The 144,179-nt window shown below is 36.9% G+C and overlaps 2 protein-coding genes across 3 annotated transcripts; one reads left to right on the top strand and one right to left on the bottom strand.

Annotated features, from left to right (window-relative positions):
* The first annotated feature begins 23,711 nt into the window (after positions 1-23,711).
* On the top strand, positions 23,712-31,795 carry LOC111141623 (ermin). Of its 2 annotated transcripts, none has more exons than XM_022494333.1 (3): positions 23,712-24,641; positions 25,299-25,391; positions 28,672-31,795. In XM_022494333.1, the coding sequence occupies exons 1-3, from the start codon at positions 24,401-24,403 to the stop codon at positions 29,187-29,189; spliced, it is 852 nt and encodes a 283-aa protein (XP_022350041.1). In that variant the 5' UTR covers positions 23,712-24,400; the 3' UTR covers positions 29,190-31,795. The 2 variants fall into 2 exon arrangements, with proteins under 2 accessions (XP_022350041.1, XP_022350050.1); XM_022494342.1 differs by having other exon boundaries at positions 25,359-25,391; positions 28,672-31,789.
* Positions 31,796-37,731: 5,936 nt separating this feature from the next.
* Positions 37,732-79,469, bottom strand: LOC111145652 (polypeptide N-acetylgalactosaminyltransferase 5). The gene is made up of 10 exons (XM_022500724.1): positions 77,701-79,469; positions 64,175-64,341; positions 62,430-62,549; positions 53,947-54,082; positions 53,227-53,346; positions 50,596-50,713; positions 49,306-49,629; positions 44,034-44,114; positions 41,093-41,254; positions 37,732-38,163 (listed from the first exon to the last, which is right to left on the bottom strand). The coding sequence occupies exons 1-10, from the start codon at positions 79,146-79,148 to the stop codon at positions 38,023-38,025; spliced, it is 2,817 nt and encodes a 938-aa protein (XP_022356432.1). The 5' UTR covers positions 79,149-79,469; the 3' UTR covers positions 37,732-38,022.
* Between the last annotated feature and the right edge of the window lie 64,710 nt (positions 79,470-144,179).

Here is a 144,179-nt window from a genome sequence, read left to right as displayed (position 1 = left end):
ATTTCTTTAAGACTTAAGATTTAGTTTACCAATATGAACAAATTAATGGGTTAGAGTTATGTCTTAATATAATAGAATATTGGTATTAGAAGGGACTATACAAGAGACATTACTTAATCCCTCATACAAAACGGAAGTACTTTCTAGAGCATTCCTATGAGATGGTGGTATTAGATGGATCATTTAAAATGTCTGCCATTTAAATCCCCTCCTGAGAACATCTCTCATATAGGTTACAGTGTTTGCTATCCTATGATCATATCACCCTGGTCATGCTGAGTAGACCATGGCTGGATGGCTGTCTCAAAGGCAGCTGACTAGAGCCTGCCATCTGTAAGATCATGAAAGAACAGATGTCAGAAGCCAAATAACAGAGAAACTAGTGAGAAGAAGCCATGAGGCAAGTCCTGCCTTGAAGTATGGGAAGCCAAAAGAGGGAAAGACATTAGTGGGTTGTGGGGTAGGTCAATGCAATTAGAGCAGCAAAGAGGAGAAGCACTGTCGCAAGCATGGTCAATGACTAAAGTCGCCATCAGGCCAACAAAAACAGTTCTTTGATAATCAAAGGGGTTATTCAATTCTGGCCACCAGTAAATCAAATTTTATTCCTTTTTTAAACACGGCTATGGCATTTCTGAGATTTCCTTTTTCACTACTACTGAATTTTCAGAATGTACTGCTATTAAGTGAAGTAACTGGAAAAATACCTCTGATCCTTGGTGACTTTCAAGAGATTATCTAACAAGCCTAATCTTGCAACAGTCAGTTTTCTTCTGAGACAGCTTATTGAATCATTTTGTTATATAACACCTCAACTTAATCCCTTATAACTATAAATTGTTTCTCCTAGTTCAGGACTCTAAGAAAACACCAAGTAAGTCTATACCATTATCCTTATCACAGTCTTAACTATGGGAAGAATGTTAACTATCACATCTTAGCAACCTCATATCTCTAGTCAAGTATTTACATCAATTAAAATATTCCCAGAGTCCCCAGTAAAGTAATGTGATATAGTTCCCAGAACTTTCAACTTCACTGTCAATGTCTGATTTTCATTTAAATTGTCAATATTCTATTTTAAGATTTCATTTTGGGCTAGATATACACCTAATCTCCCTTGACACAGACAGCATACTCTTATTAATGTAGTCTAAGATTTCATTGACTTTTTTTTTTTAATTTCTTTTCAGTGTAACAGAATTCATTGTTTATGCACCCCACCCAGTGCTCCATGCAATCCGTGCCCTCTCCAATACCCACCGCCTGGTTCCCCCAACCTCCCACCCCCCACCCCTTCAAAACCCTCAGGTTGTTTTTCAGAGTCCATAGTCTCTCATGGTTCATCTCCCCTTCCAATTTCCCTCAACTCCCTTCTCCTCTCCATCTCCCTATGTCCTCCATGTTATTTGTTATACTCCACAAATAAGTGAAACCATATGATAATTGACTCTCTCTGCTTGACTTATTTCACTTAGCATAATTTCTTCCAGTCCCGTCCATGTTGCTACAAAAGTTGGGTATTCATCCTTTCTGATGGAGGCATAATACTCCGTAGTGTATATGGACCACATCTTCCTTATCCATTCGTCCGTTGAAGGGCATCTTAGTCCTCTCCACAGTTTGGCGACCGTGGCCATTGCTGCTATAAACATTGGGGTACAGATAGCTCTTCTTTTCACTACATCTGTATCTTTGGGGTAAATACCCAGTAGTGCAATGGCAGGGTCATAGGGAAGCTCTATTTTTAATTTCTTAAGGAATCTCCATGCTGTTCTCCAAAGTGGCTGCATCAACTTGCATTCCCACCAACAATGTAAGAGGGTTCCCCTTTCTCCACATCCTCTCCAACACACGTTGTTTCCTGTCTTGCTAATTTTGGCCATTCTAACTGGTGTAAGGTGGTATCTCAATGTGGTTTTAATTTGAATCTCCCTGATGGCTAGTGATGATGAACATTTTTTCATGTGTCTGATAGCCATTTGTATGTCTTCACTGGAGAAGTGTCTGTCCATGTCTTCTGCCCATTTTTTGACATGTTTATCTGTTTTGTGTGTGTTGAGTTTGAGAAGTTCTTTATAGATCCTGGATATCAACCTTTTGTCTGTACTATCATTTCCAAATATATTCTCCCAGTCCGTGGGTTGCCTCTTTGTTTTGTTGACTGTTTCCTTTGCTGTGCAGAAGCTTTTGATCTTGATGAAGTCCCAAAAGTTCATTTTCGCTTTTGTTTCCTTTGCCTTTGGAGACATATCTTGAAAGAAGTTGCTGTGGCTGATATCAAAGAGGTTACTGCCTATATTCTCCTTTAGGATTCTGATGGATACCATTGACTTTTAGCCTTGTCATCATCTTTAGACTTACAGTAGCTCTTCTCCTGGACATTTTAAAATGCACTGTTGGCCTGAATTTTTTTTTTTTTTTGTCATTGGACTTTTAAAATATCTAATATCTAATTTAAATTTATCTGTATTAGTCTTATTGGTTTAGTTCTTTTATAGCCTTTGGCTGCCTTTTCCAAAATGCTTCCAGTGAAACAATCATGTGCTCACAAAGGGAGTAAGTACACAGGCACACAGACACACACAGACACAGACACAGAAACAGAAACACACTTCTCATCATGTTATAAGTTTGAGAAGTTCTGCATTAAAGAGATATTAAAAAGGTTAAAAAGATTGAGCTCTACATGACTTCTTAGAGCCTAATCTCTAGAAGAGAGAAACAGCGGGAGCTGTTTTTAAAAAAAAATTATTTACCATAGAACTCATTTTGTAGAATACTTACCAACTTTTGCAGGAACATGAGTATCTCTGTGACCTCAGGCATGTTATGAGCCTTCTAGAATCATGACATCCTAATCCATAAAGTAGAAATAATAATATTCATCTTCTAGGTTTATTATGAATATAAAGAAAGTGGATGTATTTGACCCATAGAGAGTTCAAGGTTTTCTCTTGTTTTTTTCTTTTATTAAGATTTTTAGCTCACTCTTTATGATTTTTCTCCATATATTATTATATTTAGTCATGTAAGTCCACAAAAACGTTGACATTTGTCTTCAGTTTTCCAATGGAATTGCCAGACTCCTCTATGATCCTTTCTCTATTCTTCACAGTATTCATTTTTACCTAGAGTTATTTTCATCTTGTGTTCAAATATTGAGTTGAAATTCCACTTTGTTAGCTAGTTTTGATTCAGTTCAATTCAACAGCTGTTTCCTGAGAATGCTTGCCAAGTGTATTGATCTGGCCTTCTTTGCTGTGCCTTGTGGAGTCCTCATGTGCCTCTCCATCTATTTCTCACTTCCTAGAGTGGATTCACATTGGGTCTAGGGACTTGCAGACTTTCTTTGACTATCTCAACCCAACTTCTAAATCAGACACACAGCTCTTGCTTATTGAGATGAATAGCTGGTTGCAATAAAGTAGTTATTTTAATTAAGAACCCAATTTCAATGTGATCTTGGCCAATATTTGCAAAGGCTTTTCAGGTTTTGTTTTGTTTTGATTTTTGTCTCTTTCTGTTTATCCTATGGTAGAAATTTAAAGAAATACATGAAAGTCAGACACGGATTAGGACCATATTTGCAACTTCTCTGTTTTGGTGGATCCTCTCTTTATATAGAAATAACAGTGCTTCCCTTGTATTTCCCCACCCAGGTGTCTGGGGCAGTCACAGAGAAAAAGCCCCAGCTGCTTGTTCAGCTGTGGTGTGCAGACCAGAAAAGAGCGAAGTGGTGAAGGGAAGGAAGCCAGAGCAGGGAGAAGGTGTGGCTGACCTAGCATATTTGCTTTAAAATACAACTCATTGTCCTCATTGTCATTTGGAATATTAGAACCCATTCTACTTTACATTCTCATTGCCTCCCTCTGGTAATAATTTGTCCACAGAAAATTTTATGTTAGGAAACTATGTGTATGGGAAGAACTCTTTTTAAAAAAATATTTTATTATTTAACAGAGAAAGAGAGAGTGCACAAGCAGGGGGAACAGCAGGCAGGGGGGAGAAGCAGGTTTTTCACTGAGCAAGGAGGCTGATGTGGGGTTCCATCCCAGGACCTTGGAATCATGACCTGAGCTGAAGGCAGAAGCTTAACTGACTGAGCTACCAAGGTGACCCTGGGCAGAACTCTTGAAATTATTCTGAGTCTACCCTTTCCTTTTCTTTGGAAATCTGTAGTACCCAGGCTGGGTGTCACTGCTCTGGAGAATTTTATGTATGCACGTTACCCTTCAGCCCTTCACCTGCCAGGTAGTGGATGCAGGGGATCTGGGTCCTCTCAAGCACAGATGGGAAATCAGTATCTCCACCCTTTCATACCTCACAGTTTCCTTTACTATTTCAGGGCAGACTTTCTTCCTTAATCCTACAGAAGGCAGCTGTGTTAGAACCATACTTTCATTTCCATAAATACACATAACTGGAGTGTGTGTGTGTGTGTGTGTGTGTGTGTGTGTGTGTGAAGTATGTGGGCAACATTTGGAGAAGACAGCTAATCTTTAACACCTTTCTACTCCTAATTTCCTCTGTAAAGTGAGGGCTCATCCTGATTTGTCTTCCTTTTCTTAGCAAGACCCCGATCTGTCCCCCTCTTATATCTAGTCACAGAACTTTTTCTTCCTGTGTGGTGACATGGAAGTTAACAAGTTAATCAATATGTTTCCTTTTATGTCACTCGAAAGACTTATGTTCATGTTGTCACTGTGCCACTTTCTATCTGGGTGATTCTGGCAAGTCTCTTAATAATTCTGGGCCTTTGTTTTTTCATCTGTAAGAATGACTCTTAGGTGCTATCCAGTTGTAAGCTGAACTTTAGTTTGTAACCAAGGAGATGGAAATTTTCTTCATTCCACAAGTGTACCATTTATTTCTTGGTAGAAACAACATGGAACTCAGAGTCAGATAACTTAAGTTCTCTATCTCATTTCTTATTAAATTACATCACTGTATCAGTCAGGGTCTTACCAAGACAATAGAAACCACTGTGGGGAACATAGCAGGCTCCCTATGACTTAGGATGCATTGTTTTCTCTTCAGAGAGATGTGGCAGTTTGTTCTTACGGGGAACTGAAGAGTGGTGGTAATAAGCTGTTCCAATAAATAATAATAGTGGGCTTTCCGAAAACTGTGGTCCTAGGACTTCTAGAACTTCATAAGAACATTGTTGGTGTAAGAGGTCCTGTTGGGGTTTCATCTAACAATTGTATTTTTAGAAGAATTCAGAGAAGGGTAGCCCAAATGTAGAAGGAGGGTATGTTTTAGAGAGTAAATAGAGTTTTGACCTAAGGATATGGTAAAGAAAGAATACACTATTTAGGAACATGAAGAAATATATATAAATATAAAATCCCTATATTCCATGCTGTCTCTATATGCAATAAACAGGTGCTAACTTGCATTCCTGGTCAGAATTTGTGAGTCACAGACTTACATATGGAAGCTTTCAGAAGACAGCCAATTGTCCCAAGTTTGTTCTTCTCTAGCTGAAATCTTGTCTTCTTTGAGAAAGCTGAAGGGAGTACAGAATATTTCCCTAGCCTTCATATACATTCATAGGAAGAATATTATTTGCAGTCTGCTCATTCCTATTCCAAGTGCTGATATTGGTGTGTTAGAAATGCTGACAATGAGCTCCAGAGGTATGACTTTCTTGAACTTGATAAAAAAGAAACAGTCAAAAGTTATTCATGGTAAACACACACACACACACACACACACACACACACACACACACAGAAGGTAAGTAGAAAAATAGAACTTGAACAGAAGAAGCTTGGGAATCTGAATGATGGTCCAGTTGTAAGCATTAGTAAGACTTGGAAGTCCATTTATTTTCTGTTTTCTGCAGAGATGACAAGAGCATAGTAACCATCTTTAATTTTAGCCACATATATATGAACTAACAATAATAGCATTTTAACAGAGGAGCTGTTTCACCATCAAAAGTTGCCAGAGAGGATACTAAATATCTTTTGAGAGTTAAATTTCTGATTGGGCAGATGAAGAAGAATAGTTGCTTTTCAAGGCAAATGATAAGCTAATATTGGATGCAAGTCAATTGATATACTCCTTTTAATATTCTAAGACATTCTTAAGATTGACATTATGAATAACACTATTATGGCACTAGCTGGTGTAATAGAAAGAGAATGGATTTTGCATTCAGACAGACCTGGATTTTAACCTTGCTCTGCCCTTCACAAGTTCCATAACCTTGAATAACTTACTTAATTTTCTAAGCTCAGGTTTCTTACTCCATATAAAGCAGCCAGCAACACTACCTCACTAGGTTGTAGAGAGGATGATGGGAGAAATTGTTTAAAAGCAAAATGGTGCTTGGTCTTTCACAAAGCAGTTAAACCAGATTCCTACTTGAGGGCAGATGGAGACTGCTAGAAAGCTTGTTATCAGCGAGCAGTCAGCCAGCCCAGTGTTCAGAGGATTCAGAAACTGAGGCTCCAATGAACAATCTAGCACGCCAGACAAATGTCAGAATTTTGGCTTCTAGCCAATTATGTTATTTTGGCAGTCATCCATGTCACTTTCTTATTAAGGGCCTTAAGACCAAGAGTCAGAAATAAAGGAAAAACATAGTACTAGTTGAGAGGGTTATATATGCTTAAAGAAGCAGCTAATCAATTGGAAGTGGTATGAACCTACTAACCTGGCTTCATGGGCAGAGGATTTTAAATCTACCTCTGACTGGCCTTCCTCTTCAGCTTTTGGATTTCCTTTTAGATATTCTAATGAAAAATAATGCTTCTCATGAATATTTAAATATCTTCCATGATGAGGTTCTGGAAACATTTTACATTTCTTTTTGGCTTAGGACTTTGAGCAACTTTCTTTGTGATTAGAATGTAGAGGGGTTATTTTCCCTTTCTTATTAATTATATAGGATTCAAGTACTTCAGACATTGAAACATCAGCAGCCCACAGAGAGTATGGATGTAGATGAGATCCCTGAAGAGTAACATCAAAGGTCTCACCTTATGACTGTTGATAAAGGCGCTCTTTACAAGATATGTGTTGTCATGGTGATGAGGAGAAGGGACTGAATTGGGAAGGAATTAGAGAAGACAGTATAGCGTGGTAAAAAGGCTTAGCATATATAAACTACGGAGAAAAGTACAGTTCTTTGATCTAGTCTTAGACATCATACAGAATGTTTGCAGGGTACTGGCACATGTTAGAGAATCAATATATAGCTGAAGATTCTGTGATTCCCAACCGGATTCTTTCGTCTCTAATTTATCTGACCTATAACTTCAAATTTGAAAGTACAAGTTAGGTGCGGAAATTGTCCTGGTAGTTAATAGCTGGAGGTACTTTGAGGAGAGCTGAGAGGCACTGATATCTTAAACATAAACTTCCCCTATATGTCTAAATGTCATTTCAAACATTTGAATATTTACTTAGCAACTGTTGTGCACTCAACACTCTGATGGTTAATGTAGGACATGCAAAGGAGGCAGGATATTACCACTAACCTAAAGGAGATAGAATCAGATATCAAATACAAGTTGTATTTTTATTATTTATTGATGAATCCTTCTAAAATTATATGTAAGTTCCGAGAATCAGTCTGAGAACCTGTACCAAGCACTAAAGAACTATTTTTTTCTTAGTAATAAGAAATAATTCGTATTAAGACTATTACTTCATTGATAACACTGTATAATACATAAGAAACATATACTTTGAATTATAGAATATTTCCTCAGTCTTTTATATACTAAGTTCATGACTTTTGCCAAAGCTGAACACATCTGTAATAGGCTTTATTTGTTATTTAAATAAATCAATTAGAGGTTCCTGGGTGGCTCAGTCATTAAGTATCTGCCTTTGGCTCAGGTCATGATCCCAGAGTCCTGGGTGGGAGCCCCATTTTGGGTTCCCTGCTCAGCAGGGAGATTGCTTCTGCCTCTCCCACTCCCTGCTATTCTGCCTGCTTGTGTTCTCTCTCTGTCAAATAAGTAAATAAATCTTTTTAAAAAATCAATTAAAAAAAGGTTAAATTAGTTTATTTGAAAAAGAAATGGGAAATTGAAAATAAAATTGCTTGCCATAAATAGAAGGTAGTGTTAAAAATAAATACAACTAAAACAAAATAATGTAATTAAATCGGAGATAAATGCTATTGCCAGCTGAAGGGTAGCCTATGACCTAGTTTCCCTCTGTTTAAAAGGGAGATTAACAAGTGTTAGACAGGTGTGAAACCATAGTAGCACCAAAAAGAGATTTTCTTCTTTATATAACTAGAAAGATCAAAGAGAATTGAAATAATTTTCTTACAATGTGACTTAGTAATGTTATTTAATCCATGTCCAACAGCCATCTAAAACATCAGATCTCACACTTCGGAATTCTTGAGGTTTCAAGGTCAAGTTCTTGCACACTATTTTATTTACCCATAAGAGGACCTTATGAGATGGGCACTAACAGCATGTTTATTTATTTACTAACCCAATTTTAGAGTTGTGGAAGCACTGGCACAAAGAGGTTAAAAGACCCCTTCTATGTTTAGTTGATGTTAGACAACAGACAAACCTAGTTTTTGAAAAACAAAGCTCTTTTCTTTTTCTTTTTGACTTATTTCACTGAACTCTTTTATTATTAAATATCTCAAATAAGTGAATAACAATAGAAATCAGCAAATATTTTTTTCATCAAGAAACTGATTTCCCTTATTTCAATATCTTGATGATAGGTATTTTATTAACTAGAGAGGTAGTCAGTCTCTACTAGTGATTCATTTCAAGAGGGTTCTAGATTAGAAGTAAATTTTATTTATCTGCATCTGTATAGAGTGAATTAGATGTATGGAGAAAAAAGATATTCTATGTGGGTGGCAGTATAGGAAGTGTACTAGACTTTCTGATGACCCCTGATTTAGAGCAATGGAAACAAGGGAGAGTAAATGTTAAAAAAAATATAAGGTGACAACACAGTGGAAAGCAAAGATCTGAAGATCAGATTTAGAAAAGCTCAGGTCCAAAATGGGTTGCAACTTATGATAAAACCAAAAATGATCAAAAGATCTTAGTTACATTTAGGACAAGAATAAGATCATCATAAGAATGGGCTCAGGAATAGGACAATATGTCACAATTCGTGGATAAAGCCGACGGCTGACATAGCAGAGTAGTACTCTTTAATTCTTATTTTGCTTTGTCTTTTCTGTGAAAGAGACTGACTTCTACGCTAAACTTTATAGAGTGAGAACTGGTATGGAAGAATAAAGATAAAGTTGGGATAAAGTAGTGTAAGATAAACCTGCTGCTAAAAAATGAGTTCGAATTTTCTGCTGTGGGAAAAGCGAACCCCAGAGTACAATATCCTGGGGTGCAAATGAGGACAGTGATATATGAAGAAATTTTAAGGACAGAGGGGAGATGAAAGATAGGAAAATGCAAATGTAGATTCAAATTTTAAAAAGAGGAACAAAAAAAGAGTGTATTCTGCCATTCCAGATTAGTGAACTTTAAATTAATTTTGGGCAAGCTTCCAGAATGAATTTTTAAAGAGATGATTCATAAAATCCTAGAAGACGATTAGCAAAAGTTCACTATGATCAATTCATGACATAATTCATCATTTTGATTTTTAGTAAAGAAAAAAAAAAACAAAAAACATTGCCTGCTTTCTGAGTATATCTGATATTCTACAGGCACACTGCAATTTTTTCATAAAGTGTCTGGGGAAAGGGTGGAGAAGTATACATTTAAAGCAATGGTAAATAATATCCTATTGCAAGATGGTTCACATATGCCCAAACAAGGGGTGCTTAACGGAATGCTGTCATCCAAAGAGGAGGTTCTTAGTGTTACTTCTCAGGATTCTTCCATGTTTAACATTTCTTGCAGGACAGGTTTGCTGGTGATGAATTCACTCAGTTTTTGTTTGCCTGAGGAAAGTCTTTATTTCTCATTCACTTTTAAAGGATAACATCACAGAAATGGCGTTCTAGGTTGGTAATTTTTTTTTCCTTCAGTAATCTATTACATTCTACTCTTTTTTTTGCTTGCAGAGTTTGCTGTCATCCTTATTCTTGTCCCTCTGTAGACAAGGTGGGCGCCCCCACCAGCCTTGTTCATCACTTTCCCTTTTTGTGTTTGGTTTTCAGCAGTTTAAATATGATACGATGAGGTGGTTTTGTTTGTTTGTTTGTTTGTTTTTATCTTATTTATCCTGCGTGGTATTCTGATCTCCCTGGATCCATGGTTTGGTGTCTGTCATTAATTTGGAAAATTCTTGGCCATTTTTACTTCTAATATTTCTTCTGCTCCATTCTCTTTCTCCTGATGTTTTGTTTTGTTTTGTTTTAAAGATTTTATTTATTTATTTGACTGACAGAGATCACGAGTAAGCAGAGAGGCAGGTGGGTGGGGGGGTAGCAGGCTCCCTGCTGAGCAGAGAGCTGGATGCGGGGTTTGATTCTAGGACCCTGGGATCATGACCTGAGCTGAAGGCAGAGGCTTAGCCTACTGAGCCACCCAGGCACCCCTCTCCTGATTTTTTATTGTACATGTGTTATGACTTTTGAAATTATTCCCTAGTTCTTTGATGTTCTACTATCTTTTTTTTTTTTAAATCATTTTTCTCTTTGCATTTTTGCTCAGGAAGTCACTATTGACCCATCTTTAAATTTGTTGATTTTTTTTCCCCTCAGCTGTATTGGGTTTACTAATGAGCCCATTAAAGGCATTCTTCATTTCTATTACAGGGTTCTTTTCTTTATTTTGAGAATTTCCTTTTGATTCTTGTTTCAACTTTCCATTTCTCTTCTTGCATTACTCATCTGTTCTTTCATGTTATATAATTTTTCCATTAAAACCCCTAACATATTAGCCATTGAAATTACATTATAAAATCCCATTCTGATTTTCAATATCATTTCAATATCTATGGCATATTCGAGTCTGGTTCCTGAGGATTGCTTTGTCTCTTCATACTGTATTTTTTTTTTTTCTTTTTGGTGCTTCGTAATTATTTTTTTGAAAACCTGTCAGGTAAATATGTAATAAGACTTCCATGTAAGGATTTGTGTTAAGCTGGCTAGCAGTTAGGCTGTCTTTAATGTTCACTAGAACTTAGTTACCAGAGGCTTCACATTTTTTCTTAAATACCTCCCCTCCTGATTTGGGCTTCTCTGTGTACTTTTTTCAGAGAGACTTCGTCTTGCAACTCTATCATCTGTAATCCACTGTTATCAGAGGCCCATTGCTATGGTGGGAAGGTGTGGGGACTGGAAGCATTTAATAATTTCATGATTAAATCTCAGTCTTTCTTTGTGGGGGTGGTGCTGTATCTCTGGACTGTCACCTTCACAACTGTTTATTCAGTGGCATAACTTTTTAATTTCTCCCTTAGGTTGTACAGGAAGGCTAGAGTGGGCTGGGCTGGGGGAATGCCCTCCCTTAGCTAGAATAAGGCTCAGGGCAGTCCGACCTCCACCCCCAAGGGTAGGCTTTTGTTATGGAGAAGACTCCAGGATATTTCACACTGATGATTCTTCCCCCATTTTCTGCCACAGACAATAGGGAATCTTTCTCAGGTCTTCACAGGGAGAAGCTGGCTGGGTTTCTGGAGGTAAAGCTCATAGATATGTGGGGTCACCCCTAAGACTGTGACATGCAGAAATTGTTCCTCACACACTAATCCTCACTCAGCCTCTAGCAAATTGTCAAAATTACTCTGCAAATGTTCCTAATGGTTTATGATTCCAGTATCTTCTGCTCTAAGTAAACACATATCAACTATGTCTCTCCAGATTAGAGTGATGTTTTGTCCTAAAACCTCAGTTCTCTGATGGGTACAAGAAAAGTCACTGAGTTTTAGTTTATCCAGATATTTTCATCATAAGGATGGAAGGAATGACTTCCAACTTCATTACATATTGAAGGTGAAAATAGGAGTCCTCAATTCTTCTGTTTAACATTTATAATTCTTGGTCTAAAGATGAAGAAAATATGGTGAGCCAGTCTAAGAATGAGTTATACAAGTGACCAGACAGGATGACAGAATTGTGATATTGACAAGCTGAAACAATAACATGAATTCAACCAAAGGTAATAAAGGAGGAAGAAAATTAAATTCCTGTCCTTGGGTTCAAAACACATTTTTCAAGGATGGGACAGGTAAGCTGATCCTTAACAATGACACAAAAAATACGTGGGGCTCTGAGTCATCATTTAGATTACCATGACTCAAAAGTGAGAATCAGCTTCCAAAGTATTTAAAATGGTTCACTAAAGTGTTTTTGGGTACTAAAGAAGAAAAGGGTCAAACCTCAAATACATTAGGTAAACCATTTTCTTTATTGAAGACTGTCTTAGATTCTTTAATGTGCTCAAGTTCATCATGATTTTGCCAAGAGGATAAAGAACTGGTAGCATTTCCCAAATTTATTTGACCATTGATCTGTTTTTTCATTCTAACTCTGGCACTTAATAGTTGTAAAATAATGGGTAAAATGTGCAACTTCTGAGGCTCTTAGTTTTTGCATTTATAGAGTAGGAATAATGCTGACTACTTTATAGTCATGCTATAACAACTAAATGAGAATAATGTTTGAAAACATTTAATCAAGGGTGGATTTGTGTTTAAGAGCATAGGCTCTGGAGCCCAACTTTTTTGGTTCAGAACCTGACTCCTGGCTGTGTCCCATACAGAAAGACCTTGGCAAGTTACTTAGACTTCCTTGTTTCCTCATCTATAAAATGATGACAACAAGAGTGCCTATCTCAAAGGGTTATTTTGAAGAGTAAAGGCCTATTGTATTAAAAGCTCTTTGACCAGTGTTGGTGCATGATATGTGCTAGAGTGTGTTGATTAAACTCTTATGACTATTATTTTTTATTATTACTATTCCTAGATGTTTATCTCAAGACTTTAAGTTTTAAGTCCTCCAAGACAGTTGCCGCCTTTTACTTTTTCCTTGGTTAGGGGTGTGTTGGAGGTTAGAAAGTGTAGTGCTGTTTCTTAGAATGTATACCCGAATCACCCAGGTACTTGCTTATAATACATATTCTGGGCCCTAAGCAAATGAGAATATCTGACATCTGGTAGAAATCCACATTTTAAATGAGGAGCTCAGACGACTTGGGGCAAACTGAACTTTGATGACAGCTGAGTAGAGCCAGCATGCCCTACTTTAGCTCAATCACAAGGGCAGGCCCTTTCGAGAGCATGTGTCAGACACCAGCCACTGGGCTCTCTTAATCTTCACAAGAGGCCTCCCGGGGCAGGTCCTATCATAATCTCAGGTTTTCAGATCAAGAATTGTCACTTTCAAGGGTTAAATGATTTGCCTAAGATCTGCTGGTAAGCAGCACATTGAAAGATGGGATTGGGTCTGTCTGGCCAGAATCTGGTCCTAAATATGTCAAACAAGTTGTATCCTTTCTGAGCACATGCTCCTCCTCTGTGGAAGCTTTCTCCTCTGGGAAATTTGACCAAAAATACTCACTTTTAGATTAGGGCTGACTTAGAAACCCCTCTACTACAGGATATGTAATATATTCTTCTAATACAGGAAGAATGTATTAGCCACTGTACATTTTACAGAGAGGGTCTGTCCAGTGAGCAGCCAGGAGGTGGAAGAGAACAGCCTTCTGTGTAGCCATAGAGCTGTTTCATTTTCTAACTTAAATTTTGTCTTTTGACCAGTAGGTGGTGTCTGTAGAAAACTCAAAGAATGTTTAGATCCTGAATCCCTAATATTTAATAAAGACAAATTTATAAAAGAAGGATGGAAAATTCGGTCAGGGATATGTTCAAATGAATTTTACTGTCACATAGAAACCTCTATGGCCAATTCAAAGTGTATGTATGTAACACAGACCATGAACCAGGTGCAATGCTTGCTCCTACAGGGGGGAAAAATCATAAAAAACTTGCAAGGAACTGATAATATATTAATAAATAGTATAGCTATTCTAATTTGGCTCTCACTATGTGTCAGACACTGTAATAGGTTATCCACATATATTTTGTCACATAATCTTTTGAAAAATTCCATGAGGTTAGCACTCTTTGGATGCTCTGAGGTTCTGAAAATTAAGTAATTTGCCCAAGTTCATATAGATTTTCAGTGCAAAAATGAGATTTAAATTGAGATCTTTCTCACAACATAAAATTTTTTGGTAGTGAGGTAAAACAATTGTACAAATAATAATGCAAGGCAAAATAATGAGATTTCAATAAAACATAGAGCTTAATTGTGAAGGATGCTCAAAGAAAATATCTAAGTAGAAACTGTGAGTAAAAGTGTCTTAAGATACTTTGTAGAGGATATAATGTTTGTGATAGGCCTTGAAACATCGCTTTGACTTATGTACAGAGTGAAGAGGATGCTAGGTGATGTGAGGATGTTCACACAGGTGTTCCATGTATGGAAAAGAATGAGCCAAGACATGGAAATAGGAAACCATGTTTGGTAATACAGAATAGTTGTCAGTGAGAAGGGTAGGAAAAAGAACGAGGCAAATTTTAGTAATAAACCTGAAAAGTAGCTGCATCACATTGTGAGTTTGTATTACTTAAAAGGACAAACAATGGAGCAAATGGACAAAAGCTAACTTTGTGTGTGTGTGTGCGCGCATGCATGCACATAGGAGATTATGGCAAAGAGAGAATCTTTAAAAAATTCATTTTTTATTGAACATCTACAGTAAACCAGATAATGTACTATGGGATTATTCACAATATCTCAATTTGGAGGTGATGGACAAAGGATTGTAGATAGTAGCAGAAAACTATTAAATGGTCCACATGAACAAATCTGAGGGTCCCAATTTACTTTACTGTGTCGATCCCACTAAGTGAGAGTACCGTCTTAACCACTTTTGTCTTGAGTTGTTCAGCTCCTGAAGTACATTTTCTGTTTACCTTCAAATGCTTGGGGATGATTAAGTGAGCCAATAAAGCTTTAAAAACACTGGCTCCTGCCCCGCAAACCCTGTTCATCTAAAGGTTGGGAGAATCTACACAGCTATACAATGTTCCTTGGACTCAACACAAAGGCTTTACAAGAGTTGCTAATATATCTGTAGATTTATTTCACTCATCGAGAATGTGTGAATTTTTCCTTTGTACCCTGAGACAAAGTTTACTGAGCCAAATTATCAGAGGCATCTTAGGAAAAATTATATTTGTTCATGGTTACAACACTATCACCTTCTTACAAAAGCAGAGATGGCTTTTTTTTTTTCTTTAAGGAAAAATGTTTCTAATTGTTTTGTTGCTTTTCTCCACTGAAAAACAACATGCTGCCCTAAACTCCTAGTGACATTCAAAATAGTTCAGGAGAGATGCTGCTGATAGTGATATTACTTTCATACAGTTCTGCTTCCCCAGGAGGATTATAAAGTACTTTTAAACTACCAAGTAGTCTATATGCATGTACAGTTAAAAATTCTTTTCTGTGGTTTTGTAAACACTGTGCACATTCCACTTCTATCTACTGAGCACTTATGGACTCTTCATGAATAGGGAAACAATTCTTTCCATTAAAAAGCATCAAGGAAAATCCCACTGTAAGTAAAATAGGATTATAACTTCCTGGCTAAAAGCTGTAGAGAATCCAGTCCACTGGGGACACTCCCTTATGCATGCACGATAGTATACTCTTAAACTTATTTTCTGGGGCTTCCCTCTTCTTTATCTGTGCAATTGCTCTCCAGTACTCTCAAACATAATTCATTCTCTACTACATGGATTCATGTGGGAGATAGGTCCACGGGTCAGGATTTACAGAGCTACCCTATTATTTCATACTTTTCTTTAAAAGATTTTATTTATTTACTCGACAGAGAGAGAGAGATCACAAGTAGGCAGAGAGACAGGCAGAGAGAGGGGAGGGAGGCAGGATCCCTGCTGAGCAGAGAACCCGATGTGGGGCTCGATCCCAGGACCCCGAGATCATGACCTGAGCCGAAGGCAGAGGCCTAACCCACTGAGCCACCCAGGTGCCCCTATTTCATACTTTTTAAGGATTAGTTTCCATCAAGTCAGTGCAATGGGGTATTTGTAGTCAGCATAAACTGGAATTCACACACTAATCCCAATCCCAGGTAAGAAGGATGAAGTCATGGTACTCATCCCAGTGTGTGTTATTAGATGGAACAGATGCCACCATTATTTACAATAATCCCCTATAACAAGCCGTTTTAAAGGTGCCAATAGCTAAAATATTTCCAGGGACTATGAGAAGGGACAGGACTGAAGCCACATTAGATCTAAACTCCATGTATGTATACAGGTCTCAGGAGCAGGCATGTCTAAGCCTCCACATTGTCTTCTACTGATAAAAAAAGAGCCCTTCAGTGATCGAACTCCACCCAAACTGCTACAAATTTCAGTCAAAACTGTACCATCAAAAAAATGAGAGAGAAGAAAATACAATCTTATTATGAGAGGTCTTTTTGTCCTATAACAAACAGTCCAAGATAGCTGGAATTCAAAAATATATATCCCACAAATGGTTGGAAAGTTAAACTTTCTTCCTCTAGACAGTCAGTGGAAATGAAGGCAAAGAAGCAAGAAACTAAGTGTATTAGTTTCCTATTACTGCTGTGACAAAGTACAACAAATTTAGTGGCTTTAAATGGTACAAATTTATTCTTTTTCAGTTCTGGAGTTTAGAAGTCTAAAATCAAGGTGTTGGTAGGGCTGTATTTCACTTAGAGGCATCAGGGGAGAATCTGTTTCCTTGCCTTTCCAGCTTTTTTGGGCTGTTTTTAGCTCAGGATTCTTTCTCAGTTCCTCTCCAAATTGTTGCTGTCTTGTCACATCTCCTACCACTCCCTTTGACCTTCCTGCCTCCCTTTTATCAAGATCCTTGTGATTATCACCTTAGATCTGATAGTCCATGACAATCTTTCTTTATCTTAAGTTCCTTAATTTAATGTTTGCAAAGTGTCTTTTCACTATGTAAGGTAACAATTCACAAGCTATAGGCATTAGGACTTGAATACCTTTGGGGTGGCCATCATTCAGTCTACTATACTCAGAGGAGATAGGGGACCCAGAAAAAGACTGAACCCTGAGGTTTACCCAAGTACCTCCTAATCTTCTAATATTCATCTTGTTTGTGATAGAGAAGGAAAGGTTACCTGTGACACTGTTTAAATGCTTGGATCCAAATAAGTAGAAAACCAACCCTAGACTTCCTAGTTAAATGATCTGTTAGGTTCACAGAGTTTAAGATTCTTCAAATCAGTTTCTATCATCCACAACCCAAATAGGCCTGATTTGTACACTTGCCCAGGGTTAAAAAGCAGCAAAGCTAGGATTTCCTGTCAGGTCACCTGATGTCTGAGTCTGTCATCTTGACCACTGTAGGGGTCACTGATGATAATGCCCATCTGTCCTTTATTTGAGGGTTCTTCTTAATTCTCGGTTGATGCTCTTATCCTCATGCCCCACCCACCCCTCCTTATCTTGGCCACAGGGACTTACGTTGTGGCTCCCTTCTTTCAGGGTATACTCTTCTCTCATTCTCAACAAATACCCAGCTTGTTTCTTCCAGTATATTTCCTTAAAAAGAACAGTGACTCAGTGAGACTCCAGGCCACAGACTCTAGGACCACACAGAGATATACCTTTACTGAGGTATAAGAGAGGCTTCATCTTTACAGAGATGAGGGGCATCCCCCAGCCCCCAATCCTGACTTACCTCCAAGATTGGAAAGCATGCTTCTTGTGAGATATGGTTAAATTTTCAAATTCTATTACATTAAATTCTTAAAACTCACATGCTATGCATAGACTTCACTATTGGCTTTCTGGGAAAAAAACAAAACAACAACAATAAAAAAACAAAAACAAAAAAAACAAAAAATAAACCACAGAACATCCTCTATACTTTAAGATCTTACAGTGTCAAAATGGCAGCTGTTATTTTAGACCAGGCACAAATATAAGCACAAGGTACTAAGATGATATCAGATAATCAACTTTATTTAATTTATACTAAGAGGCAGGCAATTTTTTTTTGAAGTGAAATATAGGGATACTGATACACTTTATTATGTTATATTTTATATTTCTGTTCACTTTAGCTGGGTTGCTCTTTTAATTTGGAACGTTAATCCCTTCAGTGAAGCAATTCAGATTATCCCGTCTCCTTCAGTACTGCACATTCCCTTGAAGCATTACCTATTCCATATAGAAGATTCTATGGGTTATGGGTAGGATTTTGAGCTGAAAAGTTACATGTGGTACCACAATGGCTCAGAGAGATGCTGAAAGTCCATGGTGCTGATGCTATTTGTCAAGCTGGCCAGTCTAAACTACATTTCCCAAAATTCCCTTTCCTAATTGTTTCCAGGAAAAGAAATGTGAACTAAAAAGGACATTCTTGTGTGAGATTTGTGGGGCAAAAGTGAAGCAGCAACTATTTTGTAACTCACACACTCTTATTAACCTGTTGGCTTACCTGTTGCATGACAGCACTGAGCCTGCAAGTGCCCCAAATTCCTCTGGAGCTTCCCTCAGCTTCTCTGATTCCAAGGCCATGGCATGGTAGATAGACAGATCAAAATAGATTGATCTATAGATCTCTCAGTTTTTCTACCTTTCTGTTTCAACCCTGATTGTTAGAGTACCCCTTTTTCAGTCATACAAATCTTTTTGTATAAGAATTGTCTCCAAGCTGATCTTTCAAATTGATTTATTGTTGTTATTCAGTGATCACTGGTCATCTCTTAGATATAATATTGACTTGTGGCTTGGCTTTTTACATATTATTAAAGGTCAGAATTTTATGAGTTTTCCCCAAATCTTATTTCTGGACCCAATATAGTCTTAACATTAATCATTTGGTATTTGACAAATGGAGTTGGATATTTATGTACTTTTATGTTGATACTTTCTATTCCCAGGTGATGATCCTTTCATTATTATCATATTTTGTTATAGACTTGATAATGGTTACGTTTATATGATGTCCTTTATCATTAAGCATAATAACTAGGAAAAAAGACAAACACCTGACTAAACCATCTAAAAAAAGTCATATTTCATGCGTGGAGATTATGCAATAGTATTTGAAGTAAGAATCATTAGTGCAAATTTTAACATATTGTGCAAATCATAGGTTGTTATGGAGGAGGAAAAATTTTGTCACCCCAATATATGATTCTGGGATGTTGATTATTTTAAGTTTTTAAGAAACTATAGGGAAAAAAAATTGAAAAAACAGGTACAAATTACCCTTTTTAAGAGATATTCACATTTACAAAGGAAATTTCCATTTGTAAGGGAGTCTTGCTGCTCTACCATAAAGCAGAGAGTGACTCAATCTCTAGAAACTCTTATCAGTGGGGAAGACAATGACTTAAATCCACATAACAAACTTACCCTTATTTACTGTGCTTTTCCTGGTAAGCTTCCATAACTGACTCCCCGTCCTTAACATCTTTATCTTTAGCTAAAGATGGTATTTGAACTGATGGCTTCAGCTGTGTCAGAGAGTTACTTAGTTTTTCTGGGTCTCTCTTGTGTATATAGGATGTATATGTGTTATTAAACTTTCATTTGCTTTTCTCTCGTTAATCTGTCTCATGTCAATTTAATTCTTGGGCCAAAAAAGAGTCTTGAAAGGTACAGAAAAGTTGTTGCTCCTCAACATTACAAACAATCAGTGACAACTTACTTTTTATGGATGAGATACCCTATATTTTATTTGGTAGATCTTGGTGATCTAGCACAGATCTTGGTACTAAATGTATCTTGTGTTGCCATGTGCTTGTAGGAGAGATAATTCATGTTATAAACCAGTTACAAGTAAATGGTTATTCCATAGGACAACATTAAAACTATGCTTTTTATAGAGGTGAACATTCTGATTACACAGAACTCAGAGTTATTTTTCTGTGTTCCAAATATGAAATAATTCTAATGTTAGGAAAAAAAAAGGTCAAACCAAAGCAGTCAGAAAGAAGATAATCCAAAAAAGAAAAATGAAACTCCCATAAAAACTAAAGTATAAATTGCACATTGCTATAGGGTCAAAAAATCAAGGTGTAATTGCACATTGCTATAGGGTCACAAAAATCTAGGTGTAAGAGAGAGATAAACTAAACTCTCTAGACTCCACTACATCCTTGAATTGAAGAGTACAGCAGTCTTGAGGGAATTGTGAATGATTGGAGTCAAGTGTTTAAAGTTAATGTGAGGGGGCACCTGGGTGGCTCAGTGGGTTAAAGCCCCTGCCTTCGGCTTAGGTCATGATCCTGGGGTGCTGGGATTGAGCCCCACATCGGGCTCTCTGCTCAGCAGGGAGCCTGCTTCCCTTCCTCTCTTTCTGCCTTCCTCTCTGCCTACTTGTGATCTCTGTCAAATAAATAATAAATAAAATCTTTAATAAATAAATAAATAAATAAATAAATAAATAAAGTTAATGTGAGCATTTCTCCATTTCTATGTTTATAGCTGGACATTTTGTTCATTTTTTGTCACTTCCTGCCCTTAAGAGTCTCATAATCTAGAAGATAAAATTATGGAAAATAATGAAGCTGAAAATAAGACAGAAAACAAGCTATTAAATCATGAATAAAGACATGTATATGTCATAGGAATCCCAGAAAAAGAAGTGTGGGAAAAAGGGGTGGAATGTTTATTTGAAGAAATTACAGCTGAGAATTTCCTAATGTGGGGAAGGAAGAAGGCATTTCAGTCCAAGAGGCCCAGAGAACTCTCCTTAAAATCAACAAAACAGGTCAACACCAAGACATATCATAGTGAAACTTGCAAAATACAAAGATAAAGAGAGAATTCTGGCAGCAGCTAGAGACAAAAGGTCCTTACCCTATAAGAGTAGACACATAAAGTGTGTCTGTGTGAAGCAGACCTGTCCACTAAAACTTGGCAGGTCAGAAAGCAGTGACATGATATATTCAACATGCTAATTGGGAAAAATATGCAGCCAAGAATACTTTATCCAGGAGGGTTGTCATTCAGAATAGAAAGAGAGATAAAGGGTTTCTAAGACAAGAAAAACCTGAAGGAGTTCATGAACACTAAACCAGCTCTGCAAGAAATACTAAAGGGGATGCTTTGAGTGGGAAAGAGAGACCAAAAGCAGCAAAGACTAGAAAGGAACAGAGACAATCTATAAGGCTAGTGACTTTCCACATAATACACTAGCACAACATTCATATCTTTCAGTAATTACTCTCAATGTAAATGTACTAAGTGCTCAAATATAAAGACATAGGGTATCAGAATAGATTAAAAAAAAAAACAAACCCACAAAACAAAACCCATCAATATGCTACTTACAAGAGACTCATTTTAGACCCAATGACACCCCCAGATTGAAAATGAGGGAATGGAGAACCTTCTATCATGTTAATGGACATCAAAGAAAGCTGGAGTAGCCATCCTTATATCAGACAAACTAGATTTTAAACCAAAGACTGTAATAAGAAATGAAGAAGGACACTATATCATAATAAAGGGCTCTATCCAATGGAAAGATGTGATAATTTAAGTATTTCCACCCCCAACTTGGAAGCAACCAAATATATAAATCAATTAATAACAGACTTAAAGAAACTGATTGGTAATAATGCAATAATAGTAGGGAACTTTAACACCCCATGCATAGCAATGGACAGATAATCTAAGCAGTTGATCAACAAGAAAACAATGGCTTTGAATGACACATTAGACCAGATGGACTTAACAGATACATGCAAAGCATTTCATCCTAAAGTAGCAGAATACACACTCTTTTTGCATGCATGTGGAACATTCTCCAGAATAGATTACACACTGGGTCACAAATCAGGCCTCAACCAGTATAGGAAGATAGAGATCATATCATGTATATTTTCAGACCACGATGCTATGAAACTTGAAGTCAAGCACAAGGAAAAATTTGGAAAGACTATAAATACATGGAGGTTAAAGAACATCTTACTAAAAAATGAATGGGTTAACCAGGAAATTAAACAAAAAAATTTAAAAAATACATAGACTGATGAATGGATAAGGAAGATGTGATATGTATATGATATATGTGTGATATACATATAATATATCTGTATATATACATATATATGTGTATATATATATAAAATGAAATATTATGGAATATAATCCCATATATAATAATGGAATATTATTCAGTGACCAAAAAGAACGAAATCTTCCCATTTTCAGCAAAATGGATAGAACTAGAGTGTATTATGCTAAGTGAAATAAGTCAGTCAAAGAAAGAGAAAACTATATGATTTCACTCATATGTGGAATTTAAGAAACAAAACAGATGAATGTAGTGAAAGGGAAGGAAAAATAAAATTAGATAGAAACAGGGAAGCAAACTATAAGAGGCTTAACTATATAGAACAAACTGAGGGTTGCTGGAGGGGAGCGGGGCAGGAGATGGGCTAAGTGGGAGATGGATATTAAGGAGGGCACTTGTAATGAGCACTGGGTGTTATAGGTAAGGGATGAATTGCTAAATTCTACTTCTGAAACCAGTACTACACTATATGTTAAGTGACTTGAATTTAAGTTAAAAAACAAAACAAAACACCTGGTTTCTTAACTCAGTGATCATTGTGATATTCTAAGACATTAATGCAGCAATTCTTATTTTTAAAGCATTTGGCTATATTAAACTACCCTCTTTCTGCTCCTGTTTGTCAGAGCAACTTGTATGGTTTTAATCTAGATTTTCTCTAGATTTAATCTAGATAACCAATCACTAGAAAATGCTGATCTACTTTACAAGGAATCATACTGTTTTATTAGAGTTTATTCTCAAACTAACACTTTTATTTTTCAGTTGTATTTAATGTTATTGCTCTGTCTCCTTTAAGTCTTAAAGGATTTTTTTCCAGTTCTTAAATTATTGGAGTACCATGAGTCAAATTTTCATATGGAAAAGAACCTAAACTTTGAAGAAGTTGGTTTTCATTTTGTTTCTAACAGAAAACAAATTAGTGAATTATTTTTTTAAATTTTTATTTATTTGACAGAAATCACAAGTAGGCAGAGAGGCAGGAAGAGACAGAGGAGGAAGCAGGTTCCCCGCTGAGCAGATAGCCCGATGTGGGACTTGATTCCAGGACCCTGAGATCATGACCCAAGCTGAAGGCAGAGGCCTAACCCACTGAGCCACCCAGGTGCCCAAATTAGTGAATTATTCACTGAAAAAATTTTTGCACATTTTGTTTGTGAACATGTATTTGAATTCCTATTTTCAATACCACAAGGAAAATAATGTGAATCTTTAATGTGTTTCCATTGAAACTTAATCAGTTTTCATTGTGTCATAAATTAAATTAAATTAAAACAATTAAAATTAAAAATTAAAATTAAATTAAAAATATAAAATTAAAATTTAAAAAATAAAAAAATAAAAATAAAATAAAAAAAGTAAAGGTTGGTAAGTAGTGGATGTTTTCCATAATTATCTGTTTCCCCCAAGGGCAGGCTATGTTGGTGCTATATGATTTTACCAGCATCATGCAACATCAGTAGGGAATATTGAGAATAAATCTGATAGGGGAAAGGGAAAACTCCATGGAGAAAATTATATTATGGGTTCAAAGGATAGTTTGGGCCTTAGTAAACATAAATAAACTAGAGAATAAGAAGCTACAGATCAAATGAATTATCTAAATGTAAAATTTTTGGTATTGGCAAGATGGTAGAATTTCTTGTTTGTTTTTTTTCCTTAGGTCTTTCCTTTGGACTCCTGAAGCACACCATGGAATCTGCTGCCAGAACCACTTACAATAAAGTCGTCCTATTTACAGGTTTTTGATAAGCTGATTTTATTCTTTAATGAATAAGAAACGATGCCATTATCCCCTACAAAATAGCTAAGGTTTTACTTGAACAAAATCCGTTTGGAAATGTTAAGCTGGTTACATAGAACTAATATGCCTCAAGGTGGTCATTCTCTCTGGATTAAAGCTGTGGAACAATTGTGGCTCCTGTTACAAGGAAAATGACAAAGGGCCATTATGAAAAGGGACAAAAATCTCTGTTCCCAGAGGGGGACTGACAAGCTGAAAGTCCCCTTCTACATGCCAACACAAAAGCCTGATTGCCTCAGATTGTTTGTTTATGTAAATCAAAATGCTGCCATTAATTCAGCAAGTGGGCTGCTCAGAGACAAAGAAGGTGGTGATTGGCTGGATGCTTGCTTCTGGGCTGGTGGCAAATCTGACAAATCCTATTGCTTCTGTTCTAAGCTCTATCTGGACACCTTTAGGAAAAGCAGCTAGATACTAGGTACTGAAGCAAATACTTTGTATTCTTAGAGTAGGAGTTGGAACTATAGAACTTGAAGGGGAGAGAACGCATCTATCAAGGATCCTTTCACTCAGTTTCCTCATAGCTCTCTTTGCGTCCTTGGACTCAACTCTACATCATGACAGATGTTCCAGGGATACTTAGTCGGGCTGAGTGCAATGGGGATACACCACCTGAAAATGGCCAACAATCGATCACTAAAACAAATGAGGAATCCAGTGATGTGGATGGTACCCCACCATACTACCGCGTAGAACCCCATCTTGAAGACCTACCCACGGAAGGAAATCAAGAGAAAAGTGAAAAATTACAAGGGAATATTGTAGGCAACTGGTCCATGGATGAGAAGATTCTAAAAGGTAAAGCATTTTTCCTTTCTCCTTGATTTGCTCGATTCAATTTGTAAATTCATTCGTAATTCTTTTGATAAACTGTTATGATGGAAATGTGCTCTCCATCCTCCTACCCACGTCCTTGCTCAAATGTGGTCTCTTATTCTACTGGGGCTGGATAGCTAAGGACCAACCCTCTGCCTCAGGTCAAATCCAGGTTTATTTATTTGATAGCTTTATGACCCTGGACAACTTCCCCAGCCTCCTGAAGCCTTAGCTTTCCCAGTTAGCAGAAAGCAGAAATAGAAGTACTGATATTTGAAGGGTTGTCGTGAGGATTACTAAGTGTTGGTTAAATGTTAATTATATTATTTATTATTATTATGGACAGCCCCGATATTTTTTAAGCAAAGAAAATTCAGCATTTCAAGTTTTCCTTCTGAAATATACCTGAACTTGTCTGAATTCATGGTTCTATAACTTACTAGATGGAAAAGGAGAGGTTATCCTTATGTTTATAAGTAAGAACCAATGAAGAAATGAGTTGGGAGAGTGAAACAGTTACTTTTAGTGATCACAATTGCAAATCAAATCGATCTACGTAGCTAGAGTCTAAATTGATAATTTATTTAAACTTAAACTGCTTAAATATAGTATTAATCTTGTGAGTATTTTTCCCCCCAGAAAAACCGGAAGAGAATCTTTTTATTGTTCATAAGGCTATCACGGATCTTTCTCTCCAAGAAACAAGTGTTGATGAAATGATATTCAGAGAAGGTGAGAGGAACTTCCATTTTGTACACAGACGTTGTCTGACTGAATATGGATGGTAGTTTTTGCATGGGATGTTCTGTGAGTGTAATGTTGAAAAAGCAATCCAGACAGTGCCTTCGAAAGCTCAAAGCTGCTACTGGCAGATAAGAGAGTAGTCTTGATTATCTGTGGGTTTCACCTTAAAAAGTGTTCCAGAAGCATCAAGACAGAGACTGCATGGGTTGGTCTAACTGATTGGCATGCCTTGACCTGACAAAATGGTATCAGTCTCTTAATAAGTTAGTCCACTAAGATTTATTTAGTGTCTCTAAATCTGTGTCAGGCACCTTGTGAAATGTGAATGTTTTAAAAATGGGTTTATCCTAAAAGCTTACTATTGACATACATTTAAAAATAGTATTATACATTTATTTTATCTATAGAAAAATTCTAAGCTTCTATGTAAGCTGAAAATGGTTATCTAATTCTTGTTAAAGAAATCTACCAGGTAATGAAGGTAATTTTAATTGTGGTCTTTTAGAAAATGAGACAATAAAAAGAACATGGATTTTTAAGTGACTTATATTTCAGATAAACTCAAGAGACTAAGAAACACAAAACCTTTTAGATTTTACTTCTAAGAAGATATCTATGTTGAAGCAATTTCCAAATCAAGTTCAGGATAAATACATATTAATTAATCACTCATTTCCTCTTTTGCAACCATAAGCATCTTATCTCAAAACTGAAGTTGGTTCTTTAGACCTTGAGCAATTTAGCTTAGTTTGGACCTTAATAGGCAAAATATGGAATTATTTTTTTTAAATTTTATAACATCACATAAAATTGTAGATGTCAAGGGATGTGACTGGTAATTTTTTGGGTTTGTCCACTTTGCCTGGATACCTCCCAGACTATCTGCTGTCCCTATGTAGCAGTGGAATGTAGTAAGGAACAACCATTATTAAGCGTTTATATTAACACAGGTAATTTATAAAACTTAAGCCTTAAGCCCCATGAAATGAACTAAATAATTTCTCTGCCCTTATCTTTCTGATTCCAATGTAACAAGTTCTCATAGGCAGGGATCTCAAAGTGCATGTAAAGACCCTTTCAATTTTTTTTTTTAAGATTTATTTATTTATTTAAGAAAGAGGCAGCATGCACACACAATGGAGAGGGGCAGAGAGAGAGGGGGAGAGAGTCTCAAGTAGACTCTGAGCTGAGCATGGAGCCTGATTGGGGGCTCAATCTCATGACCTTGATATCACAACCTGAGCTGAAACCAAGAGTCTGGCTCTTAACCAAATGCACTACCCAGGTGCCCATAGACCCCTTCAAATATCTGATCAGGAAATCCACTGGAGATAACAGTTTGCTAGGATCTTTTGTTTTGTCAAATGCAGAATGAAAGCAGTCTGGATTTTTAAGTAGATGGTGTCAGGGTGAATTTTTCCCTGAATGAATTCTTTTGTGTTTGGTGGAACATATGCTTTTCCTGCAAGGCACATGTTGGTGTCTTCTATTTTCACAATGACAAACAGCTATAAAGTCTCCAAAGAGAATACTCCTGGGTTGAAAAACAGCAAGATGCTAAAAATATTGAGGAAAAACTATAATTTAAATTCAAGAAGTAATTTCATGCATGACAACTCCATGCCTGAGTCATGTTGTGAGCAAAAAGATCAGCTTCTTTGCCTCTTATGGGAAAAAATAGAATAAAAGAAAGCTTACTTAAGATTACAGAAAACACGCTAATGTATATTTATTTATAATGTAAAGAACATTAACTGGGCACCAACAACCCGATAGGAATTGTGTACAACCAGTTAGGAATGAAAATCCATCTTGACTTCTATCTCTTTCTGTAAGTGTACAATCTGATCCCTGTGTTGGGAAAACAAAACAAAACAAACAAACAAACAAAAACAAAAAGAGAATGAAAAATCTTGAATAGAAATGGACTTAGAACATCTTTCAGTGAAAGTAGAAAGCTGTGATGGGGAAAGACAAAGACGAACACTGCCTCTCACTCTATTTAAAGACTCTTATGGTGTTGAAAGGGAATAGTGAATGGAAGCCTGACAAGGCACACAATCTAGACAATATTTTAAAGTCACACATAGACTGAAGCTTCTCATAGTAGCCCCTTTAGAGGTGAAAGCCCAGAGAACAACCTCCACTCTAATTCTTTCTAGCAAGCTCAATAAATATTGTTAAGGATATGCTGATGTGATCTGTTTGAAAAGTGAAATTTGACATGAATTAAGCCTTGTAAAAGTCACTGTACGGTACCAAACGACTTGAGTTAATTAGTCGTTATTAGGGATATGTCTAACATGACAGGCTAATCTACCATTATATAGAGATGACCACAACAAGATTTTTAAAGTCTGGCTCTCTAGAAATCAATGGCAGATCTTAAATGACATTGTGTGTGCTTTGATGGTCTTGGTGTCACTGTTAGCCCAACAAAGGACTCCTGACCACCCATGGCTCCCTGCTCCTCCTTCCACAACTGGTACTTTAGCACAACTCTGAGAATCATGGTGGCAAATACTGAATGTGCTACTCTGAGCATGCCCATTTGGGAGTAGTCATTGTTTTTACTACTAGAAGAAAACCTTTTTTCTCCTGTGAGATATTTTTCTAATTTTCCTTGAGGAATGTGGTATGTGTGTGTGTGTATGTGTGTAAAAGATAGGTCCAAATATTTTACTTTCTATGTTCACATTTCTAGTCACTACAGACTAGACAAGATTTTAAAAGTCTGTCTCAGGAACATCAGTCTCACTGGATACAACAGTCCACAACAACAAAAAAACGTTTTATGGTCAAATGAAGTTGAGTCATCAACTTCTTAGAGATCCACAATATTTATTGGCATTTTAAAGGGTTGCATAAATTCTGAGGCTTACTTAACTGTGTTTAATGTGATATTTTCCAAACTAATTTGACAGTACAACCCATTTTATTGTGTAAAACATATTATTAACCCACAGAATAATATCCTATAAGGTATGTGTAGGGAAATGATGGTCCAGAAACACAATTTAAAGAATAAGAGTTGGGTATCTTGGGGTGCCTGGGTGGCTCAGTGGGTTAAGCCTCTGCCTTTGGCTCAGGGCATGATCTTAGGGTCTGGGATTGAGCCCCGCATCGGGCTCTCTGCTCAGTGGGGAGCCTGCTTCCCCCCCTCTCTCTGCCTGCCTCTCTGCCTACTTGTGATTTCTCTCTCTCTGTCAAGTAAATAAAAAAAAAAAAAAGAATTGGGTATCTCAATTACTAATTGATTTTGCTACAGGACATCAATGGGAGAAGATTCCTCTGAGCATCAGTAACCAGGAAATAAGTGGACAAAAGGAAAGGATTGCTGAACAACTCCTAGAAGAGAAGGAAGAGGAGGATGGGAAGAACAAAGCTCGCCAGGCAACTGAAATTGAATGGTTGGGATTTCGGAAACCTAGACAAGTTGATGTGTTGCATTCTAAACATGAGGAGGAGGAAGAAGTTTGGGATGAAGAAATTAATAATGATGACGATGATTGCAATGATGATGAAGATGAAGTTCGAGTGATAGAATTTAAGAAAAAAAATGAAGAGGGTTCTCAATTAAAAGGGGAAGGTGATGCAAACGAGGACTCCCCACTGAGCAGCCCTAGTTCCCAACCTGTGACACCTGAGGAGCAGCCAGCCTTTGGGAAGAAGAGTGATATCTCTAGAAATGCTTATTCAAGATACAATACAATATCCTATCGGAAAATCAGGAAGGGGAACACCAAGCAGAGAATTGATGAATTTGAGTCTATGATGCACTTATAAATTAAACGGAACTGAGGAATTCTCCTGCTCACTAAAGCAAAATCTAATTCTATTTTCCTGAGACGCATCTTTGCATGTCTTTTTTGAGTCATCCCCTTTAAAGATGTGAAAGCTTAACCTCTATTTCACTGTAGAAAAATATGGAAATAATCCTAGACAAAATTCAGTCTGGTAACCTCAAGTCAAAAAGCTTTAGATTCATTCATGGGCATTTGCTTTTTAAAATTTCACTAATATGGCCTTGTGTGATAAGCACTAAACAGCAAACAGCAAGCACCCCTAGAGAATCTGGCTTGATTTGGCTTGTTAAAAGTAACAACACTGGGAAATACAGTCATCAAATGAAAGAGGACTATGAGAAATGACCTGTATTTCTTTTGGTGTCTTTCTTCCTGTACATTGAGGGTGCTAGAAAGTCTGGTATTAAACCTCTGTTTCATTTCAACTTGTTATAGACACTGGCACTAAGCTGTCCATAATGTTTTGCCTTTCCTATTATCTTCAGAAAAGATTTTAAGTGGCTTTCCTTGGCATCTACAGAGTGAAAAATCTGTATAGGCCTTCTTCCTAGGTGTTACCATTCACTGAATTTTCTCACTAGAGGGGCTGAGCAGTTGTCAAGTCAGGAAAATTCTGTTGACTAAACGTTGGCTTTATGCAGTCAAGATGAATAAAATCCATTGTGAGGTTGATACAGGGAGGGGCTAGAAGATTGGTGGGCAATAGACTAAGGAGTCAGATAGTTTATTTTTGTGACTGAAAATAAAATCTCGTCTAGCACAGTTAAAGTCATTAAAAGTGAAAATGACAGCTTTAGCACAGTTTTAAGAAAATACCCTTCTCTATTACCACACTTTCTCTTATTAACAGTATCTCAGAATAATTTTCTTTCCTTAGAAACCCAAGACAACTCTAGTCATAACTGTACTAGTTACTATGAAAATGGAAATAATTATCTTAGGATATTTTCAAAGTAGAGTGTGAGCATGTATTTTTAGTAAGAAAGCTCTGATAGTCATTGGGAATATATAATTTACTGGACCTCAGCCCAAATCAAGATGCTTAAAACTGTGCCTATGGAGTTTCACTCAAGCCAGTATATCAAATAATGTATTAAATATTTATGAAAAGGGAGAGTCTATATTTTTATTCTTGATAGTTTCATAATTTTTCATTTCAGGCTTCCATATATATCACCCTGAAATTTCTGTCACCACGGATAAAGATATTTTTGGCCCTGCAAATAAAAAGACAATTCCTTATTGTCTGAATGTAATACAGTCTTCATTGTACTATTCAACCCTTTGTTTATTTCTTTTTCATTTTGTGAAAAAACCCGGGTTAGGCCTTCTTAGATTATTGCTTATTTATGTGTAACAAATCCCACACATTCTAATGGAAATTTCTTTAATTCTTCCTGGTTACATAATATATTTCCAGGATATCATATACTATTATTTACCGTTTACAAGACTCAATTTTGAATTCAAGATTGAAGTGCTTCTTTTATTCTTTCAAACAGATATTTCACAACCTGATCATGTAAAAGTGCTGTTGCTCTTCATTTGTAGAACCTATAGATTTCATTCTTGATGATGCAGGTTTTTCAGAAGAAAGCCAGAGAAATCAGGTGTTTATTGGTAAATTTAGGTAAAAGATTGGTACACTCAGACAATTTCCTATTTATTTAGATCCTCTAAATCGTTCCACCTGGGCAACCTATTTTCTTTTCTGGGTTACTGATGAGCCCTACAATTTTCTACTTAACTTCAAAGCACAGTATTGTGTTATCCGTCAAGGAACAGGAACATATTGTTAACCTACCATCAACAGAGCCTCTATTTTTAATTGTTCTAACAGAAGTGTTGAATTCCTATGGAATCTGAGTGAGCTGGGTGGTCCATGGTGTGACATAGTCAAGCGACTGGCTCTTATGGGGATCCAGTACATAGTAACACTGGCCTTTAAAGCTTTGTGCTCTTACCATATAATTAACCAAACATGAAAGATATTGTCCACAAAGACTTTTTCAGGGTATGTTCAATAAGCAAATGCTTAATGCTTATGGATGAGGCAGTGCAGTTACAAAAGAGCACTGAAACTACTCTTTGACATTAACACCCAGTGCCTGTGCTTCCATCTTACACTAAGGCCACAGAGTTAAAGTGATCAGAAGCAACATGATGGGGTTAGGTGACTATTTGATTCTTTATAACCTAGGAAAGGCAAGGGTATGGTTCTGATTTCATGAGGGATATTTAACATATTAGACATTCCTACAGAACAAGTTAGAACACAAATTGGTAATAATACTGGAAGATTTACTGCTTTTGTGATCTAAGGTTCAGGTTGGATGGAAGAAGGACTCTGGTACCTGGCTGGTAGGAGGGAGAACTGATTTCTTGTGAGAATGTTGCTATTTCTTACATGACTTTTAATTTTTCTTAGTTTTGGGGTGAATATGAATTAATAAAATCTCTATTTCTTTGTCAATATAAAATTTACTTTTCATATAATGCTATATTGGAAGACATGGAATATGTCAGAATCCACCTATCATCTGTCTACAGTTTAAATAAAGAACTGCTCTGTCTGACTTGCTCTCAGTAACAGAGTGTGTCCTTGTTTTTGGTGTGAAGTATTTATTTTCTTTTGCTGTCCTTTAAAATTTAGGAAGAATGCTTGCATATCAGCAGCTATTAAAGACCATTAAGAAATGATGCTTTAGAAATCAAGAGAACACTTTATTTAAATCCAAAAAGCATTATTTATTTCAAAAAGGTCTTAAAATGATTGTGTACACAATTGTAAAAAGAAAAAAAAAAAAGAAACACAAAAACTTCTGGCAGATACCTAATGTATCTGGTAGATACCTAATGTTCCTGAAAAATTTGTATTATTTTTATAGGAACTGAGCTCTTGTTAGATACACCTTAACTCCAACAACCTGAAAAACACATATGTATCTCTCTAGCCATCAAGGTAATACATTTAAAAAATGCTGACACTTTTATAGTAACTGTTTCTGCCTATTTACACGGGCTAGTACTTTTGGCACATTTTCAAATGAAGAACGGACATTTAAGTTTTTCAAAGTGATAGGAAAAACACTTAAAATAAGTAATAATAGAGAATTATGGAAAAAGATGAAGCACCAGAGTATTATAAAAAAGAAATATGTTTGACCATATGAGAAAGGCAACTACTTTTAAAGGCTTAACTTTCATTGCTCTATAAAAACAAGAGGGCTATAAAAAGTAATGTCAAAAGTTGTAGCAAACATTTGCTAATATTAAAATATCAGAGAGTAACATAATAAATATGAATACCAAAATGTGCATACAGCTCATGAGGAACACGAAGTGAGTCAGCCACACAATCAACATAAACACAATGATACAGGTAGTAATCAACAGCAGAAATCACCCAACAGATACATGGCAAACTACAAAATCAAAGGACAATGCCTCGTAATCAACTGCTAGTGTGGGAGAGTTTTGGAAATGAATTTGGAAAATAATCTGAATCTTTAGTTAGTGACTTAAAATTACATATTTGATTCCTTCTTTATGATAACATCAGTTAGTAGAGGCAGGAAATTGGGTACTTCAAAATGTTCAACTTAACTCCAAATTCCTTTATATTCCATTGTTTCAATCTTGTTCTCCCATTAACAGAAGTTTTTAGGTAATCAATAAGAAATTCACTAATCTGACCTTTGCCTTCTCTTATTTTTCTGTCACCTTTAATAGCTAATATGTATAAAACTAGCAATGTTTGGGCAGTTGTTTGAAGGAGGAGAATTAAGATGTGCATAATCCGAAATGTATAAGCATCTTGATAATTTAGAGTTTGGTTACTCCCTTCAAGTATGGAAAGTGATACCCAGATCAAAGTCCACTGGAGATACTTTTGTACAGAAGGCCAGATGCAGACAAAATTGTGCACTTAAAAGAATTAAAATTATCCAAAAACATTTCATAGTTTTCTTTATATTTGTAAGCAGGAAGTCTTGGTCTTTTTTTCTCCCACTTCAAAGCATAAAATGTAGAGATTCATATATATAATTATATATACACACATATATGAATATATACACATACTTTTCTATATGAATATATATGTATGTATATATACATATATATTTACAAAGATAGATACATTTTGGTCAAGTAATGATAATCTAGTCCCTCAAAAAATTGGTTTTTATATCTAATATAAAGGTTTTATTTTACATAGATATTTATAACTGAAATCCTTGACCTGGTAAATACCAATCAATCAATAATAAAATAGAAAGCCTCTGTTTTCAAAGATATTATCTGTTATTAATTTAATGGCAACTGTCATCATTAGAAACTCACCATATTAGAAGTTGTTCTCTTTGCCGAAAAATGAGAACTTTCCTGTGTTTTTGCAAAACAATGATTCACATAAAGTTGCAAAGAGACCCTAATTGGAATGGTAACTACTAGTTGACCCATTAGGTTGAAAACAGAGGCATTGAATCTGCTTATCGTGATGGGAATTTTTCCCCTTTCTTTAAGGTTCCAACACCTACCTGAAATACCATCCATTAAACCTCATCAGCAGTATTTAATACTTTACATAGCTTACGCAAACTTGTCCACAGAATGGTTGTTTGCCAAAAATAAATATTTTGTACATTAGCTTTGGTTAGTGTTCCTTTTCTCATTTCAAGGCTGGTGGCTCATAGCAACTTTTAAACAACCTACACAAAAGTTGTAAAAGCACTATGGTGACAATCTACACAATGAAGTAAAAGTTACAGGTTTTGGTGTGTATTTTAAATTAAAGGACTCTTCAATGTTTACTTCCCACCTCTGTTCAAATTGGGCAATCTGTCGGCTTTGATTAATGGGTTGGGGAAAGAAAGAGTTGGCAGTATTATTTAAGGGGAAGCAATTTCTCTATGTCTGCTTCTCCTTCTCATATTTATTATAGGAAATGGAAAAGAATATATCCCGCATGAAGTCAAGGAGATAGACCACTGTAAACCATGTGGGGATAGCTAAACTTAAGCCCACATTTCAGGTGATTAACAGAAAAGGTGCAGCCTCTATATCACAACCAAGGGAGACCTAAGACTTCACAATAAAGGGATTTTAACGGAGCCCACCTGAGTTGACTCCCCCACTTAGAGGAAAAAACAAGTCATAGGAGCATGAGACTCTTTTCTTCTACTTCTCCTCCTCCTCCTCCCTTTCCCTCTCCCCTTCCCCCTCCTCTTCCTCCTCCTCCTCCTCCTTCTTTTTTTTTTTTCCAGTCAGGTAGAATGGAAACTAGATTTTAATCTCTTACTAGTGGGATGCTCTTAGATAAAATACCTCTCAGTCTGCATAATGAGAAGAGTAAGACCTAACTCTCTGAGTTGTGCACAACAGTGAGATGGGGAACAATTGGTGCCTAGCACATGACAGGTACGCAAAGATAATAAGTTCTCATCTGGTTTCCCTTTATTCCCTGTAAATTCCTTGTTTATACCAAAGATATTGGGACTCTCATCTGAGGCATAATTTCTTTTCTGTGTTTGAACATGGAAGTTAAAGTTGTTAAAACAAATAAAGATGGTACTATCTGGCCAGCTTCAACCCCACTCTCTTTGCATGAGAATCCCTTGAAAAATCATCCTAAGCCATTCATAAATTTAGGGTTGACTGGAGAATTTGAATTCCTATACACTATAACTGATATCTTTGCCCCTCTACAATACCTAAGGCAATACTATAAGCAAGGTGTTTCCCTATTTAAAAGAATATTTCCAAATTAGTTGTGGAGACACTAACAATACATTGTGATTGTGGCATATGGTGGTTTTTGGCCCTGTGAATGACAGCTGATTGAATGTCAGCAAGCAGAATTGAGCAAATTTGATGCTGGTGATAAAACATGGTTGTACCAACAACAGCTGTGTCATCCTTCAGGGAGAAGCTCTGGGTAACTGCTGAAAAAGAGAAAGGAATGGTACAAACCAAAAAGTTCAGAAGCACTCAGATGGTCTGGTAAGTTAGGTTTTGATCAAATAAGTCCTGTAAAATACCAAAACTATGCTTGTGTTTAAAGTAACAAAACGTATAGACACTTCTCTAAGAAAAGGCAATGATTTAAGCCAACCCACGGAAAACTCTGATGTCTCCCATAACACAGCCTCCTACTAAAGAATTTAGGGTTGGGGCACCTGGGTGGCTCAGTGGGTTAAGCCTCTGCCTTCGGCTCAGGTCATGATCTCAGCGTCCTGGGATCGAGCCCCACACTGGGCTCCCCACTAAGCAGAGAGCCTGCTTCTCTCTCCCTCTGCCTGCCACTCTGCCTACTTGTGATCTCTCTCTCTGTGTCAAATAAATTAAAAAAAAAAAAGAAAAAGAAAAATAATTTAGGGTTGAATAGGACCCTAATGTGTCCCACTCAGGGGTTTCTCACTAGAAGTACCAGAGGCCTAGTAGCATTTACGCTTTTATTTTAGTCTTCTGAAAACAAAATATTGAGGGTAATGCTTAAAATAGTGTTGGTAGGAGATTTCACAATTAGTCAATACTCTGACGTTTAGGTCTATAAGATTTCCAATTAGTGATTAGTTCCTTGCATCTTAGAGTAGTTGAGCAAATACATGGAAAAGCTCTTTTTAAAAATTTTTTCCAAGAACAAACATGTCATATATGGAAACAATCCTTTGCTATATTGACAACCATATAGCTTTGTATTAAGTCAAGGTGAAGTCAGGAAGAGCACGCTCTGAACAACAGACTGTAGCAGTTTTTTTTGTGAAAACATTTTAATTTCTTTCATTGCTATGCCCTGAGGTAAGTGTTTCTGAACCATAATTTGTCTTTTTCTGAACAGACTTGATGTGTTTTGTGGAAACTGTTTTTGAATAAAAAGCGTCTTCAGACAGGGGGCAAAAAAACCTTTCAACATTTTTGCAGTTATACAAAGAATTGTATGAGGCACTCAGCACATTCAGTTTGGTCAGCAATTCAGTTAGTCCTTTGGCAACTGACTTGTGTTTTATCCCCCATATGGCTCTGTTTTGAAAAGAATTATCTCATTTTCTAGTCATTCTCTTATCTCATCTGCAATGTCAATTATCTAAATAAAACATCTTAAATATGATGCAAATAGGCAGAACTCTTTCCCCTTCTGAGTCATAGCTATAGCTCTGCTTTTGTGCAATTAATTGGGAGATAAAGTTAAATTTTAAATAGGAAGTCAGAACTAAAGATGCCCAGTTGAACCACCAGCTCAGTTGAACAAAGCTTCATTTTTATATTAACAAGCATATAGCACGGTTTTCCTCCAGACACCCAACCCCAGCAAAAACGTTTATGTCTCTCTTTCTTAAGAATGCTGTGGAACAGATTTGTTTAGGCCAGCGGCCTGGGGCAGTGAACTGAGCCCTGTCTCTAGGGATCCAAATTCTAATCCTCATCTCTAACTGGTGTGGGACTCTTATGTAATATGTTTTCTGGGCATCAGTTTTCTTACCAAAAATGAATATAAAGGATGTTAGGATTTCTAGACTCTCTTTTGGTATGCCTAAATACTGGCATATGTAAGGTTAGGAATTCAATGTGGATTGATGAAATATTGTTTCCTCAGATTTATCAATGTTATCATTAGACCCACACCTACGGCCTTATCTCCCAGCCCCACCCCACAGAGGTGCCAGATTCCTTTTCTTTTCTGGCAAGACTAGGTCCGCTTTTTCTTAACTCTCTTCCAGAGGGTTTCTTACCTCATTCTCTTCCCCTTTCATTATGTTTACTTCATTTTATTCCTACTTTGAAATCTTTTAGAGCTTACTTTTAGCATATTTCATCCTTGTGAATGCTGTTAAATCTAAAGTCTTATTTTGTATAAATCTTTAGTAATTCTTAGTGCTCTGTCGCTGCTTTATTCGTTTCAGCTCCTTTTATTTGGTCTTACATTACAGTGCAATTAGTGTATTTTTGGTGCCTTTTGGTGACTACAGTGCCTTATGGCCTAGCTTCTTTCTCCTTGCTTTTTTTTTCTTTTTTCTTTTTTAAATGTCCACCTAAGTCTTGGAAGTTACTAGTATGACCGTTTCTTAAAAGTGTAGCTTTAAAAGCACAAAATGAATTGAAACAATGTCCATATCTGGAACTGAATAAACATTTGACTTCCTCACTTAAAGTTTTTTCCCACTGACTCAGATTGGGAAACAAAAAACAAAAAACAAAAACCATTATGTAGTCATCTAGATCAAAGTCCTACCATTGAGTAGTATGATAACTGATATTCATTCAAACTGTTAGGTGCGCAGGCGTGTCGCTGGGAGGGACTTCACCAAGATGACAGCTGTGTGTTTCTGAGTTCTTTTTGACATAGGAACTCAAGTAACTTTTTTTTTTTTAATTAAAAATTTAAAAAAGCAAATAAAAGAATAGGTTCTCATTGATTATACCTACTTATGGGCCAAAAGAGCTGGTTATTATCCAACTCAGTCATCATGAATATCATTGTATTTCCTCAAGTACTTTTGGCTTCATTTCCTGTATTTCCTGTTACCTGTTTGATTGCATGGGGAAGTTTGCAGGCTGAGGTCCATCCAGCACGGGGCAGGAAGCATGCAATTCAAAAGGCCACCTAGAGCTGAAGACAGACTCCAGTTCAATGTTAGGTTGTTTCCCTGAGCTCACTTTTGGTTTCTCAAATATTGCGGGTTTTTAAATCTCCTATTCAAATGCCATTAATTTTGAAAATGTAAACTACCATGGAGAAATACAGTCCCTATGTCCGCTGTCATTTTCACAGTGTCTAATGGGTTTACTAGATAAAAAATATTCGTTGTTCTTTAGTCTTCATAATATTTTTCAAATTTCCACTTTTGGTATTGCTTCTCTGGGTCACAAGCAGCAACTTTCAGGGTCTTCTGAGAAACATTTCCTTCTAAGCATAACAACTGATGATAGTTCCCAAAAACAATGTGATTCACCTGGAAAGAAAGGGGATCTGGGAATGAGCCACACAATGAATTTGACAACTGAAATATAAAGAAACGAAAACTAATAAAAAAATTATATTTTTGATTCATTAGGAATTCTTCTGAACTAAATGAACAGCATGAATATAGTCTTTGGACTGTATTAAATATGTCTCCATCTCAAACTAACTTCTCACTTCTTCAAGCTACAGGGCTTTTAAGACTTTTATGACTTCCTTAGGGAGGAAGCAAAAGATTTATTTTCTGATGATGGGTCTGGTAACTGTATTATTTAAAGGAAATAATTCCATATGGCATTTGCTATATTTGATGGATGATGGCTCTCTAACTGATGGTGGTCATGAAAAAACAACCATCACAAAAAGCGAGTCAGTTAATTTCTTAATTAAGTTCATACCTTTGAAAGCAAACTTAGAATACAAAGTGCCAGAAATTGTGTATTTATTTATAAGCTATCCACAATAATATCTGATAGTATGTAATGCCTGATGTCCAGAAAATCCAGTTGTAATTAGAAAAAAATCAAAGGTATTTCAGAGTTCTATTATTTGTTAATATTTATTGAATATCCTAGAAATAATAGATAACCAACTTAGAACTTGCTCATGACTTTATACTTTTTTTAACCTATTAATCCTCTCATTTTTTCCATGACTATGACAAAGATAATCTTAATTATATGTATATTATTTTGAAATGTTTTAAAAAAATATAACAAATAGGGGTAACTTCCTAATAGTGTATTTTAAAGATATTCCTACAAAACCATTGTTATCCTTGTAGGACTTTGGAAATATGATGTTTGAGTATGCTCAAGGTTTTGTAAAGGAGTTGGCCTTGAGCAAAATCATCCTGGATTATCTACAACATTTTGCCAGTGGATTGTAAAGAGGTAATTGAATAACTTGTCCCCAATCTAAAGATACTTGATGAAGGGACAAGTGGTGGAGGGTCATTCCATGTCACAGTACATAGGAACTACCTATGAAAGAATTTCCTCTTAGGGGTCTATAATCCACAACACTTGGAGTGATCTGGCCTAGAGAATATCTTTCAAATGTAGATTAGAAATGTATAATTTTAACAATTCATTGGTATTCAGGATCAAACTCACTGTTACCCTATTTCCTTCTAAGAAGCTCTCAATTCCTAATGCTAAAGGGAGAGACATGTTCCTGTTATTCAGTCTTTTTCTCCATTTATTTTTTAAAGACTTAACAAGATATGGAAGACTCAGGAGGTTTAGTATGAAAATTACCAAAATACTGAAAATATAGGGAAGACTATTATCAAGATATTAATCTCCATGACATCTAGCAGCATGGAAAGGGGAACTTAAGGCAGAAGAAGACAGCTGTGTGACATGCTACAAATTCATAAGCACAAACAGCATCGGGAAACATTGAATTATTGCCATCTTAATTAAATTACTGTCTTACTAATTGGCTTGCCATTTAGAGGGACCAAAATTAAGCCTATATGAAAATCAGCTAATGAGGGCTTAAGTTCTCAGTGGGGCCAACCCAGTTTATAAATAAGACCTATGTGATTTAAGGGCTGCTGGCTCCTACATATTTATTAACTAGCTTGAATTTTCTTCTGGTAACAGATTCATTTCCGGAGATTAAAAACGTGTTCTCATTCTCATCCTTTCTCACCCCTGGCCCAACCTCCAGCTTTCTTTGGCATAAGGTTAAAGAAGCAGAAGGTAATATTTGATAGATGTTTATGGATTTTTCCAACATTATGCAACATAAAATTAGTAACTGGTACACTACTAATTCCTAATTTTTCTAAATAACTCAATAGTAGTCATTATCACTAAAAAGAAAAAAAAAATGAAAGATTGAAAGGGAGAAGGGGATTGAAAGGGAGAAAGACTGGGTAATATGATATTGACCCCAAGTAGGAAGAAAAATGCCATGGAGTAGTCACTGATTGTGACATCAAAAAAAATGGAGGCACTTCAAGGAGGAACCAAAGTGCTTACTGTGGCGACAATCCTGAGCAAAATGATGGTCTTCGTAAACCCAGTGTATTTTATGGATTTGGTGGTCACTTGCAGTGAGATAATAGAAAATTTAAGAAGGTTGACCTGAAATTATTTTTGTCACCTCAAGATCTTACACCAAAACTTATCACTTTTTATCTTGTTAAAATAGAATTGGGGAAACCGATCACAACTTTAACATTTATCATTTTGGATAGAGCAGGGGTGGTCTGGTAAGTATTAATAACTGGACCTCTGGAAAACCATCCCTGGATTAGTAGCATAGGGTTGTGTAATTTCTCCCACCATGGCTGGTTTCAAGCTTTCAGGGTGATGTCACTGAATGTGATGTTGGGAAGTGCACGCGGCACACTGTCAGCTCCTATGACAAGCAGGTGGGAGCTGCCTCCAACACCTGTTGAGGCCCAAGTCTCTGGGAATGAGGGGGTGGGGGGTGAGAAAAAGTCTCCCTTTATGGAAAGGAGTTAGAACACTGAAAAGCAGAGTCATTCTAAAGTGCAAAGCTTGTAGGAAGTACACTGCTTCTTGCTTTCCCTATATACTTTCCTTCAGGCTTCTCTGATAACCAGTGAGAACCAGTTCTAGCCCATAAGCAGGATTTTTGGCATTGTTAGTTGACTGAAGCGAATGACTTATAGAAACAAAGATGCTGATAGCAATATAACCAAAGCAACGGGTGACTTATGTTTAAAAAATAACAGATTTGAAATAAATTTTGTAAAAGAAAAAAAGGACTTGACAATTTGCAAAAATATCTGTTTATCTCTCTGTATGAACTTTTTACACTCCCTCTTTTGCCATAAACACATTGAAAGCTTCCCACTGAGGACGCAGACAATGAGAGTTTTAAGTCCCATTTAACCGGAAGTTGGATTTGCGATAAAGAAGAGGTACCCGTATTTTGCTTACCAGCTCTGGTTGGAAGACTGATGTTGATTTATGCAGCCATCTTAGCCCTTTGTTTCTGTTATCACAAGGGTGCAGCCTCAGGGCCCCAGTTTCAGGGACAGGAGCTAAGCACCACTCTCCATGTTTAATAAGTCTTAGCCAGGTGTAATTGAATTGTTGAAGCTGTCGGGAAATGAACAAGGAGAAGGTCACTTTAGGCAGCAGATACAGGTAGGGGCTCTGCCAAACATTTTGGTTAGTGGTGATTAAGGATATAGGCACTTGGGTCAAATGTTTTGTACCCAAATCCCAGTATTGTCACTTTCAATTCTGACAGCATGGGTATATTATTACCATATTTAATTTCATTTTTATTATTTTTAAGTTGGATAGCAATAGGGAGTATCTCAGAGAGTTGAGGTAATGACTGTGAAGTTACTATAAGCCCTCAATAAACATTAGCTGCAATAATAATAATTATTTAGTACAGTTAGTGTGTATCTGCAAATGGAGGTTATTTCAGGTGGTCTGAATCCTAGACAAGCCTGGTGCTTGAAGTAGTGGGACATTCAAACCATGTGTAGCCATTAGGGCCATAAGGAGATCCAAGTCACAGTCCCAAGTTGCTTCGGGGGAAATTATTATGCTTCTTTGTTTAAGACTATCCAGATTACCAGATTCCTGGAGGTTTTGTAGGAAAGGCTAAAAATCTTTCTTAAGACTAAAAAAATGTTCCTATTTTAAGAAAGGTTAAAAATCTTTCTTTGCTGATAGCAGAAAGAATCATCAGGTTCTGCTCTGTTAGCATCCCGTGGTTCATAAGAACTACTCTTGGGACAAGTCCAGTTTTGGGGAGTTGCCAATGTCTAAAATAAATACTGATTCAGGTAATGGAACCATGTTTTCAGTTTTTATAAGTAATTTTTCCAGTTACTTACACCCTAGTATCGTCTGCCTGGTCAGTTTATTCTAAGTCTGTGGGTCTGCGGGAAATTTGTTGTTTCTCACCAATGTGAACATAAAAAAAGTAGACTGCTGGTAAAAATCTATCTAAATGCCTTTGTGTAGAGAATCATTTGTGATGTAATTGAGATTTAACTTAGATCATCAGGTATGTCATTGGGTTAGACCTCACCACTCAAAGGGTAGTCTCTGGACCAGCAAAAGCATCACCTGGGAGCTGGCTGGAACTGCTGAATCTCAGCCCCACCATGAACCTATTGAATCAGAAATCTATATTGCAACAAATTTCCAGGTGATTTGTATGCACATTAAAAATTGAGAAGCATGGTCTTATGTCATAATAAAAGGAAGTTATGTGGGTACTAAGAGAAGCTAGACATTACCTTTAAAAGGGACATCTCAAATGGTTGAAAAGTTAATAGCTAAGGGGACTTTCTAGGTAAAGTGAAGGTTAAGGCTTGGTGGTTCAATCCTCGGGCTTTATTCCTTTAGAGCTTTTTTGGATGAATGCTATAAACTGGCTTGGTATTAAACTTCATTAATTCTGCCAAAATAAATTAACTTCCTCCAAGTCTCTTTACTTTTTGTTATTAAGACAAACTACAAGCTAAAAACGAGGAACAAGACAAGAAGGCAGATGGGGATTTGTGGAAAGCAGGGGCTACGTATTCATACTTTTGCCTCCCAGTATCCCCTTGAGAGCCTCAGTGGTTATCCAGACCACAACTTGGGTCTTCAGATAAAATCCTGGTTAATCAGGTACAGAAAATCACAAGAAGAATGCGTCTTGAAGGACTGAATTAAATAATACCTTACTTTCATATAATTTGGACTACTTATGGTTTTATTTTGCAATTTATGATTTTATTTCCTCTTTGAATTGTTAATATGAGTTATATCTTTCAAATGATTTCTGACATGTTTCTCTTCCTTCTACCTCCTCTCTTTCCTAATTAAGAAAGAGCTTCCTCAGCCTCAAGTTTACAGTCCGTAGCTGAATTGTAACAACAGAGAGGACAAAAATGTCTTTTCCGTTTTAAATTAAGAGGTAGAGAGGAGATGTGGTCAGAAATAGAAGCAATATCTCTAAGTCAAAGCAAACAGGTAAGCCCGGGGAAACCTAGATTCTCACCACAAAAGAATTTCTTTACCAAAGAGTGATCTACAATTTTAGGAAGCTGAGTTCTACTCATGAGTTGATGTTTCTATGAGTTCATTTTGGCATCCAAACCAATAATATCTGCACAGAATGAGAATGGGTGGGGCACATACACTGAAGAGGGAAGTACCATCACTCAGAGCTCACCTCCAGCTCTGCAGAGTCCCTGCTCTGGGTGTCCCTGGCCCTCCTTCCTCCCCTAACCATTGTTTTCTGAGTTTGTCAGAGATTGTTGAAGGGTTTCCACCATGGATCATGGATTATGTAATTTGCATTACTCTCAATATGTAGGAGAACTGAATCAACAAAATGGCTCCCTTAGATTATTTGAAAATATTCTCTGCCTTTATTTCCTTTATTATTTTACCTTTAGATGTAATTTTTATTTTTCACATTTTTTGTCTTTATTATTAGAACAATAAATGTCTATGGAGCACTGACGGTTAAGTACTGGTCTATATGCTTCATCTGTATGACATAATTTGATCCGCAAACCTGATTTAGGGGTTGGCTCTGTTATAACTGCTGTTTACCTAAAAGTTAAAGGATTTGCAAAGTTAACGCACTTGAAAGTGATGGAACAAGAACTGGGTCCCTGGTGGGTTGACTTTGGTATGCATAATTTTACTCCCTTAGTCACTATCTTTACATTGAGTGGTGGGCTACCTTATCACCAACCTTATGATCATGCAGCAATTTATAAATTAATTATTGTTTGTACAGCAAAAATGAATTTCTCAAGTGAGCAGTAAATGTACCACACTCTGCACTTATCAGGGACACTTGGACCATCTATCAACTGTGTCTGTGATGAGAGAGAAAACCCAGCCCAGCCGGTACCTTGCTGCTCGCATCACAGTCTTCCAAAGTGGCTGTGGTGTTTTCAATGGAAATGCATTTGCCCAAGGCCACATTAATAAGCTAGGGAACAAAATATAAAATATGCATTAAGAAAAAAAATATTTTAATGTAGAACAAGCCATTCAGAAAGCACAGACGATAAAACTATAATAAGGTTAAAAGATAGTTAAGTTGATAGCTTAGCATTGCTTAGCACTATACGATTTTATTGGTTGCTATCTCTAACAGAGACATAATGTAATCTTGCTAAAGTACAGCTTCAATCTGTCAATTTAAACCTATGATTCAGCCTCAGAGCCAACAAACAGAAGCTTTTAATTAACCCTTGCCTGGAATGCTGAATAGGGAATGAGCAAAAGGTAGCATGAAAAGTAGTTATTTTCTTGTCTCAAGTTTTTCTGATGCATACATTAAAAGTCAATGCACAGACTTGCAATTTAATCAAACCAACAGTTATGGGCTCTGTTCCCTGGCTGACCCCTTTAAGCAATTTCACTGCTTAGGCACTGAATCATAGATAAATTGAGTCCAAAGAATAGCAGATTCCAACTGATTCCCTGTCAGAATCTTCCTAATGACTCAGGCAAGCCACAATTCATTATAGGAAAGTCATGAAAGCTAATACAGAGCCAACCTTAAAGGCACTATCTGGCAGGCCCCCAGGTTTTTAATGGATTTGCAGGGTCAAATATGGAGGCAGCTTTCTATAAGTCACCATTTAATGCAGAAAAATGTTGATTCCCTTGTTCCCTTTGACATCTTGGGCAAGGCTAACAAGATGGTGAGTTAACGGTGCAATTTAGACTTCTTAGATTTCTGGAAGAGCAGTGTAGAGTCAAGTCTACACTCAGGAAAGCCTTCTGAGCTGGGAGGTGGCGAAGTCTATGTTGGCAAGGACACTATTTGTGCCCCGTCCTCTTCTGCGGGTGTTGTATGATATAGCTGTGTAGATCAGAGTTGAAAGCCTTCATGACAGGGTGCTCTTGGGGTTGCCCTCCCTTTTACATGCATAGTTTAGCTTGCAAGAAAATCAGGGGCATCTTCAGGGACCAGAAAATGCAGAAAATGAAGTAAAACAAAACCCTTTAGAAAGTGGGAAAACTGCAAATACTGGTAGGCAAGGGACCAACATTATTAAGGAGAGGAGAAAAAACATGGGTAAGCCAGAGGGTTGGAACTGCAGTCTTTCACATAAAGATGGATGACTAAAGATTTAGACCCTTAGTAGAACCGTGTCCTAGGAAAAACAATTTACCCTGTAGCACAGGGAGACAACATGGTGGCTAGAGTCTCCCTTGGGAATCCGAACCTTCTGTGGACCTTCATCTGGGTTTGAGATACAAGTTTACTCTACTTCCATTGGATAGGAACTCTGACAGACATAAAAATAGTACCAGGTTGGGGGTCCCTGGGTGGTTTAGTTGGTTAAGCATCTGCCTTGGGCTCAGGTCATAATCCCAGGGTCCTTGGATCCAGACCCACATCAGCTCAATTCCAAGGCCTGCAGCAAAAGGCTCATGCTCAGTGGAAAGTCTGCTTCTTCCTCTCCCTCTGCCCCCCTCTGCCAGCTCACTCCCCCCACCCTGCTCTCTCTTAAATAAATAAAATAAAATCTTTAAAAAAAAAGTACTAGATTGGTTACTTCTTGGGTGGCTGGCATGTGAAACAAATCTAGAAGGACAGAATTTCCATCAGAAATCTTCAGAGAAAGCTCTATTCACAATGTAGTGACAAATATGGGAAGAGACTATCCACCAGTAGTAAATGGAGCCGTCAGGATGCACAAAAGGAATTAACTTCAGAGAAGAGATTTAATTGAAATGCATGAACGTAGGATAATCCTGGAGATTAAAGAAAGGAAATGTGCTCCAATTGTTCTCTGGATTTTAACAGAGATAAACATAAACTTCTGTATTTGTGGATTACCCAGAAAACATTCTCTCTTCCCACGGGTTTAGAAACCTGGTTTCAATACAGCTGAACAGGTTGTACTGCTCCAGAATCTCACAGAACTTTCAGTACGTTAATGTTTAGCTCTCTGCTGTAAGAGGGAATGCAGCGTGAGCGTCTGCCAAGTATATTTGGCCCGGGATCCTATTTCTGGCAGCACAACTAACATTGCCCAAAGCAGTGTATGGGAACCCCTGGTTTAACTGATTTCTTTGTATTTATTTTGTACAGTCCCGTCTGCCAAGCATAGAAAAGCATTAGATAGAGGGGGAAATTTTTCTTTCCCTTGCTTTCTGCCACCCTTCGCTTTCTCTGAAGATTTGTTTCCCTTCTTCCCTACCAGAAATTTCTGGAGAAACTACTTTTCTTCACACAGAAATGATTTATGAACTCCTAAGGAGTTGTTACTCTTTATCTCATTATGAATGGTTTTAAAAATTGATTCTTCATTTATTTTCAAGGAATTATATTTATGCTTTTATTGTAAACCATTTCAATCTTTTTGAAAAAAAAATCAGTCAGTATATAAATTTTAAATCACCCATTTTGAATTATTTCACTTTCCAGTTTAGGAGGTGGAGTTCCCCTCAGTTTATCACAGAATTACTAAACATTGGGCTATAGGCTAGTTGCTAAGCATCTAATTCAATACAAAGACACATTATTAGTGAGGTTCTCTCATTCATTAAGTATTTTTGGTTCAAAAAGATCTGATATGTTCTTATAAAAAAAAAAAAAAGAAAAGGAAACAAAAGACCTTGCACTGGATTTAAATTCCTAAATTAGTTGAAAGAAGGAAAATGTGGAGCAAATAACAAAAAGTTGTAGAGTTTATTTTCTTGGGACTTTTCAAAACTGTCTGTTCAAAATAATGGTCAAGTTAATCTTAGTCTGAAATGTCTGGAAAATATCTTTTAAAAAAATATATTAATAATGCTCCTTACTGGTTATTTCAGAAGGCAGGAAATGATATCTTCTTTATGATTTGTGTAAGGAAAGCAACAAATAGAATTTTAAAAAATAATTTAAAAAATATTTTCTGCATTTTAATATATTATAGCTCAGACATCAGCGGAAGGCTGTTTTAAGAGCGTTTCAGAAATTTTCATGGGAACGCAATTATAAGTTAACCTCACAGAGGAGGCAAAAGGTAGTTTTTTAGTTCCCTCTGGTGGTTAAAGTTCAGTAATGCTCTTGCTGAGAGTCTGTCAGGACAGGAAAAAAAAATTACTATGGTGAGAATTTCTTTTTTTCTCACTCAGGAGTTAGAATTAAAAAAGAAAAATGTAAATTTATTTTACAGACACATTTTTTGAACAGCGTATAAATCCAGGGTATTCTTTCTAATGGGTTACCTAGAAAAAAACACCAGGTTGAACCACCAGAAATAGTTGCTATTCTATTTTGACCTATAAAAATGACAATTTTATACTACATTATGTTACATACAAACAAGTCACATGTACTGGTTTGTCAGTCGAATTTTTTACATTTTCTCTCTTCCATACTCTTCCAGAATTCTTCCCTGTACTGTCAGGGAGAATGGCTCTACTAAGTCCTTGTCATCAGGAAATTTCCTAGGCGGAGAGTGATCGATTTGTACAATTCACTTTCTAGGGAGAACTGAACAAAAATGGCCTAAGACAGCAGACTTACTGATGATCAAGCCTGAGAACCTCTTTTATGAAGAAAAAGAAAATTCTTAAAGAAAATGAAATAATGCCAGGAATATTTATAAATAAAAATAAATGAGAAAACAATAAAACAGATTAACCGTATGCATGACTGGGGAAGAGCTCTAGGTCAAGGCTTGACTAATCACTTCTAAACCCATTCTATGGTAAATAACCTCATGTCTTGCCATCCTCTTCAAAGTAAGCCCCACTCCTAGAATGGGTTTGAAATGGCTTTCATCCAGGTTCTCTGCTTTCTTGCTTTAATTTCTTAGGTTTGTACTCTGTCCAACCTCTTTAGTGTGGTTTCTTCCCCTTTTGGTACATTACACTGTGTGCTGGAATTTTCTTTGTCATCATTTGGCAATTTCTTTTATATTCAACCCGTTTGACATCTGTAAAAATTGAATTAAATCATGTCGTCCCATTGCTTAACCTTACTCAATAACCTCCTGTTACATTCAGTAGAGGCGGTGGGAGAAGAAGAAAGAAAAAGAAAAAGAAAGAAAGAAAGAGGGGCGCCTGGGTGGCTCAGTCGTTAAGCATCTGCCTTCTGCTCAGGTCCTGATCTCAGGGTCCTGGGATCAAGCCCCACGTCGGGCTCCCTGCTCAGTGGGGAGCCTGCTTCTCCCTCTTCCACTCCTCCTGCTTGTGTTCCCTCTCTCTCTGTGTCAAATAATAAATAAAACTTAAAAAAAAAAAAAGGAAGGAAGGAAGAAAGGAAGGAAAAGAAAGGGTGGAGGGAAAGAAGGAGAGGAAGGAGGGAGGGAAGAAGGAAGGAAGAAAGAAAGATCCTTACTCTGCCTACAAGGCAGAATGACTCTTTCTCCCTCCTCCCCTTCATATCATGCAATTCCTCTCCTTCATACCCTGACAACATTCATCTTCTTGGCAGTCCTTCAGGGCCTGGACAGTCATCTATCTTAAGAGTTTTGCCTAAGACTCTCTCCTTCAGAGCTTGGCTGACACTTGTCTTTCAGGCCTAGGCTTCAACATCTCCTCGGAGTTGAATACTCGAGCTTAGAAAGATTCATCCCTTACTACCAGTTCCCTAAACGAGAGCCATTCTATTTTTTATTTAAACATTACATACTCGTACCTTGTTTTCCCTACTCAACTTTAAGCTCCACAAATAGGAATCAAGTCTGCTTTATACATCACCCTATAGTACGGTTCTGAAATGCTATCTGGTTTATTGATACCCAGTAGATATTTGCTGAAGTAATCAATGAACCTGACTGCCTAAAAGCTTCCCTCAAGTTCACCTATATTTAACCCTTAACAGTGCTCTCTCATCTGCACTCATACTTGGTATTTACTTGTAATGTAAATCTTTATTCTTTTCCACACATTTTCAAGAGCTTTTAAACTTTATTTTTATGGGGGCGCCTGGGTGGCTCAGTGGGTTAAAGCCTCTGCCTTCAGCTCAGGTCATGATCCCAGAGTCCTGGGATTGAGCCCACATGGGGCTCTCTCTGCTTAGAGGGGAGCCTGCTTCCTCCTCTCTCTCTCTCTCTGCCTGCTTCTCTGCCTACTTGTGATCTCTGTCTGTTGAATAAATAAATAAAATCTTAAAAAAAAAAACTTTATTTTTATGGAGTCAGAATTTAATTTCTGCTTGAACTTACCACACCCTTAGCCCTCACAATGGGAGCCTTCAAATCAGGAAAAACATTCTCCAAGTACCATTTGAAACTTTTGCATTTTAGTTTCTTTCGAAGTTCCCGTTGCTCGGTGAGGTTTCCAACATCTAACCCTTGGTCTATGAGGTGGTCCCCATGGCCATAGAATAGCTCCTTGTATTCATCGAGCCAGACCTCAGCAACCCGCACCAAGTTCCGCTCTACTGTCTTCATCCGGTCTTTGGGGAAGGAGTATGGATTGTCATTTCTGAATATGTGGCCCACTCGGGAGCAGGGAATGATTTCAATTTCACCACCACACATCCACACCTGAAACAGTTTGATAATAAACATCAATTATCAAATGATGTCCCCAAATCATGGGCGTTAGTTAACAACAACAAAGAACCACCTGGTGACCACTCCCTCCTCCCCCCAGTTTGAAGTAGTTTTGTCCAATAGTTTCAAGTTAAACTCAACAGATTTATTTAGTTTTGTACATTGCTGTGGACCATTTTAGGATTCGTAAAATATATATATATTTTTCCCTACCCTGTAGTGTACTTCTTATTTTATGAAGAAATTCTCACTGAATCCCAAAGTATAAAACATGGAATATGGATTCCTCTTTTGGTTGGATTAAGGAAAGGAGTATATATTTCCATGTTTTCAACTTTCCCTTCTCATCTTGGGATGACCCATATGGAGCACAACTTGAAAATGAGCTCAAAGTAATACCCTTTTTACAATATATCACCCCATTCCTTAGGAAAGCAGTTGCCTTTTGGATTCTCTTTACTTTGGCTGTTGCCAAGACTCGCTTAGCTGTTGATCAATGATTATAAATACCCAGACCTGTCTGAGATGTCCAAAGTTGCTGCACCATTGCCTGTTGATGGCCTGCTCTAAAGGCACTTTTTGTACTTCTGTCACTTGCGCTAACGTGACCCGTTACTCAATGATTTCGTTACTTCCAATATACTAGAAAAACATTCCTGGAGATATTTTGTATGAAGTATGAATCCCACAGCACTTATACAGAATGGCAGACAATTATTTCCCCCATAGTCACATGTAGAAACAGTGTTATAAAATACTAGGGAATTCTAATAAATTTCATGAGAGCCATTGATTCATCCAAATTTAACCTGTGATATTAAAACATTAATCTAGAGGCCCAAAAATTTCAGTGGAATTTCCTCCCTGAGGCACTCCCATATCTAATTATATTAGTAAAATGAAACCAAATGATAAAGTCTTAATTGTAGAGAGAATTTGAGGACCACTTGGTAATACCTTGAAGGAGAGCTCCATATTTTCTCCACCCCAGACATCAAGCCCAGGGTCATATGTTCCAAGTTCAAAAAAGTAATTTTTATCAATAGAAAACAATCCACCTGCCATGACGGGGCACCTACAAAAAGAAATGTTTGTGTTTTTAAGCTTGCATGTCATGGGAATTCACTTTTCAAGTGGGTCCCCTGTGCAATTGTGATGGCATTAAGAGATATTTCAAAATAGCTACCAAGCATGGGGAGGTCTTGGAATGGAGTCACAAATAGCCCTGAAGTCATCATTCCCTGGTTCATGGTGGCAGAGCTTGATTAGGGTCAGGAAAGATGGGGCTTGGAAGTAGGATTCTTATTTGCCCTTTACTCTCTGACACAAACTCTCCAGATAGGTTATTTTTAACAATGCTTATTTAACAGTGCAAAGGGAGTACCAGGCACTGTTGTATTATATATGTACTATCTCAGACTTTATGAAAATCCTACAAGTATGTACCATTAAGAAACTACAACACAGAGGGGCACCTGGGTGGCTCAGTGGGTTAAAGCCTCTGCCTTCGGCTCAGGTCATGATCCCAGGGTCCTGGGATCGAGCCCCGCATCGGGATCTCTGCTTTGTTGGGAGCCTGCTTCCTCCTCTCTCTCTGCCTGTCTCTCTGCCTGCTTGTGATCTATCTGTCAAATAAATAAATAAAAATCTTAAAAAAAAAAAAAAAGAAACTACAACACAGATATGGTTAGTAATTTCCCAAGGTCACAGATTACTATGATGTACATCAGGGGTTTAGTTTAGGTGGTCTGGTTTGACTCTATGATCTCTCACTCCACTCTACTGCCTCAACTGTAGACAGAGTTTGCTGACAGCTTATTAGGTGGCAAACACTTTTTAAAGCATGTCATATAAATCGGATTTAATTCTTAGATGATAGAGGTAGCTCCTTTTTTTTTAGTCTTAATGCAAAATATGATGAAATGAGATTCAGAGAGGTTAAAAGACTTTTTAAAGCTCACACCATTAGGAAGAAGTAGAATTGAGATTTAAATCCAAAGAGTCAGATTCCAGAGCCTTCACGACTATTATAGATTATGGGAGATAGAAGCTACACTTGAATCAGCAGCTGGACAAGGCAGTAATCACTTCCCATGGTGGCTGCCACTGACCCAGTTGAAAGGTTTGTGTGGAGAGCCTGTCTTGGGTTTAGGGTACAACGCAATGTAAGATAATTTCTGCCCCACATCTACTTCCCCTCCCCTACAATTTATGCACATATTCTGTGTGAATGCCCAAATGTCCTTTCTAGTCCATCCAGAATGCATTCTCTTCCTAATGTTACGTGGTATATAATCTGAACTCAATCACTACACTGACCCTCAAAACGGGAATCTGAAAAAGGCAGAGGTTCTTTATTTTATTTTTATTTTTTTAAGATTTTGTTTATTTACTTGACAGACAGAGATCACAAGTAGGCAGAGAAGCAGGTAGAGAGAGAAGAAGGGAAGCAGGCTCCCTGCTGAGCAGAGAGCCCAACATGGGCCTTGATCCCAGGACCCTGGGATCATGACCTGAGCAGAAGGCAGAGGCTTTAACCCACTGCGTCACCCAGGCGCCCTGGCAGAGGTTCTTTAGATGTGGGATCAGATTAAATGTGTTAAATTCAGGCAGATATGGGTTTGAATCCCAATTTGTTCTTTTACTAACTGTATATCCCTGGGAAAATTACCTCTTTTAGGGTCAATTTCCTCATCTCTAAAACGGCAATACTACCATCTCTCTCCTAGGGTAACAGAGAGGGTTAAATGCACAGTGTTTAGTCAAGGATAGTACTCCTACCTGACTCACTAGGAATAACAATTCTGAAGGGATCACACCTAGCAAGGAATGAGGCATGCTTTATTGAGGGTTAAATTCTGAGAAATAGTGCTACAATCCACTGCGGCCAGAGGCTTTCTCTTGGCACTTTGCTGAACTTCTCTCTCCAAGGGGGAAGGCTTTGGGATTCCTGCTGTTCTGCCTGAGGCTGGCTGCATGCTTGTTCTACAGGTCTATACTCTGGGGGAAGTGTTCAGAAGTTCTCACTTTGGCTTCAGGTCTAAGCTGTGTTCTTCAATTCAGCTTCTCCAGCAATAAAGCCTCACTTTTAATTCATATCTTCCTTCTGTATCTATTTCTCAATTCATTCACAGAATTTGGCACCCCTCCCATGGACAGGGTAAGATTAGAATTGAAAAGAAAATCCTGACAGTAGCTATTATTACAATATTTTTACTACTATTACTTACTCTTCTAATTTTTACTCATGTTGGCTTTAACATTATGTGTGTTTATATAGCATTTATGCAGCATATTCAATTAGTATGTATTTCTTAGGTTGTAAACCCCAGAGAACAGGAATAGTATTAGTGAATTTCTCTGGGTTCAGGGTGAATAAGGTGCAATTGACCATACAAAAAATGAGTTTTGGTAGTGGGAAAGTAATACCTTAGGAAAACTTTGCTCACTTTTGATCATCTATTGGTTAAAGTTGTAATTCTTGATGGTCTACAGAATGACAGGAAATACTTGTTTTGTGGAATAACTTCCTACACCTTTATAAAAAGATACATGATTGCTTTCTAATCTTAAATTTCACATACTTACCTTATTATATCTGTTTCTTTAATTCTGTTTTTTGCAACAATGTCTGGAGGAATTGTTCTCCAACCAAAGTTCATGGGCCACACAAAGATACCTCTTTGAAAGTTGTCTACTGTCATGTAACTAACACAGAAAAACAAAAAAACAAAAGTGCTCCCTGAGATCATCACATATACTTAATCAACCTGATACCATGTCTTGTTCAAATGAATGGAACAAGTGCTTACACAAATGATTTTAGATTATCACAAACTTTTTAATAACATTTCAAGCAAATTTATGAGTGCAAGTCATATTAGTGACTAACTGGCTGGATTGTTAGTTTTTAACTTACACTTAACTTTTAATAATGTTCTGACTATTTTTGAGGGGAAAAAACAATTTAGGAACAAATGTATATTTCCCACAAAAAGATGAACTAATCTTAAGGAAGGTAGATATTTTCTGGGTTCAGGTACAGCTGACTAGGAAAAGGAAAGAACTGGACAATGAATATTAGGATTTATTGCTATTAAGAGTTAAGTATTTTGATGACTAAATAAACTACTGGATTGACTTTCTCTGATCCCAAGATATCTATTATGTATTTTCATTTATTTAAATGGATGAACTGTATATTTCTTAGATTTCCAAAAATGTGCATTTTAGGAATATGACCAGTACTTTTTGCTGTTGTTAGTTAAAGATAACTTAGAAGTATCTTGTAGAATATGACAGTATTACCTCATATCCTTATCATTGATGACTTCAATTACTGGACAGGCTACTTTCTTTCTACTTAAATAAACTCTTTCCAGAAGAGGTTCCAACCAACCAACATTACATTCCACGTGAGAATCTAAGAATGTCAACACATCACCTAGAGAGGCAGGAAAAAAAAAATTTTTGAAAATGCAGATTTACTGAGTGTGTGTACTTCATGTTCAAAGGTCTTGGGGATTGCTCCAGAAAGGTGATTATAAGGGTAATAGTCTTCTTACTGAATTCCTGGTCCCTAGAATTTCATTCTATAGTGAAATAAAATGAATTTTGTTTCTAGAAGTCCTTAGGGCAAGCATCATTTTCGCTTGTGAAAACTTGATAAGCCACTTAGAATGGATAGCCAAGACTCTGAAGGGAATCCTTAGTAGTAAAGTTGGCTGCTTTGTCTTTTCTAAGGAGGGTGGGTCCCATTAACCTGGAATGGGGGCCTGTGGACCAGGCAGAGTTTGGTATTCCAAGGTGGGCTTTAGGAATGACAAAAAGGAGAAATCATTCTGCATAACAGGGGTGAAAACAAAAGAGGAAGAATCAGCAAAGCTAGAAGGTAGTGTAAAAAGGGTTACAGGGATAAGGAGGGAGAATACGGAATAGTTTAATGGGTACAGAGTTTTAATTTTGCAAGAGGAAAAGTGTTCTGGAGATTGGTTGCACCACTGTGTGAATATACTTCAGAGTACTGGACTGTGCACTGAAGAAATAATTAAGATTTTATGTTTATTTTACCACAATAAAAAATCAAAAGCTTGCAGGAGAGAGGAAAAAAAGAAAGAAAAAGAAAAAAAAAAAACTTGGAGTCCGAAAAACAAGTATTAAAAATTCTTTTTCCTATTAGTTGTGTGAGGTAACACTCTCTCTGTAGCATCTACATTGTTCCAAATGATTTTACACAAGTGGGGTGTGTGTGTGCGTGTGTGAAGATTAATAATAACCTGAGGAATTTGGGTTATGACCAAAATCCTAGATGTGCTTTTTCAGGCCCAACCATAGCCAAATTACAAAGGCTTTCCCGGCAAGTCCTCATGTGTGGAGGCTGTCCTCTCACACCAGACATGGCCTGCAGCCAGTACACCACAGCCTGTGAAGGGACCTGCAGTCAAGAGGACATGCTCTCAGCATAGCTTCATTCCTAGCTCAGGTTCCTCCATTGGAGGCCTCCTTTAGGCCAAGATCTCTGTCTTACTGCCTGTAGGTCAGGAGGTCTCCAAGACATTTTCCTCCACCTGCCTCAACATTCAGTACTTTCCCACTCCAAGTCCTCTCCTTTTCCCACTGTAGGCCCAGGCTGTAATGTATATAGGAGGAGCCTTTTGTTCTGGGCTCCTTAGGCAGTGAGATGATTCTCACATCTGCCCAATCCACCAGCCCGTTTCTATACAGGGAAACATGGAACACTCAGGGAGTCAGAACTTTCTTCTGTTTCAATTCTTATACTTCCTAGTTATATTAGTGGAGGAAATAAAGATTTGAGTGTTACTTTCCTTTTGGCTTTATTGTTTGAATCGACCACTCTGACACCTGGCTGCTCCCCTCAGCTCTTGACAAACCTATATCAACATCAGTTACCTTCTATTAAGTGCTTACTCTGTGCCAGACACTGTCCTAAACATTCTTCATGGTTGTCTTGTTTAATCCACACAACAAACCGGAAGTATAAATCTAATTTGTCTTTCCATTTAAGAAATGAGATGTAGGTCTGAGTTTTATTCCCATTTAATAGAAACAAAGAACTTAAGCACTTTTTTCAAGTTTGCTCAGTAAAGTGGCAGTTTGCTATTAGAAAACACATAGTTTATTCCATTGCCTGTGTTCCTAAAAAAAGAAAGAAAAAAAAATGGTCATAAAGAGGCAGGGCTATGAGAATGGGAAAGCTTAAAGTTAGCCACTAAAAACTATAAACTACCTCTTAATTAGTGGTTCCATATCTTATTAACTGATCAACAATGGTATTTTTGCATGAGGGTAAAGAAACTGACCTTAGCCAAGGTCTTGCTGAGGAATGTCCTTGAGAAGTCTCCAGGCATAACCAGGCTGTGCTAGATTAAAGCCCCTCTTCTCTTACCCCCAATTTTTGGAGACAATGGTTACAACCCCTATCATGCTGGTGGAGTCCTATTTTCAGAGATTATGGGTTAGTTGATTATGGCTCATAATCAACTAAGGGTGTTATTTTGCACAGCCCTCTCCCTGTGTGGGAAAGTTCACAGGGGTTATCTAGGTATGTTGGGTATGCAAGCGTGGCCTGCTTAAGGTCCCACTTGGCTATGAATAGCATATGCAGAAGATAACCTTCTTTTCTCACTACTTCAACTCTTGGTCCATTCAAACCAAAGAGCAGTCTCTACAGACTACCAGTCCCTATCCCCAGAATAAGCTGGTAGGGTCAAAGATGCCTAGAACGACTTTCTAAATCCCTGGTGGCAGCAGGATGGGTACCCAAACCTACTTTCACTTCCCACCTGGCCCAGATTCCCATATAGATTTTCATTCACTTGTTGCCAGAACCCAAAGGAAGCAGCTTCTGCCCAAAACATAGACTGGAATTTTATACTGTTTTATTTTGGGTGAGAAAAGAATCCTCCCATGCATGAATGTCATTGCTCCACTTTCAGACACTTTCACTTAAAATAAGATCTCCGGAACTAGACCAGGGAGCTGTCTATGTAGCTGACTCTGGCTAGGACTTCTACTTGTAGTGGGTATGGTCTGTGGACATTTCATACACTCTTCCTAACCCCAAGTGTCATGGTGAAATGAACATAGGATCGAAGCCACAGAGCTCTGCTTTCCTTAGCCACACTGGATAATTACTTAATCACTCTGAGATTTACCTTATGGGGATAGTTCTAAGATCTATCTAATACCTAAATTCCTTATAAATAGCTAATGTTATTACTGTTTTTTCAATGAGTGTTTAAGCTAGAGCCCCAAAGAATCCTATCTTGATGACCACGTGACAGGCTTTTCTGTTTCCTGAGTAGAAAAAAGTGAGGCTGGATTGTTTGCAGATGGGTTTGATTGTAACTTATTTATTTATTTACTTTTTGACCAATCTAGAGATGCACAACGGGCCAGAAAGCTTTGGTTCCTTGTTGAGTACAGGCCCCCCATTTCTACTGAGCCAACCAGCTTGGGATATTGTTGCCAGCACCAATTAGTGTTGGCATGTTGTGTTTAGGGTTCTTTGAGGGATGTGGGCCTGGCTGGCTGTTTAATTTTACATAATAATTTATAAGTGATGCTAAGGAAACCATCTGTTTTACTTGCAACAGAAACAAGTTGTAGAAATTTACTGAAGGACTATCACTTTTCAGGAGACCTCAGGGCTGTCCAGGAGTCAGATGTCATTTTAGTTCACATACTTAAAGTTAGCCAACTGATTCTTTGGAATGCTCACAGCAATGTCATGTATTTTGCCAAATGCCCTTGTTATAAAGGAAATGAGAATCTGATCTCTACTTTGACTCTCCAGAGTGTACTGTTAAACCTGCCCATGGAGACTCATCTTGGCAGGGCAATAACTTGCTCTTTTGTTCAATACTCACATGAGATCTGAATGCTCGGCTTGTTCACTTTGTACCTCAATTACTGCATCTCTTTTTACTCCTGTTGGCTTCCTGCAGGACACTTTCCCTAGAGACCCACTGACCCTGGACTGCTGTTCAGATTTTTAAGTCCTACTTGAACTTTGTGTCTCCTTCATCTCAGGAAATGACTGATTGAAACTGATCTTTTTGCCTGAATCATATCCAGATGAAGAACCTGTCATACACTGGAAACTGAACATGTAGTGAACATTGCTAGTGGTCAGAGAGTCACTGTTTTGCCCTTATTATTTCATATTACATACTTTTGGAGAGTTTAATAAAACCCTGGGACCAAAATGGGGCCATCTGGCTAGTTTCTGTAGGTCCTTGGATCTTTGATCTCATCCTTGCCTGTGGCTTCCCCTCCCTTTTCTCTGAATCCTAAAGGAAAAATCCTTTAGGAAACAATAGCTGTCAGGGCCTGTCAGATTTTGAATTCAAATTCTGTCTCTCATCTCTTTGTTTGGCTGAGGAGGTCTAGAGAAAATTTCTGCTCTGGTATCTTTGCTGATCTCTGATTACAGAGACTTTTCAGGCCCACAATGTCTCCTGCCTGTGCTTTACTTGTGATGGCTGCGGAATGCCCAGGGAGAGTCTGGGAGAACGAACAGGCTGGCCAGCCCCACTTAGGGCCAGTCCCCGAATGGTCCTTGAATTATTTCCTCAGCCAAAACTGGTACAGACTTCTGAATCCCCTTGAATTTCCCACAGGAGTCAGGTACACTTTAGGGCTTTTGGATGTATCCTTCGACAAGGCTGTTACTAATCCCAACAGAACACACTTTTCAGCTTCTTTCCAAATTCAGGGATTGGTGTCCCACCAATGCTACTCAAAGTGTGGGCCACAGACCCTGCCATCAGACACAGGAACAGAAATTGAAAATGAATGCTTTAAAATTCCAGCAGGTTGCTGGAATTTGTTAATTTATTCTCTGTTTTATATATGTGTATGTATATAACTTATATGTCATTATTTATGTTGTGTATTTATGTTATGTCATTTTTTATGTTATGTATTTTATCTATGTTATATATACATACATGTATATGTTATACATAATAAATTATGCATATATCTATACACATATAGTATAGATGTATGCATATATAATTGTGATTATAGCTTTATTTTTTCTATTTCTCTCTTAGGTAGTTTATCTTTATTATAATTTACAAAGGGGTGGGTCCACAAAATTTGGAAATTAGAAAGAAAAAAAGTTCTTCTCTGATAGTTTGAGAAGCAACTCTTCACTAGACAGTGGCAAGCATTTAAGATGCACCTAGCTGGACTCTCTAAACTAGAGTTGTGACCCATTAGCAAGTGATTGCAACAATATGGTGAGCTTTGTCAGACTCTAAGAAACAAATAAAATAGAAAAGAAGGTATTAGAACCTGCTACACATGTTATTTCATGAAATGTCTACTGTAGTTATATGGGTAACATATATATGCACTGGGTTGTGATGTAAGATTTATTTCTTAACATGGGTCATGGTCCAAATAGTTTGAGAGTTACCCAACAAAAACTGAGCTAATGTGTTCAAGCGTGCTAATGACTGACTGAGAGCCAAGTTTATATTTTTACATTTGGATTTTCTAAATTCAAAGAAATTATTTACTGGCTGTATAAACTCAAGTACTTGAGCAGGCCGATTAGGCAACTGCTTTGAGCGAGTTCATGCAGCCCATCTGAAGAGGACTCCCGTGTTGTCTAACAGTTTGGACTCTTCTGGAGATCATCGCCAGCATGCTCTGTGCTCCAGGCAGGCACAGAGAAGGTTTTTATAAGCAGTACATTTTTGGTTCTGCGCTTGTCAGCTTTCTCTACATGGATGTCTCATTTTCATCTCAAATTTACATGGACAAAATCAGAACTCAACTGTAATCCCAAATCTGTTCCTCTGGTTATGGCCCTACAGCCCACCAAGTTGCTCAGATGCCAATTCTAGGGTTTTGTTTTGTTTTCTGGGGGGTTTTTTTGGGGGACTCCTTTCATTATTACTCTCTTCATATCTTATCTGATGACAAGTCCTGTGGTCTCCATGTCCACAATATAGTTTTACTCTGACCTTTTCCTTCCACTGTACTTCTACCTCCCTTGTGCTTGGACAACTATAATAGCCTCCTTTTTTCCTCTTTAAGATTTTTAAATTTATTTGAGAGAGAGAGAGAATGAGTAATGGGAGCGCAGAGGGAGAGAGAATCTTCAAGAAGACTCTCCTCTGAGTGCAGAGCCAGCTGTGGGGCTCAATCCCACCACCCATGAGATCACAACCTGAGTCGAGGCTAGAAGTGGACACTCAACTGACTTGAGTCATCCAGGTGCTGCTATGATAACCTCTTAATTGGTCTCCCTCCTTCCTCTCTCCTCTCCCTAATACCCATTGTCTAAATTAAGCCAAACAATTTTATCCTCCTCTTTAATGTACTTCATTGGTTTCATATGATACCAAGAATAATGCCTACACTCCTTGAATGACTCAAAGCTTTACAAAAGCCCACCTTTGCCTTGCCCCACAGATGAATCTCCTGTCACTCTCTCCAGGCTCAGCACTCATCAGCTATAATAAGCTTTCCTTAACTTTAATACACAGAATATATTTCTCCACCAGGACTTTGTACTTCTTTTTCCACTTGCCTGGGAAGGTTCTTCAACCAGATCTTAGCCCCAAACTTCCCCACTTGGACTATTTCCTTACTATCCTATTTTTGTATCATTTGCGTGTAATTATTCCCAAAAGAAATCAAACATGGATTTTTACTTAATGTTTCAAATGCGGTCTATCATTAAGAATCTTAGTTATCACCGCAATGTCAATTTTGGTGTGATGTATTTGTAGTTTATTTTAGATTTCCATTACAGGCCAAAAAAATTTGTTAGCAAACCAATGGGATAAGAAAAGTTCAAAATTTGGGGTCTAGTTATAAGGAAGTATAACTAGATGAGCAGATAATTTATCATTAAAACATGCTTTTAAATGCAGGGCACCTGGGTGGTTCAGTCAGTAGCATCTGCCTTTTGGCTCAGGTCATGATCCCACGGTCCTGGGATGGAGCCCCACATCAGGCCGCTTGCTCAGTGAGGAGCTCCTTCTCCATCTGCCTCTCCCCCATCTCATGTTCTTTCTCTCTTTCAAATAAATAAATAAAATCTTAAAAAAAAAAAAAAGAACATGCTTAAATTCAAGCTGGTGAGATCAGTAATGCCATAGCTTAGAGCAAGAGTGGCTAGATGTCTAGAGGTACGAAAATGTAGCAGATAAGAGTGCAGATTTGGAGCTAAGTTTTCTGGGTTCCAATCCTGCTGTAGCACTTACTAGCTGGGAGAACTTAGGCAAGTCATAACCTCTCTGTGCTTCCATATCTTCATCTGTAAAATGAGGAAAATTATTGTACCTAGCTCCTAGAGTTATTGTGAGGATGAAATCAATTACTGTAGAAAGTATTTAGAATGGAACCTGGTACATAAGTTCAGCTATTATTACAGGGAATAGGTCTTTCCACAGAAGGCTGTGAAAATAAATCAATATGTTTAATGTTTTTTTTAGAGTACTCATGGGCAGAAGAGATTTGGCTCCTCCCATTCACTCATCAACACCCACACACTAAAAAGAAGTGAAGAGAAGAAGATTATATTGCTCTTTGGGAAGACAGCACTATTAGAAGAGCAGACATGCACATAGGTCAAGGAAGAGAAAAGTAAACAATTCTAAATCCACAAATAACAATGAGATGAGGTCAAAAAAGCATAAGCTTGAAGGGGCTCCAAGTGGTCCAATTTGGGACAATCTGAGTACAATAAGTAAATAAATAGATAAATGAAGGAAGGAAAGAGGGAAGAATAGACAGAAGAAAGGAAGTTAATAATATACACATAGAATTTTTTAAAGCATAAATGCCTGCTGATGGGAGCATAAGAGGGGAAGAGGAAAGAGAGAGAGAGAGAGAGAGAGAGAGAGGAAGGGAGGAATAAAAAGAGGGAGGGAAGGACAGAGAAATGGACAGCCTTCGGTGTAATAATTGATTCAAGTAATTATCATCAATGGGTACAAAACCATTGAGTAAAATATAAGAAAAAAAGTATTCATATGGATCAAAGTATCACATTACAAATACTTCCTACCCCATAAGAAAAATCTGGTTGTCAATATTTTAACCAAATGTTCAAAATTACTATCATCCACAGTGGGACAACCTGACATCATGTGTCAATGATTTGAAGCCATTAAGCAATATGTAATTCCTACCACCTACATAATAGAATATTACGAACTATTCATGCCAAAAACATTTATCCTGAATGTAACATCAGGAAACAATGAGAGAATTTCAGAATGTGGTCCCATGGACAAAACAAATGGCCTGGACTCTTTAAAAACACGTCAACAGGAAGTAGTGTGTTGTCTACGCTAGACTGAGGAGCTGGGAAGACTAAACAACTAAATGTGGTGCATGAAACTTAATAAGATCTCAAATTTCAAAAGAGAGAAGTAGCTATACAAAACATTTTAGGAGCAATGAGGAGGTCTGAAAGAGTATAAACCAGATGATATTTAGATAGGGAAGTGTGCTTATCTAAGAGAATGTCTATATTTTGCAGAGATGCCTACTAAGGTACAGAGAGCTGTAGTGTCATGATGTCTGTGAATTCAAAAGTTGAAGACAAAACTGTGTATGTATAAACACAGGTTTGTGTATGTGTGTGATGAAGCACATGGTGCAGAAAGTTAAAATTAGTGGCATGATGATGGCCATGTGGGTGTTCACTGAAGTATTATTTCAAGTTTGCTATATATTTGAAAGCAAATAAACTAAAACGAAAATATAAGTAAAACAAAGAAGAATTGGCACCTTTTTACCTGTTGCATTCTGTGCTCCCGCCAGCCTGGCTCTTATTAAGCCATGTCTCTCTTTGAGACGAAGAATCCGAACTTTTGGAAACTGAGACATGTATTTATCCAAATTACCTTTTAGGTAGTCTATATCACAGTAAGAACAGACAAGGACACATGTTAAGTAACAAGATCGGGATAATACGAGCAGTGGCTTCTCAACATCAAATTCCAGAAACCATGTTTACTGTAGTCAGTAAATTTTACTCCTCGGAGCATGATTTTATTTTCTGATGTCATTTTCTTGGGTGAATTTTTTTCTGTATTCAATAGTCCAAGCTATCTGTTTCTCAAATTCCAAATCCTTCTTTTTAGTGTTGCCAAGTGATGCATAGGAGGGCTCATCTTTTCTAAATATTTGTCAGGACAGGGGCAAATTTGCCCTGAGATAAATGAAACTCAGGTTTCTGTACAAAATTCCTGGCTTACAAAGACCCCTTCCAAGACCCAGACCAGAGGCTAAACATTGTATACAAACTGGAAAATTTGTGAAAGAAAGATATTACAGCTGCAATTGGTTAAGGGCACTGTCACTTCCCTACTATGATGCCATCTGAGCCATACCTCTTTTGTTTTTTGGGTGGCCAAGGAGGAATCCATCTAAAGGAATGTTGTTGGGGTTTTATGGGATGTATTTACATGACTTGCAGTCACTTCTATGTGTAATTAAGCTATTGACAGATATCCCAGGTAGGAAAGGTTTCCAGAAGTACTTCTGCTGCTCACTTTCCTACTGACTTTGTGGGATTTTTTTTTTTTTTTTTTTTTTTTCCTTAAAGAGGACCCTGAAAACCATGTAAGCTCTAGATCTCTCCAAATGGTTCTTCAGGTCCTTGGATCTGTCATTCATAAAAAGACTGTTATTTGCTTGGTGAATGGATACTATTTCTGTTTATGCTTTCAAGGCCCTTTCTCAAGATTTTCAACTAGTTTTTTGTTTGTTTGTTTGTTTGTTTGTTTTTAAGGCATTTTAGTGCTAATGGACCTCAGGGTGATTATGGTAGGAATTCTGAGGCTGATGAAACTGGCTCATGCCATTTTGGTCATGAACAGAACTGAGTTGTTCTATTGGGGCTGTCCTCTCTTTGCTATTTTCTAAAATTTTCTAAAGTGCGTTGCATTTTGGGAATTTGTAATGTGGTGGCTATGGGACCTCAGGTGGAAATGGACCATTTACATACACAAATTATGTGAGGACCCCAAGAGGAGATTCTTCACTTCTTCCAGACCGTTTCTGCCTTTGCACTCTGTTGAAGCCTCATCTCTTTGGTTCTTTTGGTAATTTGTCTTCTCAACACTTAACACATAACTTGCTTTGCTATTGAGGAAGAAACCATCGGCCTTCCATTTCTTTGTTTTCCATAGAGTCTAACTCTGACTTGTTATTACCACTGGGAAAGGCATCCTATTAATTGTGAGGGTACTAGCTTATTAGATTTCATAAAACCGTTGAGTATCTTCTGGTCTCTGGGATTTCAAAGTGCTCCAAGGAGCTATAGTTAGAAAATCATTTCTACATGGCAGAGAAGGCACTGTGGAAGGGAAGTCTGAGACAGCTAACTGAAGATAGAATTCACTTTCTATATGCCATAGATGCTTGGCTTTATGCCTTCAAAGCACCACATGAAACAATGATTTGATATTTTTGCCATCCACCCAAACTGCTATTGCCTCATATCAAACTTCCAATTTTTCAGGAGTGGTTTTCCTACCTTTGGTGCTGAAGTCATCCACCAGCAGAATCTCCTTGATGAGATGTGGAGGAGAGCGATTAAGGACACTGTGAACAGACCTCAGGAGAGTGGACCACACTTCATCCACAAAGCACATGATGACACTGGTGGTTGGGAGGTTATTGTGAACGAGCTGCTCTGCACACCTGGGCCAGGACACAAGCAGGACTCATTTTAAAACTAATGAGATGGTTTTACAAGTCACAGAGGGCAATTGTATATAGATATACATACACTCACATGTTCTGTTTATCTGTTTGTCTGTTTATTCATTCATCCATCCAACATCTACTATATATATCAGTGATGATTTTATCATATGTTTTTCTTGGGGAGGGTTATAAACAAAATAGACAGCAGAGTAAGAATAGCCAGTAACAGTAGTTGCTGTGAAAGGACTAGCAATGCAAGATACGACGTGAGAAGTCCCTGTAGCGAAAACTCGCTGTCGTGGACAGGAAGGACATAGGCTTTGCAGGTGGTTAGACACTATTTTGAATCTCACCCCCAATATTTCCCAGGTCTTTATCCATTGATACCATACTTAATCACTCTGTATCTCTGCTTCTACATCTTTAAAATTAGGTAAAGTTTCTTATTCAACAGAGCTTTACAGTCTAGTGAGAACACACATGAAATGTCTAGCACAGTTCCTGGCATAGGAATTCACCAAATGGTAGCTAGTGCTATCCTCCTTAGACCATATACCACAAGAGAACACTCTGACTTATTTAATGTTACCAAGTAGTTTCTGATTGCCCTTCCAAAGGGCCTCCTGCCAAATGCCAAAGGAAATATTTTTTCTCCCACCTTGCATGTGAGTGTATTTATGGATGTATATGGAGATATATAATTAAACTCTTCATCTTCTCTATCTATTTAGGGGTTACTTGCTGAGACTCTCTGTGCTACAGAGTAACCACAGTTGAAATAAGTCCTGGGATAGAGAGGAGGATAAGGCTACAGTGGGAGTTGGTATTCAGGTGGGTTGTAATTGGTCTTGGGTTTTTTTTTTTTTTTTCCCCACACCCTGCAATGTGTACTGCCTCACTGCTGGCATTCTTCCAACCCCTGCCTGTTACTCTTCATAGGAGGGTGCCGAGTGGAACCTCACGAAGAGTATTTGCCATCCTCTAACACAACTACTGTTATAATGTCATAATTAAATTATAATGACCATAAATAAATATTATAAGCATGCTGTATTATTTCAATTTAAACCAACAACATCTCTTCCCTTTTTTATGGATGAATAATTAAAATCATGGCAAGGCAATTCATGATTATACTGTTAGTAAATGGCAGAGTTGAGACTCAGACTCTGTCCAGCCTGGCTCCAGAAATAGCTATTCAGGAAGCCTTAAGTTCTCAAGAATAAAAGAAGCCGGTAGCAGATGTAGCATTTTGTGGGAGCAGGCACTTCTGCCAGACGACATAGCTACACTTTGCTTAGTCCCTAAAAAAGAAATAGATGAGAGCAAAAACCATAGTAAAACCATATTTCCATGCACTCACCATTTATCAATAGTACTTAATAAAGTATTATCATGTAGATAACTATAACAACTGTCTGAGATCCATATTTTTACCCTCTTCTCTAAATAGAGCAAACTGAAGCTGGAGAAGTTAGATGGCTTATCCAATATGATTCACCTAGAAAGGATATATATGGAAATGTGAACAAATTGTTGTCATTCCACTGCACTATCCTGATTTTTCTGTACTAAGAGCATGGGTTTTGGAATCAGATAAGTATGTGGTCAAATACCAGATCCCCTAATTACTGGCTTAGATAAATTGTGTAACTCCTTTGAACCTGAATTTGCCCGAGATTAAGAACATCCAAGCAGAGATGAAGAATGGATTTATTGTGAGATTAAGTGCAAATATTTTGTAAAACTCACCTACTATTTATCTGACACACAGCAGATACTTAAGAAAAGATAGGCAAATCCAGCTTTGGTCTGTACTTTCAATGGTTCCCTAAAGTGGATGGTTATGATACTAACCTACAAAGCCTTATGAAAACATACATAGCCAATCACTAGCCCCAGAAATTCTATCCAGCAGTTCTGAATAGTCCCTGAGAATCCGTGTCTTAAAGAACAAACAAACAATGTAAGTAAAGTTCTACAAACAATTAGACGACCCACAAGTTGTGATAGGCCAGTTTGGGAATCTGAGCTCTAAGACAAAGTGGACTTAATTTTACTTAACATTGGTAGATAATCTTTAAAAAAAATATATTTGAGGGCTAATAGGAGCATGTCCCAAATCTTCAAGTGATATAAAATCAAAATGATACATTTTTACCAGATACCCTGATCTAGTAATCAGGTACCCAGTGTTAACATCAACTAGTAGGCAACTCAAACTGATCTGATTCTACATTAGAGATCAACGAATTGGCATTTCTAAATAATGCGAGATATCCCTAAGGGCTGTATTAGTTTCCTGTGGCTGCTGTAACAAATTAAAAAAAAAAAATCTGCTTATCAGTTTCTTTCTCAATTTATCTCTTTCTTCTCACATTTTACTATGAAAGAAAAGAAATACCAGTTCACACCCTCAACATCTGACTTGGAATTCTCTTCAGTTAACTATCTAAGTTCATGGCTTACAATTTCTGCTTCCACACAGCTATTGGACACAATTTAGACAAAGTTTCTGCCACTATCTTGTGAGGGTCATTGTCACTCCTGTTCCCAGTATTGTAGTCTACATTTACTTCTGAACCCTCACAAGATGCACTTAGAATGGTTATATTTTTTACCAACATTCTGTTCAAGTCGGTATGTGTATTCTTAAAGAGGACAGAAGCTTTCTTTTCTGTACTTCTCACTTCCTTCCAAGCTCTCACCTGTAGCATCTTTAATATGTATGTTTCTACCAACAATTTCTTCAAGGCAATCCAAGGTTGGCCTGTTGTGCTTCTCAAAATTTTCCCTGCTTTTATCTATTATTCAATTCTTTCGATATTACTTGAATAATCCTTCCACATTTTTAGGTGTTTGTGACAGCAGCAACCCACTCTTTGAAACCAAATTATATTAGTTTCTTCTGGCTGCTGTAACCAAGTTCATAGCTTAAAAAAACAGAAACATATTCTTTCATGGTTCTGGAGGCCATAGCATTAATTTATTGATTTTATTTCTTATTTTCTGCATCCAGAATTTCCTGCTTACTACAATGCTTCTAGCATAGTTACACATAATTAATATTTGGCAGATGTGTATTAAATGGGTGGATAAAAAAATGGAAATGGAATGGAGCTTAAATCAAAAGATTAATGGTGGAAAAAGAGATATTTTTCTTTGAGATAGGAAGAAAAAAGGTGGTAATGTATACAGATGAGTTTATGCACAGAGAAGTTGAAAGAATTTGTAGCTCATGTTGGAGGAAAGGTTGTTTGTTAATGTGATAGGGTAGGGCTTTGAGAAGAATAGAGAGTATTTGGAACTGACACTATGAATAATGGGAGGGAGTACTGGCCAACTACTTATGAAAGGATTTCTGAGGGGCACTGAGTGCTTTCCTGAATTAGGAGATCTGAAAATTTTAGTCAAAATGCTGGTGTGATTTACTCCACCAGGGTCTGTCAGCCTTAGTTTAGGAGGAGATAAAAGAAGATTGGTAAATTAATCCAAGTCTAGGGGTCATCAGAGCAAATGACATAGAAAGGAAAATGGTAGAGGATTTTGAGGATACTGGTATAATATGGGTAAAAGTTCCATCGTGAACTATATGTTGGGAGAGAATAAGTAAAGAAAGCTAAGAGGAGTTTAATAGCTTGAGAAAGACATCAGTGACTCCCTATGACTTCCTCATCTCTAATTTTATAATGCAAATGGATGGAAAATGCACATTTTACACTTAAATACTCCTTACACCATTCAGTGCTAAGAAAAATAAACCAGTTCTAAAAAGAAAGGGTCAGCTGCACAAATTCTGCCAGATCCGTCTGAACCAACACGCCTCTCTGTGAAGTCCTGAGAATTGCTTTACTGTTAAAATTTGGTTGATATTAGAAAATCTAGTTATAAACGAGAATACATCGGGGAGTCAACCTTGTAGGCTAACGCCGAGAATCTTCTCCTATAATAATAAATCAGTAGATTTTTGGTCTCTTTTAGAAGGAAGTTCCAAGAAGTGTTGTCATATTAGCCAGTTTGAAATTAGAGATTGGAAGAGCTCTCAGAGATTTGAGATTTGGGGAGAGGCACCTCCATTAACCAAATATCTGAGCTTCCATTCTCCCCATCCCATCATGGTGCCTTAGTTTTAAAGTTAGAAATCCAAATGGGTGGGGTCATGAAGGATTCCACTAGATGCCAGAATCCCAGGAAATAAGCAGGAAATCTGCCAATTATTGGCAGACATGTATTTCGGATGCATTTAAAGAACCCACTGAAGAGGACTCTGTGGGAGATTATATTGTACAGGTCACACTGGTGCCTGGAAAAAGAGGCAGCATCAAAGGATGGGGAAAAGGGGCACAGAAGGAGCTGAGAGAGACTGGAAATACAAAGTTACAGAGTGTGCCTTGCTTTGGGTGGCTGAGAAGTCGGGCCACGCTAACATTTATATGTACCTGGTTTCTTGCACAACTCAGCAGGGCAAACAAGTTTCCAGGTGTCTAGTAGCTAGCTAGCTTTGTTTAAAGGCGCAGTGCATCGGACCAGAAGGGCTTTCCACATTAACGCCTGCACCCTTTTTATATACTGACAGTCATCTAGGTTACTACAGGTGGTGAAAAGAATTTCAAATGATCCTCCACTGACCAACTAAAAGCAAATTTCCTTTCTTCCTATTTGCCTCTTGGAAACCCTGCTTTCTGCTGTAGTGAGGGGAGGAGTTGCAGCTCAGGTGAAGTCTCATTTAAACGCAAACTATTCCTGGGTTTGTAATCTTTTTTGAGGTCAAGAAGTCATATTTTTATTCTAGATGTTCATCCATTTCACAAGTCAGGTGTTAGAGCCCACAGACTCCGTGCTATTTCTAAAAACTAAGCTGATCTGTTCCGTTTGGGGGAAACCTGGACTTACATCATGGCGGCCAATCCAGGTACCGACCTAGTTAATGGAGGCTCTGACGTGAAGTCAAGCTGACCAGCACGTGGCTGAAACTACTTTGGTGGAACAGCTTTCTGGACTTTCTCTAGACTTGAGAAAGATGAGAAGGGACTGAGTTTTGATTCCTTTCTGACACTGGCTGCGTGACCACAAGTAAGCCATGTAACTGTGCACACCCTCAGTTTCTTTACTTTTAGGGTGAAGATTACAATGCTTTCCTCACAGAGTGTGAAGATTTGATGTGATAATGGATATAAAAATACTGTGTAGGGTCCATAGCAAAAACCCATGTGAGGACTTGAGAGTATCCACAATGCAAACACACACATTTTGACTGGGTACACTGACCTTTTCTCAGGCAAACCTTTAGTTCAGATCTGTCAAGGGCTCGTCAGTTATCAAGAGACTCAGGGAGTGATGTGTTTTGCCTTTTTGGCTTGTGAGTGCTGAATGCTCAGCCACTAACCTGATTTGAATGTAGTCTGTCCCATAAGGAAGGTTTCAAATCATAAGATTGGGGAAATGATAACATTCTCTCATTTTTATGAATTTTTCATTTTATTCCGAAACCATCAAAATGTACTATGTGGGTCAAGTCTCAGTCTTCTAAGGTTTGAACAGAAGGTCGTGGAGAATATTTCTCAAGTCCAATTTGCAATTCAACTAGTGCCTGGAGGTAAGCCTTCAGGGGCCTTCACTCTCTGAGCTCTGCTATCTTTGGGAGGATCAGAAGGGGGAATAGGGCATCCCACTGAGGAGCTTCCTCCAGAATTATATTCTTTTCTAGGAGATGTTTGATATATTGGGGCTTCTTGACTTCTCCCTGATAACAGGGTATAGTTATATAAAAAGTTTACTTTTGTGTTTTGTTCTTTCTAGAGTAGACAACCCTGACATTCAGTCAAAATTGCCTGACTGCTAATTTAGAAGATTTCAGTCACACTCACCACCTCTACCCCAAAGGCCTCAGCCAGCTGAGGCTGTGGTTTCTGAGGTCGCCTTATATCCATCAAAGCTACTGGACTCTGGATCAACATTCCTCAGTTTAACAATGGGCTATTTTGAGCAGGCAGCTGTTGGAGTGAAATCAGCATGAAAGGGAAAAGAACAGGGGTGATGTCATGTGGCAGAAATAATTCTGGGTGACGGTCAGGGCACCTTGGGGGTAGCTATGACCTTGAGCAAGTCACTTCCCTTCTCAGACTTCTCTCTAACCTGAGGGACTGGTTTAGATCAACTTTGATGCTTCATCCAGTAGTAACATTCTGAGATTGTCTATGCAACTTGAGCCTTGTTCACCTGTAAGTGCTTCCCTCTGTGTCATAAGACCCTTGAGAAAAGGTAAATCAAATGGTTTTATTTTCCACATTTTCTCACTGGTCCTTAGAAGAACCTTAACAAGGTTCTGAGGGGATCTGTGTTCTGCTTACTTTCCATGGTCTCATTTCCACAACACTCCCCAACCTCATGTCGGATTTCCTTCAGTTTCTTAATGGATTTTTTTTTCTTTTTACCCTTTTTCCCCACTTCTCTGACTCCCTACCCTTTCAGGTCTTTGTCCTCTCTCAGGCCAGGTACAGGGTCTCTCTTCCTTACTCTGGGAATACCCTGTGCTTCCACAAAACGTTCTGCTGTCCTTGCCTTGGAGGCAGGAACCTTGCTCAGATGGTAGATCACCTAGTGGGAGCTTAGAGCCATTTGCTGTGGTTGACAGCAGTTTTAGACTCTCCTTTGCTTAGTGCTGTATAGAAAATACTTTCCTACCAATTTTCTCTCTGAGGAGGTAGCTGATATACAACACTAATTCCTTTCACACAACTCTGACTCATGTGTAAGGAAGAGGAAGAGAGATGTTTTAATTTGTCAAAGTTGTATGATTATAAGGAAGCAAAGGAAAAGGAAGGAGGAGATGTATCCTTATGAAAAGAGGACTGGGATTAGATGTTAGGAAGTTTTAGCAATTTGGCTATTGGCTTGCAGGGACAGCAGATATATCATCCGTTCTTTTCAAGCCTCGGCCTCATTTTCTCACCTGTAAAACATCTGCGTGGTAATATGTCTTTCATACCATTGCTGTGAGGGTTGGTTGGAATAAAAGTGTGCATACACATACACTTATAAAATCTACACATACATGTGCACACACAAACACAGCATTGCCTAGAACATAAATAAGCCTTTTTTCGGTGAGGCCCCGCAAGTGAGAATCCCCTTATTCAGACAGCCTCAGCCAACACAGGAGAGGTGAGGGTGAAGGTCACTCTGAGGCAGGAGGAGCTGGTTGGGGGAGAGAGCCAGCCCCGGGTGATGGAATCTTTATGGAGTGAGGAAGAATCAGAAGGCTGAAGTTTGCGTTCCAGTGATGTCGCTTGTGAGCGGTTGAACCCTTGGCCAGAATACCTTTCCTTGAGTTTTTTTTTTTTTTTTTTTCCTACCCCCTCATCTCTTCAGGGGATGTAACGCTTAGCAGTCTGGCACGACTATTGTAAGGCTCAAGTGGGAAGGTGTGCGTGAAGGATGAACGGTCCCAGCTCCCTGGTACAGGGAGCCCCACTCCTGATAGGCGGTGAGCAGACAGCACATGGAAGGAAGGGGACTGCCACCAGTGAATTATCGGCCGCTGTTTAAAAGCTCAGCTGCCTCTTCAAGGTCCAGTTTCTCCATAGGCAGGGCTGGGATGGTGACTGTCCCTGCCTTGAGGGACGGTTTTAAGGATCAGATGACAGGAGGCAAGTCGGAAGGCCCTTGTAAATACTGTTTCTCCGTACGGCTCCTTCTCACACATGTCCATATAACAACATTTTAGAAGCGGAGCCAGTTTTGGAGATAATTTAGTTTGGAATAATGTAGACTTTTTTTAAACATAGAAGGGACTCTAAAAAGCTCCTTTCATTTTGAAAGCAAACAACAAAAGAGAGCTTCTAAACACTGTTATTTTCCCCCAATTTTCTGACCCTTGAGCAAACAGTGTTTCATTCTTGAGAGGCTCTGCGGGGAATGGGTCACCCAGAACAGCCCAACAGGTAATTATTTTCTGAGACAAAGCGTACCCAGGGCAATACTGCAGCCAGAGTCTGATAAAATGAGGCCGGTGGTTAAATTAGGCACATGGATTAGATGAGTAAAAGAGAAGTGTAAAAGGTTCGAATTCCTACATTTATTCCCTCCTCTCTCCCAGAGACATTTCTGGGTCTTTGGCAGTATTTAGGGGAAAAAGTCACTGATCTGCTTTAACATTTCTCAGTTTTCCATAATCAGGCACTATTTCACTGTTTTCTTCTGAGTTAGTAGCAGAAATGTGTTTTGTGTCCTCTGATCATCTTTCTCCTTCCTGCTCTCAAGTGATGGGGAGAGTGTGATAAATGAACGTATTGAAAGGCCCTGTGTCATCTTTCAGCTACGTTTAACCTTTGTTATGCTGTGGTGTAGCCTGTACCGTTTAAACAAATTTTGCTGTTTATTTCCTGCTCTCTGACATGACTTTTCAGTGAAATAGCATGCTGTGCTTCTAACACACAAACACACAGATGTGCGCCAATGTACATGTATACACACACACAAACAATTCAGAAGCACCCGAAATAACCCTTTTAAATCATCTTGTCAGAGGTTTCTTTCCTGCTCCTGTTTAGTTTCCCAGGGAGCTCCTGCAGTCAGTTTTAGATAATATTCCCTTTTCACTGTTAGTCACAAAAGCAATCTCCTTTCATCAATTAAAATATCCACACGGTGTAAAAATAAAGAATATGAACTTCATTTAACTTTCGAGTTTCTGTTTTCTCCCAGCCAGATAAACTTTCGGGAGCCTGAACTTCAGAAACACATGTGGTCAGTTTATGTTTTCTCTCCTGACTGCTCCTCCTCCCCTAGTAATTTATTTGTTACGGTTTTTGACCTCAGTAGGATTGAGAGGGGAGGAAGGAGTGGAAATTAACGTTCTAGAAAGGTTTTTCTTTCCCCTCAGTAATTTAGACTGGTCTGTGGCAAACGCGTGGTGCTATCCTTTCCTTTTCCTATGCGCCCAAAGAAAAAGTCTCTGTAGCTGTGTGGGAAGGAATCAAGTCATTGGTCGACAGTCCCGGCTCTGGGCTAAGAGAGTAAAGATCAGTTTTAATTGCTTTATAAAGGAGCTTGCCAGAGTTCTGTAGAAAAGCAAAGCATTAAATTAAGCAACCGAGTAACCTCATGACGATGCAGCAGTGGTAGGACAGCATGCTATCATTCTTATTGTACTTTAAAAACTAAATGCTGGCAGCAAAAAAATTTTTGAGTCATTTTTCTCTAAAACAGATTCCGGAAGTGCACTCTTAAAATAAGTTCACTTTTGGAGTGTCATTTTAACTAGATCGTGGCAGGCCAGAAGACAGACATCTTGCCATACAAAGGCCCTGCCTTTCCCATAGATAGGACTGCGTTTTAGCAAAATCTGCATGTATTGATTATGGCTGACTGAAATGAACTTCAGTAGTTGAGAGCAAGAACTGTAAGGATTAGCTCTTTATAAAGAAAAAAAAATTAAATATGGAACTTTAAAAGGACTATATCAAAAATTTTTATTTGAAGCATATTTTATAGGAAAAGTTCTAGGCAAAAATGAAACTGTATTTTACGTATGGAAACCAAGCATTGTTATAAACAAAATAAGGAGATTTTTCCTCCCCTGAAAGTCAAAACATTAAAAGGAAAAACCAAACAATGAAATTATGGACTAAAGAACAGTATGAATCAATGAATAGATCATAGTGTTAGAACAGGATGTGTTTACCTTAAGCCAGATACTAATAACATATTCTATACATCCAAAATGAAAAGTTAGGAAGCCATTATTAGTTTATAAAAAGAATTATCGCGTGCCGTATTTGAATGATTACCTTTCATTTATTGTTTTAAAATAGTATCAATTTTCAAAAAGCATTTCTGAGAAACATATCTTTTAAAACCATACTGTTCAGAGCCAAGGGGTCAGAAAATCAAGGAAAAGACAGAGTTTCCTAGAGAAGCTTATACATTCACTGAGGAGGCAAACAGATTCTTAAGGCTCTGGTGAAGGAAGAGCACATGATAGGGAGTATTTCAGTGACTGTGGGCACATTAAAGGTTGTTGGAATTTAGAGGTCACAGTCAAATCATGGTCTAAGAGGAGATGAGCTGCAGTTGGGTTTTGAGTAATGTCAGACCAGTGTGCGTGGGAGGAAAGGGTAAGGATTCCGCAAGGTGAGGCTGGTCGGGCCAGTAGGAAGGCACCAGTTGAGAGGAACATCAGTGGATGGTACTGACCATGATTGCAGGAAAATGTAATGAGATACTTTCCTAATGCAGACCTCACAGTAGAGAGAAGGTCGTATGCAGAAAGCTCTAGCTATCATGCAAGGGACAGAGGTTAGGCTGACGCTGAAAAGGAGATCGAGAATAATGTTCATGACCGACAGGGGTCCTTGTGCTTTTGGAAGAGGCCACGACTGCATCTCAACAGCTTAAAAATGGTTCTCTGGGACTCAGGAGAAAAGGAGGGAAGAGGAGCTTTGGAAAAGAGAGTTTGATTTTGAAAAGAGAGCCGGTGAAATTGTCCTGGACATCCTGCTTGTCTCCCTCCTTCTCAGGGCCAACCTCATCCTGGCGCATCAGTTAAATCATCCTTAAGAAGTTATTAACTTCACTGGTACTGGTTAATATCTTTACTCAGGGGAATTGAATTTAAAGGAACATACTAGCCAATCTAGTAAAAGGTTTTCATCTTTTATTTGGCTCAGTGTGTATTCAATAGGCAGTTAGTTATGCCAGTTACTGTGTTAATCGTTCCACAGCGGTGCATTTTGGGAAATGTAAAGAGCAGTGAGGAAGATATTCCCCAGAACTCTTAAAATTTAAGGGCTTCAGTGGGTTGCTACTGTGGGTAATTTCAAGGCAAGCCCTCATGTTCTCCTGTGTCCTTATAGATCTCTCTCTCTCTCTCTGTCTCTCCCTCTCACATGTTTTCTTATTATATTCTATGACAGTTTTCCCCTTATGCTGACTTCTAAAATGTATTATCTTCAAAAAATCTTAGTGTGTGCATTCTTGTAAGCCATTTCAGATACTTTCTGAGCAAGGCTGAAAATAAATAAAATCAAAATAAGAAGACTTCAAATCGTGCCAACCTGATAAATCAAATGTTTTTTGTTTGTATTTTTTCCCAACCTTTATCCATATAAATCCATAATTGGCACATATTTATAGTCAGGGTGTTCGGGTAAAAGAGAGGAAAAATAATTTACCCTCTTTCAAGGAAGAGTGGCACACACAGGCTGTAAATACTTCAGCGGGCCCTCTGCCTAGGATCCCTGGTGGCTACGGAGTCACCTCCCCCCTATTGGCGTGGAGCATCAGGGAAGCAGCTTGTGGAGAGCGCCTATGTTTAGCCAAGGTGGGTTGTGTGATAAGAGGGAGGGGGCCCGGCCACATGCTGGCTGACTCATGCTCTCAAGCACACGTGTCAGCATCTCCTCAGCTGGGACAGCCTCCATCAGAAGACTGAGCCTGACTGTGACTTTTCTGCCGCCTTCATCTTCCACACACCAATTTTCAGAACCTAATAGGTGCTGGGCACCGCTGAGCCTTCAATAGCTCAGAGGACTGATAGCGTCATGATTACTTGTTGCTGGCCCTCACACGATTGCCCTTTCTCTGGTTTGGAACTGCAGCCCGAGCTCCTGTGCAGTGCCTGACTCTTCCCCAGGTTCCAAAGCAGTCTGCCAGACCACTGAAAGGACATCAAAATGGAGCTACTTGACCAACTGCTTTGTTCTCTGGCATTTTGTGTTCCAAACTGGCAAATTTACATATGCGTACATAACTATATGTGTGACATGTGATATACAGCATTTCAGATCAGAGCTGGTCCCACATAATTTTTAGGATCCTTTTGGGGGGGGTAATCATCCAGCGATAAAGAGCACAGCCTAATTCTGAGCATGGATTTTAATAATTTCTTTACATTTACTGCTCTATGACCACAGACAATATAACTTCCCATGGCCTCAGTTTTAAAATCTTTATTTTGGACATATTTGTGTTGTTCTCCATGTTCTGAGTTTTAGGAGAAAGGGACATGAGTGGCACGGTCCTTAGCCTAGCAGGCATTGGTGCTTGACCGAGCCACCTGCCAGTGGCCGAAAGAGTTGAAGATAGATAGATAGACATCATCGTGAAGAGGCTCCTTTTACTAATATGAGAGGCCCAATCTATACCTGCCTTCCTCCTAGTAACTGGCCACTTAGATCATAAACAAGAGTTTTTCACTGAGGCCAAACAAGGCCATTGGCTTACCTACCCAGGTGATAATTCTGAATTATGACATTCCCTAATTCCAACTTGAAGGCGAGCATCGTTTGGCTCAGGAATTGACTATCAAGGCCTACCTGGAACCGTATCGTCAATTAATAGTTAGTGAACATATGACTACAAAGTGCCTTCACTTAGGAGGGGGCCAAAAAGAACCAGGAACCAAACTGCATTTGAATCAGATGAGATATTTGTGATTTGATCCACATCCCGGTGATGTAGTTATAGGACTTTAATTCATTGAGGAGCTGGCTCATGAAGGCTCACTGGGCAGCTTTGGAGCTGTGCTGTCTTGGGAAAGTGATAAAATTTCAGAGGGCCCTCATCTATGAATTTGAACCCATCATATCTACTGGCTCCTATCTGGGGGCTCTTATGCAGTTCATGTGATGTGCATGCAGGCTCTTTGTAAATGGTGAAATTCTAAACATATAAGTGGTTGTTTATATGCTCTTATACATCCTGCAGGTGTTGCAAGCTATTGATTGATTGACTTTTCCCAACATTATTTTTCCTCTATTACTAAACTCTTATTATACCTACCATCCCACTTACAAAGGATATTAAATTTTAGGGAGTAAAGTCATTTCTTCAGTTGCTATTATGATGATCATTAGTCATGATTAGGTGAAATTCTGCTGGTTAGAATATAATTCCAGGGATGCCTAGAAGGCTCCTTTTTTGTGCTAATTTCCAAAATATATTCCTGACAAACTTGCTAATAATGTAAAGTTCTGAAATTGGGAATTCATGTCTTTGTCACTATTTTAATGGAATTACATTTTAAGTTCTACCATTCATATAGACCTTATTAAGAATTAAGTTCATCAATAGTTTTAATAGGTTTTCAGTAGAGGAAAGGAATGGGGCATGAGCTAATAGGGGTGAAAGCCAAAGTCTCAGAGAAGTTAAGTGTAGAGAGAGAACACAATGGGTATGCTCTATCCGAATTTTTCTCTATGTGAGTGGTAGACTATCTGGGCTCTGTCTCACGATTAATGTTGCTTTCCTTCTCTAGGTGACCAAAAATATGCAAAATTACCTAGAAATAAATCTTCTCTACAAGGGCCAAAATACTTCAGGTGGAAGAAAGAGAAGAGAAATGGATCTTACCCAACAGGTCTTGTGTCTTCAATGGCTCTGTCCACTGGGATCAAATCGCTGAGGTAGACATTGAAGTTTCCTTCTTTCCATCTTCTTTCTGCCTCCCTCTCCTTTCCACGGGGAACCACTACAGGCCGTCCAAATTGGCCTGGAGCTTTGGGGTCCCTTGGAGAAAGTGTCACATCAATTCTTAACACATGGTGCATTCCATGTTCTTCAGGTAACAAGGCTTTTATGTGACTTTGGTTGAGTTCTGGAGGTTGGGCCTTGGCAGTCAAGTTGATTCTTGCTGGCTCTAGCCCCTCAGCTAAGGCTTGATGAGACTGAGATACCACTGCTCTCTGTGGAGCAAGTGTGGGGAAAGATGTTTCACTTCTATTCCCAGAAATGTGTTTCCCTTGGCTTTCACCCAAAATAATAGGGAGTAGAGTTTTGTTTTTAAGACTGGGGGCCTGTTTGGAGTCTGTCTGGAGCTCCTCCTCCTTGGTTATAATCACAACGTGGCTTTCAGAGAAACTGAATTTCTTCCCACCAGCCACTTTGGCTCCATCATCCTTTGGCAAGCCTCCCAATAGTACTTCGTTAATAGATTGCTTCTTTGAGAGATTTGAATTGGCAATAAACTTGGAAAAGGGAAGGCTCTTATTGGCTCCGGGTTTATTTGAATCTAGTTCTCTGCTCTGAGTCTCAGTTTTATTTAAGGCTATGGCTTCCCTAGATTTTGGCAACAGTGGGCCGGCAGGGTGTGTCCTCTCATTTGCTACTGCCTGTGATTGCTGCTTTGATCCGTCAGTATTAGGTCTGATGGTCACGTTTGGATTTCTTTCGGCTGCTTGTTTTGATGTGTCACTGCCGAGACCATGACTCTTCCCGGCTTCCTGGTTTACACCGACAGGTCCCGCGTGTACAGAGATTTCGGCCAAATGAGTTTCTCTTGCATCTATGAATGGGGTTTTCTGAGCCCCCTGAGTTCTCATTTGCTTTGCCAAGCGGCGAGAGTAGGCTTCAGGTCTGAGGTCCTGCCTCTCTGTGTTCTGCTTGGTAAAAGTCACTGGAAGGGTCTGTAGGTACTCAGGATGCCACAAAGGGGCAACCTTGCCCCTTCCTGGGGCGTTGTGCATTTTTCTTTCCTTCTGGGTTTGGTCCAAGTCATCCTCAACCTTGAGCATACTCTTCTCAGTTTTTCTAAAGTTCTCTTTGCCCCATATGCCCCTCCCGTGTCCCCTCGGTGGGGGCTTCATCTCTTTCATGCTGTAAAGGATCTTCATTCGGTCTGGCTGAACTCGGAATCCTACCCGCTCCCTCCTGACGATGTCTTCCTTGAGGACCCGAGTGTTGATCTCACTGAATGACAGGCGGAGAGCTGCCATGTCAAAGAGCAGCCAGATGACAGAAGCGACAAATATAAATGCCAGGACTCGCCCACTTCCTCGGAAAAACTTTCGAATCTTGTTCATGGTGCAGAGGCTTTGCTTGCTTCCTACCCTCCCTTGGAGCCTGCTTACCTTGAGCGGAGAGAGAGCTGAAGTAGCAGCAGCGGCAGCAGAGTTGCCAGAAATGCCCCCTCCCCTGAACACAACACAACAGGAAACAGCAGTCCAAGAGGGGAAAGCTCAGCTCCTACTGCTTGTCAGTCTCTGCCTGCGTGGCATTTCCCAGCGGAGCATCTGTGCCTGCTCAGCTGGACCCTGGCTAAACCGTGCTAAACACTGTCCTTAGGTCACTCTGGGAGCAGTCAATTCCAGCCACCAGACAGTTCAACATATCACTTGTCTCCCCGAGCCCACGTCCACCGTCCTATGAGCCCAGGAAAAGGTGGGGGCCGGGCTGGGGCTGCTACTTCTCTCCTCCCAGCGCTCTGCTCCGTCTGCACGCTGTAACTCAACACCACTTCTCATAAGGAAAACATTTCAAGCCATTACCCAGAAAACTTCATTCAGCTCTCACCTTCCGTGTTATGTGAGAGTGTGCATGTTTTTTTGGCTATTAAAGGGAAAGAAAACTTGAAGGGCATGTGTTCCTGGTTTGTAACCCCACCTACCCCATGCCTGCTCATTAACCCTGTTGTGCCCAGGTCTCTGAATGATCTGGTCCAGCAAATAATCTCTGACCTTCCTGTTTTGGCTTTGAGAGGCAACAGCTTAAAGAAGGGGTTTAGCATGATCTCAATTCCAGTAGTGGATGTTTAATTATTCAACGGTTTTCCTTGAGTGAGAAGCAAAACATTTCTTTAGAAGTCAATGGTGTTTTAAAATGACTCTATTTTCATTATTAGATCGACGAGACATCAACTTAATTTGTCATACTGCTGTAAAAGCTTCTAAATGCTTACCCTCAGTTACCATACTTATCTTGTCACAGAGCAGTAACAAATACCTTGCAGAGTGTCCTGTGGGTTGGACAGACTTGGGGAGGCACTGGGGGGCTGGCAGAGCAGTGGTCCCCATGCAGGCTTCATGTTAGACTCACTCTAAAGAGGTCCCCCGGCCCCTAATTTTGATTGATTGATGAGGGGCAGGGGCAGCGACAGCAGTTGGTCTGGTGTTGTGCTTTTTTTTTTTTTTTTCAATTCATTTATTTGACAGAAAGAGATCACAAGTAGGCAGAGAGGCAGGCAGAGAGAGAGAGAGAGGAGGAAGCAGGCTCCCCGCTGAACAGAGAGCCCGATGCGGGGCTCGATCCCAGGACCCTGGGATCATGACCTCAGCCGAAGGCAGAGGCTTTAACCCACTGAGCCACCCAGGCGGCCCAGGTGTTGTGCTTTTAAGAAGCTTCCTGGGTCTTTATAATGTACAGTCAAATGTGAGAAATACTGGTTTAGAATAAAATACCTCTTATTTTCTTTTAAAGATTTTATTTTTTTATTTGACAGAAAGAGCACAGAAGTAAGAGGAGTGGCAGAGGGAGAGGGAGAAAGACACTCCCCACTGAGCAGGGAGCCCAACATGGGGCTCAATCCCAGGACCCTAGGATCCTTACTGAGCTGAAGGCAGCCGCTTAATGACAGAGTCACCCAGGCGCCCCACGTTTTTTGTTTTTGAGCACTGCTCATAATTTTTGTGAAATTCCCTCCCAGACAGATTAAAACTGAATCAAAATCTGCATTTTAACATCACGGGTTAAAAACATTACCCATGAAGTTTGAGAAGCACTTTCCAGGAGCCCTGTTCTCCTGGGAACTTTGAGGGATTTGTAGACGGCAATGCCACTTATTCTAGTATTGGGAGCCCATAGCATCTCTGTTATCAGGTAAATTTAGCCCCCTACAGATTTGGGAAGGGAAGAAGGACAAAGTCTGAATTCTCTATACTTCTGCATTACCTTCGGTAGCATTTGGCCTTTAAATTTGTACCTTGCCCCAAAGGAGAAAAGCCTAAAATATGCAGCTGTGGTAACATGTGTCTTGAATCCGTGATTCTCCTTTTTATTCATTGCCTGCTTACTCTGGTTTGGATTGTCTACATGGAGGACAGCATTGGTATCTCAGTCATTTCCTGCCTGCTGTGATTCATCCACCTTTCCAATATTTGTTATGTTTTATGGCTTAGGTCCTATGTTAGGTATTGAGGAATATGGAGTAAAAGGACATAGCTCTTGGGCACCTGGGTGGCTCAGTGGGTTAAGCCTCTGCCTTCGGCTCAGGTCATGATCTCAGGGTCCTAGAATCCAGCCCCGCATTGTACTCTCTGCTCAGCAGGGAACATGCTCCCTGCCCCGCCCCGCCCGCCTCTCTGCCTACTTGTAATCTCTTTCTGTCAGATAAATAAATAAAATCTTAAAAACAAAAAAGGACATAGCTCTTGTCTTGGAGATCTCACCCTCTATTGGTGGATACAGACAGGTAGGAGGGTTTACAGGGGACATGATAAGTAATACGAGAGAATAATCTACTGGATTCTATAAGGATCTAGCTAAGTTCTGGGCTGCATGAATGATTTTCGAAGAAACTATCTTTAGACTTGAGGGGTGAATGAGAACATAATTGTTTCTGCTTGTATTGTGGTCCGAGAAAAGAAATATTATTTGGATTGTGAAAGGCAGCTAAATTAGTAAAATCATAGTAGTGAAGACAGAGTACAGTACATGAGGGAAAAGCACAAATGTTTGAGAACAAGCATGACTGGAAACACAGGCTTTGCCATGAATGGGCATGAGTTTGTGTGTGTGTGTGGGGGGGGATGTGCCCAAATGTCCCAAACACTTTATTAATCTCTTTCCTTTGAATATCTCACTCAATCTCCAAAAAAACCCAATAGAGGAGATGCAGTGAGAACTATCACTTTGTTATCAAAGAAACAAAGCTGCAAGAGGTGAAACAACTTGTAGTAGAAAAGGAGGATTTGGATCTGGAATAAATGACTGTGCGACGCTATAGTCCATGTACTTAAATGCCACATGGTACTGCTTCTCTCTAGCTGTCTAATCTTGTAAGTTAGTTAATTTTGTGTGTTTACTCTGTGATTAAAAAAAAGAAAATAAATTCTACCTTGCAGGTAAATGTAAAGATTAGAGAAAACAATTTTAAGTTCTTGTCATACTGAACGATGTAGTTACTGCCTCTAATATGGTTGCTGATATTTTGTGTGATAGGAGTATGGGGTGCATGGGGGAGACAACATACCATCTCTTCTCGAAAATCAAATAAGAAGACTGATGACTAACATGCTTTTGGCAACAGGGCTAGAAGGATATTTGAGTATTTTATTTTTGGCTTCCTGTTCCTAATTCCTTTATTTTGGAGTCGATCAATGAACAGTTGTTCTTTGAGAACTCACTATATGACCAAAACATTGAAGTAGGTAACTTTGTTTCTGCGTCCTAATGACTTTAAAATGCCACTGAATAGAACACCTTCGACATCAAGTGTAGCACAACTATTTAGGATCCAAGTTCCAAAATAAAGTGAGAAAATGATGGATATATGGTTTACATTACAATATTGCTTTAGATATGAAAACAGAATGCTTTGGAATATTTTACTATCCAAGATTTAAATCTTGTCCAACCACATCCCCACCTCAAATGACAGCTGGAATTAGTCAAACTCCTGTTAGAAAAGTCAACACTTATTACATCCTTACTAATCTTGACAGCTTGAAAACACTGCTTGAAAAATATCCTAAGTCTTTTATATTTATTTGATCTAAGAACAATGATTTCTTCCTCTCTCTCTCTCTCTCTCTCTCTCTCTGGTCTGTCCATATAAATTTAAAAAATAAAGCACTTGCAACAGGAGGAAAAATTGTTAAGAAAATTAAAGGAGAGTCTTGGCTTATCTACCTTAGGCAAAATTACTTACTAACTCTGGCTTAGTTTTGAGTTTTAACTGATGTAGAATACAGAATAAGACATGAAGAGTACATAAGAGAGAAAAGAAATGTTGACCTAGTCCCTTGCAACAGAAGGAGTAGATTGGCAGATTTGGTCTAAAGTACTGACTTGACCATTAATAGACATGACCATGGATAGGATCACACAGGACAGAGCTCCGCTAAAGGCCTCTTCTAGCCACTTCCCCATTTTTCCCCCCTGGCGAGTCTATAAGAATCTATAGGAATGACAGAAGTTGGTTATAAGGTACATTATAGTTCTAATGCGATGGATCTTTAGGAACCCGACAATAATTTCTGATGGCCTCCAGGAACTATACATATCTCCTCTTTTTCCTCTCTTGTCTGGACACATGATGTTCATACCAATGACAGAGTGTAGATAAAAAGAAATAGAAAACAAAGAAATTAAGAAATTCTATACTTAATAGAAGTCAAAACCCATATTATCCAACAGAAGACCTTTCATATAGGTAAATGATGCTGTTTTTTATGTTAGTTGTATTTATTTCAATGTTACCAACATAAACCTAAATAGAGGGGTGAGCTGACTATTTAAGATACTTCTGGCTATCATCCTAAATCATAGCTTTAGCTGCTCAAATTTCTTAAGAATCTATACATAGTTGGAGTGGCTATCAGTCTAAAAATATTGAGTAATGAAGTAATCCTTGGGAGGCTTTTGGAGGTGCTATTCTAATTTTCATTCTGACTTCAACTTGTAGTAAAAAAAGAAAAATAGTTTAAGCTTTTTCTCTATAAAATGGGTATATCAATGAGGGAGTGCTTTCCTTTACTTGGTTGCTGCCAAATACCATATTAATAAAAACCTCTTATTGAAAATTACTGAATGCCTGCCACTAGGTTCTCCTGGACTAGATCACAGACTGTTCAACAGGAAAGCTCTGTTTTTAGAGTAGGATCTGAACCTTTATACTACTTCCATGGCAAATATCTCTGAATCATCCTCATTGTTAATTGAAGATTAATAAACATGTTTTTATTTCTAGCCTCAAACTTCCCTAATGGAAATACAGAAATTTAGAAGTACTTATTCTAGTTCTCTGGATTTGCAATAGTGTTACTTTCTCAGGATATTTGAGTGTTGCTTGAGTATATATGTATATTCCAATTAATATCTGATTTCTTTAATGATTTTTACCTAACTGCTTAGCCCTAAGTACAAAAGATATAAAAAAGGAAAGATGCATCTAGACATATATTTTATGGAGAATAATGATAATTTATAGATGTATCACTGAATTTGAATTTAGATTTAAATTTAGAGATTCTAGTTAAAGACAATATGGGATGAAGTTATTATTCATTTGAGAAATTCAAGTGGGAAAGCCAAATAAATATTATGCATCATTTTGGTTTCTTATTTTAATATGGTCATTTTTTTCCTTCAAAATTCTTTTTTTTTGAGAAAAAAAAGTGTATTTAGTAAGATAACACCATCCTGTGAACAAAATCTACAAAAAAGAGAGAAGATTGAAAATTATAATTTTGAGGCTGGAGTTATTGCAAAATCCATGGGTAGACTAAAAATACAAATCAGAATCTTATTCTATTTTAACCAGTTCTTCCAAAGAAGATGGTTGACTATAAATTCTGGCAGCCATCTAAGCATTGGTGTATGTCTTCTTCTTTAGAAGTTTTGGAAGCTGGTTAAGAAATAGAGCACTACATCGAAAACTAATGACGTACTGTATAGTTACTAACATAACATAATTTTAAAAAAATGGCCTCAGTGGCTAAGGCCCACAGAAGGAGAGCGGCTGTAATATTCTTTTAGACATTTGTTCTTGAAAAGGATTGCCTGGGGCACCTGTGTGGCTCAGTCAGTTAAGCATCTGCCATCAGCTCAGGTCATGGTCCCAGGATGCTGGGATGAGCCCAGCATTGGGATCCCCACTCAGCAGGGAGCCTGCTTCTTCCTTTCCCTCTACTGCTCCCCCTTGTGCTCTCTCTCTCTCTTTCTGTGCCAAATAAAATAAATAAATAAAATACATTAAAAAAAAAAAAAGAAAAAACAGTGTGGGGATTCCTCAAAAAAAATTAATAGAATTACCTTATGATCCAGTAATTCCACTATTGGGTGTTTACCCAAATAAAACAAAAATACTAATTTGAAAAAATATATGCACCCCTATGTTTATTATAGCATTATTTGTAATAGCCAAAATATAGAAGCAACCCAAATACCCATTGATAGATGAATGGATAAAGATAATGTCACACACACACACACACACACACACACACACACACACACACACACACAGGAATATAACTCAGCCATAAAAAGGGAAATCTTGCCATTTGCAATAACATGATGGATCTAGAAAGTGTAATGCTAAGTGAAATAAGTCAATCAGAGAAAGACAAATACTGTATGATCTCACTTATGTAGAATTTAGGAAACAAAATGAATGAACAAAGAAAAAAAGACAAAAAAAAAGACCTATTTTTTTTTCTTTCAAAATTTTATTTAAATTCAGATTAGTCCACATATAGTATTGTATTAGTTTCAGGGGCAGAATTTAGTGACTCATCAGTTTCATATAACACCCAGTGCTCATTACATTAAGTGCCTTCCTTAATGGTCATGATCAAATTACCTTATCCCCCACCCCCCACCTTCCCTCCAGCAACTCTCAGTTTGTTCCCTATAGATAGCAGTCTCTTATGGTTTGCCTGCCTCTCTGTCTTTACCATATTTTATTTTTCAACAGATTCTTAAATACAGAGAAACTGGTGGTTGCCAGAGGGGAGGTGGGTGGAGGGATGGGTTAGATTTAAAGGGATTAAGAGTAGAATTATCTTGAGCACTGAAAAATGTTTAGAATTGTTAAATGATTATATTTATACCTGAAACTAATATAACACTGTATGTTATTTATACTTGAATAATGTATGTGTGTGTATATACACACATCTCTATAAAACTCTGTGTGTGTGTGGATGTGTGTGTGTGTAACAAATATTTATTGAGTACCTACCACGCAGTAGGCTTTGGGAAAACAAAGAAATCAAAGCTCATAGTTTAGTGTAGTTCTTAATTTTCTTGTACATCAAAAAAAGCTCATGGGGAGCAATTGTTAAAATATAGATTTCCATGTTCTATCCTCAGAGATTTTGAGGTCAGATGTAGGACTTAGGAATCTAGATTTTTAAATTAGATTATTGGATGATTCTGACACAGGTGAACCAAGAAACATACTTTGAAGCTCAGTGGTTCAATGGCGGAGGCAAATATATTAATATTAAAGGAAAAAAGTGAAATAAGCAACTGATTTATTGAGGGTGCTTGAGAAAGCTTCTGGTGGTGATGACTAATGAAGGATAGTTGGAAGAAAGGCAGGCAGGGACAAGGGACCCCGCCATAAGAGGAAACCACACTTAAGAGGATTTTTGCACCACTCTGGAAGAAACTTTGCACCCTTTCCCACTGGATAGTTGGGTGACAGGTGCATGGAGGGTTAATCAGATTAAAAAAGCCTGCCAACAAACCCATAAAACCCCCAAGATTTAGAAACTCTGGTGGCAACCCTCTCCCAGTCCCTTCCCTCTATGGGAGATTTGTACTATCACTCAAAAAACTTCGCTTTGCTGCCCACCACTCTTCATCTGGTCTACCTCTTCATTCTTATGAAGTGGCATGACCAAGAACTGTGGGCATTGAAGGAAAAGAGATCCCAAAACAATTGTATGTGAATTCACCTTATGGATAGGGAGGGATGCCAGACCCAGATTTAGGGCAAAATTTTGCCAGGGTCCCTTTCCAAGAGTGATGGTGAAGGCTTTAGAAGTATGGGTGGGTGAGAGGGGTGGGGGAACAGAACTCAATGCTTAGGAGTGATGAAGTTTTAGAATGTAAGTGAGGTTTGGTGGGGTGAAGTCCGGAGCCAACGACCAAGAAAGAATTCTTGAGACATCTTTGGTGCAAAATGGTGGCTTATTAAAGCATGGGGACAGGACCCATGGGCAGAAAGAGCTGCTGCCCCCGGGTTGTGAGGAGTGGTCCATTATATGCTTGCAAGTTGGGAGGGGGTCAGGGATGGTGTAAATCTCTAAGGAATTTTGGAAACAAGGTTTCCAGGACCTCGAGGGGCTAGCTATTGTTGGGAAAAAGTTATTTATTACCAGTAATAAAACCATGGTCGTGAGACCCTTTAGATGTGTATCAGTGGGCCATATGCTTGGGAATGATTGTCAACATTATCTTGGAGGATTTAGAGATAAAGGAAGTTTCCAAAAGAATTGTTGAAGTAGACTGACAGGATCCTGGCTGGGGGTAGGGGTCAGTCAGGCTAGGATTGCCCTTTGACTGTAATAAAGCCCTAAGGTGGAGGTAGTTGAGTCCCTAGAGGAGTGTCACTCTGCCTGTTTCAAGGGCTTGTCAGTGGGTAAGGAAATTTAATAATTTTTCTTCTGCCTCTGTTTCCCACATCAGAAGGGTTTGATAATCAATTATAATTTCTCCATGAGTGAGAGAAGGAATATGGCATAAATGCAGGGAGTACAGAACAAACTCAAGATTTCTACTCAGGTGACTGGGTGCATATATTTTTATCCAGTGGTTCCCCAACTTTAGCATGAACCAGGATCACCCAGAGGACTAGTGGCCCCACTCCCAAAGTTTCTGATTGAGTAGGTTTGGAGTCCCAGAATTAACTTGTAATTTATGATAAATTCCCTAATGAGGCTAATTGTGCTAGTCAGGTGACCACACTTGGAGAAACATTGGCTTTTGCCAAGAATGAGGACAGTAGAGGAGAAATAAATGTGTGGAGGATGGTGATTTTGATTGGTCATGTTGAGTATCAGATGCCAATGGATATTTGATTAAATATGCTCTTTGCTTAAAAAAAAAAAAAAAAAGATTGTTTTGGATTTCAAGAAAGAAGCCAGGGCTCAAGGTGTCTGTGGAGTCATAAGCATACGTTTAATATTTTATGCATAAGGTTACTCTAATATGGCAAAGAGCACAAGCCATGAAAATGGCTGGGAAACTTGTATAAATAAGGTAGAAGCAGTGTACAATAAAAAAGAACGAGAAAGAATAGGGAGCAGGAAGGCTGGACAAGAATAATGTCATGAGATCCCATGGAGGAGAGAATGGAAGACAGTCAACAAGGTCAGAGGTGTCTAAGAAGTTAAGCCAAATATATTCTAAAAATAGTCTTTTAGATTTTTTAGTTAACAGTTCTTCAGTGGGCTTCCAGTGAATCTGTTTCTATTGAGAGGAAATCCGTATAAGAAAATTAAATTAAAGTGAACAATTCAGTGCCTCTTAATACAGTCACAGTGTTGTATAAGCACCACCTCTATCTAGCCCCCCAAATTTTATCATCCTAAAAGGACACCCACATATTTAAGCAGGACCTGGAAAACCTAATCTGCTTTCTGTGTCTATGGATTTACTTATTCTGGATATTTCATGTAAATGGAATCATACAATATGTGACCTTTTCACAATTTTCTGGGCACTGAGAATACAAGAGCGACTAAACCAGAGAAGTTTCCATCCTCTTGTAGTTCACACTCTAGGGGGGAGATACACAACTAAATTACCTGACAAAAAGTACAATTTTAGTTATTGATGCATGCTAGAGAGAGAAATAAAAGGGAATAGAGATGAAGAAGGAGAGAAACCATGCATGCCTCTTTAAAGAGATAATATCTAAGCAGAAACATGAACCAAATGAGAGAGTGTGTGAAACATCCTGGAGAAGAGATTCCAGGTGAAGAAAGCAGAAAAAGCCAAGACCTGAAGTTGAACCCAAGCCTGGAGTGTGGGGTATGGGTAGATATGTGAGAGCAGCTGGAGTGGAAGGGGTGAGAACTGGAGTTAAAAGAGGTGAATTTGGAGAGGTAGGCAGGAACCAGATTTCCTAGCTAGATTATTGTATATACGATTGAATTGGCTGAAAGAGTGGACTAGAATTCATGGCATTACATAGATTACTTCAGTTAGTCTTTTTAAAACATCAGCTGGGTGGAATAGGTGCTAATATCTCCATTTTACAGGTAAGAGAACTGCAGCACAGTGAGGTTAAGTAACTGGCCAAAGCTCACACAACCAGTGAAGCATTGGAGGGTATAGAATGTGAACCCAGGTAGTCTGGATCCACACCAGTTTTTCTCAATCTCCTTTTCATTATCAGACCCCATTCCTTGGCAGAAAAAGAAATTAAAACTCTCCCTGAAGAAATAAATTAATCACTAAGAATTACTATTTTATTGAGTAGAGTTAAACTTTGGAAGACCAGAAACAATTGTAATATTTTAGAACATTTTGTCTCCAAAGAACCAATTTTTACCCGCTGAAGGGCAACATCATTTCATTGAGAAAAAAAAATGCATGCACTGCACTGTAATGCCTCTCATAAGCACATAACTTATGGTAAAATTTATTGTATATACATCTTATAAATAAAGGAATACTTTTTCTTATAAATAATGTCTTTTAAATAAACACCTTCATTCTAAAATTTTCTTACAAGTAAGGGAATAAAAAGGAGAAGTCAGTAACTTGATGAGACTGTCTTTTATTTGCAGATGGAGAAGACCTGAATGTTTTTCAAGAATAAGGCTGGAAAATGGTAAGATTGAAAATAAAGTAGAGATAAGGCCTTATCAGACGAAAGTGAAGTCCTAGAGGAGACATAAAATAGGCCTAAGAGCTCAGGTGGATGATTTAATCCATTAGAAAAAACTAGGGGCATGTTTGATTTTGATCTTGTAACTGTTTCAGGGCAGATAAGAATGAATGGAAGCAAGGGAAGTTGGGGCAATTGTGCCCAAAATCTTCAGATTGTTTTAAATAAGTACAAGGCAGACAAGACAAGTTTGGTACCAATGAGAAAGGGGTCAATGCACTTGGCAAAAGGTTGGAATCAGGGGCGCCTGGGTGGCTCAGTGGGTTAGGCCACTGCCTTCGGCTCAGGTCATGATCTCAGAGTCCTGGGATCGAGCCCCGCATTGGGCTCTCTGCTCGGCAGGGAGCCTGCTTCCTCCTCTCTCTCTGCCTGCCTCTCTCCCTACTTGTGATCTCTCTGTCAAATAAATAAATAAAATCTTTAAAAAAAAAAAAAGGTTGGAATCAGTTAGGAAGAGAAAGAAAAGCAGCTAACTCAGAACAAGAGTAAGAATTGTCAGAAAACTTTGAAAGTCTTATTGACGTTTAAACCAATGTTTCTAATCCAGGGGAAAACAGATTGAGTGACAATAGAACAGAGTGGGGATCTGGACAGTCACACAGCATTCATGGCAGAGTGACAGAGGGTGATGGGAAGCAGAAACAGAATGGTGATTTCTTTTCTTTTTCTTCTCTTCTCTTCTCTTCTCTTCTCTTCTCTTCTCTTCTCTTCTCTTCTCTTCTCTTCTCTTCTCTTCTCTTCTCTCCTCTCCTCTCCTCTCCTCTTCTCTCCTCTCCTCTCCTCTCCTCTTTTCTAGAAGACTTCACACCTGAGGTGGAGTCCAACAGTGGGGCTTGAACTCACAACCCTGAGATCAAGACCTGAGCCGAGATCAAGAATCAGGGGTTTAATTGCTTGAGCCACCTAGGCACCCCCAGAGTGGTGATTTCTGACCAGCTTGGTGGGAAGCAGGGTTTCATGGAACACTTCTTACCTTACCTTACCTTACCAAGATCCAGTGGAATGCCTGGATCTTGAAGAATTTCATAGAACCTGTACAGGTTAGAATAGGAGGTAGATACCGTTTTTGTTTGTTTGTTTGTTTTTTGTTTTGATTTTTTTTTTTTGCTGTTGTTGCTGTTTGCTTTTTTTGGTGGAAGGAGATATACGATGATGACCACAGATGTGCAAGGGATTTGTCTTTTGAAAATCTATTACCAATGATATAAAAATTCTTCCTGCATTACTTTTGGCAGAAACAGGATTAATCTTCAGCTGCTCTTTGACATCACTCACTTAAAAGTTTCATTGACTCATATGTAGAGCTTGGGTTAAGAGAACAAAGATGTGGGCAAGTTTTTGGCCAAAGCAAAGTTGCCAGCTGCAATGGAATGAGCACCTGGTGCCCCCAAGGAGCTCCACGTGCCCGTGTTGGGCCCCCTCTGTGGTATTCTTTGTGTCTACACAAAAATGCCCTCAGAACATATCCTGACACTGTTTTCTCTTCTCATCCTTCCTATTCTGGAATCTTCCTGTTCTCTCTATCACCTCCATTTTAGCAAAGAAAAGAGGAGTAGAAAAAGAAGTGTCATGGGAGGAGCGGATAGCAGGAGCTATGGAGGGCATACGAGGGCACTTTTCATGTGCTGTGAAGAAGTGGGATGAAATTAAAGCCTTTCAAACACAGCAAGATGCTGTTTCTTCTTTCCCCCACTCCCCCCACCAACTCAACTTCTGCCCCCAGGAGAAAGATCAAAATAACTTTCTGTGGGATGAAATGCTGACAATGACTTGGGATCCAATTACATTATCATAACCTGGAAACAACCCTTTCGTTTGAGGCTTGCTAAAGTACTGAACTGTGAAACTGAAATCCCAATGTGAGAAATGAAAGAGATTTGAACTCAAGGCCTTTTGGACATTTCCCTCAATATCAAAGTAGATTTTTCAAATCTGCAAACAAGATAGGAAAGGGTCAAGTGATGCACTAACTGAGAAATGGTGGAAACAATACCTCATTGGAAATGAACCTAAAAAAGGAAAAGACAAATAGGTTCAGATTAACATCAGGCTTGTAGTTAATCACAAGATCTGAATTTTGTTTACATCATCACACAGTTTCAGAGTTACTCAGGTCCTCTGATGAAACGTGACTAAGTGAAGTGGAAAATGAAGATTAATTAATTACTCAATGTGGGCACATAGGCAATGGAAGTATGCAAGCATCCATTCATAACTGAGTTATGAAAGGTAGAGACAGCTAGAGCACCCACCCCAACCAATTCCAGGGGGGATGAAATAAGTCTGGAATTAGGCAAACTCTCCCCACATATTGAGGCTAGACTGGAGCCACACAAAAGAAGGAACACTTGAGAAACACTTGAGAAAGAAGGAAAGATGAGCAACATGTAGATTTTCCACATGTGCACATACATGTGTCTGTATGTTTCCAGGCAAACCCAGAAACTCTATATGCAGTTTGTTTGTGTGCACATATTCATAGTTACATGCATATGTATGTATGAGCTTACAGAGCACACCCAAACAAATGCACACCACATGTGCTGATTTGGAGCTCTGTAAAAATTACTATTGAGAAAGAAATGAAATAGGGCGTTTAAAGACATTGGTCATACTACCAGTTATTCTGTTTTTTGGAGGACATATCGTATGTTTTGCATATGTTTATATTGAGTAAAAGAAGACTCAGGGGCAACATGACAACTGCTTCAAAATTTGGGAGCAATATCATGTGGAAGAAGGATGTAACTTATTCCATATGGTTCCAGGGGGTAGAAATGAGGCTGAGGCGTAGCAGATTTCTATTCTAAGTGAGAAAGACTTCCTAACAATTAGTACCATACAAGAGAGACATGGATTCCTTCTAAAAGTAGATAATGATCTGCCTAGCTCTTGGAAATGACATGTGGCAGAGGCTGCATGGCCATCTGTCACAAAAGTTGTCGGGGGCATTCTTCCATTTGGTGGGCGTTGGGACTGTAGTCATTTGCTGCGCCATCTCCATTCTGAAATTCAATGCTTTTTGAAAATACATAAACATATTTTGAGGCAAGTCAAGTCAGATAATGGTTTTGGCTTTATGACTATTTTTATCTTGTTCAGTGACTTGTGAGCAGCTCACTCCTATCTCAATAGATCCTACAGATAATGATAATTTTTCCTTCTATTTGGTTTCTTGAAGTTTTATATTTCTGTTCTTCTTTTCTTTGTCTTTCCTTTATCCTGTCTATGTCCTCTAGATGTAAGGGATGGAGTAAAGGTAATGTTTGTTGAGAAAGTAAAATGAGGAAGAAAAATGTTTAACTCAATTATATTTTCACTTCAAATTCTGGCTGTGTATGAGTATGTGAATATGCATATGTGTATGTATATGTGTGTAAATCCTCAGTGAGCTGTGCTATTGCTGGGGAAATAAGGCTCGTAGTGTTTTTAACCTAGACTATTTCTCTCCCAAGTGATGTTTGGAAAAGCTGGTGCTTGAGAACCACTTTTAATTGTCATAATGCCTGGGGACTTCGACTAGCATTTAATTGGGAGAAGGAATGGAATGCTCAGTGTCCTAATATGGGCAGGGACAGTTTAATCTAATCAAGCATTCTGCCTCCACAAATGACAATAGAGTCCCATTCACCTTGTAGGAGAAGGTTTTGGAGATAGACCATTAGTTTTCTTTTTGTGATCTTGGTCAAGTACTTTAACTTTCCTGGGCCTTTGTTTTTGTCATCTGTGGAATGGAGGGTAATAAGGGCATCCACCTCACAAAGCTGTGGTGAAGATGGAATGAATTAATGAGCCCAGTGCTCAAAAGAGCACAGACAAAGAAAACACACCCAATGAGGGTCAGCAATGATTTTAATTTTTCCGAAATGGCCAGGAATGGACTATTTGGGTTCATTTTACACACTGAGTATATGTGAGTTTCTACATGCTTTAATTAACCAGTTTTCAGGGAAATAGAAAATAATGAACCAGTACTTACCAAAGTGTGGCCGATAGAGCCCTTCAAGTTGTGGAGTGGCTGGGATACCACCAGGGACGCATATGAGCAGTAAGCATTGGCAAGATAAAATTAGTCTTTCTTTTCCTTCTCGTACATATGCAAAACATTCCTAAACATATCCCTAACACACACATGCACACACACACACACACACACACACACACACACATCCCACACATAGTTGTAATTAATAAAATGTGAATTCATTTAAAGTCCTAGGAGTTTTGTCACTATGTATTTGCTCAGTAAGTGGTTACAAGAGTACATTTACAGCATGTAGGGACAACAGAATTTTGAAAAAAAAATTTTTTTTCTTTAATTCCTTATGCTGGAACAGGTTGTGATCCATACCATAGATCATTTTTAATTCTACACTGATAATGAAGATTATTTTCTTTTTAAATAATGACTCAGAAGGCATTTCAAGATTTGCCATATCTCAAGGTCAGAATCATGGGCATTTATGATAATTCTATCATAAACCAGCTCTGGGAGGCACATTTAATTAAGGAGAATCTATTAAAACATAGTACTGATGTAGAAATTCCTCTTAGAAAAAAAAAAAAAAAAAACTCCTGGCATTAGCTTGTTTACTTGTCATTTTTAATCTATTTTATGCAAACAGGGTTAAGATCCTTCAGAATAATGTGTATTTTGGTACAATGAACAATATCTCCAATTGATTTTAGTCCTATTTGTTTAAATAATTTCTCTCTCCCATTTTGAGTGGCCATTTGGGGAGAAACACAAGTGTGTATGACAGTATGTATTTTCTGAACTATATTACTCCCCTTTAAGATGACTATTGTATTTTTCTATAAATCTATATTGAAAAGTGTTAAAACTTTTCCTGCCTTTCCTGCATGCATTTGCTGATCTACGTGTGACACATGTAGCTTGCATGTGTGGATGCCACATATTCCATAGAAAGAATGGAGTCATTTTATAGTTTACTAAAATGTGTATTTACCCACTTTTTGATATTTGTTATGAGGATTAAATGACTTCTTACAAGTCAAGGATTAGAAAAACACAGACAAGTAAAACATTCAGCAAGTATCAGCTACAATTTTGATATTACTGAAATGGCTGCGAATGAGCTATTTAGATTCATCTTACATGTTGATTATATGAGAATTTGTGTATGCCTTAACTGGTTTTCATAGAGCTGGAACATGATAAACCAGCCCTCAAAAAATTCCACGGAGAGGATAGAAATAGTGTAGAATGATTAAATTAGGAGTACTCTATGTATCACTCTGGTCCTAGATCTTAATAGTGGTGGCAGTAGTGAAAATCGGGAGATAGGAAGTTTATGGGAACTGTATGTACTTTCTGCCCAGTTGTGCTGTGGAAATAAACCTGCTCTAAACAATAAAGTCTATTGGGGTGCCTGGCTGGTTCAGTCAGCGGAGCATAGAACTGTTTATCTTGGGGTAATTAGTTCAAGCTGTCATGTTGGTTGGGCATAGAGTTTTCTTAAAAATAAACAAACAAATAAATAAATAAATACAGCCAGTCTCTTAAATGCTCAAACATACTACCAGAATTAAGACTGAGCTTGTAAAATAATAATAATAATAATAATAATAATAATTGAATAACTCAGGGTTTATAAAATCAAACAATTTATAAAATTTTATAAAATCAAAACTTTAAATGACTTCTTTCCTCTCATGTGTACCTTCACCCATAACTCCACTGAAAGTGTTACCAGAATTTGACTTAATAAGGAGTTTTATTTACTGATTTGTATTTGTCTGCCTCTGAGGAAGCCCAGCTTAGGAAAGAAAGCCAACAATGGTCTTCATGGCTATTGATTGGCTTGCTCAGGGTACTGCTGTTCTTCTGAAGTGTTCTAGGTTCACTGGTTTATATGGCCAAGTTTTGGGTATCATTTGCTTTGTTTTCTTTCATCTTTACTGTTCTGTTTGTTAGTGCTTTTGTGCATTAAAGGTCTAGTTGCATAAAAATAAATGAGTATTTACCCTGTGTTTATTTTTTGTAAAAAACGAAAACATTGAATAGAGAACCATATGTGCAAAATTCTCTTAGGGGGACAGCCTGGTATAGTAAAGCACAGACAGAGTTTGAGGTCACTGAAACTTAAATTTATATCTCAGCTGTGTTGTTTTCTAGTGATGGAGCTTAGACGCCCCAGAACCTTCATGTGCAAACTGTGGATTTTGATGCCTATTTGTTAAATTTGTTGTGAGAATTGGATACAAGTAGGGTAAAAACACCTAGCTCTGTGTGTGGTGTATATAGATGCTTATTATATGCTAGGGTAGCAATTAATGCCAGATGATATTTTTTTCTTTAACGTTTTATTTAAATTCACTTAGTTAACATATAGTGTATCATTAATTTTAGATGTAGAGTTCAGTACTTCATCAGTTGCATATAACATCCAGTGCTCATTACATCAGGTGCCCTCCTTAATGCTCATTGTCCAGTTACCTTCCCTCCAACAACCCTCAGTTTTTTCCTATAGCTGAGTCTCTTATGGTTAATCTCCCTCACTGATTTAATCTTATTTTACTTTTCTCTCCTTTCCCCTATGATCCTTTGTTTTGCTTCTTAAATTCAACATTTGAGTGAAACCATATAATTGTCTTCCTCTGATTGACTTATTTTGCTCAGCATTATACCCTCCAGTTCCATCCATGTCAATCTAAAAGGTAGGATTTTATCCTTTTGGATGGCATGCATCTATATCTATATCTATATCTATATCTATATCTATATCTATATCTATATCTATGAGCCTGCTTCCTCCTCTCTCTCTGCCTGCCTCTCTCCCTACTTGTGATCTCTCTGTCAAATAAATAAATAAAATCTTTAAAAAAAAAAAAGGTTGGAATCAGTTAGGAAGAGAAAGAAAAGCAGCTAACTCAGAACAAGAGTAAGAATTGTCAGAAAACTTTGAAAGTCTTATTGACGTTTAAACCAATGTTTCTAATCCAGGGGAAAACAGATTGAGTGACAATAGAACAGAGTGGGGATCTGGACAGTCACACAGCATTCATGGCAGAGTGACAGAGGGTGATGGGAAGCAGAAACAGAATGGTGATTTCTTTTCTTTTTCTTCTCTTCTCTTCTCTTCTCTTCTCTTCTCTTCTCTTCTCTTCTCTTCTCTTCTCTTCTCTTCTCTCCTCTCCTCTCCTCTCCTCTTCTCTCCTCTCCTCTCCTCTCCTCTTTTCTAGAAGACTTCACACCTGAGGTGGAGTCCAACAGTGGGGCTTGAACTCACAACCCTGAGATCAAGACCTGAGCCGAGATCAAGAATCAGGGGTTTAATTGCTTGAGCCACCTAGGCACCCCCAGAGTGGTGATTTCTGACCAGCTTGGTGGGAAGCAGGGTTTCATGGAACACTTCTTACCTTACCTTACCTTACCAAGATCCAGTGGAATGCCTGGATCTTGAAGAATTTCATAGAACCTGTACAGGTTAGAATAGGAGGTAGATACCGTTTTTGTTTGTTTGTTTGTTTTTTGTTTTGATTTTTTTTTTTTGCTGTTGTTGCTGTTTGCTTTTTTTGGTGGAAGGAGATATACGATGATGACCACAGATGTGCAAGGGATTTGTCTTTTGAAAATCTATTACCAATGATATAAAAATTCTTCCTGCATTACTTTTGGCAGAAACAGGATTAATCTTCAGCTGCTCTTTGACATCACTCACTTAAAAGTTTCATTGACTCATATGTAGAGCTTGGGTTAAGAGAACAAAGATGTGGGCAAGTTTTTGGCCAAAGCAAAGTTGCCAGCTGCAATGGAATGAGCACCTGGTGCCCCCAAGGAGCTCCACGTGCCCGTGTTGGGCCCCCTCTGTGGTATTCTTTGTGTCTACACAAAAATGCCCTCAGAACATATCCTGACACTGTTTTCTCTTCTCATCCTTCCTATTCTGGAATCTTCCTGTTCTCTCTATCACCTCCATTTTAGCAAAGAAAAGAGGAGTAGAAAAAGAAGTGTCATGGGAGGAGCGGATAGCAGGAGCTATGGAGGGCATACGAGGGCACTTTTCATGTGCTGTGAAGAAGTGGGATGAAATTAAAGCCTTTCAAACACAGCAAGATGCTGTTTCTTCTTTCCCCCACTCCCCCCACCAACTCAACTTCTGCCCCCAGGAGAAAGATCAAAATAACTTTCTGTGGGATGAAATGCTGACAATGACTTGGGATCCAATTACATTATCATAACCTGGAAACAACCCTTTCGTTTGAGGCTTGCTAAAGTACTGAACTGTGAAACTGAAATCCCAATGTGAGAAATGAAAGAGATTTGAACTCAAGGCCTTTTGGACATTTCCCTCAATATCAAAGTAGATTTTTCAAATCTGCAAACAAGATAGGAAAGGGTCAAGTGATGCACTAACTGAGAAATGGTGGAAACAATACCTCATTGGAAATGAACCTAAAAAAGGAAAAGACAAATAGGTTCAGATTAACATCAGGCTTGTAGTTAATCACAAGATCTGAATTTTGTTTACATCATCACACAGTTTCAGAGTTACTCAGGTCCTCTGATGAAACGTGACTAAGTGAAGTGGAAAATGAAGATTAATTAATTACTCAATGTGGGCACATAGGCAATGGAAGTATGCAAGCATCCATTCATAACTGAGTTATGAAAGGTAGAGACAGCTAGAGCACCCACCCCAACCAATTCCAGGGGGGATGAAATAAGTCTGGAATTAGGCAAACTCTCCCCACATATTGAGGCTAGACTGGAGCCACACAAAAGAAGGAACACTTGAGAAACACTTGAGAAAGAAGGAAAGATGAGCAACATGTAGATTTTCCACATGTGCACATACATGTGTCTGTATGTTTCCAGGCAAACCCAGAAACTCTATATGCAGTTTGTTTGTGTGCACATATTCATAGTTACATGCATATGTATGTATGAGCTTACAGAGCACACCCAAACAAATGCACACCACATGTGCTGATTTGGAGCTCTGTAAAAATTACTATTGAGAAAGAAATGAAATAGGGCGTTTAAAGACATTGGTCATACTACCAGTTATTCTGTTTTTTGGAGGACATATCGTATGTTTTGCATATGTTTATATTGAGTAAAAGAAGACTCAGGGGCAACATGACAACTGCTTCAAAATTTGGGAGCAATATCATGTGGAAGAAGGATGTAACTTATTCCATATGGTTCCAGGGGGTAGAAATGAGGCTGAGGCGTAGCAGATTTCTATTCTAAGTGAGAAAGACTTCCTAACAATTAGTACCATACAAGAGAGACATGGATTCCTTCTAAAAGTAGATAATGATCTGCCTAGCTCTTGGAAATGACATGTGGCAGAGGCTGCATGGCCATCTGTCACAAAAGTTGTCGGGGGCATTCTTCCATTTGGTGGGCGTTGGGACTGTAGTCATTTGCTGCGCCATCTCCATTCTGAAATTCAATGCTTTTTGAAAATACATAAACATATTTTGAGGCAAGTCAAGTCAGATAATGGTTTTGGCTTTATGACTATTTTTATCTTGTTCAGTGACTTGTGAGCAGCTCACTCCTATCTCAATAGATCCTACAGATAATGATAATTTTTCCTTCTATTTGGTTTCTTGAAGTTTTATATTTCTGTTCTTCTTTTCTTTGTCTTTCCTTTATCCTGTCTATGTCCTCTAGATGTAAGGGATGGAGTAAAGGTAATGTTTGTTGAGAAAGTAAAATGAGGAAGAAAAATGTTTAACTCAATTATATTTTCACTTCAAATTCTGGCTGTGTATGAGTATGTGAATATGCATATGTGTATGTATATGTGTGTAAATCCTCAGTGAGCTGTGCTATTGCTGGGGAAATAAGGCTCGTAGTGTTTTTAACCTAGACTATTTCTCTCCCAAGTGATGTTTGGAAAAGCTGGTGCTTGAGAACCACTTTTAATTGTCATAATGCCTGGGGACTTCGACTAGCATTTAATTGGGAGAAGGAATGGAATGCTCAGTGTCCTAATATGGGCAGGGACAGTTTAATCTAATCAAGCATTCTGCCTCCACAAATGACAATAGAGTCCCATTCACCTTGTAGGAGAAGGTTTTGGAGATAGACCATTAGTTTTCTTTTTGTGATCTTGGTCAAGTACTTTAACTTTCCTGGGCCTTTGTTTTTGTCATCTGTGGAATGGAGGGTAATAAGGGCATCCACCTCACAAAGCTGTGGTGAAGATGGAATGAATTAATGAGCCCAGTGCTCAAAAGAGCACAGACAAAGAAAACACACCCAATGAGGGTCAGCAATGATTTTAATTTTTCCGAAATGGCCAGGAATGGACTATTTGGGTTCATTTTACACACTGAGTATATGTGAGTTTCTACATGCTTTAATTAACCAGTTTTCAGGGAAATAGAAAATAATGAACCAGTACTTACCAAAGTGTGGCCGATAGAGCCCTTCAAGTTGTGGAGTGGCTGGGATACCACCAGGGACGCATATGAGCAGTAAGCATTGGCAAGATAAAATTAGTCTTTCTTTTCCTTCTCGTACATATGCAAAACATTCCTAAACATATCCCTAACACACACATGCACACACACACACACACACACACACACACACACATCCCACACATAGTTGTAATTAATAAAATGTGAATTCATTTAAAGTCCTAGGAGTTTTGTCACTATGTATTTGCTCAGTAAGTGGTTACAAGAGTACATTTACAGCATGTAGGGACAACAGAATTTTGAAAAAAAAATTTTTTTTCTTTAATTCCTTATGCTGGAACAGGTTGTGATCCATACCATAGATCATTTTTAATTCTACACTGATAATGAAGATTATTTTCTTTTTAAATAATGACTCAGAAGGCATTTCAAGATTTGCCATATCTCAAGGTCAGAATCATGGGCATTTATGATAATTCTATCATAAACCAGCTCTGGGAGGCACATTTAATTAAGGAGAATCTATTAAAACATAGTACTGATGTAGAAATTCCTCTTAGAAAAAAAAAAAAAAAAAACTCCTGGCATTAGCTTGTTTACTTGTCATTTTTAATCTATTTTATGCAAACAGGGTTAAGATCCTTCAGAATAATGTGTATTTTGGTACAATGAACAATATCTCCAATTGATTTTAGTCCTATTTGTTTAAATAATTTCTCTCTCCCATTTTGAGTGGCCATTTGGGGAGAAACACAAGTGTGTATGACAGTATGTATTTTCTGAACTATATTACTCCCCTTTAAGATGACTATTGTATTTTTCTATAAATCTATATTGAAAAGTGTTAAAACTTTTCCTGCCTTTCCTGCATGCATTTGCTGATCTACGTGTGACACATGTAGCTTGCATGTGTGGATGCCACATATTCCATAGAAAGAATGGAGTCATTTTATAGTTTACTAAAATGTGTATTTACCCACTTTTTGATATTTGTTATGAGGATTAAATGACTTCTTACAAGTCAAGGATTAGAAAAACACAGACAAGTAAAACATTCAGCAAGTATCAGCTACAATTTTGATATTACTGAAATGGCTGCGAATGAGCTATTTAGATTCATCTTACATGTTGATTATATGAGAATTTGTGTATGCCTTAACTGGTTTTCATAGAGCTGGAACATGATAAACCAGCCCTCAAAAAATTCCACGGAGAGGATAGAAATAGTGTAGAATGATTAAATTAGGAGTACTCTATGTATCACTCTGGTCCTAGATCTTAATAGTGGTGGCAGTAGTGAAAATCGGGAGATAGGAAGTTTATGGGAACTGTATGTACTTTCTGCCCAGTTGTGCTGTGGAAATAAACCTGCTCTAAACAATAAAGTCTATTGGGGTGCCTGGCTGGTTCAGTCAGCGGAGCATAGAACTGTTTATCTTGGGGTAATTAGTTCAAGCTGTCATGTTGGTTGGGCATAGAGTTTTCTTAAAAATAAACAAACAAATAAATAAATAAATACAGCCAGTCTCTTAAATGCTCAAACATACTACCAGAATTAAGACTGAGCTTGTAAAATAATAATAATAATAATAATAATAATAATTGAATAACTCAGGGTTTATAAAATCAAACAATTTATAAAATTTTATAAAATCAAAACTTTAAATGACTTCTTTCCTCTCATGTGTACCTTCACCCATAACTCCACTGAAAGTGTTACCAGAATTTGACTTAATAAGGAGTTTTATTTACTGATTTGTATTTGTCTGCCTCTGAGGAAGCCCAGCTTAGGAAAGAAAGCCAACAATGGTCTTCATGGCTATTGATTGGCTTGCTCAGGGTACTGCTGTTCTTCTGAAGTGTTCTAGGTTCACTGGTTTATATGGCCAAGTTTTGGGTATCATTTGCTTTGTTTTCTTTCATCTTTACTGTTCTGTTTGTTAGTGCTTTTGTGCATTAAAGGTCTAGTTGCATAAAAATAAATGAGTATTTACCCTGTGTTTATTTTTTGTAAAAAACGAAAACATTGAATAGAGAACCATATGTGCAAAATTCTCTTAGGGGGACAGCCTGGTATAGTAAAGCACAGACAGAGTTTGAGGTCACTGAAACTTAAATTTATATCTCAGCTGTGTTGTTTTCTAGTGATGGAGCTTAGACGCCCCAGAACCTTCATGTGCAAACTGTGGATTTTGATGCCTATTTGTTAAATTTGTTGTGAGAATTGGATACAAGTAGGGTAAAAACACCTAGCTCTGTGTGTGGTGTATATAGATGCTTATTATATGCTAGGGTAGCAATTAATGCCAGATGATATTTTTTTCTTTAACGTTTTATTTAAATTCACTTAGTTAACATATAGTGTATCATTAATTTTAGATGTAGAGTTCAGTACTTCATCAGTTGCATATAACATCCAGTGCTCATTACATCAGGTGCCCTCCTTAATGCTCATTGTCCAGTTACCTTCCCTCCAACAACCCTCAGTTTTTTCCTATAGCTGAGTCTCTTATGGTTAATCTCCCTCACTGATTTAATCTTATTTTACTTTTCTCTCCTTTCCCCTATGATCCTTTGTTTTGCTTCTTAAATTCAACATTTGAGTGAAACCATATAATTGTCTTCCTCTGATTGACTTATTTTGCTCAGCATTATACCCTCCAGTTCCATCCATGTCAATCTAAAAGGTAGGATTTTATCCTTTTGGATGGCATGCATCTATATCTATATCTATATCTATATCTATATCTATATCTATATCTATATCTATCCTATCTATATATCTCACATCTTTTTTATCCATCCATCTGTTGATGGACATCTGGGCTCTTTCCATAGTTTGGCTATTGTGGACATGGCTGCTATAAACATTGGGGTACAGGTGCGTCTTTGGATCACTACGTTTGTATCTTTGTGGTAAATACCTAGTAGTGCAATTACTGGGTTGTAAGGTAGTTCTACTTGTATCTTGAGGGACCTCCATATTGTTTTCCAGAGTGGCTGTACCAGCTTGCATTCCCACCAACAGTGTAAGAGATGTCCCTTTTCTCCACATCCTCATCAACGTTTGCTGTTTCCTGACTTGTTAATTTTAGCCATTCTGAGTGGCCTGAGGTAGTATCTCATTATGGTTTTGATTTGTATTTCCCTGGTGCTGAATGATATTAAACATTTTTTCTTGTGTCTGTTGACCATTTGTATGTCTACTTTGGAGAAATGTCTGTTCATATCTTCTGCCCTTTTCTTGACTGGATTTTTTGTTCAGAACCTTTGGGATGCAGCAAAGGTGGTCCTAAGAGAGAAGTACATAGCATATTTCTCAAGAAATAAGCAAAATCTCAAATACATAAGCTAAACTTACACCTAAATGAGCTGAAAAAGGAAGAGCAAATAAAGCCTAAATCCAGCAGGAGAGGAGAAATAATAAAATTAGAGCAGAAACTGATGAAATAGAAACAAAAAAACCAGTAGAACAGATCAACAGAACTAAGAGTTGGTTTTTTGAAAGAATTAATAAGTTTGATAAACCCTAGCCAAACTTATCAAAAAGAAAAGATAAAGGACCCAAATAAATAAAATTATGAATGAAAGAGAAGATTACTATCAACACTGCAGAAATACAAACAATTATAGGACCATATTATGAGCAACTATATGCCAACAAATTAGGCAATCTGCAGGAAATGGATGCATTCCTCGGAACATATAAAGTACTGAAACTTAAACAGGAAGAAACAGAAAATGGGGACAGAACATAACTAGCAAAGAAATTAAAGCAGCAATCAAAAACCTCCCCCTGAAAAAGAGTCTGGGACCAAATGGCTTCCCAGGGGAATTCTACCAAACATTTAAAGAAGAATTAATACCTATTCTTCTGAAGCTGTTTCAAAAAAATAGAAATGGAAGGAAAACTTTCAAACTTGTTCTATTAGACCAGCATTACCTTGATCCCAAAACCAAAGACCCCACCAGAAAGGAGTATTTACAGACCAATATCTCTGATTAATATGGATGCCAAAATTCTCACCAAGATACTAGCCAATAGGATCCAACAGTATATTAAAAGGATTGGTCACCATGACCTAGTGGGATTTATTCCTGGGCTACAAGGGTGGTTCAACATTTGCAAATCAATCAACATGATACATCACATTAATAAAAGAAAGGAGAACCATATGATCATCTTAATTGATGCAGAAAAAGCATTTGACAAAATCCATCATCTTTTCATGATTAAAATTCTCCACAGTATAGGGATAGAGGGAACATACCCCAATATCATAAAAGCCATCTGTGAAAAGCCCACAGTGAATAACATTCTCAATGGGGAATAATTGAGAGTTTTTCCGCAAGGTCAGGAGCACAACAGGGATGTCCACTCTCACTACTATTGTTAAATATAGTACTAGAAGTCCTTGCCTTAGCAATCAGACAACAAAAAGAAATAAAAGGCATCCAAATTAATAAGGAGGAAGTAAAACTCTCACTCTTCCCAGATGACATGATACTTTATGTGGAAAACCCAAAAGATTCCACCGCAAAATTTCTAGATCTCATACAAAAATCAGCAACATGGTAGGATATAAAATCAATGCACAGAAATTAGTTGCATTTCTATACACTAACAATGAGATAGAAGAAAGTGAAATTAAAGAATCCATCCCATTTTCAATTGCACACAAAACCATAAGATACCTAGGCATAAACCTAACCAAAGAGGTAAAGGATCTGTATTCTGAAACTACAGGATACTTATGAAGAAATTAAAGAGGACACAAAGAAATGGAAAAACATTCCATGCTCATGGATTAGAAGAACAAGTATTGTTAATACGTCTATACTGCTCAAAGCAATCTATACATTCAATGCAATCTCTACCAAAATACTATTGACCTCTTTCATAGAGCTGGAACAAATATCCTAAAATTTGTACAGAACCAGAAAAGACTGAATATACAGAAGAATGTTTGAAAAGAAAACCAAAGTTGGTAGCATCACAATGCCATACTTTGAGGTATGTTATAAAGCTGTGATCATCAAGACAGTATGGTACTGGCACAAAAACAGATACATAGATCAATGGAACAGAATAAAGAACCCAGAAATGGACCTTCAACTCTATGGTCAACTAATTTTCCACGAAACAGGAAAGAATATTCAATGGAAAAAAGACAGTCTCTTCAACAAATGATATGGGGAAAATTGGGCAGCCACATGTAGAAGAATGAAACTGGACCATTTCCTCACACCATACACAAAGATAAACTCAAAATCAATGACAGACCTAAATGTGAGACAGCGATCCATCACAATCCTAGAGGAGAACACAGGCAGCAACCTCTGTGACCTCGGCTGCAGTAACTTCTTGTTAGATATGTCTCCAAAGGCCAGGGAAACAAAAGCAAAAATGAATTATTGGGACTTCATCAAGATAAAAAGCTTTTGCACAGCAGAAGAAACATTTGGCAAAACCAAAAGACAACCGACAGAATGGGAGAAGATATTTGCAAATGTCTTTTCAGATAAAGGGCTAGTATCCAAAACCTACAAAGAATTTTCAAACTCAATACCGAAAAAACAAAAAATCCCATCAAGAAATAGACAGAAGATATGAACAGACATTTCTTCAAAGAAGACATACAAATGGCCAAGAGACACATGAAAAAAAGGCAGTTGCTATTATTATCTTGATGTTAAAATTTTTGATAAATGAGTTTTGTTAAAGTATTATCGCTTGTTTTCAATTATGACACTATGGAGTGTGTCTGTAGCAATAATGACAACAACAAAAAGATTGGAGACTAAGCCCAATAATTTGCTATTTAGTCAGTAGGCAGAATCCCACAGTTCCCAGATGATAATGGCCAAAGACTTCAGAGACAAGATACATGAATACTACCTTGTGTGACTGAAATGTGCATATGATGAACTTACATCTACACATCATAATCACTCAAATTCCATAGTTCACATTAAAGTTCACTCTTAGTGTAGACATTCTGTAAGTTTGGATAGATGTGTAATGACATGTATCCATTACTGTGGTATCATACAGAACTGTGATACCAGAAGATCATATTTTCACTGCCCTAACAACCTCTGTGCTCACCTATTCATCTTTCCTCACATCCGCTCCCTGAAAATCAGTGATTTTTTTTTTATTGTCTCCATAGTTTTGCCATTTCCATAATGTCAAATAGTTGGAATAATACAATGTGTAGCCTTTCCAGATCGGCTTCTTTTACTTAGTAATGTGCATTTAAGCTTCCTCCATGTATTTTATGGCTTGATAGCTCACCTTTTTAAATGCTGAATAATATTCCACTGTCTGGATGTATCTCAATTTATTATCTATTCACCTAGTAAAGGACATCTTGGTTACTTTCAAGTTTTGGCAATTATGAATAAGGCTGCTATAAACTGCTATATGCAGGTTCTTGTGTAAATGTAAATTATTTTCAAATTTTCCTTTAAAAAATAAGACTGTAGAAACAAATAAAGAGTGGGGAGAAAGAAATACCTTTACCACAAAAAATTTTTTAGTGTCAAAACTGAAGAGAGGCCTCTATGGATGGAATGCCATCATAGTGGGCTGACTTGGGGGATATTCTGAGCAAAGAAGACTTTTGCCTTTTCTTAAAACACTCAACCCAAGGAGGTCACTGATATTGCTACATTGAGTAATTTCCTTGCTAAAATTCAGTGGTTTTCATTCTTTTCAATTTCAGAGTTTGCTATAAATTTTAGTGATCCGCTTGAAAGAATTGCTAAAGTCAATAATCCCTACTGCAGTCTGACAATATTCTGATCTGTCTTGAACAGCAACTATAATTACTGAAACCAACTTTTTCACTGATCAAACCCTTTTTCCTAACAGATGCAACATTTAATATCTTGACCATGATTTCATATTTCCTCACTAGGCAAATTCCTAGAGGAAATGCCATTGCATGGTTCTGGCAAACTCCACTACTTTATTCTTTGAAAATGGTGCCCTTGGAGTTGTGCAATACTTTTGTGTACTGTGTAAGCACATAATATTTGTCTGCTTTCATCTTGACTTTTACTCCATTCTTCCTTAACCTGTGCTTTTCATTTTCTGTTCATATACCCCATTCAGCTCAATGTTCTATTTGACAAACCACAATAACATTGTCTATACTAACTAAAATAAAATGAGATATTCTTGTTCTTGACTTTAGTTTAGTCTCAGCACTGAGTTCTAGGAGGTTGAGGGGAGTGGGTAAAAAGCTCCATGATTATTTATTCTTTGATAAATTTGCCCTGATTACATGCTTCCACTTGCAGCAAAAGTAAATTTTACAGGTGGTTAAGTTACTTATAGTACATTTTTATGTCTTTTGAACACAGTGGCCAGCCTTGCAGTCAATTTATACTTAGACATTTATAGGGACAACGCATCAGCATAACCACCAAATGTCATAAGCCCCTCAAATAGACTTGATTTCTGTTTTGTTGTTTCCTTCAAGTTATATAAATTATTGGTCACCATTTTTTAAATTTCCTTTTAATCACTAGCTGGAGAAACTTTCTAGTCACACAGAATATTTGTCTTGTTCTGCTATGAAGGATATCTCACTACTTAACTGAGAAACTTCACATCTTTGAATGCTGAAATATAGCTCTTCGTGATACTTTAAAATTGGAGTGGGACAGGCTTAACTAATCAATTTATCCATACAAAGATTTCCTCCCTTTTCTCAAGGGAGGAAATGCTTTTCAAATAAACAGGAATATGTAATTTATTTGTAGAGAAACTCGGTCTATAGTGCTTGCAGTGGGCATATTTGGCCATACTAATAGAAATGTTTTTCAGAGTTCAGGCCAAGAGCACAAAGTTTTAAAGTATAGAGGGTTATCTTTAGGACTTTTTATGAGAAACTATGGATGATCAGGTATACAACTGAGCTGTGTCAAATAACAGACATCATTTTCTCCAAACATTCCCTCCACTTTCCTCCACCTCTTTCAAACATAATAATCTTTTTTAAATGAAAAGACAGTGACATAATAACAAGTTGCTATTGGAAATTTAATTTAGAGAACTTTATAATTGGTGGAAATGTACATTTTCCTCTTTCCTTTCTTTTCAAAGAGAGTTTCTTATTTCATTTTAATATAGAAATAGCTACCGTATTTAATGTCAGGATATTCCAGATACTGTATTGAACCCACTTTGAAACCTCTAGTCTCTGTGCATTCCACCACTCAAGAAGGGAAGAATTTTATAGCAGGAGACCATTTTATGATCTGCAAGTATCTAGAGACCTTTCCCTTTCCTCTTTTTTCATTTATTCATCCACAGTATCCAAGACAGTTGGGAAGAAATGCAATTGTCATTGTATTTTAGATAATATGATTGCATAAATAAAAAATTAGAGCCACCTGTTGATAAATTATTATAATTTGTAAGTTAATTTAGCAAGATTGCTATGAAAGAGGTCAGTTGAAAAAAAATCAGTTGCATTCACATATACGGCACACTGTAGGATCTGAAATAAACTTCAAAGATAAATCTTAGCTAACTCACCTAGCCGAATGCAAAATTTTAGACAGACTCAGAAGTGAAATTATTTTTAACCCAACTGAGTTTGTGAAAAGATTCTATCCCAGAAGACTGTAAAATTCTCTGAAGTTTGTGTTATAGTCTTTTGCAGTAGAATCCTATAGATATTATGAGTTATTTGAAGAACAACTTTAAATGAAAGAAGTTATTTGAAGAATGAGCCTATTTTTCTTTTATCTGGGCATATCAATATCTATGCAACTTCTTTCAAGGGCAATGGACAGCCAAGTCTCATGCTGGAAAACCTATCACCAATAGTTAAATGGGTTTTGTTCTGCCACACTTCCTCCCTGCTTCTTCCCAGGTGTCAGCATCTCCTCGTGAGCAGGCTCTCTCTTTCCAAGCCCTCCCTGTGGTGATCCCAAATGTTGTTTATCAAATGGGTTTAATTCAACCCACTAAAATACATCCTTGCCAATGGGATTTGTGCTCTGAACTCCAACCCCCTCTGTCTAGTGACATATGCAGGTTGTTCTCAATCTGCGTCATGAAGATCTGTAGGCAGATGTAGGTGGTACCTAACACATGCAAAATTATTATTATTTTTTGTATTTTTCTTGCATCATTTGGACACATTGGTAGAAAAGTAATCATTCCTTAGTTATAAAGGATTCAGAGAAAGAGTTGGTACTGGGGCTCTCCTCCAACCCCCATCTGTGTGATGTATCTTGCTTGATCTTTGGAAAGGAAAGAATCCATATAAGCTTTACATTCTGCAGTTGATTTTTATCCCAGACATGCCTATTGTGTTTCTTCAGCTGGGCCACACTAACGTACCACACATTTCTAACTGGCAAACAGGGCAGGAAAGCAAGACATGCCTGAATGGAATCTGGACCTATAATCGTAACATTTACTTTCCACTCTTACGTTAATTTAAAGATGTGGTTGTTACTATTTACCTCTAACATTGAAATATTTTTAAAGCAGCTTCTAGGACTCAGAAAATGTAAACATGTTTTAATTACCTAGCAACTGTCTATAAGTTTAGTAGACAAATGAGAAATATGAGAGAAGAAAATGAGAATATGATTCTAATAAAAAAATTTCTATAAAAAAATCTCTTCTCTTACCAGGAAGAACAGGAAACTCCCTACATAGAGGGTTTGGAAAGATCCTCTGTTCAGTTAAATCCTGAGTTGAACAAAAGCAAAAAAACTCCAAGTCTGTAACCTATGTTATTCCCTCTTATTTTTTTTTTACAGAATGTTGAGTCTAAGGTGAATTTCAAAATGATTTGGATACTTTTTCAGACATTCCAAGTATTGTTTCAAAAGATCTTTCATAGTAGTTCAAATAAACATAAAAAATGAAAACAAGTAGATGCAGCTTGCTACATCTAAACAAGATCATTTTAGAAATCAAAATCATGACATTTGAGGAGGATCTAAACTTGGCAGAATTGTGCCTAGAATAGAAACAGTAGATTTTGAAAGTATTAGAAGACATGCAGTTCATAATGGAAGATTTCACCACATGATCAAATTGTTCAAATTTAAAATCATTCCCCTTCTTCTAAATGATGTACATTTTGATCTCTATCTTCCTGTTTTCAGATTCGGAGCTGAATACCACTTCAGCTTCAAAAGTATTGTTTTTAATTTTTCCTTAAACATGTCAGATTTGAGGGGTGCTGGGTGGCTCAGTCAATTAAGCCTTTGGCTCAGGTCCTGATCACAGGGTCCTGGGATCGAGTCGCACATCAGGCTTCCTGCTCAGCTGGGAGCCTGCTTCTCCCTCTCCTCCCAGCTCCTACTCTCTGTCTCTTTCTCTCTCAAGTAAATAAACAAAATCTAAAAAAAAAAAAAAATATGTCAGATTTGGATTGTCTTTTCATGTATTCAGTGGGTTTTTGTATTAAATCAGATGGCTATTTTTAGAAAGGAGAGAAAGGTTCACATTTAGTATTTTGATTGATCTTGACATAAATTCCAAAGCCTTTCACTGTCTGTTAATGGATGAGTGAGGATGGCCACTTTGGCTGAGTCCTTGCCTTGAGTTGTGATAGTCTATCAATTTGAGAGTATTGCCAAGATTTCCACATTGTTTTCTAGGAACCTTCCTCAATATCTGTTTTCAAATGTCTAAGTTATTACTTGAAATATCTCTATTTGTTAACATTAAATTAAGGCTTTATTTCATTATGTGAAAAATGACTTATGGCTTTTATATTCACATTTCTTTCTTTCTGTTCACTATACAGCCTTCAAAGCCATATCAGGCATAGAATATTGATAGTATAAAATGTGCCAGAATGCTCCAACACATGATTTTTTGGTGTTATTTTAAGCATAAACCTGTTTCTGCAGCAGAGTCCATCATGGATTTTTAAGACTTACATTTAAAAATTTATTATGATTTATCATCTGAAATTCACACTAAATATACAAATTTTTAAATCATTGGCAAACAGTCATCTGCCCCTTGTCCAGAACACATGATGATTTTGCCAGGTCAGGGTAATATGGTATGACAGGCTCTCAGTTTGTTCTGAGCCTGCCCCCATTCTCTGACACAGTGTTGACTCTGCCTGACTTCTCTTACTTCCTAACCCCAGGAGAACATATCAAGTAGCCACTTCCAATGGGGTTCCTCAGCCCAGAATGTAGCCATCTTGGACAGAATCCCATAGACTTGCTTTGAACCTATCTCCTTTATTTAAGTAGTGATCATTTGGCCTAAGGAGACTTAGGCTTTCTAAGCACACCAACTGCTGAAAAGGACAGGTTGATCTCACAGCTGAACTGTCTCCTCTCACAATCCACCAAGATCCTTGCCTTCAACATTTTCCAAGTAAGAACCAGATTCCAATCTCTTTGTTCACAGATGTTCCAAGTCTCCATGGCACACTTTACAAACTCTGCAATCACCTCATCATGTCACTCACTTCTGGTTCCCTAATATCTCCTTAGTTTAGCAAATATTTAGCTGTAAAGTTAAATGTCTGTCTGAATTTCAGACACTCCAGTCTTTTTTGCTCAAGGGTGGGAAGCAGTTCCTTTCTCTTTATATGTTGGGGAAAGGAAATGAATGACACAACACTCTTCATATTATGATCCATCTCAAATCCCCTTTCCAATTTATTTTCTACTCTGTAGAGGCAGGAAGTCAGTCATTTTGATCAATAAAATTGTTACATAATTTCTGCCATTTTAAATTTAGCATAGGTGTAATTCAAATTGTTTTTTTGGAAGGTGAATATGCTTCTTGCCTATGATTTTCATTATTGGGACTTCAGCAGAATTCCCACAACAATAGGAAAAGTTCCCTCGACCTCCTGTTGCATTCCCTTATAGAGTAGTTAGAAGGTTGGCAATTTTCATGGTTTTGAAAAGAGTTAAATATTCTAATTAAGCAATTACTAACTTTCTGTTCACATGTTTCTGACGAAATTTTTGCAAGCTTACTCCTGTGAAGTGATTGAAATACATGTTTAAAGAAATCATAGAGCCATAGCAAGGGATTTCTATCAGAGGTTACCCATGGAGTTAAAAGCCAGAACATCCTAGCTCACTGGAAAAGCTGAAACTCAAATACCAGAAGCAGAAATAAAGTTAAGAGTAACAGATCAAGAAGACTGGGGCTTAGTAAAGATGAAATGAGGGAACTGATTGGGAATAAGTAAGAGGAGGCTAAGGAGAAAAGCTGTAAACTTTTGTGGATATTTATGGTTTGTGTTAATGGTTTGTGGTATGTGCATGTATTTGTGTTGGCCTGGATTAAAAAGCCAGAGCTAACCATGAGAGAAATGAATATGTTTTTCTTATTTAAGTGGATTTTTTGGTTGGATGAGAGAATATGAGAATGAAATTTCAAGGCTCTTTACATATCTAAAAGGCTAATAAGCTATATATTATCTCCTGGGAAGTTATTATCTCTTATTTATGGTAGCATAAGCCAATTTATTTTAAACATATGATGCTCTCTGGGAAAGCACCAATAACATATACAATACCATGAATCCCAATGGGTCCAGAAGGCAGATTTTAGTCCATAATCTGAAACCAAATTATGAACCAGGGAGTAAATGAAAAAGAAACAAAACAAAAAACAAACAAACAAACAAAAAACAAAAAACCACTCTAAATGATAAATGAGAGTCCAGAGTTTTTCCAGAAAAGAGGTTGGCACACTTTCAAAATCTTACCCAGACAATTATATACAGACAGAGAATAGATGAAAAGTGGTAATATAGTGACAACCAGGAGAAATAACAGCTGATTTCAAAGAAGGCTAGAGAACGCCTTGTGTAAAGGAGAAGCATATTAGGGACAATTTACCCAGAACAAGGGACCTTACATGTCTCATGAATTCCTAGGCTCAATAATTCATAATCAAAATGATATCCTCTGAAGTTATCATTATGTAATTTATCTTCTTAAAAAAAAAAAGGTGGTTTTCAATGAGTGATATTGTTAAAAGGATTTGCTTCAAAATCCATGCTAAATAGTTGATCTTCCTGATAATGCTAGGCATATTGATTTTGATACTTGTTTTCCAAATGATACATTTGAATCTTTGAAGGTTTGGTTGGAAAATGGTAGATTGCTGATGAGGAAAGTCATTAATTTGGAATTCCTGTGTCTCACGAACTCAAAGAAATATGACTGTTGAGTTGCTATGTTTGGAATGGTGGTAAAGGGAAAGGGTAGGGTCTGAGGTTTTTACTCATTGCAAGCCTGCAGATTTAGATCCAGATCTATGAATTCTTTAAAACCAGATTTCTTATTGCCAATCAATGAGTGGTACTTGTTGAATTTTGCGGTGTGGTTCTCCATTTTTATCCGCAGCCCAGGTTACTGAGGTCAAGATTAAGAGGTTAGTTTAGGAAAGTGGAACGGAACCAGAAAGAACTCAGGACTCCGTTATGTCTAGGGGACCAGCTAATTTGAGGGCCCTCTGTTATGATTGCTGGTGCTGCTTGTATTCTGCTCCTCACCACAGGAGGCGCCATCATAAGACTGAATAATGAAAGCAGTCAAAAACAGTATTTTCTTCTTCTTTTTTTGGCCTTGGCTGCAAGAGACTTCACAGCTTAAGTTGGTGTTGAAATATGGCAACCACCCTTTGCTACATTAAAAAAAAAAATTGCAACTATTTCAGGTTGTGCCAAATTGCTTATTTTTTCCCCATTATTGTCTTCTTAATGGATTGGTTCTTTGTCTTCCACTGTATGCCTTTTATAAAAAGTTTTTATGGAATATTAACATGAAGCACTCCATAGGTTTCTTGCAATAGAAAGAAATTTTTAAAAAGGGGGAAAAATTCCAAAAGAAAAAGGAAAGAAAAAAAAAGGTAGAATATTTCAAACCATGGAAGGATTGTGATTGTAAACAACGTTAGAAAATAGTGAACGAAACCTAAAAGCTCTCATATGTGTTGAATAACTATTGAGGACACTTGAGCTACATCTTTTGAAACACAAATTGCTCTAGGTCATAATCCTCAGTCTATGAGATGCATTGTGGCTTGTCTGTGGTGATACTGCCTTGAAATGGACACAGTTGAATTCTTACTCATTCATCATTGACATGGTCCTAAGTGAAATGCAGATAGATTAAGTTTTGACTTTGGGTGTGATATTTGGGTAATATATAACCATAAAATGTCTTTTTCCTTCCTCCTTCCCTTCCTTCATTCCTTTCTTTCCTTCTTTTGACATAAGGGAGAGGATCTGTCTTTCCCTATGGTACATGCACAGCTTCTTTCATTGGGGCATGGTGTATAATTTTAGTTCTGTTTTTAAGTTATTGAGAAATTACAGGATTGGGATTAGTAGGCCTTGCTTTCAGTATTGTAGGCACAACACTTAAGAGTGAATGTTTCTTAGGATGAAATGGGGGATATAAAAGATTTTTTTTTAATTTTAAGGAGTGAAATTATATGGATACAATTGATGAAGTAATTTACAGCTAAAGTAATTTCAATGAATTCTAAATTTGGATGGGATTATTCTCCTATGAATTGAAAAGGGTAGTGCTTCTCAGTTCCACTGCCTCTTCAGTTTAGGGGATTTTCAACCTGATTATTTTAGTTAAGCAAGTTATTGTAAAAATAAAACATATTTATATAATAACAATGCTCAGGTTTAAAGGCCTTATATTATTATTTTGAGCTTAATATTTCTGGTATGGCTCCAATTCCTGTTCATCATTCTTCCAAGAATTTAGTGCCTATTTTTGAATTATTTATATTATTCTTCTCTGGGCTATTTCAATTCTCTCTATATACCATCAATAAAGTAGCAGTAGTTTCCATAAGAATTATTGCTATTAAAAAATAGGCAAAACACAGGAAAACCAAGACTGCTTAGCACATTATAGTCCTTCAACATTTATTCCAAACCTAACTATATCAATATGTATTTGTTTATCTCTATAAATGATAATATCAAGCAAAATCTAAAAAGTAACTTTCCATGATGTATGTATAGGTGTTCTCAGTAGGTTAGTTTTAAGTTTGGGACAGGGAAGGACAAACGTAATCTGCAAGTTAAGTCAAGAGCAGGGAAGGATTATGAACAGCTGATGAGCTGTGCACAGATAATACGAGTGAGGTCTCTAGTCAAGTACCTATCTAACTTGATGGTCATACTTTGACTTTTATGATGTTAACCAAAAATTCTTTAAAATTCAGTCTTCTTATGGGTTAAATAAGATAAAACATACATTCATGGAACTGAGTTAGAGATTACCTGACTGGTATATAGCTAGAGATAATCTCAGTGGTGGTAGAATGAGTTGCTCCTTAAAAGGTTTTTATGTCCTTCTTGTAAATCGAATTTTCATAAATCTACTTAATTGGTCCTTCAGTCATGTCCAGTCTTGATGTACCTGAATCATAGTGTAAACATAGCTTAACATAGTATGGGAATAATTCTATAAATATAGTCATGTTATGACTCATTAGGATTCCAAATTGTCTTTTTACTCTGTTCATTTGGAAACTTTCTATATATTTTTGCCATTATGATTTCAGATATATTTTCTTGTCATATCATTCACTAGAAATTGATAAAAACATCTTGAAAATTCTTGGCTTTGGGCTACATTATCCAAACAACTTATTGGAGGAGAAATGTGTAATATTATTTATATTTTGTGGCTTTGTAAAAATGTCTTGGATAGATTATGATAGCCAGGGTTTTTCCCTCTGTAACAGTATGTTAATTGTGGGTATGGAACTGATGGTAGTTGTCATCATGAAGATTGGGGTTTTGAGTATGGGTGAGTACATGCATATGGGTGTATATTTCAATGAGAGTAGTGGCTAGAGAGTGCTACTTAGTATTGATGAGGTGAACTTTCAGCATTCACTATTTCATAAAAATGTATTAAAGACATGTTAATATATTTTTCTTGATTTTTTTTCTGAATCACCGTGAAAATAAGCTATAAATCTTTGGCAAACTCAAATGCTGTTTTATGTTTTTTTATTTGTACAAATGTTACTAGAGCCAGCAAGCTATTATAAAAGATTAAATAAGTTTGATAGGGCTTATTTTATCAAAGCCATTAATCTGTTGTTTTTCAGTGCACTTTTTTATTCAAGGTGTTTACAAATTAATCTCATTTTAAAAATTAGAATCATGATATAAATGTACTGTTCTTTGAATACAGGACAAAACGTGGGTAACAGTATAGATTGCCTCTTTATGCATTCCATAATAATTGAAAGTAATTCTTATGGAAAAAAAAAACACAGTGAATTTCAGAATGTAAATGAAAATAAAATCAAGGCTTAGTAATTTGTGCAGAGGTTGTGTTTCATTAAAATGTGTCTCATATAAGCAGAGAGCATGTAAAAATAGATGGCATATCTGACCAAGAGTTTAAAATTAAAAATTATACATAGAATGTGTGTTAAATTAATTGGGGAATTAATTGAGAAGCTTGAGTTAAGGAGAAAACTAGTTGATGTTGTATAACATTTGATAATCAGAGTCATTTTTCTACAATTGTTAAATGTAATTTATCTCCTAATGTTATCCTTTGGTAAGTTGTTACAACATTGTATGATATATGTAGCTTATTAACAGTTTCATTAATTGCTATTAGAGGAATGAAGCTATGAAAGCTGGTGCACATAGGAACAAATGTTGAGGCAGATGGTTGAAATTAGTGAAATGTAATCAGTTGCTGAACTAGTTTACTTAATTAGCTTTCTACATCAGAATAGTTGAAATAAATTTGTAATATTGTCTTCAGGAAATTGAAATTTGGAAGGCAATCATCATATATCGTAGTTTTAAAAATAACAAGACAAACAGCAAAGAACTGTGGGCGCTGACCCATGACCATGAGTTTGTTCTGTACTGAGTCGGCTGAACAGTTTCGAATGAGTGGGAAATTTTCCCATTAGGGAATACCAATTGTACTGACATCTTTCCACTGCCTGTTAACAGGGAAAACAGAGGGAGAAGAGCAAGTGGAAGTTGGCCACTGCCCACAAAATTTCCTTGATGCTGTTACTTCTTAATGAATAATTCTTGAATAATTCTTAGAGAAGCTGAAAGAGATTTTTGAAATAAAAATTTTATAAAACAATTTAATCTTCAGTGGGATATCAGAAAATTCTAAGGCATTGAAATTGTAATGATTTTCATACTCAGGACATTCTTGGCTATACTACTGGTGATGGGAGGAAAGAATAATTTTTTTTTTTTAGGTACTTATCTTTGGTTAATTGTAGATTTGAATTTTGCACCACACCCATAACAGGAACAACAAATAGTTGAAGGTAGTGGAGATTTTGGTGGGAACACGGTTCATATACTGGAGAAAATATATGTTCTGAATTGTTTAATATAATTCTCCAGATGTGAGGGGATTATTACATGGTTTATACCTGCTGAGGTTTATGTAATTTTTTAATAATTTATTATCCCCTCCCACCGGGATGTTTTCCTGTATTTTCTTTAATTTTTTCTTTTTCTTTTTTCTTTTTTTTAAGATTTTATTTATTTATCTGACAGAGCGAGAGATCACAAGTAGGCAGAGAAGCAGGCAGACAGAAAGAGAGGGGAAAGCAGGCTCCCTGCTGAGCAGAGAGCCTGATGTGGAGTTGGATCCCAGGGCCCTGAGATCATGACCTGAGCTGAAGACAGAGGCCTAACCTACTGAGCCACCCAGGTGCCCCACCTGTATTTTCTTTTAAAGAAACACTTTCCTTTTTCATGTGTTTGCTCATAGGAATCGGAATAATTATAAACATGTATGATCCATTATGATACAGCTCTCCTTTTCCCTATTAGGATGTAAAGTGTGCTTTTTTTCTGCTAGTTTTAGTTTATAAAGTTGTTGGTTTTTGATTTAGGAACTACAGAGCTGCTGCTACTAGTCCTTTGGCCTTTGTCTTCTTCCCTGCCTTTATTACCACCCTTGGACTCAGGAAAGGATATAAGGGTAAGATTATTTTATTTATAATACATTTATAGGCACTGTGCCAAGAACCTTTGAATTTCTTAAGGTTCCAGAGAATATTTGCATCTTGAACTTTTAAAAACATATTTTTATAATATGAAGCCAAAGTTGAAACTAGTAAGTTTCTGCTTATTTAAAACATGTAATTGAAAAAAATAACCAGTTACTATTTTACTAAACTCTTCAACAGTAAGATGTAAGTAGTATTTAATGTGGGAAGTGGGTTTATTTTTTATGTTAATTATGAGGAAAACTTTAATACAAAATGGAGCCATCTGACAAACTACCTTCTTATTTCCATGCTTTTATTCAACAAAAAAACAAGGTGCATATTTACCATGAGTTGAAGGCCATTACATTTTAGCCATTAATTCTAATACACTTCATAAAGGACAAGAAAATGTTAAGCATGATGTTAGCTTATTAAAATTTAGGAATAAAATTTAGGGAGCCTAGAATGATTATCTAAAAAATAAGGAAGCTTAATTTTATTCTTACAAATGATGACAAACATAAGACAAAGCTATTACAAATATTCTACATGTGAAAAATCTAGAAACAAATGTATACCATAAACCATGTTAGTATTATTTTGATATTGAGCAACATAGGACTGGCTCTATGCAAAATTTGAGTCAGCAAAGCTATTTTTGTAGATTAAATGTTCTGGCTTCTTAGCTTAAAGAATTATTATTTAATTATTCTTGCTGAACTATTAGAATTAGTGTTGCAAACCCATCATTTTCATGCATTAGATTTGTAAAGCCTTAAGAGTAGAGACATTGCATCATTATTTTTCTTTCTAGTAATTGTAAAATAAACAAACAACCCAAACTGACAGGTGTTTAATAAACATGTCTTGGTTCAAAAATCTTTTTAGTCTGGATGTTGGGAATACTGGGGAAAACTGCCTCTACTTTGGATATAGATTACTCCTAATCTAAAACAAAAATATGAGATCATCTATAAAGTCATAATTTATTTGTTCTCATCAGAGGACTGAAGTTCCAAAGAAACTAGGATCGCTGAATTTCAAAGAATGATAAGCCTCTCTAAAGAGAGGAGGTCTACAAAAGATTTGCCTCTGTTAGAGCACAGCAAAATGAGGAGGAAGTCATACAATCTCATAAGAAGAAAACAATTGTGCAGTGGTTAATTTTATGTGTCAATTTAACTGGACCATGAGATGCTCAGATATTTGGTTAAACATTATGTATTATTATTGAGTTTTGTTATTATTAAAATCATTATTGGATATGTCTGTGAGGATCGTTTCTGAATGAGATTAACATTTGAATCTGTAGACTGAGTAAAGCAAATGACCTTCCTTTTTTTCTTTTTCTTTTCAAATTTTTATTTAAATTCTTATTAGCTAGCATACATACAATATTGGTTTCAGGAGTACAAATCAGTGATTCATCACTTACATATAATACCCAGTGCTCATCATAACAAGTGCCCTCCTTAATGCCCATAACCCATCTAGCTTATCCCCCATCTACCTCCCTCTATCAATCCTCAGTTTATTCTCTAACTTTGAGTCTCTTACAGTTTGTTTCCCTCTCTCTCTTTTTTTTATTCCCCCCCTCCCATATGTTCATTTGTTTTCTTTCTTGAATTCCACATATGACTGAAATCATATGGTATTTGTCCTTCTCAGACTGACTTATTTTGCTTAGCATAATACAAAGCTCCAGCTTCATCCATGTCATTGTACATGGCAAGATTCATTCTTTTTGAAGGCTGAGTAATTTCCCATTGTATACATATACTACATTATCTTTATCCATTCATCAGTGGATGGACATTTGAGCTCTTTCCACAGTTTGGCTATTGTTGATAATGCTGCTATAAACATCAGGGTGAATAAACCCCTTTGAATCACCATCTTTGTATGTTTTGGTTCTATACCTAATAGTGTAATTGCTGGGTTGTAGGGTAGTTTTATTTTTAACTTTTCTAAGGAAACTCCATACTATTTTGGGGTGGATGCAGCAGTTTTCATTCCCAGCAATAGTGCAAGAGGGTTCCCTTTTCTCCACATCCTCGCCAGCACCTATTATTTCTTGTGTTGTTAATTTTACACATTCTGATACGTGTGAAATAGTATCTCATTGTGACTTTGATTTGTATTTCCCCAATGATGAGTGATGTTGAACAAGACACATGAAAAGATGTTAAAACACTTTTTTCCTGTTTTTAAAACACTTTAAAAAGATAATTGAGTGTATAAAACAAGAATAATAACACCATATATTGTGGTATTTATAACATAAGGGTAAAAAATATAAAAATAATAACAATGAATTAGTGGAAGAAGATAATATTCCATGGTTCTTAAAACATATTGAAATTATATATTTTTGGAAAATGTGTGGTGAGAAGTTGAAGATGTAAAATGTAAATCCTAGAGAAAACATTAAAAAGGAAAACAAAAAGCTATAACTAATAGGCCAATGGTGGAGTAAAACTAAGTCAGAAAATATTCATTTAATCTAAAAGAAGGCAGGGAAAAAAAAGAAAAAGAACATTTGGCACATTCAGAAAGCAAATAGTAAAAAGGTAGCTTTGGGGCACCTGGGTGGCACAGTCAGTTAAGTGTCAGACACTTAGTTTCAGTTTGTGATCTCAGGTCCTTGGATTGAGCCCTGCACTAAGCTTGGTGCTCAGCCTGGAATCTTCTTGAGATTCTCTCTCCCTCTCTCTTAGTCCTTCCCCCACAATTTACTCTCTTTTTCTAAAATAAATAAATAAGTATTTGAAACGAAGGGAAAAAAGGAAAAAGGTAGATTTAAATACAAACCTATTGATCATTCTATTAAATGTAAATGGTGCAAACACACCATTTGAAAGCTAGATATTATTGAGGCACCTGGATGGCTCAGTCTGACTCTTGATTTCAGCTCAGGTCATGATCTCAGGGTCATGAGATTAAGTTCTGCTTTGGGCTCCTTGCTAAGTGTAGAGGCTGCTTAAGATTCCCTCCCTCTGCCCCTTTCTCTCTCTCAAAAAAAAAAAAAAAAAGGTAATAAATGAATGAATGAATGAATGAATAAAAAAACACACAAAAGCAATCTATTAAACTGGATTAACACGGGGTGCCTGGGTGGCTCAGTGGGTTAAAGCCTCTGCTTTTGCCTCAGGTCATGATCCCAGGGTCCTGGGATCAAGCCCCGCATTGGGATCTCTGCTTTGTGGGGAGCCTGCTTCCTCCTCTCTTTCTGCCTGCCTCTCTGCCTACTTGTGATCTTTGCCTGTCAAATAAGTAAATAAAAAAAATCTTAAAAAAAAACTGGATTAACAAAAGCAAGATCCACCTATGGTCTGTCTACCAAAAACTCACTTTACATATAAAGATATAGATAGATTCAAAGTTAAATGATGGAAAAAGATATATCATATAAACACTAATCAAATAAAGGAGAAGCAGGTATATTAGCATTAGACAGAGTAGGCTTCAGAATAAGAAACATTACAAGAGATATAAAGGGACATTACATAATGCTAAATGAATATATTTTATAACAACAGGGACAGGACTGGAAGAGATTATGCTGAGTGAAATAAGTCAAGCAGAGAGAGTCAATTATCATATGGTTTCATTTACTTGTGGAGCATAAGGAATAACATGGAGGACATTGGGAGGTGGAGAGGAGGAATGAGTTGGGGGAAATTGGAGGGGGAGACAAACCATGAGGGACTGTGGACTCTGAGAAACAAACTGAGTTTTGGAGGGGAGGGAGGCGGGGGGATGGGCGAGCCTGGTGGTGGGTATTATGGAGGGCATGTATTGCATGGAGCACTGGGTGTGGTGCATAAACAATGAATTTTGGAACACTGAAAAGAAATAAAATAAAATAAAATGAAAAAAAAAAAAAGAATATCTTAACTACAAAAAAAATATTATTTGGAGCATTTGGCCAAAGTTACTGATTGACAAAAATGTTTGTAAATTGAACAGCAGAAAATAAAGCTTGCTTCAATTTTTGAACAACAACAACAACAAAATAAAGGAATTATTTAATCCAGGAATTTTAATAATTTTAAATATGCATTTTTCAAAACTAGACCTCCAAAATGTTTGAGAAAAAAAATAACCTGATAGAACTGAATCCACAGTTGTAGTTGGAGATTTCAACATTTCTCTCCTTATAAAGACATAGACAAAAAAAAAAAAAAAAAATCCGTAGGAAGACGTGGGCAATGCTATTAAACATCTTTATCACGCTGACATTTATAGACTATTTCAGCAAACAGTAACAAAATATACATCCTTTTTAAGTGCATATGGAGCAGTAATTAAGAACATTTTTTCTGGGCCATTCAAAATGCCAAAAATGATAAAGAAATGAAACCATATAATTTATGACGTTTAGCCCAAAATAAATCAAATTAGAATTTAATATCAGAAAGATACTTGGAAAATCCCTAAATATTTGGAAATTTAACAATGCACTTCCAAATAATCCCATAGGTCAAATATAAATAAATATTTATATTTATTTATAAATAAAATAATAGGTATATTAGAAAATATCTTGAATGATAATAAAAATACAACATATTAAATTTGGGGGATTCAACCAAAGAGCTGCTGAATTCCAAATGTATAGAGTCAAGTGGTTTTATTACAAAAGAAAAAAAGACAGTTTTGGGGGGTGTATGACACCAAATGCACAAGCAACAAAACCAAAAATTAACAATTGGGACTACTTCAAACTAAAAATCTCTGCACAACAAAGGAAACAATCAACAAAATGAAAAGTCAACCTACAGAATGAAATAAATATTTGCAAACTATATTTTCGATAAGGGACTATTATCTAAAATATATAAAGAATCCATACAACTCAATAGCAGAAAACCCAAGCAATCTGATTAAAAAACAGAACTAAGACATTTTTTCCAAAGAAGACATAAAAATGGCCAATTTATACATGAAAATATACTCAACATCATTAACCATCAGAAATATGTATATCAAAACTACAATAAGATACCATCTCACATCTATGAGAATGGCTATTATCAAAAAGACAAGAAATAGGGGCGCCTGGGTGGCTCAGTGGGTTGGGCCGCTGCCTTCGGCTCAGGTCATGATCTCGGAGTCCTGGGATCGAGCCCTGCATCGGGCTCTCTGCTCAGCAGGGAGCCTGCTTCCTCCTCTCTCTCTGCCTGCCTCTCTGCCTGCTTGTGATCTCTCTGTCAAATAAATAAATAAAATCTTTAAAAAAAAAAAAAAAAAAGACAAGAAATAACACATGCTGGCAAGAATGTGGAGAAAAGGGAACCCATGTGCACTGTTGGTAGAAATGTTAATCAGTATACCCAGTATGAAAAAGAGTATGGTGTTTCCTCAAAAAATTAAAAACCAAATGACCATATGATCTGGCAACCACATTTCTGAGAATATAGCTAAGGAAGATGAAATCACTATTTTTTTTTTTTAAAGATTTTATTTATTTATTTGACAGGGACAGATCACAAGTAGGCAGAGAGGAAGACACAGAGAGAGAGAGAGAGGGAAGCAGGCTCCTTGCTGAGCAGAGAGCCCGATGTGGGACTCGATCCCAGGACCCTGAGATCATGACCTGAGTCGAAGGCAGCGGCTTAACCCACTGAGCCACCCAGGTGCCCCTGAAATCACTATTTTGAAAAGATATCTGTATAACCATGTTTATTGCGACTTTATTTATAACAACCAAGATAAGGAAATAACCTAGTATCCATTGATGGGTGGCCAAACAAAGAAAATGAAGAGTGGGAGTAATAAGGAAATTTTGGCCAAAGGATGCAAAGGATATTTCTGGGAATATAATGTACAATATGGTGACTATAGTTAACAATACTGTGTTACATATTTGAAAGTTGCTAAGAGTAGAGCTTTAATGTTCTCATAATAATAATAAAATAACAAAATGTTAATTATGTGAGGTTAAGGATATGTTAATGAACCTTCTTGTGGTATTTCATAATATATATGTATCAAACCATCACACAGTATGCCTTAAAGTTAAACAATGTCAATGTCAATTACATCTCAATAAAGCTGGATTTTAAAAAAAAAAAAAAGGAGAGAGAAAAGGAAAGAAGGGGCTAACTCCAATAATCTAATATTCCACTTAAGACTCCATGAGAACAAAAGAAAATTTAAACATAAAGGAAAGAAGGAAGGAATAAAAAGATAAGAACAAAATCAATAAAATAGAAAAAAAAAAAACAAAGCTAATAATGGAAATGAAACCAAGAGTTGGTTCTTTGAAAAGATTAAAAAAATGAATAAGTATTTAGCCAAACTAAGGAAAAAGAAGAGGATGTAGAAATTGCAGATATCAGGAATGAAAAAAGCTAACATTACTACAGACCTTAAAATGATATTTTAAAAAAATAGTAAGGAAATATAATGAGCAATTTTATGGTTATAAATCTGACAACTTATAGGGGAAAATTTCTTAGGAAATAGAATCTGCCAAATGTCATGGAAGAAGGGATATATAATCTGAATAGTCCTGTATTTATTTAAAACACTGAATTTGTAGTATTTGTAGTTAAAAATCTTTTAACAAAGAAACTTCCAAGACTACTTGACTTCACTGGTAAATTCTTTAAACATTTAATGAAGAAATCATAGCAACATTTTATAAATTCTTCCAGAAATTAAGAGGATAGTCTTCTAAACTCATTTTAGGAAGTCAATATTATTCTCTTATCTTGATACAAAAATTTTAGAAAGACACAACAAGATAAGAAACTACAGACCAAAATATCTCATAATTATAGATGGAAAAATCATCAACAAAACATTAGTAAGTTCAAATCTAGAAATATGAAAAAATAATAGAACGTAATTACCAACTTGGACTTAAACCAGGACTGCAAGGTTGGTTGAATCATTTAAACAGCAATTGATGTCCTTTATTGTGTTAAAACTAGGAAGATTCCTTTCCTAAAAAAGGAATTGGTCATAATATTATGTTAATAAATATGGAAAAGGATACAAAGTCAATATACAAGAATTAATTGTATTTTTATATACAAGCAACAAACAACTGGAAATTGAAGTTAAAAAATACTATTTATGTAGCATAAAATATATCAAATTCTTAAGAATAAAATTTTTAAACATATATGCAAGACCATTACAATGAAAAACTATACATTATTGAAAGAAATTAATAAAGGCAAATAACTAGAAAGCAACACTGAGTTTATGGATCAGAAGACTCAATTTTGATAAAAATGTCAATTCTCATCAGAACTCCAGCAGGCTTTTTTCCCCCATTTTTAAAAAATTTAAATTCAATTAAGCAAGGTATAGTACATCATTAGATTTTGATATAATGTTCAGTGATTCATTAGTTGACTATTACACCTAGTGCTCCTCATATCTTGTACCCTTTTTAATCCCCATCACCCAGTTAACCCATCCCCCTGTCCACCTCCTTTTCTGCAGCCCTCAGTTTGTTTCCTGGAGTCAAGAGTCTCATATGGTTTTTCTCCCTCAAAGATTTCTTCCCATTCGGTTTTCCCTTCCTTTCCTGTTGTCCTCTGCACTATTCCTTATGTTCCACATATGAATGAAACCATCTGATTGACTTATTTTACTTAGCATAATACCTTCCAGTTCAATCCATTTCAATGTAAATGATAGATATGCATCCTTTCTGATGGCTGAGTAGTATTCTATTGTATATATGAACCATATCTTCTTTATCCATTCATCTGTTGAAGGACATCTCCGCTCTTCCCACAGTTTGGCTATTGTGGACATTGCTGTTGTGAACATTGGAGTGGAAGTGCCCCTTCTTTTTACTACATCTGTATCTTTGGGGTAAATATCCAACAGTGCAATTGCTGGGTCATTAGGTAGCTCTGTTTTTAACGTCCTGAGGAATCTCCATGCTGTTTTCCAGAATGGCTGTACCAGCCTGCATTCCCACCAACAGTGTAAGAGGGTTCCCCTTTCACTACATCCTCGTCAACTTTTGTTGTTCCCTGTCTTGTTAATTTTAGCCATTCTGACTGGTATAAGGTGATATCTCATTGTGGCTTTGATTTTTTTTGTAGAAATTGACAAACTGATTTTAGAATTTATATGGAAATTAAAAAGACTTAGATTACCCTGAACAATTTAAAATATTCCCAAATTTGGAGGAGTCACACTACTTGATTTCAAAACTTACATTAAGTTATACTAAGTGAAACAATGTAATATTAATTTAAGGACAGACAAATTAAATAAGGGAACAGAATTGAATCTATAAGTAGGCCCACACATATATGGTCAATTGGATTTTGATAAAAGTGCCAAGGTAAGTTAATGGGAATGAATAAGTCCTTTTAACATGTGAAATTGAAAAACTTCAGATCTGAATGCAAAATAATGAAATTCAACACCAATCTCAGATCATATAAAAGAAAATTGGTGTAGGGACCCTGGGTGGCTCAATCAGTTAAGCATCCGACTCCTGATTTCAGCTCCAGTCATGACCCCATTGTTGTGAGATTGAGCCCCAGGTCAGGCTCCATGCTGGGTGTGGAGTCTGTTTGAAATTCTCTCTCTCCCTCTCTCCCCCTCCCCCATCCCCATTTCACAGTTTCTCTCTCTCTCTTCTCTCAAAAAAAAAAAAAAAGCATTATTGATCTAAAATGTAAGATCTAAAGCTAAAATAATTTTTTTTTTTAAAGATTTTTTTTTTTTTTGACAGACAGATCACGAGTAGGCAGAGAGGCAGGCAGAGAGAGAGGAGGAGGCAGGCTCCCTGCTGAGCAGAGAGCCCGATGCGGGACTCGATCCCAGGACCTTGAGATCATGACCTGAGCTGAAGGCAGAGGCTTTAACCACTGAGCCACCCAGGCGCCCCAAGCTAAAATAATTTCTATAAGAAAACATAGAAAATTCTTTCTACCTCATGTTTGGCAGAGATTTCTTAGGTGGAACACACACACACACACACACACACACACACACACAACATGAATCATGAAAAGAATGTAATTTGAGCGTACTGACTATGTGACTTTGAAAAAGTTACTTGCTTAATCTGGGTCTCATTTTTCTTATCTATAGACAGAGATAACAATCCCATTTTCATTAGTGGTTGTGAAGATTATATAAAGCATATAGTAGCTGCTCAAATTAGTGGTGTCTATTTGTAATTGCTATTTTTATTAACAGAAATATTAGCAGTGAAATCTAAAGCAGGATGATTCTTTTCAAGAATTTTCTTGCTTAAAAGGCTTATCTTTTCAATAGGAAATGTTTGTAAATATCTAAACACTTTGTGCAAAGATCAGAAAGAAAATTTATGGTAAAACTTACATTTTTTTCTTCCTTCTTATGTAGAGTCATTTTGGGGGGTGTGGTCACTAGAAAATGAATCAAAGTGCATTTTAAATCCATTTCTTTCAATTTATTTTCTTCCTTCTCCCTAACTTTCTTAAATCTAATAAATCTATTAAATCTATTAGATTGCTTTGATGTCTCCTTATAGTTGGTCTATGAGGACGGATTTGTATTATGTAAATACTACAAACTGAATTATGGGAAATGCTAATTTAAATGTGTGCTTTTTCCTACTAGAAATAATTTTCTTTTATGATAAAGCCATGAACAACAGCTTATAAATTTATCTTTGACTTGAACATTAAAATGTATAACCACATAACATGATATTAGAAATTGACTTTTAGAAAAACATATTTTTGCTTTTTGTTATATGTCCCATTTTAAACAATTGGTGAACACTTTGTCAGATCAGTGACCCAATCTTTCTTTTATTCAGTGATTAAAGAACCTAGTAGATTAACAGCACTTTTATTTGGCTCCTTGTTGATTATGACTCTAGCAAGTGAACAGAAGGGCTTATTTGTTAGAAATTCTGGTGAACAGCTTGCTGCAAGTTTAGTCAAAATAAGTTTTTTTTGACCAAGGTTGTCCTTCCTGGTATATAAGGTGACAAAGGTAGAGGACTTTATGGGGTCTTGTAGGGGAGTCTAAACTAAAAGATGTGTTATTTTTTGGGGTTCCTAGAAGGTTCTTGCTTGAAGACTTTGCATGTTTGCTGATGTCTTATGGGAAACTGATTGATTTTTGCAATCTTCAATCTAGCCCCTAAAAACATGTCAAAATATAGTATGTAAATTTTAGATTTGCTATTTAAAGTGATTATTTGAAATATTTTGCATCATAATCTTATTTTTAATGATTATATTCAATATTTAGAGAAAGAATTAGATCTGAACATATTTAGTGTTCATAGTCTTGTTACAACTCTAACAAATTGCTAACAGTAGAAAAATGGGATATGTAAATGTGATTATAAAGGTTCAAATGAACTTAATACTTAGGCTTTCACTACTTACATTTTCAGATAATTGAAAACTAGGGGAAGTTTCAAAGGACCACAAAGACAGTGGGCAGTACCTTCAAATATGAGGGCATTTTTTTGAAAAGAAGGTCAAGATAATTTCACCTTTTACCTTTTGAAAGTCATTATTACTTTATGGCAGGAGTGACTTTGCCCTACTCCCCCACCTCAGGATGTTTGGCAATGTCCAGAGGATATTTCTGTGTCATCACAACAGTGTAGAGAGGTTTGCTACTGTTATCTTGATTATCTACAAACTTATTTAGACAACTTCCTATTAGGTTGTTCCAAAAGTTGTTTTTTGAGAGGTAGGGAAAATGAAGTCGATTGTCCCATGAATTTGTATCATAAATGGAAGTCTTATGTTGTCAAGCACCGATATTTTAGATGCATTGTTTTTGCCTTTATCATAATAAAGTACGTATTATTGTGCCACTCACATATGGAAGAAGTGAAGAGAGATTAAGACACAGTCTCAGGGTTATCTGACCAGGTAGTGTCACTAGCATTTTGAATGTAGGTGTTTTGACTCCTAACATATTCTATCTCACTGTACCCTTCTCTCAACTGCCTTGCATACATATAACAAATTATTCTAAAACTATAATTGTAAAAAGATGATTATGAGTTTTAAAAAGTTTTATGTTCCTGGTTGCAAAGTAAGGACATGGGACTACATCTACTATCTATTCTTGCTCCTGTTTTTTAAGTTAGTATTTAAAAATCAGTAAACCTTTGGAAAATGTGGGGGAATATCTCATTATCCTAACTGGTAAATAATAGAAAAGAACACACGTTTGTTTATGTTCTTCTTCTTCTTCTTCTTCTTTTTTTTTAAGGTTAAATTCAATTAACCCTCACATAGATCATTAGTTTCAGATGTACAGTTCACTAGTTCATCAGTTGTATATAAGACCCAGTCCCCATCACATCACGTTCCCTCTTTATGCTCTTCACCCAGATAACCCCTCCCCTCACCCACTGCTTCTCCAGCAACCCTCAGTTTCTTTGCCATAGCTAATGGTTTGTCTACCACTCTGATTTCTTCCCATTTCATTTCCCCCTCCCTTCCTCTGTGATCTTCACTATTTTTTTTTATTTCTCATATGCATGAAATCATATGATAATTATGTTTCTCTGACATATTTTGCTCAGCATAATACCCTCCAGTTCCATCCATGTTGATGTAAATGGTAAGATTTCATTCTTTCTGCTGGCAGTAGTATTCTATTGTGTATGTGGGTGTGTGTGTGTGTGTGTATGTATATATGTGTATATACACACACATATATACATCATATGTCATTAGGAAATACAAATATAAATATATATTATATATATATATATAAATATAAAGAAGATGTGATGTATATGTATATCACATCTTTATCCATTCATCCATTCATGGACTTCTCAGCTCTTTACATAATTTAGCTATTGTGAACATTGCTGCTAAAACCATTGGAGTGCAGGTGCCCCTTCAGATCACTACATTTGTATCTTTGGGGTAAATCCCTAGTAGTGCAATTTCTGGGTCATCCGGTAGCTCTATTTGCAACTTCTTGAGGAACACCCATACTGTTATGCTGAGTGGCTGTCTTAGCTTGCATTCCCACTGACAGTGTTAGAGGGTTCTCCTTCCTTTCTCCACATTTTCACCAACATTTGTTGTTTCCCGACTTGTTAATTTTAGCAATTCTGACTGGTGTGATGTAGTATCTCGTTGTGGTTTTGATTTGTATTTCCCTGATATCAAGTGATGTTGAACATTTCAGATTTTTTCATTTGTCTGTTGGCCGTGTGCATGTATGTTTTCTCTGGAGAAATGTCTGTTCATTTCTTGTACTATCTTGATTATCTTGACTTTTTGTATGAATTCTGTCTCAGGGCAACTGAATAGTTGATGAAGGGAAGTTTTCTTTGCTTTTTCCTTTTTATGTACCTTTTTACAAATTAATAAACTTTGTTTTTTTTAAAACAGTTTTAGGTTGACAGCAAAATTGAGCAGAAAGTACAGAGAATTTTCATTACCACCCTCCACCCCTATCACCCTACAAATCTTCCCCCACTATCAGTATTCCCCATCATGGTAGTACATTTATTTCAATTGGTGAACATACATTGATGTATCTTCACCTGAAGTTTTCAGTTTACACGAAGGTTCACTCTTGGTATGGTACAGTCTATGGGCTTTGACAATATTATAATGATATATACCCAACATTGTTGTATCATACAGAATAGTTTTCGCTGCCCGAAAAAATCCTGTTTTCTGTTTAATCATTTCTCCCTCCCCCTTAACTCCTGGCAACCACTTGATTTTTTTTTTTTTTTTACTGTCCCTATAGTTTTGGCTTTTCCAGAATATCATATAGTTGGAATCATAGAATATCTGAAGATTGTCTTCTTTCATTCAATAATATGAGTAAGGTTCCTTCATGTCTTTTCATGGCTTGAGAGTTCATTTCCTTTTAGTAATGAATAAAATTCCATTGTCCGGATATACTATATTTATTTATTCATCTACTGAAGAGTATCCTGGCTGCTTCCAAGTTTTGGCAATTATGAATAAAGCTGCTTATAAACATCTGTGTGCAGGTTTTTGTGTGGACACAAATTTTTAGCTATTTTGGATGTCAAGAATCATGATTGTGGGATCATATGGTAGGAGTATGTTTAGTTTTATAAGAAACTACCAAACTGTCCCCCAAAGCGACTATCATTTTTGCATTCTGAGCAGCAATAAACGAGAGCTGGTGTTGAATATCCTCTCCAGCATCTGGTGTTGTTATGTTCTGGATTTTGGCCATTCTAATAAGTGTGTTGTTATATCTCACTGTCATTTTAATTTGTATTTCCTAATGACATATGATGTTGAGTATATTTCCACATACTTACTTGGCATCGCTGGTGAGGTATTTGTTCATGTCTCTTCCCATTTTTAAATTGGGTTGTTCATTTTCTTATTGTTAAGTTTTAAAAGTTCTTTGTATATTTTGGATAACAGTTTCTTCTCAGATGTGTATTTTGCAAATATTTTCTCCCAGTCTGTGGGTTGTTTTCTCATTCTCTTGACATTGTCTTTTATAGAGCAGAAGTTCTTAATTAGGTCTAGGTTATCAATTATTTCTTTCATGGATTGTGCCTTTGGTGTTGGATTTGAAACCTCACTGCCATATCCAAGGCCGTTTAGGTTTTTTCATATGTTATCTTCTGGTAGTTTTATAGTTTTGCATTTTACATTTAGAACTATGATCCATTTGGGGTTAATTACTGTTAAGGGTGTAAGGTTTGTGTTTAGATTTTTTTTTTCTTTGGCATATAGATGTCCAGTTGTTCTAGCACCATTTGTTGCAAAAATTATCTTTGCTTCATTGTATTGACTTTACCCCTTTGTCAAAGTGATGTTGACTATATTCATGTGGGTCTATTTCTGGGCTCTCCCTTTTGTTCTATTGATCTGTTATTCATCTGTTGTTTCACCAGTATCATGCTGTCTTGGTTATTTATTTAGTTATCCTTTGAAAGCTTTCATCACAGTTTCATAGTTTTCTTCATATAGATCTTCTTTCTATATATTTTTTGGAATGGCATAATAAGGACTGCTAATGTAAGTGGTAATGTGTTTTTAATTTCAAATTCCAATTGTTCATTGCTGGTATGTGGGAAAGGGATTGAGTTTTGTATGTTAACCTTGTGTCCTGACATCTTGCCATTATTCCTTATTAGTTCTAGGACTTTTTCATCAATTCTTTGAGAGTTTCTACATGGACAATTATGTGATCTGTAAGCAAAAAGAGTTTGATTTCTTTATTCCCAATCTCTAAATATTTTATTTTATTGTCTTATTGCATTGGCTAGGACTTCCAGTATGATGTTGAAAAGTAATTAGTTAGACAGTTTCAAGTTTCTCACCATTGATATGTTGTTAGCTGTAGGTTTTTTTTTTTTTTTTTAATAGATGTTCTTTATCAAGTTGAGGAAGTTCTCTTTTATTCCTCGTTTGGTGAGTTTTTATCATGAATGGATGTTGGATTTTGTGAAATGCATTTTCTACTTCTACTGATATGGCCATGTAGTTTTTCTTCTTTAGCCTATAGATGTGAATACATTAATTGATTTTAAAATGTTAGCCAGCCTTGTATACCTAGAATAAATCTCATTTGGTTGTCATATATAATTCTTTTTAGACATTATTGGATTTATTTGCCAATATTTTGTTGAGGACTATTGCATCAGTGTTTATAAGAGATATTGGACGGTAGTTTTTTTTTGTAATACCTTTGTCTGAGTTTGGTATTAAGGTAATCCTGGCCTCCCTGATGCTTTCTGTTTTAGAAGACTATTAATTATTGATTCAATTTCTTTAGTAGATATAGATTGGCAGAAACCTATTTCTTCCTGTGTGAGCTTTGGCAGATTTTGTCTTTCAAGGAATTGCTCATTTTGACTAGGTTACAAATTTCTGGACATACAGATGTTCATAGCATTCCTTATTATCCTTTTAGTGACCATATGATTTATACTGATGTGTCCTCTTTCTTTCTGATATTAATAATTTATGTCATCTCTCTTTTTTTCTTAGTTAACCTGGTTAGAGGTATATCAATCTTATCAGTCTTTTGAAAGCACCAGATTTTTGCTTTGTGGATTTTTCTCTATTGATTTCTGCTTTCAACTTCATTAAAGTTTCTCTAATTTTAATTCTTTCTTTCTTCCTTTCTCCCTTCCTCCTTTCCTTTCTCCCTTGCTTCCTTCCTTCCCTCCCTCTCTCCCTTTCTTTCCTTCCTTCCTCTCTTTTCCTTCCTTCTTTCCTTTCTTCCTTCTTCCTGCTTACTTTGAACTTAATCTGCCCTTCTTTTTCTAGTTTCCTAGGGTAGAATCCTAGATTACTGATTTTAGATCTTTCTTCTTTTCTCATAAATGCATTCAATGCTAAAAAATTTCCCTCTAAGTAAGTACTCCTTTTTTTGGATCCTACAAATTTTGATAGGTTATATTTTCATTTTCATTTAATTCAAAATTTTTAAAAATTTATCTTGAGAGTTCTTTTAATTTTGTATTATTTAAATGTGTATTATTTAATCAGCAAATATTTGGGGACTTGCCAGCTGTTTTTCTGTTTATTAATTTCTAGTTTAATTCCATTGTGGTCAGAGAACAGACATTGTATAATTTTTATTTTTTAAATTTATTAAGGTGTGTCTTATGGCCCAGAATGTGTTCTATCTTGGTAGATATTCTATGTGACCTTGAGAAGAATAATTTGTTATTACTGGATGAAGTAGCCTATATATGTCAATTATATTCAGTTGCTTGATGATATTGTTGGATTCAACTATGTCTTACTGAATTTCTACCTGCTGTATCTGTCCATTTCTGATACAAGGTAGTTACAGTTTCTAAATATGATAATAGATTCATCTATTTCTTCTTTTATCTATTATCAGTTTTTGTCTCACATATTTTAATGCTGTATAGTTACGTGCATGTGCATCAAGAATTGTCGTCTTAGAGTACTAACCCCTTTGTCATTGTGTATTGTCCCTCTTTATCTCTGATAACTTTCCTTGCTCTGAAATCTGCTCTGTTTGGAATACATATAGTTACTCCCATTTTCTTTTGATTAGGTTAATGGTATTTCTTTATCCCTTAATTTTTAATCTGTATTTGTTTATATTTAAAGTGGGTTTCTTTCTTTTTTTTTTTTTTTTAAAGATTTTATTTAGTTGACAGAGAGAGATCAGAAGTAGGCAGAGAGAGAGGGGGAAGCAGGCTCCCTGGGCAGGGAGCCTGATACGGGGCTTGATTCCAGGACCCTGAGATCATGACCTCAGCCGAAGGTGGAGGTTTAACCCACTGAGCCACCCAGGCTCCCCTAAAGTGGGTTTCTTATAGACTACATAGAGTTGAATCTTGTTTTTTAAAAAAAATATATCTATTTATTTATATTAGAGAGAATGGGGGAGGGGATGAGGGAGATGGGGAGAGAATCTTAAGCAGACTCTAAGCTGAGTGCGGAGTTCAACATGAGGCTTGATCTCATGACCTTGAGATCATGACCCTGAGGTCATGCCCTGAGCTGAAACCAAGAGTCAGATGCTTAACTGACTCTGCCACCCAGGAACCCCAGTTGAATTCTGTTTTTGGCCCATTATGACAAACTATTTTTTTAATTGGTGTGTTTATACCATTGATATTAAAGTGATTATTGATATAGTTGGATTAATGTCTACTATAATTGTTAGTTTTCTACATTTTGCCCTTGTTCTTTGTTGCTATTTTTGCCTCCTACTTTTTTCCTGCCTTTTGTGGTTTTAACTGAGCATGTTATATGATTCCATTTTCTGTCCTTTCTTAAGCATGTAAGTAACACTCCTTTTCCTCCCACATTTTTCAGTGGTTGGACTATAGTTTACAAAATATATTTACAACTAATGCAAGTCCAGTTTCAAGTAACACTGTACTGCTTCATGGGTAGTGAAAGTACCTTATAAAAAATATTCCTAATTCCTCCCACCCATCTCTTACATCATTGCTGTCATTTATTTCATTTATACACAGTATATTTAAGCATATGTGAGTATATGTATAAAAGCAGATGCTTATATATGTGTATATATATGTGTGAGCATACACATTCAAATAGATTGTTGCTATTATTTTGAATTAACTTTTATCTGTTAGATTAATTAGCTGCCCAACAGTTCTTGATATTATATATATTTTTGTCTTTGTCTTCACTTTTTTTTTTAAGAGTATTCTCTATTATTCACTATTATTAAAGATTCTATTTATTCATTTGTCAGAGAGAGAGAGCACAAGCAGGCAGAGTGTCAGGCAGAGGAAGAAGCAGAATCACCACTGAGCAAGGAGCCTGATGCAGGACTCAATCCCAGGACCCCAGGATCATGACCTGAGCAAAAGGCAGACACTCAACCCACTTAGCCACCCAAGCATCCCTGTTTTCACTTTTTGAAGTTTCTGTTGCCATATCCTGAAACTCAGAAATTCTTTCCTCATCTGTGTCCAGCTGACTAATGAGCCCATGAAAGTCATTCTTCATTTCTGTTACAGTGAGGTTTTTTCCTAGCATTTCTTTTTTATTCTTTATTACAAATTCCATCTCTCTGTTTACATTATCCATTTGCTTTTGCATGTTGTCTTTTTTTTTTATTAAAGCCTGTAGCATACTAATGAGTTTTTAAAAAAATTCCTGACCTTATAATTTCAGCATTTTTCCATGTCTGACTCTGGTTCAGATGCTTTTGATGCAATCTCTTCTATTTTTTTTTTCTTAGCTTTATTTGCTTGGTTTTTGCCTTTAAGTATGCCTTGTGATTTGTTGTTGTTGTTGTTGTAGAAAGGTAGACATGATGTACTGGGTAAAAAACAATAACAACGACAACAACAAAACTGTTAAATAGTCCTAATGTAGTGGTTTGGGAATAGGGGAAGTGTTTTGTAGTCTTATAATTAAGTCTTGGTCTTTTAGTGAGGCTGTGCATTTAGACTGTGAACATCACCAATGTTTCTCCCCACTAACCCTTAGTAAAAAAGAATGGCTGAGAGTGGGCTGGAGTTGTGTATTTCTATTCTCCCAGGTTGGTTAGGCTCTGGTAAAACCCCAGCAGTTTAGCCTCCACTAAGACAGTGACTCCTGAGGGCACGGCTTGTTAACAAAAATGGAATACTCTGATGTGTTTCAATATGGTTCTTTTCCTCTCCTCTGGCTAGAGCACGAGGGGATTTTTTTTTTTTCTCTGATTTTCACTGTGAGAATCTGCTAAAACTGCTGGAGGTAAGTGTGGTCCTCACCCGTCCCCTTGCCATGACTTGGACCTTTTGGAGTTGTTAACTCGCAGAGTTGTCCATGCTTAGCCTCCAGTAATTTGTCAATTACAGTTCAGATTTCCCTACCCTGACACAGGTTCCCACAGAGTTTTCTTCTTGTGGGTTTCATAAGTAGCTTTGAAAAGCTCTTGTGCTTTCATAAGTAGCATTTCTCTGTATCCATCTGTCTGTCTCTCCAATTTTAAGGACAGAAGATAGCCCTGTGACCTCATTTCTTTACAATCCAAGAGGAGTCATTGATTTTCAGTCTGTTTAGTTTTTTTTTTTTTTTTTTTTTTTTTTACTTGTTGATAGTTTGGAGTGCTGACTTCTTTTTATTTATTTTATTTATTTATTTATTTTTTTTGGAGTGCTGACTTCTAAGCTCACTACATGTTGGACCAGAAATGAAGTTGGGAGATTTTTCTTTAAGGAAGGATTCCAATTAATAAGTGTGGGAAAATGATAAAGTCAGGATATCATCCTTTTACTATCCCTAGTTAAAAAAAAAAAAAAAAAATATATATATATATATATATACGTATCTACGGAATGCTCGTCAATAAGTGCTAAAACAGATGAAAAGCTGGTGGGAATTTTTAAATGGATGGTTCAAGATAACACCCTGATTAATCTTAACAGCCAAAACAGTATGCATAATAGAAGTATACATTATCACTTGTGAGGTAATCTTGCCAAAACATTGAACATTATTTTTATCAAACCTCAAGACCTTTTATCAGCTCATAGGAGAGGAGATAGAGACTTGCTGGATGACACCAAAGGAATCCCATCAGCAAAAACCAGAGTATGAAAAATTCTACTGAGAAAACTCTGCTTCTTAAGCAAGTGCATTGGGGGAAAAAAGAAAGAAAAGTAAGGGGGTGGAGGGATACATAAATTCAGGAAAGACCTAATAGCTTTTGCATTCTGTACAATAATCAACTAAATCCAATAAATTATGAAACAATAGGGGAAATTTGAATGTTAATTGGATATTAGACAGGGTTGAGAGTTTATTGTGATAACTACATTGCATTTAGGTGTGGAGAAAAACCCTTTTGTTTTTTAGAGGCATATGTTGAATTTTATTTTATTTATTTTATTTTATTTTTTTAAGATTTTATTAATTTATTAGAGAGAGAACGAGAGAGAGAGCAGGGGGAGCAGCAGGCAGAGGGAGAAGCAAGCTCCCCACTGAGCAGGGACCCTGATGCGGGACTCAATTCCAAGATCCTGGAATCATGACCTGAGCTAAAGGCAGATGCTTAACCAATGGAGCCACCCAGGTGTCCCTGTTGAAGTATTTATTATTGAAATGAAATTTTGCCTGAGATTTGTTGATCATAATCTGTAAAGGTAGGAAAGAAGAATAGGAAAGTATCATAGAGTTTATTTAGTAAAAAATCTTCATTTTGTTGATAAAGGGACAAATTCAGAGGACTAAGGACCTTATTCATTGAAATCAAGTTCAGGTAATAGCTAAACTGAAACTAAAATTAATTGTTGATTTTTATTCTAGTACTTGACCATAGAACATTTTAAATATCCATAATCTAAATTGTATTGATTTAACAAAACAAAATTTAGAAAAATACAAATCTCTAGCTGAATAATAATATTTTTAAGCAATTGAGTTATGAACTAATAGCATTTTACATAAATTGAAAGAAATTAAAACTATGAGAGAGCTAAACTTCTTTCCTTTTATTATCTGTTTTTTTCTGAGGGAACAAAATTTCTACAAAAGGTATCATTTTAGTGTTGCTCCATTTATATTTGGACCACATAATTTACGAGTCTCCCATATTCCATACTGCAGTTTTTCATTAATGCTGGCAATTTTTCACAAATCTAATTTTACTCCAATTACTTCATAACTCGAATTTCCTAAAATAGTTTCTTGCAAGTGACTAGCTAATGTAATAAAGTCATTTCTGTGAGATGTTAATGGCTGACAACAATTCAGTGGATGTGGAAGTACCATTTCTTGAAATACCTACAAGACTAATATGGGAATTTATGCAACCATGGTAGACTGGTGATGACTAGGGATATTTTTAAGTGGTGGGTGGGAAACTTTCAGTGTTTCTTATATAATATTACATACAGCACATATCTTCTAATATTTGGGGTCACCCTTAATCCCATTCTAATATTTAGCTATTGTTCAGTATTCTTTTTTAAAGTATATTTATTTATTTTTATTTGAGTATAGTTGACAGTGTGCATTAGTTTCAGGTGTACAACCTAGCAATTTGACAAGCTTACACATTGTGCTATGTTCACCACAAGTATAGCTACCATCTGTCCCATTACATCATTACAATATCATTGACTATGCTCCTTATGCTCTGCTTTTTATTCCTGTGACTTACTCATTCCATAATTGGAAGACTGTATCTCCTTTTCCCCTTCACCCACTGTGTCCAACCCCCCATCTCTCTGGCAACCATAAGTTTGTTCTTCATATTTATAGTTCTGATTATGCTCTTTGTTTATTCATCTTTAAAGATTTCATTTATTTGAAAAAAAAACAAAAAAGATCCTTTATAAGTGGACTTATATGGTATTTTTCTTTTCCAGTCTGACTTATTTTGCTGTAATTTAGTTCCTTTTGCTATCTATCAAACACTTTTAAGAATAACTCTTGGTTAGTTTTCTTCAAAGTAGCTGTTAAAATACTTATTTTTTAATTCAAATTTACAATATATTTACCAAGATAACTTTCCACAACCAGTTGAAAGTGCAAGTAAAATTTAACACTTACCATTAGCATTCAGAAAGTTTTTATCTTTCATTTCAAATAAGTGAGAAAGGAAGAAGCAAGTTTGTATAAATAAGGCTTAAATGATTTTTCACTGAAAATTTTATTTTTAAAATTTATAAGAACTTTAGAAAAATATGAATTAAATTTTCTTCAGTTGATAAAAAACTGAATTCTCTTTTACACCACTTTTTTGTTTGTTTTCATTTTTCTTTCTCACCATTCATTTCCCTCTTCTGTTGCTGGGATGAATTTTGTGATGACAGGTCATATTGTTTTCTTAAGTGACTTTTGTTCCAGGTACATAATCTCGTGGCCCATTTAGAAAAATAGTTAATATATAACTTCAAAAGAGAATTCTGGACTTCAAAAGAAAATATTATTTCAGCAGGATTCCAAAAGTTAATTTTAATTTCTAAATGTTGGCTTGAAGTTAGACATCAGTTGTTTTTAAGTTAATTTCATTTCTTTTTGTCAGGTAACAAAATATTGAGAATTTACTTATGCTAAAAAACAAACAACCCAGATGTTAAAAGAGATTTTGGATGAAAAAAGACACAAAGTTTAAATTACAAGAGTGAAACTTCACACATACATATGCTTGAAAAATATTTAAAGCAATATATAAATAAGATATCATTATTATTGTACAGATGAGCAGGGTAGGCAGGTAATTCAGAGATTGGACAAGAGTACCAACTGAAACTGAAGAGATCTGGGTTTGGATTATGATCTGCAATTTATTTTAAGACAGAATAAATCAGCCACGTGGATTACTCAGTTTCTCTACATTAATAATCAGAGGTGTGCTGAAGTCTACTTACAGTGCCTTGAAAAAGCCAATTGTTAAATTTTTAGGGATTTAGAAATCTAATTATTACAATTGTCATTATTAAAAATTAAATTATATAAACTTTTAATTAAATAATGTTAAACCCAAAGGTAACATATATTCAAAACTCGAGACTTCCTAATTATTGTACTACATTTTAGTATTACATATGTGTTTAAAATTATTTATGTCAATGATACTTGTAGGATGAAAACAATACATAATAGTATATGCTGTACATAAATTGACAACCATTTAAATAAGATTTTATCATTTTGTTGATTTTTAGAAATAAGAAATGATGGTGAATGTTAATATTGTGGATTAAATCTAAAAGAATACCATTGTACCTTCTACATTGTGAATAGCACAAAAAACTGAGGATATGTTCTTCTGTTATTTGAAAACAATTATCTAATTCAACAAAACAGTTACTTACTCACTGATGAATGAATGAAACCCAACATACACCTTTTTTCATTTTTTTCTTACTAATTAACCTAAATAAAATATCAATTACATTCATGTCAGAACTACACTTGTTTCTCACTTGCAACCATAGGTTGGCTACAGATAAAGAGATGGATAAAAATCAGTGAAAGCATTCTGTGAGAATCAGTTGGTTATAAGGAATTTACAGTACAAATTATTTTATATTTTATTATTATATAAGCATGACAAAATACCTAGAACATCTTTCATGATATCTGCTGCATAGATGATGGTTGTTGATGTTACCTTTAGTTAGTTACTTTTAATGTAGTGAAGGAGAAATTGAGAAGAGTAGTTGGGTTCATCAGGAGAAATTTTAGAGTAGACATGCTTTGGAGTAGACTTTGAAGAAGTGGAGTTATGAATTAAGATAGTCTAAGACTGATAGCTAAAATGAAAAGAATTCACTGATGTTCAGTTTTGACTTTGTTTAATTATTGTGCCTGTTATTTTCAGCTCAAATATGCTGATTTCTTTTACTAGAACCACAGGGAGTTATTTAAACATAGATTCTTGGACTTCAGAGCCAATCTACGAATCAAAATCTCCAGGGTTTAGAAACACATCCTTAGTAATCCTGGGGCAGCAAGTCCAGCTACACCTGAGGATGGGGTTTGGAAGCTACTGGAAAATAAGGAAGGGGACCCCGAGTTCTGGATTCAGTTCTGCTTCTGATTTCTCTCAGTGCTGTGAACCTGGGCAAGTTACTTGACCTTCCCATATTTTGGTTATTTCAGCTCTAAAGTGGGAATGGTGAAAAAACAGTGATAAAGTTGCAATGTATAAGAAGACAGATGATATTCAGTATTGTTAAAAGAGAAAAATATTCTGTGGTTATGTTCCCATAGTCTACCAAATTCTGTCAGGATATTTACTGCTGTTTAAATCATTCTTATCTCAATCCTTCTCTTTTCCCTGTGAATGAAATTTGTCACATAAAAATGCTAATATTTTTAAAATTAATTTTATTTGTATTAATTCTGTGAGAAAAAAATGCTACTTCCTATTGGACAAATTACTGACTGTATTTCTAATTTAAAATGATCAATAGGAAAAATTTTATTAATAAATTACAAAGACTAAGCTTTTGTTCATTATAATTAAATTCTTTTTTTGTTTCAAATTTGTCTACGGTATTTAAATCTCAGATGGTTATTAGGTACCGGGATTTGTAATCATGAATCTTATCTGTATACAAATGTATTAAAGGTAAATTCAGTTCTAAATTGTATTAAGTCAGTTAGCCATCTGTTCCAGAGAAAGTTACCAAGTGCTTAAAATTAAACTTGACAAATATTTCATAAAAAATATGTGTGAAAAAAGTTATTTGTGACTCAGATTGGCTTGCATTGAAGTATTTTTTCTTTTCATCCACAAGATGGTGCTTTTGCACTCTGTATCTCCATTGGGAAAGTAAAATCTCTTTAAAATGGTTGACAAAAGACTTTAATTTTGTAAGAATCATTAGAGTTCAAAGCGCTTGCTATCATTTCCAAAAAACATTCCTCACTACACCCTTGGGTAAGAAATGTTAATATGAAGGTGAAAATGAAAAGCACTTTTTTAATCCTTTGAGACAATTCATTTTATCTCTTTTTAAGCAGGGCTGTGACTCTCAGAGTGTGTTTGTTATTTCTGTTCATAACTGAGGAAAGTCTCTCCCAGTATATTACTGTATAATCCCTGACATAGCATAGACCCATTTATTGAGATGCCCAAACTGGAGCTTGTGAAATGCTGCTAGTCATGGTATGTGGTTTTTGTCAATGTTGTTGAGTCTAAAAGCAAGAAGGTAAAAAGAGAGTCCTCTAAAAATGGAGGTCATGTGCTTTGCATCCAACATGCCTTGCTTTCTTTTTCATAGATGACATCGTTTCATTCTCCTTTTGTTTTCTTATCCTAAAAGGACTTCTTGTCTCATACCATACTGAGTTTATTCCTTCCACAAGACAGTCAAGGACTTAAACTCCATAGTTAAAGAGCCTGTAAATACCTTTCATTCAAACTCTTAGCCAGAGAAGGCATTCTTTGTCTATCATCTCTTGATTACTCCAGTCCTTGCGCCATCAACAAGAAACTTTCTGTGATAGCTTTTTTCCCCTTTTTGTCAAGTGCCCTGCTCATTTTTTAAAAAAATCTGCTAACCCTGTGTCATACTATGCTGCCTTAAGAGAGTTTCCTGCAGATCAAATAGTTTCACTCATGGTTTTACTATATTTTGCCTTTTAAAATGTAAGCCACTAAAGCAAATTATGTTTGAAGAAAGAATCATCACTTACCTGCCCGGCAGAGTTGTTGGAGGTATTGCATCCCACATTTTTTCATGAAGTTTAAAGGAAAAATTATAAAATACATTAAGAGTTTTCACCTAGGACTAAGTAAGCTTTCACCTTACTTCAAATGTCAACCTCACACTGATTAGATGTTTCTTTTTCTACCTGCTAGATTTTTGCCTGATCCCAAAAGCAGTACACAAGAATGAATGCTGTCTCTGTGAAGCATAGTCTTTTTTTTTTTCATTCAGTAACCATTATTTTATATTTTTAAAGATTTATTTATTTACATCAGAGAAAGAGAGACAGAGGGAAGGAGGGGCAGGGGGAGAAAGAGACAAGCAGACTATCCACCAAGTATGGAGCCCTACATGGGGCCTGATTGCAGGACCCTGAGATCATGACCAGAGCTGAAATCAAGATTCAGATGCTTAACCAACGGAACCACCTAGGCAACCCCATTATTTTATATTTTTAAATATAAATGTTCACTAAGTTGATAAGCTCCTGCATTTTTTCTTTTAAGCCTTTGTGTGTGAATGGTTTTATAGGTTGAAGGGGAGGGAAGCAGAGGGAAGGCGAAGGAGGAGGATGGGCATTACCTAACTTACATGGAAGGAGCAAGGAGACACCTGCATAAAGGACTCACCTCTCTAAGTGGTTCCCTGTCTTAAGCAGCTATTTAAAGTCTCCCAAAGTCTCCAAAACAATTTCATTTGACCTTTTGTTAAAAACCGCTTCTACTAAGCAACCGATTTTCCTGTTCCCAAGGGTGGAGAGTTGAGACAGGTTTTTCTGTTGCTTTGTATTAAAATTGTATCAAACCATGTGGTTCCTGTGTAGTACTAAAAAAATCCTTAGTCATCGGAGGAGAAGTCACATTTATAATTCCTGACTCAAGAATTATGTTACCACAATCGTGAGTGACATTATTTCTTAAATTCTTTACTCCTAAGAGAAGATTGAACAGGCAGAGCACTTCTGTTTGTGAAAAAGGGATGTTTTAAGGGGGGGAGGTTAGTAAAGGTAACTTGACTTGGGATCTGCACCCATCTTGGGTTAATAATGTGTAAAGTGCATGGACTACTTAGGGCAACATGTCAATGAGTGGTATGCTTCCATGTCTAGCTGCTTGAGGGGACAAAAGGACTATTTAGCACACATTGCTGAGGTAAAAATAATTCAGATGACTTTTCTTTTCCAGGTCTCCCATGCCCATTGTCCTGTTAAATTGAGAAGGGAATATCTGCCATGTTGCAAAATATATTTTAAGATGTCGCATTATATTTCTATGGGAAAGTATCCTACACTCTTCTCCTCATGAGTATATAAGGTGTTCTGATATGAGGGTGAGAGAGTGATTCAGAGTATGGTAGTCAGTGTGCACACAGTCCGTATCTAATTATACTTGCCTTTTTCTTTTTACCCTCAAGTTTCTTCAAGTGGCCCGGTTCACAGTTTGCATAATTTAAGGATGTCTCCTGTCTGGGAAGACACTGAACTACATTTT

This window comes from Enhydra lutris, unplaced genomic scaffold (genome assembly GCF_002288905.1).
Source record: "Enhydra lutris kenyoni isolate GAN:26980312 unplaced genomic scaffold, ASM228890v2 scaffoldscaffold1, whole genome shotgun sequence".
Lineage (NCBI taxonomy): Eukaryota > Metazoa > Chordata > Mammalia > Carnivora > Mustelidae > Enhydra > Enhydra lutris.
The sequence above is the reverse complement of the archived record's forward strand: the minus strand, read 5'-3'. Positions and strand labels throughout refer to the sequence as shown.

Bases quoted from the DNA above. Each gene is read 5' to 3' on its own strand.
- LOC111141623 (XM_022494333.1), top strand. From the start codon at position 24,401: ATGACAGATGTTCCAGGGATACTTAGTCGGGCTGAGTGCAATGGGGAT. The intron at 24,642-25,298 runs GTAAAGCATTTT...TTTTCCCCCCAG, and splicing joins GGATGAGAAGATTCTAAAAG to AAAAACCGGAAGAGAATCTT. The intron at 25,392-28,671 runs GTGAGAGGAACT...ATTTTGCTACAG, and splicing joins TGAAATGATATTCAGAGAAG to GACATCAATGGGAGAAGATT.
- LOC111145652 (XM_022500724.1), bottom strand. From the start codon at position 79,148: ATGAACAAGATTCGAAAGTTTTTCCGAGGAAGTGGGCGAGTCCTGGCA. The intron at 44,115-49,305 runs GTAAGTTCAAGC...TTTGTTCCCTAG, and splicing joins TTGTGAGGGCTAAGGGTGTG to CTTATTAATGTGGCCTTGGG. The intron at 38,164-41,092 runs GTAAGCAAAATA...CTTTCTTTCCAG, and splicing joins CAGTCTTCCAACCAGAGCTG to GTGAATCACATTGTTTTTGG.